The sequence below is a fragment of the Cibotium barometz genome, chromosome 27, assembly GCF_041138505.1.
Source record: "Cibotium barometz isolate CiBa-2024 chromosome 27, ASM4113850v1, whole genome shotgun sequence".
NCBI classification, from domain to species: Eukaryota; Viridiplantae; Streptophyta; class Polypodiopsida; order Cyatheales; family Cibotiaceae; genus Cibotium; species Cibotium barometz.
The window spans coordinates 39,719,469-39,863,647 of NC_141072.1; positions in this window are offsets into that span (position 1 = coordinate 39,719,469).

The following is a 144,179-nucleotide window of genomic DNA, read 5'->3' on the forward strand; positions in this document are numbered from 1 at the left end:
TTTCCCAATCTCATATGCTAGTCGACAGTTGAACAATGCTGAGAAGAATTACACCACAACAGAAAGAGAAGGATTGTCCATGATATATGCAGTGAAAAAGTTTCGCCATTACCTTTTGGCAAACAAATTCATATTTTTTGTGGACCATCAAGCATTGCTATATTTGGTGAATAAGCCTTGTGCAACTGGAAGGATAGTAAGGTGGTTTATCATCCTTCTTGAGTTTGATTTTGAAGTTGCAGTTCGAAAAGGAACAACTCATCTAAGGGCAGATCATTTGTCTCGAATCACCTCTGGCGAAGCTCCTGTGGGTGTGGATGATGATATGTTAGATTCAACACTTTTCCTTGTAGAGACAGCTCCTAGATGGTCTGAATCCATTTTAGAAATTTTGACAAGTGGGCAAATACAACTAGCGGGTCCTAATGTGGACCTATGGCGACCATTCAAGCTAATCTCAGGAAGATTATATCGTCAGGGTAATGATGGAGTGTTGAGACTTATACCTAACCCCGACCAATATGAGGAGATCTTGGAATGGGCACATGCGGGTATCGATGGAATCCATGCATCAGCTACTACTTGTGTGCGACGTATATCTCAAGATGGGCAATGGTGGCCTACCCTGCATGCAGATGCTGAAACATTTGTTCGTAACTGTGCTTCATGTAAAATTCAGAAGCCAATTCATAATGTCACATTATTCCAAATTTCAACTACACCAAGTTGGAGTAAGTATATTGTGGACTACCTTCAGCATGGTCATACGGATCAAACAATTCCTAAACATCGAAAGCAGGCTATTAAAATTGAAGCGGCAAACTATATGCTAATAGAGGGCCAACTCTACAAGAGGGGCAAGGATGGCAACTTACGCATGTGTGTATGTGAAGCTGACTATCTGAAAATCTTAACTCATGCACATGCAGGTGTTGGGGGTGGACACTTTTCTGGCAATACCACAGCAAAGTTGATTAGGTGGTCTGGGCTTTGGTGGCCAACCTTACAAATGGATGCCGAAGAATATGTGAAACGTTGTGACGATTGTCAAAGGACCAAACCTCCCATCACAAAGGACAATATGCCATTGCGGCCTATGTTAAGCACACGTGCTTTTGCAAAATGGGGTATTGATTTTGTCGGTCCCATTAAACCTCCAGCTTGTAACACGCATGCAGAATATATTATAGTCGCAACCGACTATTTGACCAAATGGGTAGAGGCAAAGGCAACAGTCAAAAATGATGCCAGAACCACAGCCAAGTTCTTGTATGAGTACGTGTTTACACGCTATGGCTTACCTATTGAGATCGTTAGTGATCAAGGTGTACACTTTGTAAATGAAGTCATAGAATTTTTGCTTCAAGAATTTATGGTAATTCACAAGCGTTCTGCACCCTATCATCCCCAGACCAATGGACAAGCCGAGAGTACTAACAAGATTCTCTGCACATCACTCACAAAGGTTGTTGAGGGACATAGGACTGATTGGGAGCAAAAGTTGCACTCAATTCTCTGGGCATATAGGACAGCCTATAAAACATCTGTGGGCACAACCCCATTTGAACTTGCTTTTGGGCTAGACGCAATTCTTCCCATTGAATTTCTTGTACCTACTCTACGAGTAGCTAAACAACTGGATTGGACTGGTCATGAACTTTCACAACGCGTTGACGAATTGGAAAAGCTTGATGAGACCCGCTTATTGGCGGTAATGGGGATGTATGCTGAGAAGAGGAGACAAAAGCAATGGTATGATAGAAATGTAACAACTGGCCGATTCAAAAAAGGAGACCTGGTGCTCTTATACACACTTAAGAAGCATAAGAGAAAGCTCAAGAAACGTGGCTTAGGACCGTTTGTGATTAATGAGCTTACGCCAAGTGGTGCAGTGCGTTTAGAGACACTAGAAGGTGAGCAAATGCCTAACTTCATTAATGGAAGTCGTCTCAAGAAATACAATGAACCATTAACTGAAGCCATGCTTCAACAGATGCATGCTGCACAAACACGGAAAGAAGCACTTGACCTACTTAAACGTCAGGCTCAAGAGGAGGCTAAAGTTAGAGTTGCAAAAGCCAAGGAGCGTCGCAAAGCTTCTATGTTGGCCATACAGTTGGCTACTGATGAGCCATATGTCGAACCATTCAATATTCACGTGTGCCTTCATCTTCATGAGACTACCTACTATGTCTCGGCCTTAATTGACTCTGGTGCAGATTATAATGTTCTCTCGTTTGACACCTGGAAAGCCTTGGGTCAACCACCACTTGTGCAAATTCCTGTGGACCTACGAAGCTTCTCTGGAGAAGATAACCCTATAGAGGGAAAATGTGTCATTATGATGACCATTCAGGATCACCAGATGTCAGTGTCCTTTTATGTGGCACGTAAGTCCAAGGCAGTAGTAGAGGTTGTTCTCGGTAGATCGTGGTTAAGTGCTACCAATTGCTCATTAGATTGGAAGAATAGACAATACAAGTTGCAAATTGATTCTGATTGCATCTTGGGATCTGCTACACCACGGGCTTTATCGTGTCAAAAGGGTAATGTTTCTACCTTACCCAACCCACAATCAAAATCTGCTCTTGAAGCTCCAAAACAAATGATGTGGATAATTGATGAGTACTCAAGTGAGGGCCATGGCTGGCATGTTCCAACTAATCTAGTTGCTGCTCAAAGAAGGCCAGGCAAAAAGGAATTATCAATGTGGCTACCCAAAGCTGCGTACAAACTTGTACCATCTAGTCCAGTTGCTAAGCCTATTAAGAAGCACATCATTTCGAAGCCCAAACCTTGGATTGTTACTCGATGGGTCCCAAAAAATGTGCTCAAAGCACAAGGCTATTATGAGGGTGCAACAGCAATTTGGCTTCCAAAATGCCATGCTTTGACAGGGGTAAAAGAGTGTTTCAGAAAGATTCCAAAAGCCACAATTGATTGTCCATATCAGTGGGTGCAAAAGAAGTCAACACAAAATCTTCAAGAAAGGAAAGGTGGCTGTGATAGCACCTACAAAACTACTTGTGTTGATCTTCCTAAAACATGTATTGAAACACCGGTTGTCCCGATTTCTCCTTGTAACACAATTCAACCATCAACTTGTGTACCTACGACAAGTCCAAATGTGTCTCATTTGAGCATAGATTCTAGCATTTCAATGCCTAAAACCTCTTATCTTGCTCAAATTCCAAGACAATTGCTAAAGTGTCCACCTCTTAAAAAGGATATACCAAAAACTAAAGATAAGGCATTAACACTACAATTAAAGCTCTTTGGTAAATCAATGTTTGAATAATGTAGTTCCTTATGCCTTTAGAAGATGTGTTTTCTTTGAGATAATCTTGTTTTTGATTGGAATTGTCATGATGGATATGAGTGTTCTAAATTTCATTGTTCTACGTCCAGATAACTCCTGATGGATATTTGGCGTGATACATGTCCACCATGCATTGACCCCGATAGTACTCGACTAGATCATCGCGGGGGTTATAGTGCTCCTCCATTTCAAACACATTCTAGGTACTTCTATGCTCTCTTAGGTGAAAGTTGCTGTGGGCATCACTTTGTCACATTATTCTATCAACAGCATCACCCATTTCCACATTGTCAAGAGTGTGCACGGCTTGTATTAGAAGAAGCTTCACATATTTGTTGGATATGCCGCTCTTACTTTAGACGATATGGCACGGGCTTAATGAAGCAAATTGTGGGAGTTACACCCCAACGCCATAATCTTCTTAATGTGAGAATACCAGAGAGAGGACCACATCAGCGTAGATTACCTGAGGAGGTTCAAGCACAACAATGGAGGGATACAAGCCTAAATGACTTGCAACCACCGATCTTGCAAGCCCTCCTTCCTCAAGCCTCCACATGCCAATATTGGATCAATATGAGTACCTACATTGCGCAGTTCCAAAATCGAAACTGTCTGATTAACCTTCCCATAGAACCAATGCCATACTTTAGTGAGGAAGCACTCCTTCCTCTACCACCTTCTCCAGCGGCGGCGGCAGGTTTTTGTGAGGGGTTGTCTCTGCATCCTGAGGAAATTGATACCATCTTTCCAGCAGACGAGGACACGGATCCACCACCAGCGCAAGGGTAAGTTCAACGACTCCACAATAAGATCGACAAGCCAGGGCACTTTTCTCCCACTGGGTTTTTCCCCTCGACTATATTCGGTGTTTGGCACCAATGGCAAATTTTATTTTTTTCTTTTCTTTTCTTGTTTGTTAATAAAAATTTTGCAGAGATCTTCGCTAAAACAAGAGCATCAAACACGCCCCAATAGTCCACCTATCGTGCAAACAAATTAGGAAGGGGGGAGACATGCTACGCTTACAAAGATCAAGAAGGAGCAATCTGCACAAAATCAGCAATGCATCTACACAAAACGAACAACATCAACAGGGCACTACAACAGGTGTATGCAAATCTTAATCTTTATTTCTTTATGTGCTCTTATCTTTCGAATATATGGTTTGCATGTTCACACAATGTTGGCTGGTTTAAGTTTTTGATTAGTTGTTAAAATATGGTGAGTGAGTTCTAGAGTCTTAGAAGACTTAGTAAAAGATATTTCTATTTAAAGACAGTGTAGGATATATACCAATGGAGTATGCCAAGTACTTATGTTTTCAAGGTATATTAGTTATCCCTAGTGGTAGTTACCTCTTAGATATGAGCTAGGTGCTAGGATTCATAAAAATTTATGAAAATATACCCTAAAAAATATATATATATACAAAGTGAATTGAGACATGAAGTGTCTACCGCCATGTGAAATGCTTGGTAGGACCTGAGGTTGTCTTAGCACCTTGGGGCCGATGCCTTGGTTTCCATGGGGTGAACACTAATGTCTAAAAACTTCAGAAGAAGAACTTTGAGGAATCTATCGCCTTGATGGATGTTGGTAGGACTCTGGGGTACACTATGGGCCCTCGAGACCGATGCCCTCATCTTCATGGGGTACTCCTTAGGTCATAAAAGAAAGAAAAAGGGTCTGTCGCCCTTGAGATACTTAGCGGTCTTTAGATTCTCTTGGCGGAGGTCTCTTGGCCATTGCTTGGGTCTCTTTGGGATAGAACCTTAATCTTCATCAACTTCTACCCACATATCAAAAAAAAAAAAAAAGACAAAACGAGAGTTCCAATCACCTTTGCTCATATTTAGGAGTAGGTATGCCATTTAGGAGTAACTTACATATTGGTAGGACATTGAGACTACGGTCATAACCGGCGGTGTACAAAGCACACTTGCCTTTACATAGCACTATCTACTACTTAAGTCTCACTTTGACCAGTCTTTACTCACCCATTTTAGTACTCATTAAAACTTTAATCAGCCTTGCACTTGTATGCTCACGTGTGAAATTATCATTGCTGGTTTTTCTTTTCTTTTCTTTTTTTCAATAAAGGACTTTACTTGTATCCATTGTTTTTTTTGTTGCAGCTCTTGCTACTACCGCGCTCGAGGACGTGCGCAAAATAGGAAGGGGGGAGTGTTGCATGACAAATGAAGATCAATACAAGGATGCAACAAAAAAGACACTTAGGGCTCTTGAAAAGAGTTCAAAGTTGTAGATGAATGTGGGAGGGGGCTTGACAATAATCCCACATGGGACCTTTTGGGAGTTCTAGAATTTTTGTATAAAAGGTGGCCCATTTGAGAGAGGGAGCACACTCTTTGGTCATTTGGTTGAGAGGCTCATAGAGAGAGCTTGCTCCATAGCTCCTTCTCAAGTGCTCTCCCAAGGCTCTCCATCTCCATTCTTGTTTCAATCATGTACTTTCTATTCTTTACATTTTCAATGATATGAGGTTTTGGTCTACACTCTTGCTAATCTAGATTTCTTAATGATGTTTTGATTTGTGAGTTATAGAGTGCTTGTGATGAATCTTGTGCTTGAAATAATGTGTAGTTGAGGCTTGTGTGATAGCTCTTTGCATATTAGGTTCCTTGCATAAGTTGCATTTGTGTGCTTAAGTGTAGCCTAATCTTGATGCTTTGATTATGTAAGAATGATTGCTTGAGTGTTGAGAAGGATTGAGTAGGACTAGAGGTCATTAGTGTGTGGTTAACTCTTCTTCTCCCATTCGGGATAGCCTCTATGCGCTAACCGGGTTGCATTCACGGATTGACAAGTGTGTGGGTTGGAGTGTAGCCTCCTGCTTTTATGTCCCAAACACAAGTACTCGTTCTTACCTACAAAGGTTGGAGGTGGAATAAAGTCTTCTTTATCCACATCTTCTCTTTCTTTTTGTTGTTGTTGTCTCTTTTCCTTGACTTCCTGTTTGCGAAACTTTCGGTGACTCTTGCAAAACTTATGTTTTGGTTTGTCACTAGGAATACTCAGCAAGACCTCTCTACCCTTTAACAACAATCTTATCTTCTCTAACTCTGATTCAGGGACTATGGCATCATCATCAGAATCCTTCCCATCAGAGGATTCTAAGCATCTATCCTCATCTCCTTCATCAGCTGAGCTATACTCAAGAGGAGATACTTATAGATACCATATCTCCTAGCAATAATGATTTTTTTGCTTCATACCTAGGGGCCTCTTGAGATTCCTCTACATAGATCGGTCTTAGCATTCAGATTACGGGAATAATGTCATACCCATCTGGATCACAGAACTGTGTTTGCCTTGGCAATGCACAAGACTTGTCTATGGTAGCTAAAACATGGTTCCATTCTAAGGGATCTATCAAGTTCTCAGGAAAAGGTATAGGGATATACGCCTCATCCGTCACACTTCTGTCTATGGTAACATTTCCAGGTTGCAAGTCTGACAAGATGCTCCACAGATCCATAGATCAGCTCTTCCTTCAGACATAGTTGCTCCCGATGCTTCTGAAGAAGCGGAATCAAACTCATCCACAGGAGAGTGCGTCACCTCTCGATAAGCATGGTTTTTCAGATTCACCCTCATGGTTACATTCTCATGTCTGAGGTACAAGTAATTGTAACCCTAGTCTTGAATCATTTTGAATTGGCGCATGAATGGCCTTCCTAGGATCACTTCGTAATTTGTGTTTTTGCCAAAGTCTACAATAGCAAAGGTATGTCCGTACTCAATGCCACATGACTTGACTATAACGTTCTCAAGAAATCCTATGGGACTCTCTAGATTTCCATCTGCCAATTGCAAACTCATCCTTGTATTTCTAATTGCAGTTTTTCCCCATATTTCCCATACAGTTTTGGTTGCTATACTCACCCCTCCTCCGCTATCTAGAATAGCTATAGATTCAATCTTGTTGATCTCCACAGGAAGCGTAGTATTTCCTTCATCGTCCTCACAATGCTTGCCAACTTTGTTCACAGGAACCGGCATTGTTTGCTTAAGCATTATCTCAGAAGCCTTTGCCTTCAACAACTCCTTAACCTGGATGTTCTGGCTCCACAATCCTTGCTCAGTTAATTATGTAGCCACTTCTCCCCACAATCTTGGCCGAAGCTTTAAGAACTCTACGAGTGGAATGGTACACGTAACTGGTGCCGACATTAAAGCTTGCAAACTCCCTGTGTCTCGTTCCTGATGAGGTTGTCATGTCATTGATGGTACTCGCATGATTTGGCTATGTGCTTCGTACAATCCTAAATATGAGGGCAGTGTCTTGCATGTGAGCTTGTTGCTCCGAGCTGAGACAACAGTCTGAGCATCATCTGGTAGAGATAAAGCATCAAATTCTTGAACCCTTTGATTCGAGAATTCTACTATAGAAAACAGTGGTGACTTGTCAGAAGATGCTAGATCCTCAACTTGTTTTTGCACCGCTTCCCACATCTCCCTTGCTACTGCTTCCTCTATTTCAGGAATTTCATCTCCAAAATCCACGATAGTCATCAATGGTTTTGACTCGTTTGCATTGGTATGAGGTAAATCCTCTCCTTTAGGCATTTCTAGGAAATGTAGAGATACAACTTCACTTCCCTTTTCCATGCTTGGCGTGGCTTTTGGTATCGTCCGTAAGTTAGGCTTCAGAGAAGCAGGTCTTCTTGCGTACATAGGTGGTGGGCCGTCTATTAGAGTCTGAGTATCCCTAATCAACTACTTATGGATAGCCAAGTTGATTGTCTCTTCACGAGGGTTGGGATATTCTTGCAGCTTCTTAGGCAGCTCGGTCAGAGCTGTGATCCTACTATTATACGCTTGAAGCGCTGCATCTAAAGGCTCGTACACCTTGTCCACAAGGACTGATCCTCCTAAGCTTTCCTCAGACTCGGATGCTTTTCCCTTTTGCTCATTTTGAGTTTTCTCTCTGATTTGTTTCGTTTTCAACATTCCTTCTAGCTCTTTTGGGATAGAGTTTCCTCCATCAGAGCTCTTATGCTCCTTCGACTTCTTACTCCCCTTGCTGCGTGGTTTACTTCGAGTTGATTTCTTTCTCTCTTTTCCATCTTTGGATAGAAACTTAATCTCAGAGGGTTTCTCAACAACCTCTTTGACATTCTTTTGCACTTGGGCTCTAGTCACTACTCTTAGCGACACTAGTTCATTCTCCTCCTCAGATGTCGTGGGTGATGGAATCACTTCAACATAGTTGCGGGGCGCTTTAGCTTTTTGTGCTGCCGGATCCGCAGGCCTCAACAAGCAATCCTTTGGTAGATGGTCAATGCTACACCCTTGGCAAAACCTCTCTACAGGTGGAAACATAGATGTTGTGCCTATGTTAGTTAAGAGGGGTCGTGTCTTGTTTGGACATTCTCTCACCCAATGTGGCCCACCACATTCATAGCATGGTCCTGTTTGTTGCGTGGGGTCCTGGATAACCTTGAGTCTTGGTTGGCTGAGATCCTATAAGCATCAAAGAGCTTGGATACCCATTTCCCCAACCTGCACATACTTTTCTGGAAAAAAAAAGTGTTTTTTTAATTCGAGATTTTTATTTGTACCAAGTAGTGTCCTTACCAGCATTGCGGCATTGCGGTAGAGCAATTGGTGAAGCGTGTGCGTGTGTTTGGGGTAAGGTCTCGTGATCAATTCTTACTTCCAGCTCTCATCCGTAAAAGTTTTTTTACTTCACGTGAGCAAGCTGCGTGTTTTTTGTTTACCTACGCATAAATTTCTCTCCTGAGTGGCTCCCATCCATCCAGCCCTAGCTGGCTGTACTTCTCCTATTTTCGCCTGTAAATATCTGCTTCATAGCACACGTGCGGCGTGTCTGCGACCCTCCACACACACACCTATCAGACGCGACTGTAGAAGCTTGTGCCCCCTACATAACATGGAGAAGCACCCCACGCACACGCCTAGGTTTGCTCAAGAGAGAATCCTACACAAGGGTTTTACCACACGCTTTAAGCCCACATTTCTGCATATCCAGAAAAGCAGCATACACCTCTCTTCACACATTCCCCATACATGACAAAGAACCCTCATTTCCCTTTCCATTGACCATCGAGATCCTAAGCCTCCAAGTGGGCATATCCCTAGCCTTTATCCGTCTGGGCCTTCGTTTTCAGAGCCGTGGACACACAACAATGGATATTCTATACTTCCCTGGCTACACCTGACTTGCTGAGCAAGATGCAACCATGAAAAGCACCATCAAGAGAAATACCTGGGCTTCGCGACACAATTTCATACAATGCCAAAGACACACAAACCTCACTTTTGCTGGCTTTGATACCAAGTGTGAGATCCTCCCATAGACCAACCCCAATAAACATGCATAATCTAAATTTTAAATTAACAATGGGATTTTTACCAATGTAATTGAAAAGCCTTTCACTTTAGGGTGTTTACATAGAAGTGGGTGTCGGTTCTTTTGTCACAAAATCTCCCAATGTTGCTCCCATCAAAAAATATCACATAGACACCCTTAGTGAAAGTATCTACTTTCAATAAACTCTAGGAACAACTCCATAACTTATCACCAAAGAAAATATGCTACACTCAAATTTAGGAGACCTAAAGGAAAAGCCCTGACCTCTTTGAATCCATGGTGGTATTGTAAATGTTGGTTAAACTTCTTATTATGGTCATGGATTTGGGCATGCTCTTATTTACCATCTAGTGTGCTTCAAAACATTTGCCATAAATTTAATCCAAGCCGTCGACTCTCGCAATTTTAGTCTGGATGTTGGATTTGTTCAAATTCAACTTTTTTCTTGTTTTTCCTTTTAAGCTTTTGCTTTCTTTTTCTTAGCCCTAGGGTTTGAAATTTATGTATATATTTTTTCTCACATATGCATAGCACAAAGTTTATCTTCCATGTATAAAGTTTGACCTAAGCCATTAGATTTTTCAATTGTTAGATCATCGACTAGAAGTGTTAGAACAGTTTTAAGATTCTATCCCCCCCCATCCTCGTAAACTTTTGCTTGCTTTTTCTTACTTATATGGTCTTTCTCATTTCGTTTGTGTGTATCCTTTTTGCTGCTACTAATGCATAGCATGGGCTTAGTATAATATCTAAAAATGAAAACAATGTACTTGTATACACTTAATGAAAAGGAAAGTTCATATGCTCAAGAGCAAAGCCTTTCTTAGAGCTTGAGCCTTTGCCTTGCAAGTTGTGGTGGGACACTCTAGGAAGAGAGCATATGGGATAAAGGTAACCTCTCGACATCATTTATCACAAAAGTTTCTCCAAACCTACCTCCCAATGGTTTGTAACACCTTACCTTAGCTACATTTTCTCTTGCTTATAACTTTGTGTGAGAATAAGGGCTTTGATTACAATTTTGTGTGGGATGTTATGTTGGCATCAAAAGTGTATGTGAGGCCTCTCATGAGCTAGCAACCACTAGGGGTATTTATCACATGCTATAGCTAAGTTCCCAGCCATGTTTGGTCAATCTTCATGATTAGTATTAGTAGAAGGCATTACTCCATGTGTTAAATTGCATAATAACATAGATAGAGAAGAATATTGTATTATTGAAGTGATACAATAGATGGCAAAGCCCCACAATGAAGGGATCTTTGATGGTTTATCTAGAAGTGTTAGGATGAAGGTTATATGCTCATAGAAGCTAGGTGGTAAACTCATAGAGTGATGACTGGTGATGAATTGTATGGAGAAGGGGATGGCCATGTATCTATATAAGCTTGTATACGTGGGGCTGCCATAACATGATCACGTAGATCCATGGTCATAGTTGATGCCACCATCCATGACGATGGCATCAACTATGACATCATCCATGGTGTTGGCCCATAAAGATGTTCTAGAACTACTATACAATTTCCCTATTTCTCACTACCATCAACTTGGGACCTGCAATGTTAGGACAAGGTGTTCAGGAGTAAAGTCCAATGAAGTTATGCGAAGTTGCCAAATCTAATCTAAGCCGTTTTGTGAGAGGTTTTTTATGCCCAATTTTGACATAGAAAAGCCTAGACGAGGAAAGGCAAATTGTCGAAAGATGATGTGAACATGTGCTAGTTTGGAACTTAGGGTGTAGTGGGCATAGTATGAAAAGGATAAAAAGAAAGGCTATGCAATGGCTAGAAGGAGAGACAGTGCATGAAGATATGGGGAGGTCCAGGAGATCTAGATGATGAAATAAATGTGCATGGGGGGTTTAGCTGGAGGTCGGCTAAGATCAAATAAGAAAATGTAGTGTTGAATCCTTGTGGTATTTAGGGTGTTTGGGGGGTCTGTAAGTGTCACAAGACACATGTATGGAAAGTTCTGCGTCAGCATAGCCAAGACTGAATCAGATAGTTAGTTGACAATAAGAAGAAAGGTGTTGACATGTTTAGTGGAGTTCTAGAGCAAGATATTTGAGGATTGCTAGATCTAGAGGATAACTTGGGAGTCTAGAGGAGAAGAGATTGCTTGAAATTCTAACAGAGTGTCGAAATCAACCAAGGGTTAGCAACAGTCAGCTCAGGTCATTTTAGGTTAGCAGATACTCAGAGGAGGTCAGCTAAGGAGATAGGACTCAAGATTAGAGTTGCTGAGAGTTAGATTTGACCAGGAGGTTGAGAGGTTCAGGTGTTGAGTTGTATCAGCAGAGGAGGCTTAGAGGATAGCTGCAGAGCTGTTGGATGTCCTGTGTTAGATGTTTTCAGTGATTTGATGCTATAGGGCTTTGATTAACAGGTTGGAGACCACTTGAAGATCAGCTGAAGACCTATGGCTAGAGCAAGGTATGAATTGTTCAAAGGAGAAAGGGGTGAAGATGTAGACCAATTTTGAAGGAGGATTGAATTGGTAGCCCTTAGCAACAACGGGTATGAAGATGCTTACAAATTGAGAATGGTGGGATTGCTTTTGGAAGGAGCAGTGAGAGAGTGGTATGAAGATGTGGCTATAGAGGATGAAAAAGGAAATTGGGACAGGTTGAGGGGAGATTTGAGAAGGAGATATAGAAAAGTGGACAGCCGAGAAGATCTTTGAAGATAATTGAGTAGGTTATATCAAGGGGACGGAGAAGAAATTATAGGTTTTGTGAATAGATTTGAAGTATTCTTGAAAATAATTCTGAAGGTTTTAGGAGAAAATCAGGTGCCACCAGACTTCATAAAGAAAGATAGATTTAAAGGATTGTTGCATGGAAGCATTAAAGAAAATGTGGAGCTTAAGGATCTAGATTCTTATGTAGAGGCAGTGAGGACGGCTACAAAGCAATGGAGGAAGAAGATGAGGAAACAAGAGCTGGCAAGAAAGGAAAGGGAAACATGCAAGCATGTGATAGAACCTTTCCCTATGGACATGCATGTAGAAAGGGATCCCCATGTGGAGGCTCCAAGGGTTGTAGAGCCAAATAGAGGTTGACTGAGCACATTGGAAAATTGAATCTTGCTATGTAGGATATTGAAAACCAAGTAAGAAGAACACGAGGGGAGAGACAACCCAGAAATAGAATGGATCATCTCCAATATTATAATTATGGAGAGAGGGGTCATATAGTGCCTCAATGTCCTCAACCAAGAAGGGAGCCAGGAGGTATATATCCTATTATTCAAAGACCTAAATGCAAGCCTATCTTTTAGGTGTATTTAGGCACCTTAGGAGTTAATGGGAATCATGTGCCCATACAAGGACAAGTGCAGCCTCGAGAACCTTTGGGGGTAATGTGAATATGATTGAAGAAATTAAGGAAGAGGAAGGTGAGGCTGATGCGTTGGGCCAATAAGAGGACGAGGATGCAAAGGCCAAAATCGAAGGATGCAGGTAAGGAAACAAGAGCCATGGAACAAGCAGAGTCTAGCCAAGCAAGGAAGATCTAGGGCTAGAAGAAGGAAGATTGGCATGGATGACTTCCATTTGGGAGAGGGATAGCCCCTGTATAGTCTCCTGTCTGATGTTAAACATAAGAAGGTTGATATCAGGTATGGTTAGAGCTAAATTCTAGCATAAGGAGACAATGGCACAAGCTTGCAAGTGTTAGGAGAGTTAGATTTAGAATACCTGAGGCTTGCCTGAGGTTAATGTGTTTCAGTTGAGCAAGGTTTCTAATATAATGCCTATTGTGGATGTTTGGGTTCATCGTAGGAAAGTGACCAAGGTTTATATTGATGAGGGAGCCCAACTGTGCGTCATTACTGAAGAGGCTATGAATGATCTTGGATTGGAGGTCATAGGGAAATTCTCTTTTCAGTGTAAAGATGGACAATAGTTCAAAGGAAAAGTGTCTTGGTGTGATCAAACATATGGAACTGAATGTTCTTGGGAAAAAATTAGTGATTGATATGCATGTGATGCCAGCAGGGGTTGGGGAATACCCCATCATTTTGGGAAGACCAGGTAGTTAGCTGATTGCTATGAAGTCAAGGAAGGACTGGTACAAGGATTGTATTGACTTGTTTGTTTGATAGGCCTAAAGAGAAGAGGATAAGGTATGACTTGAAAACACACAAGATTTTAGAGATTGGAGAGAAATTAGAAAAGGATACAGGGGCTGATTCTGCCTCTTTTGATAGCTATGATGCTTATTCTCTATAGGATCCTCAGATGAAGTTGATGATGACATGGATTCGGATCAGAGCTTGTTGAAGATGGAGGTGGACATGTGTGGGGTGCATATAGGTGAGGCTAAAGGGGATGGTATGGCTAGTCATGTGGCTAAATAGGATCATGTTCAAGATGTAGAGCCCAATGTACCAAAATATGAGCTTATGGAGATGCTTGCTAGTAACCTGACTAGTGAGAAAAGAGAGAAGTATAGGGATTTGTTTGACACATATCCAAAGCTATTTGCTAAATATTACAATCAAATGAAGGGAACTTCAAGTGTGGCCCATGAGATAAAGCTGAAAGAAGGTGCAAAACCAGGAGCTTAGAAGCTAAGGAGGCGAGGTGTTATTCAGAGACAAGTTTTGGAGATGGAAGTCACCAAATTGTTACAAGCTGGTTTTATATACCCGATTGATGATGCAGAGTGGGTTTCCCCTGTAGTCGTTGTACCTAATAAGGGTAATAAATGGAGGGTTTGTGTGGACTACAAACCTATGTAGCCACAAAGAGGCATCATTATCCTCTCCCATTTCAGGATGAGATACTAGACCAAGTTGCAAGGCATGAGAGATATTCAGTTTTTGATGGATTTAGTGGCTATTCTTATATTAGGATAGCCCCAAAAGACCCTAAGAAGACCAGTTTTATCACTCCTTTGTGGGGTGCTTTATTCAGGGTTATGCCCTCCTTTGGGATTTTTAATGCATATGCCAGTTTTCAAAGTTGTGGGTGGATGGGGTTCTTGGGTCCATATCTTGGCTCCTTTGTTAGAATTTTTATGGATGATTTTTGTGTTTATAGTGATAGATGAACACATGTGGAGAGGTTGGACATGGTGTTTAAAAGGCTTGATGAAGATGGAGCCCAACTCAATCTTGCTAAATGCAAACTAGCAAGGGCCAGGGTATTACTTTTGGGTCATGAAGTTAGTGAGAATAGCATAGCTCTAGATCTTGCAAAAGTGGGAAGTCTACTACAGATGGAAATCCCAAATTCAACCAAGGAGCTTATAAGTTTTTTCCAAAAGCTCAGGTATTTGGCCAGACCTTTTTATATGCTTGCAGAGCATGTTTACCCTTTACAAAAAGCTAGTCAGCAAGATCCTTTCATGTGGATTCAAGTGGAGGATAATACTTTTGAGAACATTAAGAATATGCTTTCTACTCTTCCTCTCATGATGCCCTCAGATTGGAGCTAGGTATTCTACTTGAGCCTTAGTGTTGGAAAGCATACAGTGGGAGCAATGCTTATGCAAAAAGGCACAAAGCAATCATACAGAGGCCTATCTACTACATTAGTTGGTCGATGGTTGATATTGAGAGGTCATGGCATGAGGTTGTTGAGTTGTTTATTTGAACTCTTGTTTATGCTACTAAAAGGATGAAATCTTATTTAATTTATAGATCTTTTGTGGTACTTATCTCTTGTAGTCTTTTGCCCCATGTCATGAGATACGTAGGTGATAATTCAAATGTACAAAGTTGGATTATGGCTTTTCAAGAGTTTGATATGAGTTTCATCAAAGAGGATAGTGTAAGAGTACACATGGTTGATATGCTCACCTATACTACAAGGAAGCTCAGGTAAAGCCCAGGTCTGTCAAGGATGTTGAGATGCAGATTGTACCTAGTCCTAACCTGCAGCATGAGGGGTTGCAAGACATTGATGGTGTATTGTTTTTTGATGGATATTTTAAGAAAAGTGTTGGCAAAGGAGGATCAAGGGTTGTTTTTGTTAATGAGCAAGGAAAAGAGCTATGGTATAGATGCCAAGAGGTAGAGGTAAAGCGCAACAATGAGGCTAAATATTTCAGCCTATGTTTGGGTTTTGAAGAATGCAAAAGAAGAGAAGTGAAAAGCCTAAATAAAGGTGATTCCATGCTCATCATTAGACAAGTACATGGCACTTGGAAGGTCAACAAAGATGAGATGAAAGGCTGGTTTTCAAAGATAAGAAGGCTTCTTAACAGTTTTCAAGCTTTTCAAATATGGCATGTATCCATGGATGACAACAAGAGAGCCCATGAATTAGAAGAGCAAGTCTTTATCAAAGATGTATATGCTATAAGAGTCGAGGAGCCTTTGTATCAAGGTAGAGAGACACTTCATGAGAGCATGTTCTTCTTAAAGGTTTTGCAAGAAAGAGCTTGGATGCTTTAAAGAGGAAAGAAATTGTCAAGAGAGCCATGAGGTATGCTCTGATTGATGATTTCCTTTATCACAAAGGGATTGATGGTGTTATGCGAGGAGTTTTATGTCATGATGAGATTCAAGACTATTCAAAGGCTTATCATGAAGAGGGATGTGAGGCCATTATGGAGTTAACATCACAAAGAGGAAGATCTTGTCCTCTAGCAGCAGTTGTTCGCATGGAAGGTGCTGGTCGAGCCACACTTGGGGCTCTAGCCCATGGTGGTGCTAGTGTTTCTCCTCGAAAGGCAGATTCATCTGGACGTGCTGTGTCTAAGGTAGACACCTCAGTGAAAAGGGGCCTTCCTTTCCATGTCATTTCCCTAACCTCTGGCCATTCAAGGGTTCTAAAGTCGTTCCCCCATCTATCATGAACACGCTTCGTGAAACCTTCTAGATGCTCTACAGTTATTGTATGCGTGATTGGAAGCTCTAAGCTCGGGTGCTTAGTGGTCGCATAGTAGGTTTCTACCACATCCCTATAAACCTCTTTAATTGGGTCGTCTTGATAGATTTTAACTACTGGAATTTCTTTTACTATGTCCCATGGGTTTTTCTTGGTCTCTTTTTCTTTTCCCGTTCTTTCTCTATCCTCCCAATTCCTGTCAGAAAACAATTCTTCAAGTAAAGAAATGGGCATACTAGGTCTGCGCGATGTTCCTGGCACATTTGGGTCCGATGGAAGCTCCTTCTTCTGCTTTGCTTATGCGCTAGGTTGAAGTACACCCAAAGCATCCACTTGTTCAGGATTTTTGGTGACCTCATAGCGTACTCCATTTCTACCCATGTGCATATCGTCTTGATAGTTTACCCATAGTGTTGGCTCAAACACAGAATGAATGTTTGCAATTTTAATAACAAACCGGCTCATTGGATCTTTGTAGATCTCACTGCCATGCGCGTTTGTATACAAGAAATGGAGTCTCATGTTGTCAATCAACTCCCCATTTGGGATTTCAAATGGATTAGCAGAATCTGCCATACCAATGGGTGTGGATGGTCTATTCATGCCAAATGACTCGTTTATGTCCATTGAAATATCACACTCGGTTCTTGAGAGAGGCTCTCTGTTTGAGACTCCGAAGATGTCTCGAGAATTCTCTCCAAGTTGCCAACAATCGATTGAGTGCCGCTCCCTTGAGTGGTTACCCTAGATGGTGCACTAGTGTTACGTCCCCCTAGTATTGTTCGCGAGCGTAGATGCATAGCTATTTTTAGCACGTTGCAGTGTCCAATTTTGATTTTTTTTTATTTTTTTTTTTGATTTTTTTGTTTTTGTTAGTCTTTAATTTTTTAAAATCTGCAATTTTTGCATACTAGGCAATTTTTAGGTTTTTTGTATTTTAAAAAAAATAATAATAGTAAATAAAAAAATCTGTAAATTATGTGTTTTCTTTGGAGTCCATATTTTTTGCATATTCTTTTTTTTTTAAATTTCTGTAATTTTTTGCATAATTAGTGTAATGGAAAGACCGTCGTCTCCCTACGTATGCAATATGGACAAGTAGACTACGCTCTTAGCTCACCAATGGAATGATAAACACTCCTTTCATCGCTGGGGGATTCAACCCGGTTAGGTGCATGGAAGCTCATCCCTTTCGGGAGAGAATGCTATGAACACCACTACCTTGACATAGACTTTACACACACAAGCTCAATCTTACCATAGCTCATTAACTCATCATCCCACTCATTCATGCATCCAATACAAGAAGAAAGCTAAGCTAATGCACACACAAGCTCACTCATAAGCACACAAGCTCAAAGCACACTTCATTCTCAAGCACTTACTTCCCTAGCATGCACACAAACCTTGAAGCTTAATGGAACTTGAAATAAACATGCATTCTCATTCACTACTCAAGCAATGCCTTGCCCATGGATAAGCTACAAGCTATGGAGAAGCTTAAGCTTGAATCCACTACCACACAAAGCCTAATTGAGAATCCACAAGCATCAACAAAGAAGCATGCATACTAGAGAATAGAGATGAGAAGAGAAAAAACATCATTTCATTGCATTGAATTAGAAGAGCATTGCTCATACAATAGTGTAGATGGGGAGAGAGAAGAGCTTGCATCTCTATGAACAAGAGGGAGAGCTAGTCTCAAGAGAGCTCAAGCATGAGTTTAGCCCAATGTGTGTGTGAGCTCTCAAATGAGCCACTATTTATACTAAAACTCCTAAAACTCCCAAAACTTCCCATGTGGGATTATTCTCAAGCCCACTCCCACACTCACCTACAACTTGGAACTCTCTACAAGAGCCCTAAATAAGAATGTCAAGTCTCTTGTTTTCCTACTTCCATCTTTGTGTTGCATCCTTGCATTGATCACCACTCGTCACGCAACACTCCTATCTTTGCTTCTGAATCCGATCTAGAACTAGACCTCTATACCGTGGATTATACTAACATTTTGATGTTAGATGACCATCCCTCTCACAAATATGACAGTGAGGTTTATCAGATGATGAAATCCCTATTTCTTTTATCTTTTTGGCTACTAACTTATCCAATTCCTGAGTTCCTTTGTCTTGCTTCTTCCTCTTTGTCTTGATCTTTTCCTCCTCTTTTTTCTTCTTCTTGTCTTTCTTCCTCTTTGTCTTTTTATTCTTATTTTTAGATTTCTTTTTCTTTGATTTGCTCTTTTTATCATCAGAGCTATCTGAATCTGAATCAAAATCTTTAGAATCATTTGAATCGGAATCCGACTCGGAATCTGAATCACTGTCCGAATCAGTGTCGGAGTCATCCTTCAATGTACCATATCTCTTCTCCACTCTAGTAGCTGTTTCTACTAGATCATCCATTCCTGCAGCAGCCACATCCACATTGGCTATTGCAAACCTTATGGTTTTCCTCAAACCCTTCAAAAAGTATCCAGCTAACATTTCTGGGGTTGGTCTATTAACTAATTGGGTAATCTTTTGAGCATAATCCTGCACCAACATCTTCTTCTGTTCAATTCTCTTTATCTTGCGCAACACATCATTCGGTGTCTTTTCCTTTTTGAACCTAGCCAAAAATGCTCCCTTCAAATCATTGTATGTTGCAAAGTGATTTGGGGCAAAATGGCTAAACCATTCAATAGCTTTTCCTCCAAAAGTAGCCTCGAACTGATGCATCTTGTCAGCCTCACCATATACTCCAGCCAGTCCGCTAGCCTGCCAAGCTGCTTCAAATTCAGCAACATGACAATCGGGGTCCTTCTTTTTCAACCCCTTGAACTTTTCGAACTTGACTTTGAGATCAGCGATTGCCCCTTGATGTGCCATTCCGAGTGCTATTGCAACTACCTTAGGTTTAGGTTTTCCTTTTACCAGAAGAGGATCAAACTGTAACCGCTTCCTTGAAATCAATGGTCGTACCGCAGTGACACCCACCAATTGAGCAACACCCCTTTGCCCAGTCCTCCGGTGTTCTTGCGGACTGTCCTCCTAACTGACTTGAATCATTGTCCTTTGAATCATTTTCTTGTTGTCCACCTCTGGACCGTGATCTTGTGAAATAAACCCTAGAAGCCCTTCTGCCTTCTTCACTCATGCATTCCGTGCATCACCCCAAGCTTCAAGAATGCCTTGATAAAAACAAATACTCATAATGAGCATTCAGGACATACTGCAAACCCCTAGATATGATTCTCCTACCTATCAAATCCCTAGATATAATTCTCCTTCTGCCTATCAAATCCCTAGATATGATTCTCCTTTTGCCTATCAAATCCCTAGATATGATTCTCCTTCTGCCTTCAAATCCCGAAACTGATGAATCCAGACCTTCTTCCTGATGATGGAGATAATATCTCTAGGAAGATCAGAGAAATTTTGGTTGAAGAATATTTTTGCATAAGCATTTACTTCCTCCTCATGTGTTACCGAGTTTTGGAAATCATATAGCAACCCATCCATATAGAAAAAATCCTCTTATCCCCAAAAAATGCTAGGTTTGTTCCTAATCTACCCTTTTCAAAGTAGAAACCCCCAGGATCACCAGTGTATATTCCTGACTCAAATCAGACTTTCACACTAAACCTAATTCGGATACATATAAGTAAGACTGAAATCAAAATACACATGTAGATGACAGAAATGAGTCCAAATGCCATTACAGAACGTAGACGGAACTCCTTAATTCATCATATCAAAAACACAATAGTGCGGCTGATTAAAAGCCCGCATCAGTTACAAGTAGTTATAACCGCATTCCTTCATCGGAATGTCCCCAAGACATAATGAAAGTCCGAATAAAGTATTTTGCAAAAAGACTTACAAAAAGGAATTGCTAAACTTGAAAACTAAAACAAAGTAAAGTAATCTATGGTACTGTAAGTAGAGCCCTAACACTGGTATTTCATAAATTTTTGACATTTCTTGCTTCTTGGTTGATCCACTTTAGCCAATTCCATTTGATACTAGCTGAAAGATCCCTGCCCCCTCCACGCAACAAAAATTGGGGTGCTAGCAGTGGAAGTAGCACTTCTTGCATAGGGCAAAGCCTCTCACTCAGGGCCTTACCCACCACGGATATCCAGACAAAAGACTAATCCCTCGGTTCTTCCAAAACCAAACCTAGAAAAAACTTCCCTCGCCCATAGGCGATTCCTCTAGGATATTTTATTCTACCGTAGTCAAGGTCATCACTAACCAAACTGATCTGACCTAACCCGTAAGTCTCATGTTCAGATCAAGGAGGAGACTTGCACTTGGATCATATAGTCCAACGCTTTTTTCCTCATCAAGAGGCACATCCATTGATTCTTTTCCATAGAATAAGGGTTATCAGGGATTTACTTCAACTATCGTAACTTAGCAGAATTGAGTCTCATTTTAGGGATCCATCAGACCAGCCTATCCCATGGGTAAGCCAACCGCTCGACCACTGTAGTGATAGGATCCATTTAGGAATTTGGTTATGTTTTTCCCCGGGTACCAGGAAAAAGGGTTCCCAAGCCCCCTAGCCGACACTTCAAGCAAACTTCAAGATAGTCACACCACATACACACCCAATATGAAAGTGTCTATTTCACAGATTGAGCTGTCTTTAAAACAATATTTTAATGAAACCATAGTAACACTGATCATAATCCTCCAAAATATCTAGCTTGAATTCCAATTTACAATCATTCCTTCATCGGTGTACCTATGGCATCATTGGCAACCAGAACCCACACCACCTGTTCACTCAGGGGCCTTTTCAATAGTTCCTAGCTCATAGTACCTAGAAATCTAATCATGTAAGAGAATCTAGATGGACTTTCCATTGAAGATCAGCAAGATCAACCAACAGATCCATATAAAGAGCCATGGACTCATCCGTTGAGGACCAGGAAGGCCAATCAACCAGATCCATGCCCGAGATCAGAAAACAACTCTAACTCCTTATTCCATTTTCTTCCTCAATGCACGCGTGGGTATCTTCGGCAACCCACGGAGCACCATATGGTCAACACCCTCTAGGCTCCTTCGCAGGTCACCTAGTGCTTCACTCATAGGCCGCTTTCTTGGTCCCTCATCCACCGTACCGGAAGCTCACCATTTAAATCGAATCGAGGCTAGTCAAGACCTCGACCGACCTTGCTACGCGAGACTCTCCATCAGCTGTTTGCAACTTTGTCACTTAGGTCTCCACGACCTCATTCACAAGATTGTCAAAATGCTTCCCCAACATTCTTGACATAAAACAGTCATTTAAAAACAAGTCATAAATATAGTTTTTAACGAACTCTTATCTTCCCACATTGTTCCAAATCAATTCACTTTGCTCATTCAACATTGTTCCAAATCAATTCACTTTGCTTATTCCACATCCAGACATATCTATTTCCATCATCCTTTATCCATTCTCATCCAATCATGTCATATTACATCTCATCGCATCTATCCACATCACATCACATTCGTCCACATCACATCCATTTACATCTATTCAGATCCTCATCACATCATGTCACATCCATCCTCATCACATCTCATCCATTCACATCTACCCATATCCACATCACATCACATCACATCCATTCATATCACATCTCATCCATTCACATCTACCCCGATCCACATGACATGACATGACATCACATTCATTCACATCACATCTCATCCATTCATATCTACCTAGATCCACATCACATAACATTCATCCACCTTACATCTCATCCATCCATTCACATTACATAACATCCATTTATATTCATTTAGATCCACATCTCATCACGTCACATCTTATCCATTCATATCACATCACATCTATCTATATTTATTTAGATCCATATCACATCCACATATCATCACATCACGTTCACATCTATTTATATCACTTTACATCCATCCTCATCTACCCAGGTCCACATCACATCACATCTCATCTACCCACATCACATCTCATCTACCGACATCATATCTCATCCATTTATATCTAACCAGATCCACATCACATCACATCCATTCACATCTCACCACATCCATTCAGATATCATCACATTCATCCCTTCATTCACATACACAACTATCACTTCATAACTCATTCATTTTCATTTATATCACATCACACCCATTCACATATCATTACATCTCATTCACATCTCATCACTTTCACATCGACATCTATTTACATCACATCACATCTCATCCACATCTCATCACATCCACTCACATCCACTCACATCTTATCACATAGTATTCACATCTTATCACATCACATTCATATCTCCTCTTATCACATTCACATCTCATCGAATCACATCACATCCATTTACATCCTATCACATTCATTCAGCTCCACATCACATCTTATCACATCGGCTTTTAATACCGGTTTCTACTTTCAAATACTGATAGGACTTTTCCAAGTTTCTGCCAATTGCTTGGCCTAGTTAAAGGTACTTTTTCTCAATCCCATTGAATCTACGTATCAGAGTGTTGTTGAAGGTTTAAAAAGAGAAAATAAACTTATCAGAATTCAATAGTAAAACTCAAAAAGAGCATTTAAGTATTGTATTTCATTCCTTAAGCTTCATTAATGAGAATTAATTCTAAACTTCCGTTTATTCATTGAATCCTCGATCCTCCCAAAAGGATTCTAGATTCTATTTTTTGAATAAGATTTATCCAAGTTCTTTCAATGGATATTTTCATATAAGTCAGTATTAGATAAAATGGGAAAAATCTCTCAAAATGGGAATGTATTTAAAAAATTTGTTTTGGCCATAACTTGAACATGCAAACTCCAAATTTGTCGGACAAAGTAGATCTAGATTCTACTTTTCAAGCTCTTTCCAATGATATGTCACATGAATATGTTTTGACAAACTTTTGGATGAGTTTACCATAGCCCCACTTTTTTCATGGGAATGGGATTTTTCCCACTTTATCCAATATTGACTTATATTCTTTCTCAAATTTCTCAAGTAAAATATATTCAATATTCTTCTTTTTGAATAAAAGATTCATGGGATTTACAAAAATCAATTCTACCCATATTTCTCAATAAAAATAATAATACTCAAAATTTAACTTTTGATAAATACTCATAATTTGAATTATGCAAAAAATTCCTCTTTTACCACTTAATTACTTGGATCTCAAATATCATGGGAATTCCTCTTTTTGCATAAAGATGAATTTACCAAAAATTCATCTTTTACCATTTAATTACTTGGATCTCAAATATCATGGGAATTCCTCTTTTTGCATAAAAATAAATTTACCAAAAATTTCTCTTTCACCATTTAATTGCTTGGATCTCAAATATCATGGGAATTCCTCTTTTTGTATGAAAATAAATTAACCAAAAAATTACTCTTTTCTCTTAATGAATATGATGAAAATCATTATTTTTGTATAGGATGTCTAATCCTAGAATATGGTAGGAAGTTCTCTTTTAGCATTATGCAAAGAAATAAGATATGTATTATTTTCTGAAAATTTTGCCATAGCTTCACTCTGCAATTATACTAATAATTCTTAATTTTTTATTTTTTATTTTTTCTAAGAGAATAAAAGCTTGTAATGAAAATATGATAGTAGTTCCTCTTTTATGTTTAAAATCAAACTATGAATTTAAATCATAATTTTAACCATAAAACTAAACATAACTATGATTATCACACTAGATTAAGCTAATTTCAACATTCCTCTTTTCCCAAATTGTTAGGATAATCCATTTCTCATTTAGAATGACTTAGATTAGTTTTCAACTACTCATAAACAATCTAAAAGAATTTACCATTATTTTAAAAAATCATGAAAATATCATTTTCTTAATCTCTAGTTTATAATTGAAAAAACCATAAAATTTGATTTTACCTCCAATTTTGGCTTGATTCTCTAATTGTAGTGAAGCCCCCGACCAATTAATTGGTCCACCAAGAGGAGAAGAGCAACTCCAAGCGTTGTTGTAGAGAGAGAGAGAGCTCCAAGCTCCCAAGAGCAAGGAAAATTGAAGGGATAATAGAAAACATGATTATTTTAATATAAGACTGGCATGGTATAGTTCCAATATCCCATTACAAATGACTGAGAGTCTATTTATAGGTGAGGGAGGCCACTAACCAAGTCCAACTAGGTTCTAGAATTTCCCAGGTTCAATTTTACTCAATTTGGATAAGATTTGGACCAGTTTGGCTCCCTTTTTTATTTGGTTTGATCCAAGAGAGAGGAGAGATAAAAATATCACAAGTTTTTTGAATTAAAAACCCTTCCACATATATGAAAGAGGCGCCTATCTCAAGAGTCCCCCTTTCCTTACCAAGGTGTAAAAAATGCATCATTATTCTAAAATATCTCATTTTTTTAGTAATATCTCATAATTGTTAACTAATAAACCTTGTACTCAGTCAACTCTTCATCTTATGTGAGAATTTAATCATTTTTGGGTATTTTCTTTTATTCTTTTGGAATTATCTCATCCCAACACTTGGATTAATCTAATTGGCCCATTGGAACCTTAATTGGACCATAATGAAAATGTAGACCCTTAGTCTAAGGTCCCTTATACCATTTTCAATTAATTCCTAATGCACATTGGAAAGTTCATTTTGAACTTTTGTTTCAAGGGAATCCATTTTAGACACTAGGAGGATTTTTATATCCAAAGATATCTCAATTTTGGATTATCTCTCTCTAAGCCAAAACAAGGTAAAATGGAGGGAGAAACTTTATAGTACTAACACACCACTAACTGAGAGTGATCCTCCATCTTCTTCTTTTGATTTCCCAACTAACACTCTATTCTTTAGTTAGGGACTAGCCATAAGCAAGAGAACTTGGGTAGTTCAATTAAGCAAAAAATAAGGTCTTTCAAGGTGAGAGCTCATCATCCTACAAATTATAGTTAATCTCTATTAAAAACATCATTATGATCTGTGAGAAAGAAGAGATAAGAGAAAAGACAATGTACTCAAGAACTCATCAATGAACCACTAGCCAACTTCATTAGAAATGAACTACAATGCCTCATATATATAGGAAAGTTCCTCCACCCTTTCCTCCATCCAAAAAAGTGTGTAAATAGGAAAAAATGGAAATGAATGCTATAAATCCCAAAAATGCCTAGAGGCTAAAGAGTGTGCCGCTAGCATGACACCATCTGGAGATGATACCTATCCAACACCTCCTCTTCAGGTCCAGATGGGAGGACCAACGCCAACGCACTGAAGAAGATAATCCAAGGTAGGTCGAGGAAGAGGCTTAGTAAACAAATCAGCAACATTATCTTTGGTAGGACAATACTCAAGCTGAATGCGACCTTCAGAAATCCAATCACGAACAAAATGAAAATGAACATCAATGTGTTTGGATCATCCTCGAATAACTGGATTTTTGGCTAAAGCAATAGCACTCTGTGAATCTGAGTAGATGAGTGTCGGAGTAGATGAACATCCAAGGTGATTCAGAATTTGAGAAAGAGCATCAGACTTCTTAGGTAAGAAATAGACCCATGATTTGCGAGAGAAGTCATCCACAAGAAGCATATAATACTTGGATCCACCAAGCGATTGTACTTCCATAGGTCCTGCAAGATCAACATGAATAAGCTCAAGTATGCATGTGGCCCTATGAGTAGCCTCCTCTGGAAAAGAAGCTCGATGTTGCTTTCCTTGAGCACAAGAAGAACAAATATGATGGCGAGGTTTCTGAAGCTTTGGTAGACCTGTAACCATGTCATGTGAAACAAGATGTTGCAAAGTAGCAAGAGGAACATGGCCAAAGCGGAAATGCCATAGATCACTATCTTCATTAGAAACAAGCGCTTTAGGAGAAGCAAACAATTGATGAAGATGAGACTCATGTGGTGGCAACTGTGCTGTAAAAGAGCTTATATGATAAAGCCCAGCATTTTGATAACCATGTGCCACACAAGAAAGTGACTGTCTATTATGATTTCAATCACTTCGTCATCAAAGTAAACCCCAAGACCTTTAGAAGTAGCCTTAGAGATAGAAAATAAGTTGGCAGACATCTTAGGCATATGCAAAACATCACGTAAGATAGTATCTCCAAAAGAAACATCACCAATACCAATCACAGGGAGAGATGAAGCATCACCAATGTGTACTGATGAAGAGATAGACTTATGGTTTTCCAATAAGGAAGAACTATTCGTCATGTGAGAGGTAGCACCTCGGCAATCCACTCATCCGTAGTATGCGTATCAAGATCTTTGATTACCACAAGTGATGTGTCACATGAAGAAGTAGAAGACATAGCAACATATGCAATCTTGGCATTACCGTCTTCCTTCTTGTCTTTGTCTTTGTCGTGAGAAGATGTTGATGTAGAAGAACCCTTAGATTTGGATTCAAGTTCAGCTTTTATCTTCTTGGATGCCGCCTTCTTAGCAAAACAACGATCCTCCGTATGGCCACTACGACCATAGAAAGTGCACTCCTTGGAAGAATCCTTTGATTTGTTCTTGTCGTCTTTGCTTGAAGAATCTTTAGCATTGGAATTAGAGCCTTTGCGTTGATCATTCCCCTTGTCTTTGCCTTTGCCCTTGCCTTGGCTTACAAAAGCCGAGTCCTTTTTGTTTTGCTTGAGTAAGGCACTTATCATGAAGAAGACCCATAGTCTCTTCAAAGGAAGGGAAAGGAGCTCGAAGAAAGATGTTATCTTTGAACGATTCAAAAGAAGAAGGCAATTTACCAAGTAGCTTGTGGACCGGATTGCTTACCAATGTACCAAACTCTTCAAGTTGCCGCTTGATTCAATTGAATTCTCCAAGCTTCTCCAACTATGTTGTCGGATTCGGAGATAGAAAGCTTATCCAAATCTTCTTCCAACTTAGCCATTTTAACCGTTGAAAGTCTTCCATATTGCATTTGTATAGCGTGTCATAATTGTTGAGCCGTACTCCTTGTAGAGAGAAATTGAGACACAACCGATGTAGACATGCCATGCACAAGTAAAGCTTTGGCCCGTGCATCCATATAGGTTTGATATTGAGAAGGCACCGTATGAGGAGAAGTGATTATAGACCACACCCCGGCACTTTCCAAAAGAAGTTGCATAAACAAGGACCAAGTGTGGTAGTTTTTTGGGGTAAGCTTTTGTGAATCGGAAAGACTTAGAAGGCTCAAAGATTGAGTGAATGGGTTAAAGGGCTGAGATGATTGAGTGGGGAGAGGAGTAGTAGTGGAAGTAGTAGAAGAAGGAATCATAGTAGATGAAGTTGCCATAAAAGGCATAGATGATGTAGGGGGATATACCATAGAGGGCATAGAAGTATGTGGATAGGAAGGCATAAAGGACAAAGAAGAAAGAGTGTATGGATCCGTAGAAGGTAATGGACATGACAGAAAAGAGAAAGTAGAAGCAGCTACCGAAGAAGGAATTGCACCAACTTCGGTTGTAGTAGTTTTGCCGGTCCAACCGTCACGCAGGAGATGTAGGATCCATAATATCTTCAAGTTTGCCTTTGTCTTTTAGAGTAGAGGACTTCCGAGATCCCATAGGGAGAGGAGGGTGGAAAAACACAAGGGAAGAAGTGTCGTACCTCCAAAAATGCAGCCAATAGATAGGCTATCCACCAAGGAAGTATCTCCAAAATATGCACAAAGATAGTGCAAAAACACAGCCACAAAACGCAGCCGATATATGAACCAATAGACTCCGTAGAAACCACCAAAAGAGGGCTGAGAATGTAGCCTTAGGTAGAAGGAGTATGGAGGAGTTGATTGTCCACAAAAACGCAAACACAAAGTGTGTAGCAAAGTGGAATTTTTAGCCGGTAGAAAGGTGTAGAAAAGAGGATGAATATGTACCTCAAAACACCATGAAGAGGGCTGAAGTTGATGATGAAAACGCAGCCAAGAAATCTCTCCACAAGAAGCCTCCAAAAAAACGCTACTGCATGTAGGGAAAACTAGTTGGCAATGTTTTGACCGCAAGTAGAGTTGTAGGACTCGGATTGAAGTGCTTTAAAAACACACTTGTAGAGGATGGTAAGGGGCTGGTTTGAAGCCTCTTGCATCATTGAATGAGTTCAAGGATGATGAGTAAGGGTTTCTGCAAAAAATGCAAGCAGAAATTCTGCATATACAGGCAGTCTGCGAAGAATAACTCAAAAACGATGAGGAATTTACGAAAACTTTTTTTTGCAAAGTTGTAGAGCACGATGATTCCAATAGGTCTCATGGGCACAATCCTCAAAAATGCATCTGTTAAGCAGATAATCAAGAATGAAAAACGCAATTGAAAGCGGGGTTGTTGAAGAGGACTAGAGGTAGAGAGGAAGAAGGATAAGGAGGCTCTATGTGCGCCACCACCTTGCTCTGATACCATGTGAGAAAGAAGAGATAAGAGAAGAGACAATGTACTCATGAACTCATCAATGAACCACTAGCCAACTTCATTAGAAATGAACTACAATGCCTCATATATATAGGAAAGTTCCTCCACCTTTTCCTCCACCCAAAAAAGTGTGTAAATAGGAAAAAATGGAAATGAATGCTATAAATCCCAAAAATGCCTAAAGGCTAAAGAGTGTGCCACTAGCGTGACACCATCTGGAGATGACACCTATCCAGCATAATCTTGATTAATACCAATCATCTACATGTGGGGTGCATTAAGGGTTCTAAGATTTAGCGGTTGGGGGGCACATGTCACCATGTGAGGGGTGCATGTGGTCGTTGAATGCTTGGTGGCTCACTGAATCGAACTGTTGTCCACCATATGCACCTTATCTACATGGCCTTGCCTTGATTCACATTACCTTATCCATAGACAGATGAGTAGCCTGTGACGACACGACATGCTCACATATGGATGTATAGCTTGTAGAGGCAACCTCACGAGGGTGTCGTTAACTACCTCACGACCTCCCACAGCTCGCCGACTATCTCATGGTTATCTGCATAGTACCTTTCACCTTATAGCCTCCCGCTCCCAACCTGTCATGGTCCAGGGTCATTGTTGGAGTGTAGATCTCAGCTATTCAATTAGCAACCACTATTTTGAAGGAATAATATGCATAGGCAAAATATGGACTCTCATTTTTGCCCCTTAAGGATTTTCACACCTCCTCTCTCTAGAAAAATGGGCTCATGGTCTTCAGCTCTCAACTTCCCACCAACAGCTCTAATGATCCCTTGCATCTCATTAGAAAAGATTCTCCATGAACTTAAAGTCAATCGCTTGTTCAGTGTAGCCAACAAAGAGATCATCCTTAAGTAAGAGGTTATTAACTCTCATTTTCCTAGTTGGAAACTCATTCAATTCACTTTCCTCCCAGTCAGCAGAATCCCAGCTCCACTTCATTCCTCTCTTTTTTAATCTGTCAATCGCTTGTTCAGTGTAGCCAACAAAGAGATCATCCTTAAGTAAGAGGTTATTAACTCTCATTTTCCTAGTTGGAAACTCATTAAATTCACTTTCCTCCCAATCAGCAGAATCCTAGCTCCACTTCAAAGGCATGTCCTCAGAGATGGGTTGATCATGTGATCAGAGATGACTGATGAGCTGGAGTCAACAAAAACCCTTAGAGTATGGGGAATCCATGAAGCCTGACTGAAGAAGAGTCTATCAATCCTATAAGATTCCTCCCTCCAGCTTCTGAGGTGTGTAAAGGTGTAAGAACCTCCCTTTCTGATCTTATAATTATTCCCCTCTTTGAAATAAAAGAAAGATCGTGTTTTACCCTGTTTTGGGAGGTAATTCAAAATTGAGATATTTTTAGATATAAAAATTCTCCTAGTGTCTAAAATGGTTTCCCCTAAAACAGAAATTCAAAAAGAACTTTCCAATGTGCAATTGGAATTAATTGAAAATAGGTATAAAGGACCTTAGCCTAAGGGTCCAGATTTAAAAATTTTTAGATTATGGTCCAATTAAGGTTCCTATAGACCAATAAGATGAATCCAAATGTGGGGAGGAGATAAATTGAAGAATAAAAGAAACCCCTCCCAAAAATGAGTAAATGCTCACATAAGATGAAGAGTAGACTAAGGACCAAAGAAAAGAATTAAAAAATTGAATTTTGACACCTCAGTGTGGGGATTTTCCCTCATTAAGTAGGTGCCTTTTTCTTGTCATTACTCCCAATTTTTTATCAATAAAATGAGATATTTTCATCTCTTCTCTCTCCTATTTCAAAACTAGATCCAAAAAGTAAGCTAAACTGACCCAAAAATGGTCAAAAATTGACCAAACTGATTTAGAAAATTCTAGAATCAGTTTGCTTGGTTAGAGGCTCACTTTTTCCTATAAATAGAAGCCTCCCGCTTTGTAAAAGCTTAATGGTGTTTATGCATTGTTACTCTGCTCCTGTCGTCCTGAGCCATCTACATTGAATTTTTTAATAATTCAATTGTTTTTTGCCTAATCCTCTCCAAAGTGAATTGGTGGCCACTATTGCTTCAAACAGTAGTAGAACCCTCAATCCCTCAAGCCAAAGGAGAGCTTATAAGCTCCATGTAAGCTAATTTTCTTACTTTGTTTACAAATTTTAATGAAAAATCTATGGGTTTCTTGAGTTTTATGTTTTGCAAATGATTGAATTAAATTCAAATGCTATGCCCTTGATGAAAAGGCCACCCCCTTCTCTTCTTTACATTCCAACCTTTCTTAATCCTAGAAAGGTTAACTAAGAAATTACTTAAACTCTTCTTATTTTTTACTCTCTTGAATTTAGAAAATTGTGTAGATTGGAGTTCTATAATTCTAAATTGGGGTAATTAAGTAAAATAAAGAAAGAGAAAAAAATGAGAAATGGTCACCCATTCAAAGGAGGTTATGGCAAAATTTTCCAGAATTTTGTGAAAAATAAAGTTTGCTTTTTATGTTATTTCAAAAGAGTAATTCCCACCATTTTTGCATCTAAAAGAAATATTCTAATTACTCCATGTATATATTCACCTATGAATATGCATGGATATCACTGATATTAATTATTAAATTTGATTCTATGCATAGAAAGATGCATAAAGGAAATTGTTTTTATCACAAAAGTGTTATTCTTATTAAATTTGATTCTATGCATAAAGGAAATTTTTTTATTACAAAAGTGATATTCTTATTAAATTTGATTTTTATGCATAGAAAGATTCATAGAGGAATTTTTTTAATTATAAAAGTGTTACTCTTATTAAATTTGATTCTCTGCATAGAAAGATGCATAAAGGAAAAAAAATTTATTACAAAAGTGTTATTCTTATTAAATTTGATAGTTATGCATAGAAAGATGCATAAAGGAATTTTTTTTAAAATTATAAAAGTGTCATTCTTATTAAATTTGATTCTATGCATAGAAAGATGCATAAAGGAGTTTTTTAATTATAAAAGTGTTATTCTTATTAAATTTGATTCTATGCATAGAAAGATGCATAAAGGAGTTTTTTTTATTATAAAAGTGTTATTCTTATTAAAATTAATTTTTATGCATAGAAAGATGCATAAAGGAATTTTTTATTATAAAAATATTATTCCTATAAAAATTGATTTTTATGCATAAATAGATGCATAAAGAAATTCTTTTTATTTTAAAAGTATTATCCCTATTAAAATTAATTTTATGCATAAATAGATGCATAAAAGGATTTTTTTAAATATAAGTGTATTCCCATTGAAGTTGATTTCTATGCATAAAGAATTTTTATATCAAAATTAGAATTCTCTTAAATTCTATGTTTTAATTCTATGAGTATTTGATAAATGAATAATTAAATACTCTAAGAGAGAAATTTCTACCATTTTATATTCACACGAATTGTAAAAAGAAAATTTAGGAAATCTATCGAGATCGAAATATTCACATAAATGATTAATTTATTCCTCATTGAAATTCGTAACTAATTTAAAAATCAATTAAGTGAATATTCAAAGAAAGAAAAATTCAGTAAAATAGTATTGAATTATCAAACCTTTTCGAGAAAGATAGTTCAGGAAAAATCTTATCCGACTTGAACCTTGAATCAGACTATGACCAAGACCAAACTCTTTCGTCAATTTTGAGGAAAGAAGGTGTGACCAGTTTAGAAAAATACACTCAAAATTCCCACCAAATCTGAAACTAAGTTTGATACCCTTCAAATTGATCTGTGGATCAAGGTTATAGAACTCAAGGAATTCTGGTATGAAATTCAGAATTCTGATCAAGAAGTTTTGGGGACACTGATTCAAGAAATGATCTTGTATTCAAAAGAAAATCAAACTAAAAACTTGCATAGAAACCCTCTTTTCTTAAAGGACTATCTTACACCAGAATACTAGAGGGGACAGAGGGGTCTCAGAGCTCATCTCCGAGCCACTAGACTCTCCATCAACAAGAGAGTGCCCTATAGAAATATCAGGCATACCAAGGGGCTCAACCACTTTCTTTTTACCTTTATGTGATGACATGTGAATCAGATAAATGTAAATGAATGGATGGACGGGATGTGATGTGAATGGATGTGATGAGATGTGATGTGAATAGATGTGATGAGATGTCATGTGACTCAAATAGATGTGAATGAATGGATGAGATGTAATGTGATGTGAATCGGGATGTAAATAAATGATATGGGATGAGAATGGATGTGAATGTGTATGAGAAGAATGGATATGAATGTGTATGTGAAGAATGGATGTGGATGTGTATGTGAAGAATAGATGTGGATGTGGATGTGTATGTGAATGTGTATGTGAAGAATGGATGTGGATGTATGTGAAAGAATGGATGTGGATGTGTATGTGAAAGAATGGATGGGCATGTATGTGAAATAATGGATGTGGATGTGTATGTGAAAGAATGGATGTGGATGTATGTGAAAGAATGAATGTGGAAGAATGGATGTGGATGTGTATGTGAAAGAATGGATGTGGATGTATGTGAAAGAATGGATGTGGATGTGTATGTGAAAGAATGTGATGTGATGTAAAGAGATGTGATGTGACATGAATATATGTGGATGTGAAGTGATAGATATGAATGTATGGATAGATGTGGGTAGTCCTACATGTGAATGATTGGGTGGATGTGGATGTGGATGAATGAGATGAGATGTGTATGAATGAGATATGATGTGGATAGATGTGATGTGATGTTATGTGGATAGAATGTATGTGATGGGATGGTGATGAGAATGAATGTGATGGATATGAATGAATGTGATATGATGGATGTGAATGGATGGAGGTGATGTGATGTGAAATGGATAGATGTGAGTGAATGAGATGTGATGGACTCATGTGATGGACTCATGTGAATCGGGATGTGAATGAATGATATGGGATGTGAATCGGGATAGATGAGAATGAATGTGAAGGATATGAATGAATGTGAAGGATACGAATGAATATGATGTGATGGATGTGAATGAATGAGATGTGAGGTGAAATGGATGTGATGTGATGTGATGTGGATCGGGGTAGATATGAATGGATGAGATGTGAATGAATGTGATGTGATGAGATGTGGATATGGGTAGATGCGAGTGGATGAGATCTGATGAGGATAAATGAGGAAAGATGTGATGAGATGAAAATGATGTGATTGGATGAGAATGGGAATACATATGAAATGGATGTGGATTAAATTATATGGATTGATGTGGAACAATGTGAAAAGAAGAGAGTTCATTATAGAAACTGTATTTATGACCTGTTTTTAAATGACTGTTTTATGTCAAGAATGCTGGGGAAGCATTTTGACCGTCTTGTGAATGAGGTCATTGGAGACCTATCTGATAAAGTTGCAACAGCTGACGGAGAGACAACAGAGGACATCTCACGTAGCAAGGTCCGCCGAGATCTTGACCAATTTAAATGGTGAGCTTCGGGTACGGTGGATGAGGGACTAAAGAAGCGGCCTATGAGTGAAGCGCTAGGTGACCTGGGAAGGATCCTAGAGGGTGCTGACCATACGGTACTCGGGATCTAGGTCGGCGAAGATACCCACACGTGCGTGGTGGAAGATATTGGATCAAGGAGTAAGAGTTGTTTTCAGAAACTCAGGCATGGATCTGGTTGATTGACCTTGTTGGTCTTCAACGGATGAGTCCATGGCTCTTTTATATGGATCTGTTGATTGATCTTGCTGATCTTCAACGGAGATTCCATTTTGATTTTTAAAGTGAATATATTGCTGGGTACTATGAGTTAGGAACTATTGAAAAGGCCCCTGATGAGTGGGCAGGTGGTGAGCGTTCTGGTTTCCAATGATGCCATAGGTACACCGATGAAGGAAGAATTGGAAATTAGGATTCAACTGGATATTTTGGAGGATTTTGATCAGTGATACTATATTAAAAGATTATTTTAAAGACAGCTGAATCTGTGAAAAAGGCAGTTTCATATTGGGTGTGTAAGTGGTGTGACTAGTTTTAAGTTTGCATGAATATCTGGCTAGGGGGCCAGGGAACTCTTTTCCCTGGTACCCGGGACAAAACCTAACCAAATTCTTAAATGGATCCCATCACTACAGTGGTTGGGTGGTTGGCTAACCTATGGGATGGGGTTAGGGTGGACTGATGGATCCCTAAAATGAGACTCAATTCTGTTATGGTACGATAGGTGATATAAATCCCGGATAAAAATTGTTCTATGGAAAAGAATCAATGGCTTTGCCTCTCAATGAGGAAAAAAGCATTGGGTCTCTATGATCCAAGTGCAACTCTTTTCCTTGATCTGACTATGGGACTTAGGGGTTCGATCAGATCAATTCAGTTAGTTAGGCTCTTGACTACGTTAGAGTAAAAATATCCTGGACGAATCGCCCGTGCTTTCCGGGCGAGGGAAGTTTTTTCGGGTTCAGTTTTGGAAGAATTGAGGGATTAGTCTCTTGTCCGGATATACGTGGGTGAGGCCCCAAGTGAAGAACCCTGCCCCGCACAAGAAGTGCTACTTCCGCCTACTAGCACCCCAGATTTTGTTGCGCGGTGGGGACAGGGATCTTTCAGCTAGTATTAAAGCAAATTGGCTAAAGTGGATCAACCGAGAAACCAAAAATGTCAAAAATTTATGTAGTAGTAAAAGGTTGTCATTGTGTGATGAAATTCATACAAATTGATATTCATAAATGAAGATTCATAAATAGGTAATTGGGTCTTGAAATGTACCGCAATTGTATGGAATCCGTGACTTGCTTGAGGCCTAGACATGATGGTATTCACCTTAAAATTTGAAGGACCGTGACTACCCATATATACCGAGGGTATAACTGCAGCTCTTTACTGGCAGTATATATACGAGTAAATCTAAGACCTTGAAATTATAAGCAAAAATGCTATCCAGATGATGAATTCGAATGTGGTTGATATGATTTTAAAATTCTGGTTAAGAACTGATGAGCTGATTAGGATTCTGATTGAAAAATGATGATTCCTGAATTTTGGTTAAAAAGCAATAAGCTAAGCATAACCACAATGAGGATGAATGGGACGAGTCCCTGTGATGAAGTTCGTAAATGGAATGACAATAATGACTGCAGCAAATCACTATGAGATTAGTGGATTGTGCTGACAACTTGCTACTGTTAACACTTCACCTAGTGGATCAAGTTAAGGGATGACAAATTAAAAACCTCTATAATTGAAATTCCCATGGAGGAATGTTCGGATGGAAATGTCGATCTAATGGACCATTATTGTGTTAAGGATATGAATGGTATGATTTGAATGAATTGTTATCTAATGATGAGTTCTATATAATGGATCTTTAACCCAGGATTTTGTTGGGTTGACCAGACTATAAGGAACCCCATAATCAATTCGATCTTAAGGGAAAGAGTTGTCCTCTAGTTTGCGAGATGAGGACATCTCACGTTTTTTAAGTGGGGTAGGATGTAAAATTCCTCCCTCCAGCTTTTGAGGTGTACACGTGTAAGAACCTCCCCTTCTGATCTTATAATTATTCCCCTCTCTGAAATAAAAGAAAGATCCCGTTTTACCCTGTTTTGGCCTGGCGAGAGAAAATTGTCTAGAGGGAGGTAATTCAAAATTGAGATATTTTTAGATATAAAAATCCTCCTAGTGTCTAAAATGGTTTCCTCTAAAACAGAAATTCAAAAAGAATTTTCCAATGTGCAATTGGAATTAATTGAAAATAGGTATGAAGGACCTTAGCCTAAGGGTCCAGATTTTCAGAAATTTTTGGATTATGGTCCAATTAAGGTTCCTATGGACCAATAAGATTAATTCAAATGTAGGGAGGAGATAAATTGAAGAATAAAAGACCCCCCTCCCAAAATTAGTAAATGCTCACATAAGATGAAGAGTGGACTAAGGACCAAAGAAAAGAATTAAAAAACTGAATTTTGACACTTGAGTGTGGGGATTTTACCTCATGAAGTAGGCACCTTTTTCTCATCATTACCCCCAATTTTTAATCAATAAAATGAGATATTTTCATCTCTCCTCTTTCCTATTTCAAAACTAGATACTGACCCAAAAATGGTTAAAAATTGACCAAACTGATTTGGAAAATTCTAGAATTAGTTTGCTTGGTTAGAGGCTCACTTTTTCCTATAAATAGAAGCCTCCCCCTTTGTAAAAGCTTAATGGTGTTTATGCACTGTTACTCTGCTCTTGACCTGATCCATCTACATTGAATTTTTTATTAATTCAATTGTTTTCGGCCTAATTCTCTCCAAAGTGAATTGGTGTGGCCACTCTTACTTCAAACAGTAGTAGAACCCTCAATCCCTCAAGCCAAAGGAGAGCTTAAAAGCTCCATGTAAGCTTATTTTCTTACTTTGTTTACAAATTTTAATGAAAAATCTATGGTTTTCTTGATTTTTATGTTTTGCAAATGATTGAATTAAACTCAAATGCTATGCCTTTGATGAAAAGGCCATCCCCTTCTCTTCTTTACATTTCAACCTTTCTTAATCCTAGAAAGATTAACTAAGAGATTAATTAAACGCTTCTTATTGTTTACTCTCTTGAATTTAGAAAATTATGTAGATTAGAGTTCTATAATTCTAAACTGGGCTAATTAAGTAAAATAAAGAAAGATAAAAATGAGAAATGGTCAACCATACGAAGGAGGTTATGGCAAAATTTTGTGAAAAAGAAGGTTTGTTTTGTTGTTATTTCAAAAGAGTAATTCCCACCATTTTTGTATCTAAAAGAAATATTCTAATTACTCCATGTACATATTCACCTATGAATATGCATGTATATCACTGATATTAATTATTAAATTTGATTCTATGCAGAGAACGATGCATAAAGAAAATTTTATAAATTACAAAAGTGTTATTCCTATTAAATTTGATTTTCATGCATAGAAAGATGCATAAAGGAATTTTTACTATTATAAAAGTGTTATTCTTATTAAATTTGATTCTATGCATAGAAAGATGCATAAAGAAATTTTTTTTATTACAAAAGTGTTATTCTTATTAAATTTGATTTTTATGCATAGAGAATTTTTTTTAATTATAAAAGTGTTATTCTTATAAAATTTGATTCTATGCATAGAAAGATGCATAAAGAAATTTTTTTAATTATAAAAGTGTTATTCTTATAAAATTTGATTCTATGCATAGAGGAATTTTTTTTATTACAAAAGTGTTATTCTTATTAAATTTGATTCTATGCATAGAAAGATGCATAAAGGATTTTTTTAACTATAAAAGTGTTATTCGTATTAAATTTGATTCTATGCATAAAAGAAATTTTTAATTATAAAAGTGTTATTCTTATTAAATTTGATTCTATGCATAGAAAGATGCATAAAGGAAATTTTATTATTATAAAAGTGTTATTCTTATTAAAATTAAATTTTATGCATAGAAAGATGCATAAAGGATTTTTTTTATTATAAAAGCGTTATTCTTATAAAAATTGATTTTAATGCATAAATAGATGCATAAAGAAATTCTTTTTATTTATAAAGTGTTATTCTTATTAAAATTGATTTTATGCATTAAAGATTTTTTTTAAAATAAAAGTGTTATTCCCATTGAAGTTGATTTTTATGCATTAATAGATGCATAAAGAATTATTATATCAAAATTAGAATTCTCTTAAATTCTATGTTTAAATTCTATGAGTATGTGATAAATGAATAATTAAATACTCTAAGAGAGAAATTTCTATCATTTTATATTCACACAGATTGTAAAAAGAAAATTCATGGAAATCTATTGAGATCAAAATATTCATATAAATGATTAATTTATTCCTCATTGAAATTTGTAACTAATTTAGAAATCAGTTAAGTGAATATTCAAAGAAAGGAATTTAGTAAAATAGTAACTGAATTATCAAACCTTTTCGAGAAAGATAGTTCAGGAAAAATCTTATCCGACTCAAACCTTGAATCTGACTATGACCAAGACCAAACTCTTTCGTCAGTTTCTAGGAAAGAAGGTGTGACGAGTTCAGAAAAATACGCTCAAAATTTCCACCAAATATGAAACTAAGTTTGAGACCCTTTGAATTGATATGTGGATCAAGGTTATAGAATTCGAGGAATTCTGGTATGAAATTAAGAATTCCAATCATCAAGAAGTTTTGGGGATACTGATTCAAGAAATACTCTTGTACTCAAAAGAAAATCAAATTGAAAACTTACATAGAAACCCTGTTTTCTTAAAGGACTGTCTTACGCCAGAATACTGGAAGGAGCAAAGGGGTCTCACAGCTCATCTCCGAGCCACTATCTAGACTCTCCATCACCAAGAGAATGTCCTATAGAAATATCAGGCATACCAAGGGGCTCAACCACTTTCTCTTTACCTTTATGTGATGACGTGTGAATCAGATAGATGTGAATGAATGAATGGATAGGATGTGATGTGAATAGACGTGATGAGATGTGATGTGAATAAATGTGATGAGATATCATGTGAATCAAATAGATGTGAATGAATGGATAAGATGTAATGTGATGTGAATCGGGATGTAAATAAATGATATGGGATGAGAATGGATGTGAATGTGTATGAGAAGAATGGATGTGAATGTGTATGAGAAGAATGGATATGAATGTGTATGTGACGAATAGATGTGAATGTGTATATGAAGAATGGATGTGAATGTGTATGTGAAGAATGGATGTGAATGTATGTGAAAGAATGGATGTGGATGTATGTGAAAGAATGGATGTGGATGTGTACGTGAAATAATTGATGTGGATGTATGTGGAAGAATGGATGTGTATGTGAAAGAATGGATGTGGATGTATGTGAAATAATGCATGTGGATGTGAAAGAATGGATGTGGATGCATGTGAAAGAATGAATGTGGATGTGAAAGAATGGATGTGGATGTGTATGTGAAAGAATGTGATGTGATGTGACATGAATATATGTGGATGTGAAGTGATAGATATGAATGTATGGATAGATGTGGGTAGTCGTGCATGTGAACGATTGGATGGATGTGGATGAATGAGATGAGATGTGTATAAATGAGATATGATGTGGATAGATGTGATGTGATGTTATGTGGATAGAATGTATGTGATGGGATGGTGATGAGAATGAATGTGATGGATATGAATGAATGTGATATGATGGATGTGAATGGATGGAGGTGATGTGATGTGAAATGGATAGATGTGAGTGAATGAGATGTGATGTGAATCGGGATGTGATGTGAATCGGGATGTGAATGACTGAGATGTGATGTCATGTGAATTGGGATGTGAATGAATGAAATGGGATGTGAATCGGGATAGATGAGAATAAATGTGATGAATATGAATGAATGTGATGTGATGGATGTGAATGAATGAGATGTGAGGTGAAATGGATGTGATGATGTGATGTGATGTGGATCGAGGTAGATATGAATGGATGAGATGTGAATGAATGTGATGTGAATGAATGAAATGGGATGTGAATCGAGATAGATGAGAATAAATGTGATGGATATGAATGAATGTGATGTGATGGATGTGAATGAATGAGATGTGAGGTGAAATGGATGTGATGATGTGATGTGATGTGGATCGAGGTAGATATGAATGGATGAGATGTGAATGAATGTGATGTGATGAAATGTGGATATGGGTAGATGCGAGTGGATGAGATCTGATGAGGATAAATGAGGAAAGATGTGGATATGGGTAAATGCGAGTGGATGAGATCTGAGGATAAATGAGAAAAGATGTGATGAGATGAAAATGATGTGATTGGATGAGAATGGGAATACATATGAAATGGATGTGGATCAAATAATGTGGATTGATGTGGAACAATGTGGAAAGACGAGAGTTCGATTTCGTTTATAGAAATTGTATTTATGACCTGTTTTTAAATGACTATTTTATGTCAAGAATGCTGGGGAGCATTTTGACCGTCTTGTGAATGAGGTTTTGGAGACCTATCTGATAAAGTTGCAATAGCTGATGGAGAGTCAACAGAGGACATCTCACGTAGCAAGGTTGCCCGAGGTCTTGACCATCCTCAGTTTGATTTAAATGGTGAGCTTCCGGTACAGTGGATGAGGAACTAAAGAAGCGGCCTATGAGTGAAGCGCTAGGTGACCTGGGAAGGATCCTAGAGGGTGCTGACCATACGGTGCTCGGGCTCTGGGTCGTCAAAGATACCCACACGTGCATGGCGGAAGATATTGGATCAAGGAGTAAGAGTTGTTTTCTGAAATTCGGGCCTGGATCTCGTTGAAGATTGACCTTGCTGGTCTTCAACGGATGAGTCCATGGCTCTTTTATATGGATCTGTTGGTTGATCTTGCTTATCTTCAACTGAGATTACATTTTGATTTTTATAAGTGAATATATTGCTAGGTACTATGAGCCAAGAACTATTGAAAAGGCCCCTGAGTGGACAGGTGGTGAGCAATCTGGTTGCCAATGATGCCATAGGAAGGAAGAATTGGAAATTAGGATTCAACTGGATATTTTGGAGGATTATGATCAGTGATACTATAGTTTCATTAAAAGATTATTTTAAAGACAGCTGAATCTGTGAAAAAGGCAGTTTCATATTGGGTGTGTAAGTGGTGTGACTAATTTTAAGTTTGCATTATGAATATCCGGCTAGGGGGCCTGGGAACTCTTTTCCTTGGTACCCGGGACAAAACCTAACCAAATTCTTAAATGGATCCCATCACTACAGTGGTTGGGCGGTTGGCTAACCCACGGGACTAGGCTGGACTGATGGTTCCTTAAAATGAGACTCAATTCTATTATGGTATGATAGATGATATAAATCCCAGATAAAAATTGTTCTATGGAAAAGAATCAACAGCTGTGCGTTGGTCTGTATGATCCAAGTGTAAGTCTTTTCCTTGATCTGACTATGGGACTTATGGGTTCGGTCAGATCAATTTAGTTTGTTAAGGTTCTTGACTACATTAGAGTAAAAATATCCTGGAGGAATCGCCCATGCTTACTCCCACAATCCACTCCTAATTTTATGATTATGGGCTCCATATATGTTGACTAACCAGATATTCTCCCCATTGACCTGTATTTCCACTACCAAAATCCTCCCATTGGGATGATTAGCTACAACAGTAGGGTTCAAATCGCTCTTGATAACAAACATTACTCCAATATACCCAGAATTCACCCACCCATACATTACCAAAAATCCTTAAACCTATCTCTCCTAGAGACTTTAGACCAAAAAGGTTATGCTCCTGAATATCCAAAATAGATAACCCCCTCTTTAACTAAGCCCCAAAAAGAACTTTTTATTATCTTTAATACCTTCCATGTACAACCACAAATATCCCTAGACTTAATCATGTCAAGGCAATTTCACGTATCATCTCAACTTCCTCTCCTTCTCTTTGTACATCCCCCTCTTTCTAGATCACTTTCTAAGCTTCCTCTACTTGCCAATTAAATCTCTGAATAGAAGTACTACCACTATCTTCCTCTCTTAAAGGGCTATAAGGATTTGAATATAGAAAGGGGATCAAATTACCTTGAGATTGATGTGCTCTATTTTTTTAAGGCTCCTATATGAGGAGTGGCCATTGATGGGTGAGTACTTGGGCACTCGGTAGCTCCAACACTAGTTTATACATGCTCACCTTCTCGTCCCTCCCTTATTGGCTTAGAGTTCTTCTTGCCTTGTCTTTGGTTTACCTAACATTAAGTTTCCCTTTTGTTTTAACCCAATCCCCTTCTGATGCCACTTTTCTCCCTCGAGAGCTTTCTCTTTCCCACTCCCCTCTTTCACTTGACTTGAGATAGGTTCAACTCCCTTAGCACTGTTTTCTCCACCTATCCCCCTTGTTTCGTTTTCCCCACCATCAAGTTTAGCATATGCAACAATCCTACACAATTCTTAGCAATATGATCAAAGCACCCGCATCTGAAGCATGCCCCCGGAAAGGGGCAAACTTAGGACCTAATTCCAATTTTCCTAGTTCACCTAAAACAACCTCTATGGATTTAGGGGTTTTAACCTTAGTGTTCCAAGAAATACAGACATTGTTGGCATGTCGACCCCCAACATTGTCACTAGGTAGATGTAACATAGGGCCCAAAGCACCAATAACATCCCACAATGTAGGTCTAAGCCAAGGAGGAAGTTTAGAAATTTCAACCCCCACCCGGCAAGCCTCCTGAAGGCTCTTATTTACATCAAATAGGGGATCAAAAGGGAACACAAGCACCAACCTATGACACATGAACAGCAAGGCTTTCACAAATAGTTATGAGACGGATTTCCCTTTAAAAAACAAGATGTTGAAGAAGCCCTTACCTAAGTAAACACATTAGATGTAAGGTCCCCCCATCCTAAATAAGGGAAACTTTAAGATAGTTTATAAGATCTAACAAGAGCAAAAATTCCTACTCGTCAATACCTCGACCATGTAAAGATGCAAAGATACGACTAATAGGTAAGACCTAGTTCTATCCCGCAGAGGGAGCGTAGTCTCCTCAATGATTCGTAAAATCAAATCACATCAGGGCATTTCATCCTCCCACTTTCCACCCGACTCACGCATCAATTTTGTTTTCTAATTAGTCCTACCATGCTGTGTGACATATAGAAACAAGTTCCTTAATTAATGACCTTACACAGTGTTCATTTAACAGCCCTTAATTTTGTTTTCTAATTAGTCCTACCATGCTGTGTGACATATAGAAACAAGTTCCTTAATTAATGAACTTACACAGTGTTCATTTAATAGCCCTTAACAATTATACAATAATGCTAGCAAAAAAGGGATTTTAAAAAAAATACAATGTTCAAATCTACCATAGCCACATCCAGGATCTCTTATTCCTTTACTTTATTCTGCTGGTGGCAAATGATCTAGAATTCGACCTTCCAGCCTCTATAGACTAGGCAATCCCTACACGATCATGCACCTCGTCATTGGTAGCTGCTGGCCCTGTCGCCCTCTTAGGCTCCATCACTTGATCCTCCCGCTCCTCAGAGGGATGTCTACATGCTAGGGTGGCCTTATTCACCGCACTAGCTTTGGGCCCCCTTTTCCTCATTGAGAGGCACAGTCGTTGATTCTTTTCCATAGAACAATATTTATCCACGATTTACTTCATCTATCATACCATAACAGAATTGAGTCTCAATTTAGGGATCCATTAGTCCAGCCTAACCCCATCCAGTCCCGTGGGTTAGCCAACCGCCCAACCACTGTAGTGATGGGATCCATTAGGAATTTGGTTAGGTTTTGTCTCGGGTACCAGTGAAAAAAGTTCCCAGGCTCCCTAGCCGGATATTCATGCAAACTTAAAACTAGTCACACCACTTACACACCCAATATGAAATTACCTTTTTCACAGAATCAGTTATCTTTAAAAACAATCATTTAATGAAACCATTGTGTCACTGATCATGTAAGATTTCTCCCCAGTCCCTCAAGATGTCCAATATCTTCCCTTGTACTCAATTTCCTCTTCAGAATAATAAAAGATCTTGTTTCTACCTATTTTGTCTTAGAGAGAGAAAAGATTCTAGAGAGAGGTTATTCATATTTTTAGATATTTTTGGATGGAAAAATATCTCTTCTTATTAAAATAAATTCCCCCGAAAGAGAAGTTCAAAAAGATTTTCAGAAGGTGCATGAGAAATAAATTATAATCTGTTCAAAAGGCCTTATCCTAAGGGTCCAAATTTTCTAAAAATTTAAAATTAAGGTTTTGAGCGGCCAATCAGATTCATCCAAATGTATGGAGGAGATAAATTGAAGAAATAAAGAAAATCCCCCCAAAAATGAGTAAATACTCACATAAGATGAAGAGTGGACTAAGGACCAAAGGAAATACTAAAAAAATGAATTTTTGACACCTCAGAGTGGGGATTCCCCCTCATGAAGGAGGAACCTATTTCACATGTGTGGTGGAGTTTTAAATTCTCAAATATTGAGATATTTCATCTCTCCTCTCTCCTAATTCAAGTCTAGTTCCAAAAAGTAAGCTAAACTGACCCAAAAATGGTCAAAAATTGACTAAATTGATATGGAAAATTCTAGAATCAGCTTGCTTGGTTAGAAGCTCAGTTTTTCCTATAAAAAGAAGCCTAATCCTTTGTAGAAGCTTAATAGTGTTTTATGCACTATTACTTTACTCCACCCCAAAGCCAAAAACAGTGAATTTATTAATAATTCATTAGTTTTTGACCTTTCCCTCTTCAAAAGAATTGGTGGCCACTCTTGTTGCAAGAAAGAGTAGATCCCTCAAACCATCAAGCCAAAGGAAAGCTCATAGAAACTCAAGTAAGCTAGAAATCCTACTTTTTCTTTATTCCTTTTAATGGTTTTCTAATTTTTGTTTTCTTTAAAATGAAAAAATGATGTTATGCCTTGTTGGAAAGGATCTCCCCCTCTCTTCATTCTTAAATTCAACCTTTCTTTATCCTAGATAAGTAATTAAATTGTTAGATAAGTAATTAAATTAAAAAATGAAATGAAAAATAAAAAAATAAAAAAATGATGTTATGCCTTGTTGGAAAGGATCTCCCCCTCTCTTCATTCTTAAATTCAACCTTTCTTTATCCTAGATAAGTAATTAAATGTTTTCTTTAATTAAATTCAACCTTTCTTTGTTTTCTTTAAAATGAAAAAATGATGTTATGCCTTGTTGGAAAGGATCTCCCCCTCTCTTCATTCTTAAATTCAACCTTTCTTTATCCTAGATAAGTAATTAAATTGTTAGAATTAAACTTTTCATATTATTTCTCTTTTAAAAATGGAATTTGATTAGTTTAGAATGCTTTCAACCATTTGGGATAGTTTTTAAGTAACTTGAGGATAGAAAAAATTGAAAAATGGTCAGCCATACAAAGGAGGTTTTGGCAAAAATTTTCTTAAATTTTGTGAGATAAGTTTTATCTTCTATTATTCAAAAAGAGTAATCCCCACCATTTGTGTATTCCAAAAGTGTTATTTTCATTCTAGGCATAGAAAAATGCATAATAGAAATATTTTTATTATAAAAGTGTTATTTCCATTAAAATTTAAATTCTATGCATAGAAAGATGCATATTGGTTATTTTTTTATTATAAAAGAGTGATTTTCATTAGATTTAAATTCTATACATAGAAAGATGCATATTGGCTTTTTTTTTTATAAAAGTGTGATTTTCACTAGAATTAAATTCTATGCATAGAAAGATGCATATTGGAAATAATGCTTTTAATTATAAAAGTGTTACTTTCACCAATATTGATTTTTATGCATAAAATGATCCATAAAAGAATTTTTTATTATAAAAGTGTTACTTTCACCAATATTGATTTTTATGCATAAATAGATGCATAAAAGAATTTTTTTAATTATAAAAGTATTACTTTCATCAAAATTGATTTTTTATGCATAAATAGATGCATAAAAGGATTTTCTTTTATATAAAAGTGTTATTTCCATAGAAGTTAAATTTTATGCATAGATAGATGCATACAGAATTTTTATATCAAAATAAGAGTTCTCTTTAATCCTATGTTTAAATCCCTTGAATATTGGTAAATGAATAAGTAAATACTTTGTGAGAGAAAATTCTACCGTTTCATATTCTCTAGGATGGTAATGAGAAAATTCAGAAAAACTATCAAAGTTGGAATTTTAGATAAATGATTAATTTATTCCTCATAGGAATTCATGATTAGATTTAAATTCAGTTAAAGTAGTAATTCATGATTAGATTTAAATTCAGTTAAGCAAAACACTCAATGATTGAAATTCAGTAAAGTAGTAATTGAAATGTTACCCTTCAAGAAAGTTAGTTCAGGGAGAACCTTTCCAAACTCAAACCCTGAATCAGACTATGACCAAGACTTAATCTCCTTCATCAGTTTCAAGAAAAGACGATGTGACCATTTCAGCAAAATTTCACTCAAATCACCCACCACCGAATCTGAAACCAAGTTAAGACCCTTGATTCTGATCTGAGGATCAAGGTTAAAGAATTCAAGAAATTCTGTTGGAATTTTAGACCTGCGATCTAGAAGTATTGGGATACGGATTTAAGATATACCCATTGCATTCAAAAGAAAATCAAAACTAAAAACTTGCATAGAAACCCTATTTTCTTAAAGGAATGTCTTATGCCAAAATGCTGGTTGGAGGGAGCATTTGGTATATGTGTTTTTCTAAGGGAAGTGCGGTTGCAATAGCTGGCAGGGAGTGTTCAAAGGACGGCTCACGTGGCAAAAACCTGCCCAGGTCTTGACCAGCCTGGGTATGGTGAAAAATGGTGTGCTTCCGGTATGATGGGCGAGAGGGTTGACGAAGCAGTCCTTGAGTGAAGTGCCAGAACACCTAAGGAGGATCCTGGAGGGTTCTGACCAAGCGATGCACTTAGAAATATCTCAACATGTGCCAAAGAAGGTGGATGCAGACGCTGCAGGAATTTGATTTTGAAATCAAGTACTGCCCAAGCAAAGAAAATGTGGTAGCCGATGCCCTCAGTAGAAAAGCCTCCTTGCTTACAATTATTGTAGTGTCAAATCCTTTGATTATTGAAGCAAGTGAGAAGATCATACAGGATAGATTCTTTGGCCCTATTGTTACCCTACTTATACAGGAAAGCAAAACTCCACAGAAGTTGAACCAAGTTCAAGGGTACAGCTTGGATGATGGAATTATGTATTATAATTGCAGGCTATGCATTCCCAATGATGAGGGAACTAAGGGTCAAATTTTGAATGAAGCCCATGACAGCCTTATTGTGCAGGACATCTAGGTTTCATCAAAATCTACATGTCTGTGAAGAAAAGCTTCTTTTGGCCTCGTCTAAAAAAGGATGTACTTAATCATGTACGTCAATGTTTGACCTATCAGAAAGTCAAGGCCGAGAGAGTAAAAATGCCTGGGAAATTACATCCATTAGACATCCCCCAGATGAAGTGGGAATGTATCAGTATGGACTTTATTACTGGATTACCTTCAGTGCAATAAGGTTACAACTCCATCTTCGTGGTAGTTGATAGACTAACCAAAGTTGCCCATCTTATTCCAGTAAAAGAAACCTACACTGCAGTGGATGTGGCCAAAGTGTTCCTTAAGGAAATCTTCAGATTGCATGGCCTACCTACTAGGAGAATAGTAGGTGATCGAGATCCCAAGTTCACGTCAAGATTTTGGATTGCATTTTTCAAAGCAGTAGGAACTTTCTTGGATCTCAGCAAAGCTTACCACCTCGAGACTGATGGTCAAACTCAAAGGGTGAACCAAGTAATCGAAGATATACTTTGGTCATGCTGTGGGCAGGGAACCCAAGAAGTGGCTAAGCTATCTGCACCTACTCTACAATGCTTCTTATCACCAAAGTATTGGGATGAGCCCTTTCAAAGCTCTATATGGATAAGATTGCTTAACTACATTAACTTGGTCCGACCCATTGATTAGGGTCGAGATGTCCAGACAGATGCTTGACAACATGGAGCAGCAGATGTAGTCAATTTGCAAAGATATAAAAACTGCCTAGGATAGACAGAAGCAATATGCAGATAAGAAGAGGACAGACAGAAAATTCGAAGAAGCAGATATCGTCTTCATTCGAGTACGCCCCAAAAGAAGTTCTCTATCTCTTGGGGGAAGTACAAGAAGTTATCCCCTAGATATTATTGACCATATCTGATTACAAAGAAAGTAGGTGACTTAGCTTACGAGCTTCTTCTGCCTCCTCAACTTAAAGTACATAATGTATTTCATGTCAGCCTTCGTAAAAAGTATATACCAAGCCCGAATCATGTGCTTGATGATGAAATCTTAACTTCTTCAACCCAAGGGCAGATGGAACTCCGACCTGAAGAAATCCTTGATGTTCGAGAAAAGGTTCTCAAGAATAGAATTCTGAGAGAATTATTGGTTAAATGGAAGTTCTATCCTTTTGAAGATGCCACCTGGGAGAAAGAAGCCGAACTGTTGTGGGATTATCCCCAGTTTGCGAGATGAGGACATCTCGCATTTTTCAAGTGGGAGAGAATGTAAGATTCCTCCCCAGCCCCTCAAGATGTCCAGTATCTTCCCTTGTACTCAATTTCCTCTTCAGAATAATAAAAGATCTTGTTTCTACCTATTTTGGCTTAGAGAGAGAAAATATTCTAGAGAGAGGTTATTCAGATTTTAGATATTTTTGGATGGAAAAATATATCTTCTTATTAAAATAAATTCCCCCGAAACAGAAGTTCAAAAAGATTTTCAGAACGTGCATTAGAGATAAATTATAATCTGTTCAAAAGGCCTTATCTTAAGGGTCTAGATTTTTTGAAAATTTAAAATTAAGGTTCTGAGGGGCCAATCACATTCATCCAAATGTATGGAGGAGATAAATTGAAGAAATAAAGAAAATTCTCCCAAAAATGAGTAGATACTCACATAAGATGAAGAGTGGACTAAGGACTAAAGGAAATACTAAAAAAATGAATTTTTGACACCTTAGAGTGGGGATTCCCCCTCATGAAGGAGGTGCCTATTTCACATGTGTGGTGGAGTTTTAAATTCTCAAATATTGAGATATTTCATCTCTCCTCTCTCCTAATTCAAGTCTAGTTCCAAAAAGTAAGCTAAACTGACCCAAAAATGGTCAAAAATTGACCAAACTAATCTGGACAATTCTAGAATCAGTTTGCTTAGTTAGAAGCTCACTTTTTCCTATAAATAGAAGCCTCCCCCTTTGTAGAAGCTTAATAGTGTTTTATATGCATTGTTACTCTACTCCACCCCAAAGCCAAAAACAGTGAATTTATTAATAATTCATTAGTTTTTGACCTTTCCCTCTTCAAAAGAATTGGTGGCCACTCTTGTTGCAAACAAGAGTAGATCCCTCAAACCATCAAGCCAAAGGAAAGCTCACAAAAATTCAAGTAAGCTAGAAATCCTACTTTTTCTTTATTCCTTTTAATGGTTTTCTAATTTTTGTTTTCTTTAAAATGAAAAAATGATGTTATGCCTTGTTGGAAAGGATCTCCCCCTCTCTTCATTCTCAAATTCAACATTTTTTTATCCTAGATAAGTAACCATGCCCCGTGCATGAGGGAGCTGCTTCTGCTGCCAACTACCGGGAATCGGATGTGCGGAGGGGGCAGTGGGATCCTACAAATCATAATCCTCAAAATCTCCGGTTGAATCCTTATTTCCAATCATTCCTTCATCGGTGTACCTATGGCATCATTGGCAACCAGAACGCTCACCAACTGTCCACTTAGGGGCCTTTTCGATAGTTCCTAGCTCATAGTAACCGGCAATATATTCACATATCAAAATTGAATCTCCGTTGAAGATCAGCAAGATCAACCAACGGATCCATATAAAAAAGCCATGGACTCATCCGTTGAGGACCAGCAAGGTCAGATCCATGCCCGAATTTAGAAAACAACTCTTACTCCTTGTTCCAATATCTTCCACGATGCACGTGTGCGTATCGTCGGTGACCCAGATCCCGAGCATCGTATGGTCAGCACCCTCTAGGATCCTTCGCAGGTGACCTAGTGCTTCACTCATAGGCCGCTTCCTTGGTCCCTCATCCACCGTATCGGAAGCTCACCATTTCATCGAATCGAGGCTGGTCAAGACCTCAGCCGACCTTGCTACACGAGATGTCCTCCATTGACTCTCCGTCAGCTATTATAACTTTATCAGATTAGGTCTCCACGACCTCATTCATGAGATGGTCAAAATGCTTCTCTAGCATTCTTGACATAAAACAGTCATTTAAAAACAAGTCATAAATATAGTTTCTAACGAAATATCGTCTTTCCACATTGTTCCATCATCAATCCACATTATTTAATTCCACAACATTTCATAATTATTCCTATTCTCATCCAGTCACATCATTTTCATCCAGTCACATCATTTTCATCTCATCCAGTCACATCATTTTCATCCAGTCACATCATTTTGATCTCATCCAGTCACATCATTTTTATTTGATCACATCTTTCCTCTATTTAACCTCATCAGATCTCATTCACTTGCATCTACCCATATCCACATCTCATCATATCACATTCATTCACATCTCATCCATTCAGACCACATCACATTCACTCACATCATATCTCATTCAGCCCACATCACATTCACTCACATCACATCTCATTCAGACCACATGACATTCATTCACATCACATCTCATTCATTTTACCTCACATCTCATTCATTCACATTTATTTTACCTCACATCTCATTCATTCACATTTATTTTACCTCACATCTCATTCATTTTACCTCACATCTCATTCATTCACATTTATCCCGATTCACATTCCATCACATCACATTCATTCATATCCATCACATTCACATCCACATATATTTATGACACATCACATCTCTTTCCATCACATCACATTCTTTCACATACACATCTATATCCATTCTTTCACATACTCATTCACATTAATTCTTTCACATATACATTCACATCCATTTTCACATTTACATCCTGATTCACATGATATCACATCTCATCCATTCATTCACATTTATCTCATTCACATCACATCTATTCACCTCACATCTCATCACCTCTATTCACATCACATCCATTCATCCATTCATTCCCATCTATCTAAATCACATCTATTCACCTCACATTCTCATCACCTCTATTCACATAACATCCATTAATCCATTCATTCCCATCTATCTGAACCACATCTTATCTCATCACATCTATTCACCTCACATTCTCATCACCTCTATTCACATCACATCCATCCATCCATTCATCATCTATCTAATTCACATCACATCCATCCATCCATTCATCATCTATCTCACATCACATCTATTCACCTCACATTCTTATCACCTCTGTTCACATCACATCCATCCATCCGTTCGTCATCTATCTGATTCACATCTATTCACCTCATATTCTCATCACTTCTATTTACATCACATCCATCCATCCAATCATCATCTATCTGACTCACATCTTATCTCATCACATCCATCCATCCAATCATCATCTATCTGACTCACATCTTATCTCATCACATCTATTCACCTCACATTCTCATCACTTCTATTCATAGAATTTAAATATAGAATTTAAGAGAATTCTAATTTTTGATATAAAGATTCTTTACGCATCTATTTATGCATAATTCAAATTTAAGGAAAATAACACTTTTAAAATAAAATTAAATCCTTTATGCATCTTTCTATGCATAAATTCAATTTTAATTAGAATAACAATTTTGAGATGAAAATAAATCTTTTATGCATCCTTCTATGCATAAATTCAATTTTAATGAGAATAACACTTTTGAGATGAAAAAAAATCTTTTATGCATCCTTCTATGCATAAATTCAATTTTAATGAGAATAACACTTTTGAGATGAAAAAAAATCTTTTATGCATCCTTCTATGCATAAATTCAATTTTAATGAGAATAACACTTTTGAGATGAAAATAAATCTTTTATGCATCCTTCTATGCATAAATTTAATTTTCGTGAGAATAACACTTTTAAAATAAAAACAAATCTTTTATGTATCCTTCTATGCATAGATTCAATTTTAATGAGAATAACACTTTTGAGATGAAAATAAATCTTTTATGCATCCTTCTATGCATAAATTCAATTTTAATGAGAATAACACTTTTGAAATAAAAATAAATCTTTTAGAATGCATAAACAAAGGGGATTACTCTTTTAGAAAAATAACCTAATGATAAACTTTAGTTCTACAAAATTTAAGAAAATTTTGCCATAACCTCCTTTGTATGGCTGACCATTTCTCAAATTTTACATTCTAACATCAATTTAAAATTAATCCCAATTTGAAGTAAAGTACTCTAATCTACTCAATTTTCACTTTCTAAAGATAAGAAAAGTTTAATTAACTTACTTGTTACTCATTTTAGGATAAAGAAAGGCTGAATTCTTAAGGAAGAGAAGGGGGTAGCCTTTTCATCAAGGCATAACATCAGGATTCACTTCAATCACTAAAAGAAAGCAAAGAAATAAAAAAACCATAGATTAGAATTTTTAGCTTACATGGAGTTTTGTAAGCTTTCCTTTGGCTTGAGGGATTGAGGGTTCTACTCTTGTTTGGATCAAGAGTGGCCACCAATTCTTTTGGAGAGGATTTAGTAAAAAACAATTGAATTATCAAGTGAATTCAATGTATTTGACTCTGGGGAAGAGTAGAGTAATAGTGCACAAACACTATTAATGTTTTACAAAGGGGGAGGCTTCTTTTTATAGGAAAAAATGAGCCTCTAACCAAGCAAACTGATTCTAGAATTTTACAGATCAGTTTGGTCAATTTTTGACCATTTTTGGGTCAGTCTAGCTTACTTTTTGGATTTAGTTGAAACAGGAGAGAGGAGAGATGAAATACCTCATTATTTATGAGTTTAAGACGCAACACCATATTAGATAGTAGAATCTAAATCTATGATCTCCGACAAATTTGGAGTTAGTATGTTTAAGATATTTCCAAAACTATATGGAGTAATTGATTCCCAAAATGTGAGATTTTTCCCAAATTACCTAATATTGACTTACTCCTCCACACACGTGAAATAGGCATTTCCTTCATGAGGGGAAATCCCCACACTGAGGTGTCAAAAATGCATCATTTCCTCTAAATATCTCTTCTTTTTTAACTAATAACCTTGTCCTTAGTCAACTAATAACCTTGTCCTTAGTCAACTCTTCATCTTATGTGAGTATTTACTCATTTTTGGGGGATTTTCTTTTATTCTTCAATTTATCTCCTCCCTACATTTGGATTAATCTTATTGGTCCATAGCAATCTTAATTGGAGCATAATTCAAAAAATTTTGAAAATCTAGATCTTTAGGCTAAGGTCCTTTATACCTATTTTTATTAATTCCAATTGCACATTGGAAAGTTCTTTTTGAATTTTTGTTTCAGGGGAAACCATTTTAGACACTAGGAGGATTTTTATATCCAAAAATATCTCAATTTTGAATTACCTCCCTCTAGACATTTTCTCTCTCTAGGCCAAAACAGGGTAAAACAGGATCTTTCTTTTTTTTCAGAGAGGGGAATAATTATAAGATCAAAAGGGGAGGTTCTTACACCTGCACACCTCAAAAGCTTGGAGGGAGGAATCTTACAGTAGGGATACCTTGGGCCGACTCCGTGCCTTGCTAAACGTCACCGCCCTACTACACAAGCACAGAAACGGGATTAGCATCTAGGTGGGGAGAAGATGTACCTATATTTTAACTTTATCAAGATAACAATACAATTTACTTAACTAAACCATAGGATATGAGAAACAACATCATCTTTTTTAAAAAGCAACAATTTCACAAGAATATGGGTATTTTCAAAGAAAGGAAAAGTAGCACCTTCTTTCATACTTAATCAATGCTAACATTAAAATTCAATTAAAAAAACCTCATTTTAAATGATTATTAAGCTAACATAGCTATTAGTTCCTTGTGGGACTCCCAAGGGGAGAGTTGGGGCTACATTTGGGGCATTCCCTCTAGGGTCGTTATGCACGCTTCTTGAGGCAATATTTTGGCATCTTCAAGGAGGAGCCATTCTATCCACCTTCTCGTAGTCCATGCCACCCCAAACTCAACGCATCAGTTGGATCGCAAATGAGAGTTCGTTTGCTCACTTTAGGAGCATAAAACTCTTATGTGGGAACCATGTCTAAGAGCCAAAGTATGCTTACTAAAGTCACCCAGACAAATGGGGGGGGAAGGTGTCCTTAAACTGTAATTTGGGGCAAAATCATGCACTTAGAGGGAGAGAACAGGAGTTCTCATAGAGTTCTAGATTATCTTGGCAACCAACCCATAATACCTGGGAAAATTCCCCCGTTCACATCCTTTGTAAAATAAGTCCGGGGTAATTGACCACTATCCAAATCACAAGGGTGGACCAAATGGTGTGGATAAGTGTGCTGATTTTTCTAAGCATAAAGTGCAGTTTGTAGCAAGGCTAGTGTTGGATATTTAAGTAATTTAGTTTCTCACTTCAAGCGACAACAACCTTGTTGCATAAAGAAGAGCTTGCTTTTGCTCATTGTGACTTATCATGTGTGCTAGTAACTAGTCAGTTTCACTTGTTAATTCTACTTAGTTTTACAAGCATGGATGCAAATTATGGCCATTTTATGGGCTGATCGCAGACTTACAAACAGTCACTACTTTTTTGGCTATTGTAACACCAATTCTGTTGATACCATTATGGATTGAGCCAGTTATTGGGTGCCGTTTTGGATGGATTCAACCAGTGCGACAACAACAAGTGGTTATTTGAGCCTCAAACCCAGAGCTCTCCATGGTGTTGCAAAGTTTTTGATGATCGCCACATGTTTGAGATCGTAATTGCATTAAAATGCTTGCTCTAAATGTGATGAAAAAGATGAAAAAACAATAAACCATCTGGATACCAATGAAATTTTCTTAAATGATCACAATACGAAAAGATGGATATAAGTAAGGATCCACAACTTATTGTTGAAGGTATACTACTCTATTGATATACAACCCATTAATTATTTGACATTGATCCATAAGATTATTGGCATATATGGTACTGCCATCCTGTAAGATCTTTTATAAAACCTAAAAATTTATCAATTTTTACTAGATTGATAAGCACCTGGTATCCACTTTTATATATGCATGCTCTTTGTTTAAAAGTAGAGATCAAGGTCCTTTCTGAAAACTAAGTTGATGCACACATTGAGTAATGGTTTATAGTTGGTTGTGTGGTTAAAAGATTTATAGCTTCATTCCCTTCATACTATTATTAAGATGGATCTTGATGTGCTTTTTGCAGCTAATAAATGATATGGGGATAATAAAAGACATCATAAACAACGAGTTTAATGTGCTTTTTATAGTTGATAAATGATGTCAGGATAATAAGTGGCATTACTCTCTCCTCTTTCAACATTGAAAGTATTTCTCTAAATGAGGGAAGGGCACATTTCCCTATGATTATAAACTTTGGAGAGAATTGTGCCACCTCTGCCATACCATGTGTATGGTCTTGTTCTTTTTTCTTTTTTTAAAAATCTCACTCACATATATGCATTGAGAAAGCGTTGTTGCATTAAAAACAACTAACTTAATCAAGGAATAACATTGGTTAACATGTTGTGCAAGGATTGTGTGGGAGACAACTTTTATATTTATTGATCAGAGAATCCACCTTGTTCTTATCAATTAGTTACAAATTCTAGCAGGTACACTTCTAATATCATGCTTGACAAGTATCACTTTCTCTTATTTTGCTCCATAAAGCTGTCTTATTTCTACACAATAACACAAAGAATGAATCATTAACCTAGTGTTAGTGCCTGTTGCATGACGAATGAAGATCAATACAAGGATGCAACAAAAAAGACACTTAGGGCTCTTGAAAAGAGTTCCAAGTTGTAGATGAATGTGGGAGAGGGCTTGACAATAATCCCACATGGGAACTTTTGGGAGTTCTAGAATTTTTGTATAAAAGGTGGCCCATTTGAGAGCTAGAGAGGACTCTTTGGTCATTTGGTTGAGAGGCTCATAGAGAGAGCTTGCTCCATAGCTCCTTCTCATGTGCTCTCCCAAGGCTCTCCATCTCCATTCTTGCTTCAATCTTGTACTCTCTATTCTCTACATTTTCAATGATATGAGGTTATGGTCTACACACTTGCTAATCTAGATTTCTTAATGATGTTTTGATGCTAAAATCTGATTTGTAGAGTGCATGTGATGAAGCTTGTGCATGAAATGATGTGTAGTTGAGGCTTGTGTGATAGCTCTTTGCATGTTAGATTCTTTGCTTAAGTTGCATTTTTATGCTTAAGTGTAGCCTAATCTTGATGCTTTGATTATGTTAGATTGATTGCTTAAGTGTTGAAGAAGGATTGAGTAGGACTAGAAGTCATTAGTGTGTGGTTAACTAATCTTCTCCCATTCGGGATAGCCTCTATGCGCTAACCAGGCTGCATTCACGGATTGACAAAGTGTGTGGGTTGGAGTGTAGCCTCCGCTATGCTATGATGTCCCAAACAATGGCGCCGCTGTCGAGGAACGCACACCTAAGTTAGTGAAGGGTGTTAACCATTACTTCTTAAGTGCTCCATTGATTGCAAAATCGTGGATTAGGGTAGATTAAAGTAGAGTTTGCAAGGGCATTGAGTGTGTGATCTCAAGGGTGCCTTGTGTGTTTTCGTTTTTTTTTATTAGAAGCAAAAAAAAAAAATTAAAACCCCATTGCAGTAGAGAAATCCCGCCATTAATCAGATTTAAGTACGTTCTGTTTTTGTATTCTTGACGGGGTTGGCTAGAGGTTGGTAGGAGGTGTTGGAGGCGGTTTTTTTTTTATTTTAAAAAAAAACATATACATAGAAAGAGGCTGGAGTGAAGAGAAAAAAAAAGGGATATATATATATATATATAATTATATATATATATTTCTTTTATATATTTATTCGTTGGCTGCTGTAGACAGGCGAAGGAGTGTTGGGGCGTCGGCAGCTGAAGGGAGGGCGAAAGACTGTTGGAAGGGCGAAAGACTGTTGGAAGGGCGGTTGGAAGGAGACCAAGGCGGCTTTTAAAAATATATATATATATATATATATAATTTTTTACGTCTGCATCAAGCGCTGCGTCTGCAGTGGACGCAGCCTGCAAAGCAAAGGCCGGTGTGGAGCTGCAGCTAAGGTGCAAGCAAACAAGCGAAGGTGTTGGCGAAGCTGTACGTGCAACAGTGGACGCAGCCTGCAAAGCAAAGGCCGGTGTGGAGCTGCAGCTAAGGTGCAAGCAAACAAGCGAAGGTGTTGGCGAAGCTGTACGTGCAACAGTGGACGCAGCCTGCAAAGCAAAGGCCGATGTGGAGTTGCAGCTAAGGTGCAAGCAAACAAGCGAAGGTGTTGGCGAAGCTGTACGTGCAACTGTGGGCGGCCGACTGAAAGCGGAGGCGGAGGTGTTGCAGTTGTGGCCGGCTGAAAGCAAGGTGGTCGAGCGAAGAAGCTGAGTGTAGGTGGCCGAGCGAAGAAGGTAAGGCGGAGAGGAAGGCGTTGGCGTCGGCAGAACAGTGCAGTGGAAGGCAGCGCAGAGGAAGGTGTCGGAGGCGAAGGCATTGCAGACGACTGACGGTTGGTTGCAGTGGCAGCAAGAAGGTTGCAGTGGCCGGCTGAATCAGGTGGTTAAGCAGCAGCAGCAAGAAGGCGCAGCATTGAAGAATCGGCGAGTGGGTGCGGCGGCGAGAAATCCGGAGCGGTGGCGAAATCCGGAGTGGTGGAGGATAAGGTTGGTGGATTTTTTATTTTTTAATTTATTTTTCATGATTTTTGTATTTTTTTAAATAAAAAAAATAAAGGAAAACAACAAAACAATAAAAATATATATATATATATATAAATTGTTTTTTTTTAAATTAAAAAAAAAGAGAAAAAGAGATAGAAAAAAAAGAAAGAAAAAAGAAGAAAAAAGAAAAAGAAAAAAAAAGAAAAATAATTAATTTTTTTTAAAAAAAAAGAGAAAGAAAAAAAAAGAGAAAAAAAAGGGAAGAAAAATAATTTTTATTTTTGTAGTTTGAATCCATTTTTTAAAATTTCTGTAAAATTTTGCATAAGTAAAGTAGCGTGCATTTTTTATTTTTATTTTTGTAATTGAGTGCATAATTAGTAGATTCATATTTTTTGTAATTGGCACGAAATTTATTAGTTTTTTTTTAAAAAAACAAAAAAACAAACAAAAAAAAACAACAAAAGGAGAAGAAAACAAAAGAAAATAAAAAAATAAAAAAAATCTATAAATTAAGTGTTTTTTAGGAGTCTACTTTTTTGCATATTTTGTAATTCTTCATTTTTTTATTTTTTGTATAATTAGTGTAACTTGTATTTTTTTTAGTTTTTGTAACTTTGTGCATAATTAGTATCTTTTTTAGTGTGATTCATAATTTTTGTAATTAATTAAAAAAAAGTAAAAACATAAAATCATTAAAAAATCATTTAAAAAAAATAATTAAAAAAAATAGGATAGATAGTTACGCCACACATACTCATTTTAGTTGCATTTAGTGATTAGGTAGGTTAAAATATATATATATATATACATACATATATATATATATATATTTATAAAAAAAACAAAACAAAACAAAACAAAAACACATAAAAAACCAAAAAAATTTGACCTTATGCACTTGCGGCCGGTTTATAGATTCTGCCATAGGGCCTAGGGCACCTTCTAGAGTGCCTACGCAGGAAAGTGGGACCCAATCGGTAGGAAATTTGGCAGATATTGCTGAAACCCTTTCTGAATCCCAATCCAATACCCTTTCCTCCAGAATAACTAGTTCATTGTCCATGGACAATCTAGGGCCGACAAATAGTCATCCCGTAGCCCCAAATAGAACACCCACAAGATCCTTTAATCCATTTGAAGCCGACACCATGGGGTTAACACTTAATATGAGACTCCAATATGTCTACACAAATGCTCAAGGAGCTGAGATCTTTAGGGATCCACAACAACGATATCTTGTTAAGATCGCAGACATTTTCTCAGAACTTGATAGAGCACCTCTAGTCAATGACCAGGGTAACATGTACATGGGTGGAGATGGTGTTCGCTACGAAGTCACCTACCATCCAGAAAATGTAGACAAATTAGGAGAGCTCTCTAAAACCGAGTTTTTAGACTCATCAAAACTTTCCAGAGCAAGGGAGTCTAGAGATGATTGGCTCATTGAGCCGGACATGCCTGGACCCTCCAATGCCCAGTCCTCAAAACCATCCATAGATGATTTACTTCTTGTAGATCTAAATTTGGAAAGGGATAGGAAAGGCAAGAGCAAAATGGATCAGGGGGTTGAGAACCAATGGGAGTTTGTACGACAAATTCCAGTGACAAAGGTCTTACAGGATGACCCACTTCAAGAGGTCTATAAGGACTCGTTAGAGGGATATTATGCCACAACTAGATTGCCCCACAGCTAGATCTTCCTCTAGCTCATGTGGTGGTAGTTGAGAAGCTTGCAGGACACATGAACATAATAATTGATAAATGGGCCAATGAATACCGAACCTTAGATTGGAAAGAGATTCGGGAACTCACGTGGAAAGGACAACCATTATTCATGGAAGTGTTCTCAACAAATACAGCCAAACCAGGAGAGACAGCCTTTCTTGGAGAAACTGTTGCTCCTCCCCTACGAGAGTTCACTAGAGAGGGACCTTCAACATCCAAGTGGACCACTGCTAGTAGCCCAACTCTAGCACCAAGATATCGTCCTACACCAAATGTGCGACCACCGGTCACACCACAACAACATCTTTCTCACTATAACAATCGGAGGGTAGGGGAGCCAACTCGGCCTCCCATTAATGCACCTCCTGAAATGCGGGTGACAAGATCTTTGGAGGGGTTTGGTGAGGCTGGTAATAGGGGACCCACACCAATTTTGGATGCATGTGGACCATCTTTCCAAAGAGAGGAACAATTCCCACTGAGAGTGAGAGGCCGTAGGATCTTTGGAGGGGTTTGGTGAGGCTGGTAATAGGGGACCCACACCAATTTTGGATGCATGTGGACCATCTTTCCAAAGAGAGGAACAATTCCCACTAAGAGTGAGAGGCCGTAGGCCCTATGATGAGTATTCAAGACAAGTAAGGCCATCAACTCTTCAGAAACTGGTAAAGAAGTATAAAGGGTCGGGAGATCCATACGACCATGTAGCAGCATTTAGGCAAGTAGTTCGAGCTGAGCAAGTGGCTGATAAGCATACTCAAATTGAAGGATTTGGACTCACTCTTGAGGGAAAAGCCCTGGCTTGGTTTCCGGCATTAGAGGCTTCAGACAAATCTTCTTTACGAGTTTTGGAAGAGACATTCATTGCTGCTTTTTCCTTGATGGGAATTCAACATGACACGGTAGCACACATCTACTCTTTCAAGCAAGGCGAGAATGAGAGTGTTAGAGACTGTGTAAATAGAATGAAGCAGTACATTAATCGTTGCCCAGAAGATGAGAAGCCCCCAAAGTCGATTAATTTCTCTCTTCTTAAAAGGACTCAAAAATTCAACACTGCATACACATCTCTATGCGAAGAAGCATACAAATTTCAATGAGTGTTGCCATGATTCTATGGATTTCACCGATAACTTCAAATTCCAAGATGGTTCTGGCCCAGAGGTGAAACCTAGAGATCAGTGGGGTGATGACCAAAGTTCAGGGTCTAGCGCGCTAGTAAATCCAGACCAGATAGCTAACCTAGTACTACGGAGATTGGGACAGACCTATCGTCCACCCATGCAGCCACAACAACAGCAGCAGAGAATGAGGAGTGTACTTCCTACAGGCCCTCATCTTTGTGGAGCATGTGGCGGTAACCATAAAATAGAGGAATGTAATACCTTTTCTCCTCTAGTCACAAACCAACCCACAAAAAAGTGGTGCCAAGCCTGTGCTTGGAACTTTACCCATACCACACAGGAATGTACTCGCATTGCAAGAATGAGACAGGAACGTGAGCAGCCAAGGGGTGGAGTGGCTCCACAAATGTATCAACAGTATACTAATTTTGAACGTAAGCCACCGATGGCACAAGAGCAAGCACGACCTGTTCTTGGTGCTCAACCTCCTGCTCCTGGGACTGCTCCTGTGAGGGTTGTTGACTACGACAATTCAAATATGTGTAGAGACTTGGTAAACCCAGGCTATGTGGAGGAGGAATATGTATCATATTCATCCAAAGAAAATATCTTTGAAAGCCCTGCATACCCAAACCAAGCACTGGAGACTCAACCAGAGGAACAAAACTCTTTAATGCTGCTAGGCGGCTACCAACCTAGGACTCCAGGCCCCTCAGGTCAATGGCAGCCAAGGAAAGTAGAGGCCAAACCCATGGGCCCCTGTTATGAGTGCGGAGAACCCCATTGGGCTCGTGATTGTCCACATCGCTCAAGGCAAGCATCTCGATCCAATACAACAATACAACAGTTTCCACCAATTGAAAGATATTGCCTAGGGTGTTGTGTAGAACACTTCCCAAAGGATTGTTTGCTGAAACCACATGAGGAAGGCACCTCTCAACCAAAGGTCTCACTCAGCCTTGTAGGGGCAGTTCCATCTCCACCTTCATCTGAGAATGAGGATGTCGTGCCACTTAGAGTCATGACTCGATCACAGACACGAAATGCTGAAATACAGACTGATGAGACACCTCGAACTAGGGATGCAAAGACAAATCTAGTGGATAAGACCCTACAGTCCAATAGAAAAAAAACCACTAGGAGGAAGAAGAACCGAAACAAGCAAACTAAAAGTGCATCCACTGGTTCTCAAGATGCCTCTAAACAAAACAAGATGCCTCTAAACAAAACATGAGGGATAAAACTTTTACATCCCATGAAGTGCATGAGGAACATCAACCTCAACCTGGGCCTAGTGCTAAACAAGATGACGCTAGTACGACTGAGGATAGTTCTGGGGGTTCTGTTTTTGTGGATAAAGTGAATGAGACTCTGGATGCCATCATTGATGCTCATAGAAGTCGCATTGCAGCTTTATCTGAGCTACCCAAGAAGCTTCAAGAATACCCAAACCCTCGTGAGGAGAAGATCAATCTAGCTGTACATCAACAACTCATTAGGGAAGCTCAGTCAATACTTGAGGGACCACCACCACCTATTCCTCGGGGCCCGACCTCTCTTAAGCCAACATTAGAAACCATACCAGAAGTGTCATCAAGTCGGGAAATGAAAAGCGAGCTCATTTCACAAGCTCATAGCGAAAGGTCTGCACCAATTGACACCCAATTGAAAGGAGGTAATATGCCACCACCTAGCCTTGTCTTCCCATGCAATGATGAAGTTATTGATGCTAATGAGGACATGGCAAATGAGATGTGGGCCGCAGTTCATGAGAAAGTTAATGAGAACATGTCTTCTATTAGTTCGCCTCCATTCTCTGAGGTGGATTTTACCAGAGGCACGGAAAACAACTTTAGACGCCCAAGCATCCAGGAGGAAGTTCAAACAATTGTTTCTCCCAGAAGTAAGCATACAATGAAAACCTTACCATCATATCTGGGAGAATATGAGAACTGTTCTCAAACCTTGAGGATACCCTCCATGCATAAAAGGGTGACAAAGGAGAAGGATATGAGTATCGTGCAAGCTATTTTGTCAGCACCAGTGGCTTGTACCTTACCATTGCTTGATTTGATAAAAATTCGACCTGAGTTGTGGAATGATATTGCCACATGTTTGTCAGAGCAGGTATTGCTACAAAAGGGTCACCATGAGTGTACTATACACCCTGAGACAAAACATGTTATGCCAGTTCCTATCAACAAAGTAGGAAAATTTTGTGAGGATGATCAGGGAAATGCTACCCTCCCATTAGAAGTGCCAAAAGTAGCTTCAACTGCAATACTTGATAGTGGTGCAGGAGTGGGCATTGTGACAAGGTCCATTTGGGAAAAGTGGGGCAAACCAGCTATTAGGAGTACCAGGATGCGCTTGCAGCTAGCAGATGGAAGCTTAGAACATCCCCTTGGGCTGCTTGAGAACATATTGGTCACCACATGTGGGATTCAATATGAGCACACCTTTGCAGTAGTGGATTTTGGAAAACATCCAAACTATGAAGTGATATTGGGTAGACCATTCATGCGACAATTTCAAATGATTCAAGATTGGGGATACAATTATTTGTACCTCCGACATGATTCTGTCATCACAAGGGTCAACCTAAGGAATCACTCATATCGTGATGTAACAAGGTCTCCAATAGATGAGTTTGATTCTGCTTCATCTGAGGGCTCAAGAGTTACATTGTCAGATGGGCGAGAAGATCTGTGGATGTGTGGAGCCTCATGTAAGGATTTCAACACTGAGAGACTTAAGGGTAATCGAAGTGTATCAGACGAGGCATACATTCCACAACCCTTCCCTGAGCATTTAATTGATCCATTAGAATGGAGTCATGTCCTTACAACATTATCGACATGTGCTTTACCGAAGCCAATTCAATTTTGTGACTCAGATGGATATGATATTATTCCTTTATGAATGGTACAACCACGTGCCCTTCTAGATGATTTGTACTATAGGGATACATACACAACAGCTATGCATGTCGAGGAAGTCTCAGTGGAGGATTTGACACTCGAATCTGCTAATGATGCTGATAAGGAAGATGGCTGGGACTCTGATTTTGATAATAATGTGATAATCCCTGAGGAAGAGTTAGGAAAGGCATGCCTACTCTTGAGAGGAAGGGAGGTTCAAGTAAAGATCCCTCGAACCCGACCTAAACATAAATCTTGTAAGAGCCATAAAAGAATCCGTAGACAAGTTGAGCGGGAACAACGTGAGAGACTACAAAAAGAAAAGGAGGAGTCTAAGAGTGAAAACTCTCGACCACCACCTCACTTCTCAGGAAAGAACGGATATCTATACTATGTCCAAGCACAAGATAGTATCAAAGACCAAGTAAAACGATCAGATGGATTCCAAGCAGGGGAAAAGCTAACAACTGTTAGCAAAAAACGTAAAAAAAAATGAAGAAACAAAAACCAAAACTCAAGTCTAAAACCGATTCAAAAGAGAGTGTCGGAAGTGCAAAGACAACGGTTGAACAAAAAAATCCGATGCAAGATAGCAAACGAGAGCTCAAAACCGCATGGTCTTCAATGAGTGAAGACTCAAGTGGACAAGAACAAGGTCTCAATGTTCCTCCCAATTTCACACAGTACACTCTTCAAGATCGGAAGATTGTTCTTCAACAGCCCATGCGACAAAAACCAAGTATGCCAGGGATTTCATATGATGGTCCAGAATGTTGAGATATCGAGCTCTAGTGAGGCGGTGGACACTGATGACCCGCCTGGGGGATAGGCCCCACACTTACACCACTGGCATGGTTGGTGAGATCATGGGAGATATGCGGCCAATGGGATGACAGGCTGTGTGACAGCCACTCTAGAGACTGGCATAGTTATAGCGCCAGCTCATTTAGTCGGGTTCACACTATAGAGAACCCGTGTATGTATTTGGTTGAGTACCTTTCATATGGTGTGTTCTCTATTAGGGTTTTGTGAGTGTGTGTGTGTGCTTGCAAGAGCTCAAGCTCTCTTCCCCCCTGCATCTTTTCATGGTATCAGAGCCTGGTTCGTGCTAAGGGCTGAGCTACAAGCAAGAGAACCACAGGAAGCGGTACGAGGGTAAGAGCTTCAACTACTCTTCCCTATTGTGTTGGTGACTACACCCTTGTCGGGAGCTCTACGGGAGGCACCGGCAAACGATCTCCGATTGAGGAGCTTTCTTCGCGGGAGTGAAGCTATAGGGCAACTATGCAGTCCTTCGGACTACAATTTTAGGGCCGAAAACGCGTTTCGGGCGCGTCTGGACCTCCGTTTTTCAGAAAGCAGGCGATTTCGAGCACTACGGGTAAGTCATCGATTCTCTGCAGAACTCTGTTTTAAGAACTGCAGGAAGACAGATTGACTGTGCAGACACTGTGGGTGCTGCAAAGAGGTCTACAGTTGCCATTGGGTGTATGTATGTGCATTGAAGTCACTGGTTGTGACATTTGAGAGTACTACAGTACCGCTGTGCAGAAAATACAGCATTTGTGCAGAAAAACCAGAGTGCAGTTTCTGGTAAAATTGTGTGTTTGGCAAGATGTCTAATGATGGCATAACACAGATTGTGGCTGAGAAGCTGGATAAGAATAACTTCCATGCTTGGAGGTTCAGGTTGACAAATTTCCTGATGGGAAAAGGCTATTGGGACTACATAGAAGGTGAGCATGAAGAGGCACCTGAAGAGGCACCGGAGATACCGGATATAAATCCGACTGCTGCAGATGTGAAAGAGTTTAAAGATTGGAACCAAGGAGCCAGGAAAGTAATGTATTGGCTTTCCATTAGTATACAGGACACCATGATTGGGCACATTCAGGATGCCAAGTCCCCCAAGGAGGTGTGGGATACCTTGGTAAAGCTTTATGAAACAAATACCAAGGCACGTAAGATACAGTTGAAGAATGAACTTCATACTGTGGAGAAAAAGAGCATGTCTGTGAATGACTATGCGTTGAAGATAAAGGGCATTGTGGAATCCCTTGCATCTATTGGTGTGTCAGTAGATGATGATGACAAGGTGGAAGTCTGTCTACGTGGTCTCGGGCCACAATACAAGGCGTTCAAGACGTCTATCCAGACTCGGGAAAACATTCCCAACTTTACAGATTTGGTGTCTATGCTGATTATCGAAGAGAAGAACTTGGGTGAAGACCAATAGTCTTCACAAAGCAAAAACAGTTCAGAGCAACAGGCCTTCTACACGAGTTCAGGAAGAGGACGAGGTAGAGGAGGCCGTGGACGCGGTCAAGGAGGTGGCCGAACAGGTAATCAGAATTATGGCCAGCAGCAGCAGCAACAACAACAGTCCCAGAATCAACAACAACAACAACACGCAGGTGGAAGAGGCAAATTCAGAGGTAGGGGGAGTCAAAGAGGCCGTGGAAATTGGCAAAGGCAATATAATGATGCACGTGAATGCTATTATTGTGGTAAGCTAGGACATGTGCAGGCAGAATGTTATAAGAAGCAGGCTGACATGCAAAATGGGAAAGTGCAGCAAAACAACTATGCATCCTCAAGCAGAAATAATGAGGATAATGAAAGGTTGTTTGTTATGTAGCATGTCGTGAATGCCATGTCTGAAAATGTTGATGCAGCACAAAAAGATAATGTATGGTATGTGGATTCAGGCGCTTCGAACCACATGACGAGTCATGGGGAGTGGTTCAAGGAGATGAAAAACCCGGAAAGACCAGGTTTTGTGGAAACAGGGGATGACACTGCTCATCCAATTGCCCACATTGGAGATGTGCCATTGTCTATGCAGGATGGCAAAGTGAAGTACCTTGCAGATGTACTTCATGTACCGAACATAACAAAGAATCTGGTTTCAGTTGGCCAGATGATTGAGCAGGGTTTGCAGGTTCGGTTTAACCCTGATGGATGTTATGTTGAAGATTTTAAAGACAAGTGCAGGTTGGTTGCAAAAGGCAACAGAGTGGGCAGAATGTTTACGTTGGATGTAGACATGCCTGAAATGAGTGCTGCGATGTTTGCAAATGGTTCAGGAGTTGTTGCAGACACAGACATATGGCATAAAAGAATTGGACATGTAAATGTGCAGAGATTGAAGTCTATGCAGACAAAAGGAATTGTGACAGGGCTGCCAAAATTTAAAGTGGAAGGTATGCAGAAAATATGTGAAGCATGCCAATTTGGGAAGCAAACAAAGCATGTGTTTCCACGAAACAGATATGTGAGCAGAAATGCACTAGATGTTGTGCATTCAGATGTATGGGGTCCTACGAAGACCGTGTCTATGGGAGGCTGCAGGTACTATGTCACTTTCATTGATGACCACACAAGGAAAGTGTGGGTATATTTCATGAAGGAGAAGAGTGAGGTGTTCACTCACTTTCAGAATTTCAGAGTTTTGGTTGAAAAGCAAACAGGGAAATATGTTAAGTGCCTAAGGTCAGATGGAGGGGGAGAATACTTCTCCAATGAATTCTCTGAATTTTTGAAGAAGAATGGTATTCGGAGATAGTTCACATGCAGATATACTCCGCAGCAAAATGGAGTTGCTGAGCGGAAAAACAGGGAAATATGTTAAGTGCCTAAGGTCAGATGGAGGGGGAGAATACTTCTCCAATGAATTCTTTGAATTTTTGAAGAAGAATGGTATTCGGAGATAGTTCACATGCAGATATACTCCGCAGCAAAATGGAGTTGCTGAGCGGAAAAACAGGCACATTGCTGAGATTGTGCGAGCATTGATGGAAGAGAAGAATATGCCGCATTGCTATTGGGCTGAGGCTGCTTCTACAGCAGTATACATCATGAACAGGACTCCAACTGCAACCATACATGATGTAACTCCAGAGGAGAGGTTTACTGGCAGAAAACCAGATTTATCTCATCTGAAAGTCTTTGGATGCATTGCATATGTGCATGTGCCAGATGAGCTGAGAACTAAGCTGGATCCAAAAGCTGAAAAATGTGTGTTTATTGGATATTCCCTTGAGCAAAAGGGATACAGGTGTTATAACCCTGCTACACGTGAGTTGAGGGTAAGCAGGGATGTTGTCTTTGATGAGATGAGCAGCTGGTATGCTGCTGAAAAAGACACTGTTGGGGCTGATGTGAGTGGAAGTGTGGTTGCACAGAATGCAGGTCAGCAATCACAGTCTTTGAGTGGACCAGGAGAGTCCTCATCTAGTGGGTCTGTTGATAGACCATGGAGTGGCAGGCTGCGTCATAACACCAGTCCTGCAAATGTGATTACTACATCACGTAAAGGAAAAGAGAAAGTGGTTGAGCCCCTTGGTATGCCTGACATTTCTGCAGGGCATTCTCATGTTGATGGAGAGTCTAGTGGCTTAGATATGAGCCTTGATGAGGAGCTTGGGATCCCAGCTATGAGAACACCTGGTGTAAAGAAGGCTATGGAAGCCATGAATGAGAAGCTGCAAAGATCTGGGAGAGTGAGAAATCCTGTGCAGAGATTTACCTATGATGGTTATGTGGCACATCACTATGCATATATGGCAAAGGTTGTGCAGGCTGTTGAGCCCACATGCATTGATGAAGCTGTTGGAAATGTGTGTTGGGAGAAAGCTATGGATGAGGAGATGGATGCACTATATGGAAATGAAACTTGGGATTTAGTGCAATTGCCTGAAGGCAAGAAAGCCATTGGATACAAGTGGGTGTACAAAGTTAAACATAACAGTGATGGAAGCATAAACAGGTACAAGGCTAGATTGGTAGCCAAAGGATATGCGCAGACATATGGCATTGATTCGAGGAGTTGATCCAAAGCAAAAAAAATTGATATTGCTAAGCCAGGAGAAGAGCCTCGCTATGTGTGGATTGCCACAGACTTGTCCTTAGATGAGGAGAAGTTATTAATACAAACAATAAAGGAGTATCGCGATGTTTTTGCTTGGAGTTATAAAGACCTCAAAGGAGTTGATCCAAGCATATGTCAACATACAATTCCATTGCGAGAGGATGCAAAGCCCTCCAAGCAACGTCCTTATACTTACAATGAAAATTTTACACGGAAGATAAAGGAAGAAATAGACAAGCTCTTAGAGGCAGAATTTATCTATGAGATTGAACACACTGAATGGGTCTCCCCTATTGTAGTGGTGCCCAAGAAAAATGGAAAACTTCGAGTATGTGTAAACCTCAAGAAGGTAAATGCAGCTACTGTGCGTGATCATTACCCACTTCCAATCACGGATCATGTTCTGGAACGAGTTGCAGGGAAAAAGGCATACAGTTTCTTGGATGGATTCTCCGGGTACAATCAAGTGTCAATTGATCCAAAGGATCAACACAAGACAGCCTTTGCTACTGAAGATGGCATCTTTGCCTATCGTGTTATGCCATTTGGTCTAACAAATGCACCAGCAACCTTTCAGAGGTTAATGAGTCATGTATTCAAGGAGTACCTTAGGCAATTTCTTGAGATTTTCATGGATGATTTATGTGTTCACTCACAAGAGCGTGATGATCATATAAAACACCTCAGACTTGTGTTTCAAAAGTGTCAACTTTATCGTATATGCTTGAATCCTGACAAGTGCAAATTCATGGTAAGACAAGGGAAAATTTTGGGCCATATTGTTTCTCGCAATGGGATTTAAACAGATATGGATAAAATTGATGTCATTGTCTCATTACCTCGGCCAATCAACCTTAAAGGGGTACAAACATTCATGGGACATTGTGGCTATTACCGTAGATTCATCTACATGTATGCTATCCTAGCCAGACCATTATATGCTCTTCTTGTAAAGTTTAATTGGACTGATGAGTGTGAGGAATCCTTTGAAAAGTTGAAGCAAGCATTAGTGACTGCACCCATCTTACGGGCACCAGATTGGAACCAAATCTTTCATGTCCATATTGATGCTTCAAACTTTGCAATTGGATGTATTTTGGCTCAATCGGGAGAACATAATAAGGATTTCCCAATCTCATATGCTAGTCGGCAGTTGAACAATGCTGAGAAGAATTACACCACAACAGAAAGAGAAGGATTGTCCATGATATATGCAGTGAAAAAGTTTCGCCATTACCTTTTGGCAAACAAATTCATATTTTTTGTGGACCATCAAGCATTGCTATATTTGGTGAATAAACCTTGTGCAACTGGAAGGATTGTAAGGTGGTTTATCATCCTTCTTGAGTTTGATTTTGAAGTTGCAGTTCGAAAAGGAACAACTCATCTAAGGGCAGATCATTTGTCTCGAATCACCTCTGGAGAAGCTCCTGTGGGTGTGGATGATGATATGTTAGATTCAACACTTTTCCTTGTAGAGACAGCTCCTAGATGGTCTGAATCCATTTTAGAAATTTTGACAAGTGGGCAGATACAACTAGCGGGTCCTAATGTGGACCTATGGCGACCATTCAAGTTAATCTCAGGAAGATTATATCGTCAGGGTAATGATGGAGTGTTGAGGCTTATACCTAACCCCGACCAATATGAGGAAATCTTGGAATGGGCACATGCGGGTATCGATGGAATCCATGCATCAGCTACTACTTGTGTGCGACGTATCTCTCAGGATGGGCAATGGTGGCCTACCATGCATGCAGATGCTGAAACATTTGTTCGTAACTGTGCTTCATGTGAAATTCAAAAGCCAATTCATAATGTCACATTATTCCAAATTTCAACTACACCAAGTTGGAGTAAGTATATTGTGGACTATCTTCAGCATGGTCATACGGATCAAAAAATTCCTAAACATCGAAAGCATGCTATTAAAATTGAAGCGGCAAACTATATGCTGATAGAGGGCCAACTCTACAAGAGGGGCAAGGATGGCAACTTACGCATGTGTGTATGTGAAGCTGACTATCTGAAAATCTTAACTCATGCACATGCAGGTGTTGGGGGTGGACACTTTTCGGGCAATACCACAGCTAAGTTGATTAGGTGGTCTGGGCTTTGGTGGCCAACCTTACAAATGGATGCCGAAGAATATGTGAAACGTTGTGACGATTGTCAAAGGACCAAACCTCCCATCACAAAGGACAATATGCCATTGCGGCCTATGTTAAGCACACGTGCTTTTGCAAAATGGGGTATTGATTTTGTCGGTCCCATTAAACCTCCAGCTCGTCACACGCATGCAAAATATATTATAGTCGCAAACTGACTATTTGACCAAATGGGTAGAGACAAAGGCAACAGTCAAAAATGATGCCAGAACCACAGCCAAGTTCTTGTATGAGTACGTGTTTACACGCTATGGCTTACCTATTGAGATCGTTAGTGATCAAGGTGTACACTTTGTAAATGAAGTCATAGAATTTTTGCTTCAAGAATTTATGGTAATTCATAAGCGTTCTGCACCCTATCATCCCCAGACCAATGGACAAGCTGAGAGTACTAACAAGATTCTCTGCACAGCACTCACAAAGATTGTTGAGGGACATAGGACTGATTGGGAGCAAAAGTTGCACTCAGTTCTTTGGGCATATAGGACAGCCTATAAAACATCTGTGGGCACAACCCCATTTGAACTTGCTTTTGGGTTAGACACAATTCTTCCCATTGAATTTCTTGTACATACTCTACGAGTAGCTAAACAATTGGATTGGACTGGTCATGAGCTTTCACAACGCGTTGACAAATTGGAAAAGCTTGATGAGACCCGCTTATTGGCGGTAATGGGGATGTATGCCGAGAAGAGAAGACAGAAGCAATGGTATGATAGAAATGTAACAACTGGCCGATTCAAAAAAGGAGACCTTGTGCTCTTGTACACACTTAAGAAGCATAAGAGAAAGCTCAAGAAACGTGGCCTAGGACCGTTTGTGATTAATGAGCTTACTCCAAGTGGTGCAGTGCGTTTAGAGACACTAGAATGTGAGCAAATGCCTAACTTCATTAATGGAAGTCGTCTCAAGAAATACAATGAACCATTAACTGAAGCCATGCTTCAACAGATGCATGTTGCACAAACACGGAAAGAAGCACTTGACCTACTCAAACGTCAGGCTCAAGAGGAGGCTAAAGCTAGAGTTGCAAAAGCCAAGGAGCGTCGCAAAACTTCTATGTTGGCCATACAGTTGGCTACTGATGAACCTTATGTTGATCCATTCAATATTCAAGTGTGCCTCCATCTTCATGAGACTACCTACTTTGTCTCTGCCTTAATTGACTCTGGTGCAGATTATAATGTTCTCTCGTTTGACACTTGGATAGCCTTGGGTCAACCACCACTTGTGCAAATTCCTGTGGACCTACGAAGCTTCTCAGGAGAAGATAACCCTATAGAGGGAAAATGTGTCATTATGATGACCATTCAGGATCACCAGTCAGTGCCCTTTTATGTGGCACGTAAGTCAAAGGCAGTAGTAGAGGTTGTTCTCGATAGATCGTGGTTAAGTGCTACCAATTGCTCATTAGATTGGAAGAATAGACAATACAAGTTGCAAATTGATTCTGATTGCATCTTGGGATCTGCTACTCCACGAGCTTTATCGTGTCAAAGGGGTAATGTTTCTACCTTACACAACCAACTCTCAAAGTCTGCTCTTGAAGCTCCAAAACAAATGATGTGGATAATTGATGAGTACTCAAGTGAGGGCCATGGCTGGCATGTTCCAACTACTCTAGTTGCTGCTCAAAGAAGGCCGGGCAAGAAGGAATTATCAATGTGGCTACCCAAAGATGCGTACAAACTTGTACCATCGAGTCCAGTTGCTAAGCCTCTTAAGAAGCACATCATTTCCAAGCCTAAACCTCGGATTATTACTCGCGGATTGTTACTCGATGGGTCCCAAAACATGTTCTTAAAGCACAAGGCTATTATGAGGGTGCAACAGCAATTTGGCTTCCAAAATGCCATGCTTTGCTAGGGGTAAAAGAGTGTTTCAGAAAGATTCCAAAAGCCACCCTTGATTTTCCATATTAGTGGGTGCAAAAGAAATCAACACAAACTCTTTAAGAAAGGAAAGGTGGCTGTGATAGCACCTACAAATCTACTTGTGTTGATCTTCCTAAAACATGTATTGAAACACCGATTGTCCCGATTTCTCCTTGTTACACAATTCAACCATCAACTTGTGTACCTACGACAAGTCCAAATGAGTCTCATTTGAGCGTAGATTCTAGCATTTCAATGCCTAAATCCTCTTATCTTGCTCAAATTCCAAGACAATTGCTAAAGTTTCCACCTCTTAAAAAGGATATACCAAAAACTAAAGATAAGGCATTAACACTACAATTGAAGCTCTTTGGTAGATCAATGTTTGAATAATGTAGTTCCTTATGCCTTTAGAAGATGTGTTCTTTTTGAGATAATCTTGTTTTTGTTTAAAATTGTAATGATGGATATGAGTGTTCTAAATTTCATTGTTCTACGTCCAAATAACTCCTGATGGATATTTGGCGAGATACATGTCCACCATGCATTGACCCTGATAGTACTCGACCTGATCATCGTGGGGGTTATAGTGCTCCTCCGTTTCAAACACATTCTAGGTACTTCTATGCTCCCTTAGGTGAAAATTGCTGTGGGCATCACTTTGTCACGTTATTCTATCAACAGCATCACCCATTTCCACATTGTCAAGAGTGTGCACGGCTTGTATTAGGGGAAGCTTCACATATTTGTTGGATATGCCGCTCTTACTTTAGATGATATGGCACGGGCTTAATGAAGCAAATTGTGGGAATTACACCCCAACGCCATAATCTTCTTAATGTGAGAATACCAGAGAGAGGACCAAATCAACGTAGATTACCTGAGGAGGTTCAAGCACAACAATGGAGGGATACAAGCTTAAATGACTTGCAACCACCGATCTTGCAAGCCCTCCTTCCCCAAGCCTCAACATGTCAATATTGGATCAATATGAGTACCTATATTGCGCAGTTCCAAAATTGAAACTGTCTGCTTAACCTTCCCATAGAACCAATGCCATATTTTAGTGAGGAAGCACTCCTTCCTCTACCACCTTCTCCAGAGGACGGTTTTTGTGAGGGGATGTCCCTGCATCCTGAGGAAATTGATACCATCTTTCTAGCAGACAAGGACACGGATCCACCACCAGCGCAAGGGTAAGCACATCGACTCCACAATAAGATCGACAAGCCAGGGCACTTTTCTCCCACTGGGTTTTTCCCCTCGGCTATATTCGGTGATTGGCACCAATGGCAAATTTTATTCTTTTCTTGTTTGTTAATAAAAATTTTGCAGAGATCTCCATAAAAAAAGAGCATCAAAAACGCCCCAATAGTCCACCTACCGTGCACACAAATTAGGAAGGGGGGAGACATGCTACGCCTACAAAGATCAAGGAGGAGCAATCTGCACAAAATCAGCAATTCATCAATGCAAACAAACAACATCAACAGGGCACTACAAAAGGTGTATTCAAATCTTAATCTTTATCTCTTTATGTGCTTTTATCTTTTGGATATATGGTTTGCATGTTCACACAATGTTGGCTGGTTTAAGTTTTTGATTAGTTGTTAAAATATGGTGAGTGAATTCTAGATTCTTAGAAGACTTAGTAAAAGATATTTCTATTTAAAGACAGTGTAGGATATATACCAATGGAGTATGCTAAGTTCTTATGCTTTCAAGGTATATTAGTTATCCCTAGTGGTAGCTACCTCTTAGGTATGAGCTAGGTGCTAGAAGTAAAAAATAAAAATAAAAAATTATTATACCCTTAAAAAAAATATATACAAAGTGAATTGAGACATGACGTGTCTACAGCCATGTGGAATGCTTGGTAGGACCTGGGGTTCTCTTAGCACCTTGGGGCCGATGCCTTGGTTTCCATGGGGTGAACACTGATGTCTAAAAGCTTCAGAAAAAGACCTTTGAGGAATCTATCGCCTTGATAGATGTTGGTAGGACTCTGGGGTACACTATGGGCCCTCGAGACCGATGCCCCCATCTTCAAGGGGTACTCCTTATGTCATAAAAGAAAGAAAAAGGGTCTGTCGCCCTTGAGATACTTAGCGGTCTTTAGATTCTCTTGGGGCGGAGGTCTCTTGGCCATTGCTTGGGTCTCTTTGGGATGGAACCTTAATCTTTATCACCTTCTACACACACATCAAAAAAAAAAAAAAGAGAGTTCCAATCACCTTTGCTCATATTTAGGAGTAGGTTTGCCACTTAGGAATAACTTACATACTTGTAGGACATTGAGACTGCGGTCATAACCGGCGGTGTACAAAGCACACTTGCCTTTGCATAGCACTATCTACCACTTAAGTCTCACTTTGACTAGTCTTTACTCACCTATTTTAGTACTCATTAAAACTTTAATCAGCCTTGCACTTGAATGCTCACGTGTGAAATTATCATTGCTGGTTTTTCTTTTCTTTTCTTTTCTTTTTTTCAATAAAAGACTTTACTTGTATCCATTGTTTTTTTGTTGCAGCTCTTGCTACTACCGCGCTCGAGGACGTGCGCAAAATAGGAAGGGGGGAGTGTTGCATGATGACGAATGAAGATCAATACAAGGATGCAACAAAAAAGACACTTAGGGCTCTTGAAAAGAGTTCCAAGTTGTAGATGAATGTGGGAGAGGGCTTGACAATAATCCCACATGGGAACTTTTGGGAGTTCTAGAATTTTTGTATAAAAGGTGGCCCATTTGAGAGCTAGAGAGGACTCTTTGGTCATTTGGTTGAGAGGCTCATAGAGAGAGCTTGCTCCATAGCTCCTTCTCATGTGCTCTCCCAAGGCTCTCCATCTCAATTCTTGCTTAAATCTTGTACTCTCTATTCTCTACATTTTCAATGATATGAGGTTATGGTCTACACACTTGCTAATCTAGATTTCTTAATGATGTTTTGATGCTAAAATCTGATTTGTAGAGTGCATGTGATGAAGCTTGTGCATGAAATGATGTGTAGTTGAGGCTTGTGTGATAGCTCTTTGCATGTTAGATTCTTTGCTTAAGTTGCATTTTTATGCTTAAGTGTAGCCTAATCTTGATGCTTTGATTATGTTAGATTGATTGCTTGAGTGTTGAAGAAGGATTGAGTAGGACTAGAAGTCATTAGTGTGTGGTTAACTAATCTTCTCCCATTCGGGATAGCCTCTATGCGCTAACCGGGTTGCATTCACGGATTGACAAAGTGTGTGGGTTGGAGTGTAGCCTCCGCTATGCTATGATGTTCCAAACAGTGCCCGTGAAGATTGATTAACAAAGAATTGTGCAATTTTAAAATGTAATACAAGTGATTACACTGACTAGGCTAGTTAAGTCATTTCTTAATAAGTATAGTAACCTGATTTTTAAATTTCTACATCTCCTTTTAGTATTATACATTTTAAATGTACACGAGAGTCCATAGGCATAGATGCCTTTCTTAACATGTTACAAAAATGCATCCTCAATACCCGTGCATTCTAGGTAAGGAAGATACCAGTAAAACTATTGACTTACTTACTCTTGAGGTAGGATGTAAGGAGGATGTTTAGTCTAAATTTATTGGGAGAATGCAAATGCATCATCACTACCCGTGCATTCTAGTTAAGCAAGATACCAATAAAATTATTCTAGTTAAGCAAGATACCAATAAAATTATTAATTTACTTACTCTTGAGGTAAGATGTAAGGAGGATGTTTAGTCTAAATTTGTTGAGAGAATGCAAATTGTTATCAAATCTATTAGTATATTATTGAGAGCCAAATAGAAGAGGAAAATATAGAAAAATGTTTGGGAAGAGTGGAGCTAGCTCTTGCCTAAATTTATTGAGAGAATGAAAAATGTTGTCAAATCTATTGGTATATTGAGAGCCAAACACAAGAGGGAAATATAGAAAAAAAATTGGGAAGAGTGGAGCTAGCTGTTTAGTTAGAAGACATGAGTCTACTTTCTTTATCGTGTCGCAAAAATGTGTTATTTGGAAAAAGGAACTCTCAAGGTGTGGATCTGTTAAAGCTGAAGTTTGTAATATGTAGTATCGCTAATTTGTAAAACAAATGGCTCATTGGGGTGTCCACAATGCTTAATATTGGTGCCATCACAATGGCCACCTTGAGCTTCTCAAACTTCTTCATTGACGATTTCCCCAACAAATAGTTTTATCCTTTGTTCTCAACTAATTGGTAAAGGGGACTGTGATCTTCGCGTAGTCCTTTAGATACTATCGGTGGTAGAACCCCGATATACCTAGAAAAATCTACAATTTCTTGAGATTTCTAGGTTCAGGCCATCTGACAAATGACATCCACCTTGTTAGGATCCATCCTCATGCCATACACAAAGACAATATGGCCTATATAGTGGATCTCCTTAGCCAAATATTTACACTTAGATTCCTTCCCAAATAGCTTATTTTCCTTAAGGAATTTGAACATTGAGCTCAAATACTATAAGTGTTCTTTTGAATTACTATATATAATTATTTCATCAAGGAAAAATACTATGAATTCTCTTGAATATGGATGTCCATCAATGTCATAAATGTCGCTGGAGCATTCGTCAAGCCATGGCATGACTAGGAACTCATAATGTCTAAAACGAGTCTTAAATGTAATCTTGGGAATATCCTATTCCCACCAAGACGAGTCCTCAAATGCAGTCTTGGGAATAAATGGCACGACTAGGAACTCATAGTGTACAAAATGAGTCCTAAATGCAATCTTGGGAATATCGTATGCCCTTAACTTGGTGATACCCCGATATAAGATCAATTTTAGAAAAGTATTGCACACCATTAAGTTGGTCAAGCAACTCATCAATTTATGGCATTGGGTATTTATTCTTAATCACAATTTGATTAAGAGCTCGGAAGTCTAAGAACATTTGCATAGAGCCATTTTCAATTTTTAGCAAAAGAATGGGTGATACCCATGGTAAAGAACTCGGGTATATAAACCCTTTCTTCACCATGGGTTAAAGAGAATGTGGGGGAGAGGGAGAGCTTCAAACCCTAGCAAGAAAACACACACACACAAGAGAGAGCAAGACACACGAGAGAGAGCAAGACACACGAGAGAGATGGATAGCTGAATTTTCTTCTATCTTCTTCTTCTCTACTCAACCAACATAACATACGGATAAGAGTACACACTATATGGGTTAGTACTCAACTACTATAACATACAAGGGTCGGTCCATAATGTGAACCCGACTAAATGAGCTGGCAATATAACTATGCCAGTCTCTAGCAATCCAAAATGGCTGTCACACAGCCTATCATCCCACTGGCCACATATCATCAACACTCCTCCTCGAGCTCAACTCCACACACTGCACTCCAAGTAAACTCCTAAACCTATGGAGCTTCTCTGTGCCCAATGCCTTCGTGAAGATGTCAACCACCTGATCCTCTGTGTGTTGACATATACAAAGTCTACATCTCCTACTAGAACCTTCTCCCTCACAAAGTGATAATGCACCTCAATGTGCTTTATTATAGCATAATATATTGGGTTACTGGCCAACTATATACTCCTCATGCTGTCACAATATATGACAACTTCCCTATCCACGGGCTCTCCCATGTCACCAAGTAGCTTCTGAAACCAAGCTACCTCACAAGCTGCCATAGCAGCACCCCTATACTCTGCCTCTATACTCTACAAGGGCTGCTTCTTACTGCTCCAACTCACAACAGCACTCCCAATTGAGAACATAAAACCACTGGTAGATCTCATGTCTGCAATACTACCAGCCCAATCAACATCTATGTACCCATGCAATTGTATCTCTGTACTAGCCTCATAGAAAAGTCCATAATCAACTGTGGAATTTATGTACCGAAGGATCCATCTAGCCACATCCAAGTGTGGCTTCCTAGAGGCCTACATAAACTAACTCACAAATCCAACAGCATAGCTCAAGTCTGGCCATGTAATGGTCATGTAGATCAAACTACCCACTATGCGCTTGTATGTAGTGGGGTCCTCCAAAAGCCCACTTGTATCTGTGGAAAGCTTTATGTTTTGCTCCAATGGCACTGAAATAGGCTTACGATTGTCATATCATACTTGGACAACATGTCCAAGACATATTGCCTCTGCAATAGCAAAATTCCATGAGGTGATCCCACCACCTCTATGCCAAAGAAATATCGCAACTCACCCAAATCCTTCATCTTAAACTTCAACTTTCACACACGTGTTTGACGATGTAGATCTTAATATCCTTGAGGTTGTTCCATTTGAACCTCTTCCTTTAAATAACCATTTAGAAAGCCATTCTTCACATCCATTTGATGAAACATCCATCCTTGATTTACTCCTAAAGCAATGACATTCCTCGCAATTCCCCTATTTCTTCATGGTCTAGTCCATAAGTTTCTTCATAATCTACTCCATAAGTTTGTGCATATCCTTTGGCAAACAAGTCTTGCCTTGAACCTGTTTAGACTTCCATCCGAGTTGCACTTGAACTTGTAAACCTACATTCAATGATCTTCATGTCATCATTTTATGGTGTAAGATCCCAAGTTTCATTCACTTTAAGAGCATCAATCTCTTCATCCATAGACACTTTCCATTCATGGCTTTGTATAGCATCCTCAAACCTCTTTGGTTCCTTCAATTCTATCACCTTTATCATGTATGCATAATATTTGACCATAAAAGAATCATAAGTCAATCTTTGAATTGGATATCTTACCCTTGAGGTTAAATTTCTTCAACATCTTCACTCCCTTGGTTGATTTTGGGAATCTCTTCTTGAGTACCACTAGTGCTTGGCCCACTAGTGATTGTACAAAGTCATCCTTTCCAACAGAAACACCTTCTCTTCGTTATTAGCTTCTTTGTGTGAAGGTTGAGCCTCACTTGGCTCATAATCTCTTCATGATTGTCATACCATCCATGCATCTCATCAAAGTATTATGCAGCCTCTATATTGCACATGTGCACACACTTATGCATCAATTTTGTCACATCTAATCTAAAAGACAAAACATTCTGAAACACAATGCAATTCCTAGTGACCTAGATTTTTCCATAGATAGTAGGCTCTGATAATACTAAATAGTACATCTACAGCCTCTCCATTAGAGGACCATTTTCCCAAAATCCCGTCCCCCCACTGAGCTTGAATCTCCATACCATGCGCAGCCCACTTGGAAATTTTTCTCCATGTTCCTCTGATAGCTGGATAATTCCAGAAAGCATGCTTACCATCTTGCAAAGAAGGGGGAAACATCCGCTGCTTGGTAAAGTTTTTCCATTAGTTTAACCCTATTAGTAGGCAAGGTCCACATACATACTCTCTATAGGAACACCTAAAATATAACAGGAGTATGACACTCCCAAACCTTCATCCATCCCTTTTTCTAGCAGCCAAAGCTCCACCTTACCTTCCAAATTTTATTACAATAATCCACATTCATTTCCCCTTTCCTTAGTTGTGTATACAAATCCTTAGTTGTACCTTTTACCAGTTTAGCCCCATTGACCCAAGCCTAGTCTTTAATCTAACAAGACTCATTAAAAGTAGTAGAGAACCACCCCAACTGAATATGCATCACCACCTGTGTCTCATTAGGTCCCTTGTAGACAAATCAAATTCCAGTTATAGTTGATCAAGTTCTTTCCACCCCACAACTATCTAATCCAAGTAGTGTGCTAGCCTCCTTAACCCTTTATTATTCAATTTCCCTGTTGAAAAAGTATCCAGAAGGCCTATTGATGGGGGTTGAATTTATGAGATCACCATAAGCCCAAGCTAACATTGAAGACCCTACATGCCCCATCCAAAGTCATTAAACTCAAAGCTAACATTGAAGACCCTACATCCCCCATCCAAAGTCATTAAACTCAAAGCTTCCTTCCATTTTTTACACAACCTCCTGCATAAAGGGGAACCTATCACTTTCAAGTGGGCATAGGAGAACAATTTGTCCTTCCACCCCAATCCTTGTTAATTTCCTTTCGACTGAACCAAGGAAGCCTCCACTAATTCTCTTACCATAATTGTCCATATTTCTTTTTGGAGTAGGCATTTGGGAAAGAGAAGGGCAATCCTTGCTGAAGTTTAAGTAGGTAAATGCCCAATACGAATCCCCCCATTGACTCTTAGGTACATACAACTTATCCCAAGCCAACCAACCTGGAACTTTCCTCATAACTTTACCATTCCCCCATAAAAATTCTCTTCTAGGACTGAATATTCTCTTCCAGTGGCATTTTCCAAATTCTAACACAGGGCACAAGAACATTCTATAGGCATTCAGCACAGTGTTGCATACAACTATTCGGTCACATGAAAAGGAATTCTGACCCCCTCACATTCTACATGGATTCCTTGAGGTCCTTTGCCTTGATTTTATAGTTCTTGCAGCTTCTCTTGTATATTTACTTGGCTTGCACTAGCAGTCCTTCCAAGGCTATGATTTGTGTTTTTAAGCCCGTTTTGGTGGCCTTCTGTTCCTTCTACTTCTCTTCAGTCTTTTTTCTAGGGCATGACAGCTATCCACCTCATTTGTTGTGAGCTTTGCTTGTAAATCTAGCATCTGAGTGCATGCCTTTGCCTACAACTCTATGACCTCTAGCTTGTGTTGTTTGGTGAGGCTCTCCCAAAATCTAGAGCTACATATTGTGGGATCTTTCATCTTGCTTCTAGGACTCTAGCTTCTTGAGGAGCACTTGGATCTATGTGGTGAGGGCATGGTTAGCATTTGATAATCCTTTGTGGTTCAGCTTAGCCTCCCTAATGACTTGATCCATCTTTTCCATTACTTGGGCATTGAGCCATGTGAGGGTGCTAGTATATCATGTGAGCTTGCAGTTGGTGAAAGCTTGCATATGTAAATTGCTCTCCATCATTTGGGTCAAGAGGATGCTGAGATCTAAGAAATATGCCTCCACTTTGTTATCCTCACTCTCGCCCTGATTCAAGTAATCTTTGACTTTATTGTACTTTTTGGATGTAGGCTGTGTAGAATTCCTTTCTTTAGATCATGGATAACCACCCTCCAGGATGTGTCCATGTCTTATACTGGAGGACTTCTTCTTTTTACTCTTATTCCTACTTTTACCTTTTTGCTATTGTGTCCACCTTCTTGTCGCGCAGAAACATACTTGTATACTCTCTGTCTATGCATGCTTTTTAGATGACGAGATTTGGGCAGAGTCTTGGGTCTGGACGCGGGCAATCAGGTCTTCCAACTTGAACGGGTCAGTGGAATCCCAAACAAGGAGGTATCATTTGGGGTGGTTGTTGTGGTAGAGTCAGGATTTCTTATTGGTCTTATACTGTAGGTAATACCTCAGGCTCTTGGAGTGGCACATCAGGGAGATTGGCCACTTCAAGGACTTCTAGGGTGGTAAGTTCTTGTAGAGATGGAGAAGGTGGTGGTGGAGTACTGGAACATTAGGATTATTTTAGACTACAAAATGGGCCTCCTAAGGAATGCCATGTCATCAAGGCCTATAAAAATGGGGGTCATGGGTGAACCTTCCCCACCTTACATCAAGACCCCCTCATGTTACATATCATTTGGAAATATTTTGATGAGTAGGTTCCAAATATATAATCTCCGACAAATTTAGAGTTGATATGTGCAAGATATGCCTTTCCCTCCAAAAAGTAAATTTAAAATGTCTGTAAATGGATCTCCCAAGCTCATTGGTTGAGAGAGAATCTTATTAGAATATTCTAAAACCTTAGGAGACCCATTTTCGAGTCCAAAATAAGCCTAATGGGGAGCCCACCAACCCAAGCTTTATCATCAAATCTTTGGTCTTCTCTATGACTATTGTATGTTTTGCTAGACCCCTCTTCAATTCTTCTTTGTCTAGGGAAAGTGCTTTGGGTTCTTGGGGGTGGCCTTCTAGCATGGGAATCTTGTTGAAAAATGTGGTGCCAAAGAGCACAAGGAAGAGGTAGGGAGTAAGAATGAGTAGCCTAGAAAGTGCAAATCATAGCATGCATCTAAATGAGCAAAGGGATTTATCCCACATTGACGCCCAAGGGTGTACCTCGTCATAGAAAAGGGGGCCATTTCAAGCAATGAATCATATCACTTGCACACATCTCAAGCCTCTTTATGAGTACAAGTCTTAATCTTGTATCCTAATTCTTCTTGATTCTATTGCACATACTTATAATCATGAGTAAACTTAGATTACATCCACCTTAGATTAATCATGTTTAACTAGTATAAGATTAGGCTTGCTTAGGTAGATTTTTTGCTAGCAGGAGAGATTTATCCATAGTTTCAACAAATCTTAGTAGTGTGGCCTAGCACTTGTGTGAGGAGATAGAGTTTTACCATTTTATTGCCATGCTTTATTGAGGTAGTGAGTGAAGTCCCTGTGGATCATGCTCGCCCAATCATCTTTCTCACCCCTATGTAATCTGTAAACTTTGTGCATTTCCACCCTATTATACTTGTATTTTGGCTTAACCTTCATGCTACCCTGTAGGCCTTCTCTAACTTAGGATCCTTAAGGGTAGATAATTCGGCTCCATTTTTGTTGACCTTGTTGTGGGTGGACAAGTATTGGAGAAATCAAGCTTTTTGGAGAAGGGTGTGGGCTTGGTCCCAAAGGGTAATGGAGAACTTCCCTAATGAGATTTTTGATGATTAAGATGGCCTTTTTAGACCCATTGATGGCAGTGACCATGCATCTCTTCATGTGTGTGAGTGTGTGTATGTGTGTGTGCGTGTGCGTGTGCGTGTGTGTGTACGTGTATCATATGCGTGTGTCTGTGAGGTGTGCTTGTGTGTGTATAGATCTGTTTATATATACATGCTTACACACCTATAGATACATAGTGTATGTATGTATAGATATATATATCCTCTCTCTTACACATGCACATAATATAACATTAGAAGATGTGTGTGTGTGTGTGTGTGTGTGTGCGCGGAGGAGGGGAGGTTTCTTTCTAATGTATTATATATATTTATATTTATATATACATGCTTGCATACCTATAGATACATACATACATAATATATATATATGTGTGTGTGTATGTATGTATATTCTCTCTCTTACACACACATAATATAATATTAAAATATATATAGGTGTGTGTATGTGGAGGGTTGTGGGGAATTTGCTTTCTAATGTATATATATATATATATATAAGAAAATGACTTGATGGTGACAATTAATTGTGAGCCCCAAGGCATCTAGGCATGTGGGAAAAGAAACCCCTAAAGGTTGTCTTGTCTTCTCCTTTCTCCTTTTTGAAAATTCTCCCTCTCATTTCTTTGCGTGGTAGCTAGGAAAACTCATGGATAATATGTCATAGATGATGAGCCTTTTATTGATGTGGCTAGAGAGAGTCTACACGGCTGTGAGGTGCTGGCCATAGGCCATGATATGGGGAGATGTAGGCCCAAGCAAAGGGGGCGAGAAGTGGCAAAGCGATGAGGTGGCAAGTAGTTGTGAACGGTAGGAGGCAACAACTAGGCATGAGAGGCAGGAGGTGAGGCTGAGAGGTGGTGATGAAGATGCGGCATGGACTTACAATGGTTGAGTGATGGTGGTTGTGAGAGGGATGGTGGTGAAGAACACCGTGAGGCCACCAGGTGGCATGTAAAACAAGCATGGTCTTGCAGTGGCCATGGAGTGATGGTGGTTGAGTGATGGTGGTTGTGAGAGGGATGGTGGTGAAGAACACTGTGAGGCCACCAGGTGGCATGTAAAACAATCATGGTCTTGCAGTGGCCATGGAGTGCAGTTTGTTTGTGAGGTCGAAGGTATGTGGGAGGTGAAGAAGGTGTAGGGAAAGGTCATTGCGCGGTTGTCCTTTCCTAGGAGGAAACGGGGCGACTGGTGGAGGCTAGGAGCCCCTTCCGATCGAAAAGGCCTCCCAATGGCCTTTCCCAGCCGTCGTACATCCAGGGGAGGCAAAGGCTTCCACGAAGGCAATGAATGTTTTTTTTATTTTTAACCTTTTTGTTTTCTGTTTAGCCTCTCAAGTGAGGAAATGTTAATGTTTTTTTGCTAGGGCTAGATGTTTTATGAGTCTGCTGAATACTTTAAAATTCTAGTTAGCTGATGTGTCAAAATTATGTGGCTTTCAAATTCTTGTTGATGTGTATTAGTTTTTTTATTTTTAATATTCTAAGTGTTGAGTTGGCATTGTTTCCTTAAGAGTTGTGTTTTTTAATATTCCTAGTGATGATGTGTCAAAATCATATTGAATCATCACTAGGCAAAACATAGGCTCTCATTTTTGCCCCTTAAGGATTTCCACATCTTCTCTCTCTAGAAAAATGGGATCATGGTGAAATTTTTGCAAATCAAAATGGGAAATTTGGATTATTCAAGAGGTCCCCAAATTGTTGATAACATGGCAGGTAACTGACACGAGTGAACAAGTAGGGTATACTAAGGTGCTTCAAAGAACCATGTTGAAGGAACTCGACAAAATGGCCCCATAACGTTGGGAGAAGGGATGCTCTCCTATCGAAGGATTGGGAAAGCGGCATGTACCAGGGGTAGCGACTATTTATTAAAAACACAGGACTCCGCTAAGTGGTAACACGATGTATAGAGTCTGACACCTGCACGATGCTGGAAGGTAAAAAGGAGAAGTGGTATAAGCTTTAAATGGAAGCCTCGATAAAAGGCAGCAGTAACTCTAAATGTCCTAAGGTAGCGAAATTCCACAAAAAAGGGGTGGTTTGACAGAGATGTTCGACAACACAATTGGGCAATATGCCGGGACATCCATCCGAGTTTCAATATCCAACACTATGTTGGTCGGGGCATTGCAGATTTCCACAACAACTAGGCAGACACAACTTATTCTAACGCTAGGGGACCACAACAACTAGGCAGACACAACTTATTCTAACGCTAGGGGACCACAACAATAAGAAGCATCTCAGGGAACAAAGGGAGGAGACCAGAGCATGTCATGAAAGGAGCACACTCAGTGGGTGATCTGTAAGATCCCTGTTCCCACCGAGCAACGGATTCAGGGTACTGGCAGCGGAAGTAGCGCTTCTCGCGCGGGACAGGGGTCCCACACTCGGGGCCTCGCCCACGGATATCTGGATAAGAGACTAATCCGTCGGTTGTTCCAAAACCGAACCTGGAAAAACTTCCTTAACCGGAAAGCACGGGCGATTCCACCAGGATAACTTTTTACTCTAACGTAGTCAAGATCATTTCTGATCGAGATGATCCAATTACATCTATAAGATACTTAGTCAGTTCAAGGAAGAAACTTGCACTTGGATCATTGGGATCATCGCTTTTTTCCCCATTCAAGAGGCACAGCCGTTGATTCCTATCCATAGAACAGTTACTGTCCGGGATTTATTTATTTTTTTTTATCGTAAAAACAAAAGTTTGAGTCTCGATTTACGGATCCATCAGTCCAGCCTAACCCCATCCAATCCCATGGGTTAGCCAACCGCCCAACCACTGTAGTGATGGGATCCAATTAAAAATTTGATTAGGTTTTGTCCCGGGTACCAAGGAAAAGAGTTCCAAGGCCCCCTAGCCGGATGTTCATGCAAAATAAAACTAGTCACACCACTCACACACCCAATATGAAATTGCCTTTTCACAGATTCAACCAGTTTAAAACAATCCTTTAATAAAACCATGGTATCACTGATCACCATCTTCCAATTTATCCAGTTGATTCTTAATTTTTCCATCATTCCTTCATCAGAGTATCTATGGCATCATTGGCAACAAGGACGCTCACCACCTGTCCACTCAGGGGCCGTTTCTTAGTTCTTAGCCCTTAATACTCGGCAATATAATCACTTATCAAGATGGACTCTCGTTGAAGATCAGCAAGATCAACCAACGGATCCATATAAGGAGCCATGGACTCATCCATTGAAGACCAGCAAGGTCAATCAACCAGATCCATGCTCGATTTCAGAAAACAACTCCAACTCTGTTCCAATATCTTCCTCGACGCACGCGTGGGTATCCTAGGCGACCCAGAGCCCGAGCACCGTATGGTCAGCACCCTCTAGGATCCTTCGCAGGTAACCTAGCGCTTCACGCATAGGCCGCTTCCTTGGCCCCTCATCCACCGTACCGGAAGCTCACCATTTTAATCGCACCGAGGCTGGTCAAGACCTCGGCCGACCTTGCTACGCGAGACGTCCTTCATTGACTCCCCGTCAGCAGTTGCAACTTTACCATCACGACTTTAATCACAAGACGGTCAAAATGCTCCCCCCAGCATTCTTGACATAAAACAATCATTTACAAACAGCATTTACAAACAGTATTTACAAACAGTTTACAACACAATTTCTATTTTAACTTTCATTTTTCCACATTATCCTTTATCAATCTACATTACTTATTCCATATTCCATTTATATGTATACTCATCCCATCACATCATTTCTATCTCATCACTTCAGATTCCCTCACATCGCATATCGTATACTCACATCCATACATCCACATCTATATGCGTACATTCACATCTACATGCATACATCTACATCTCTATGCATACATCCACATCCACATTCACATTCACCTCCATACATCTACATCTACATGTATACATCCACATCTCCATTCACATCTACATCTATACATCTACATCTACATGCATCCATCCACCTCCACATCCACATCTACATCTATACATCTACATCTACATGCATACATCCATATCTCCATTCCCATCTACATCTATACATCTACATCTACATGCATCCATCTACCTCCACATCCACATCTACATCTATACATCTACATCTACATGTATACATCCACCTCCATATCCACATCCGTATCTATACATCTACATCTACATGTATACATCCACATCCACATCTATACATCTACATCTACATGCATACATCCACATCTCCATTCACATCTACATCTATACATCTACATCTACATGCATCCATCCACCTCCATATCCACATCTACATCTATACATCTACATCTACATGCAAACATCCACATCTCCATGCATGATGAAATTCTTTTAATTAATCTAGGATGATAGTTCCTAGAATATGGTAGAAAGTCCTCTTTTTATGCTTTGAATGAATTTATTTTATGCGTAATTTCTATAAAAATTTTGCCATAGCTCCGCTACTATGACTGATAAATCTCAATTTTTTTCTAAGGGATAAAGCTCATTATTAAAGAAATAATTAGAATGGTCTCTAATTGGATCATCAATCCATAATGGTCTCTAATTGGATCATTAAGAAAACAATTAGAATGGTCTCTAATTGGATCATCAATCCATAATGGTCTCTAATTGGATCATTAAGAAAACAATTAGAATGGTCTCTAATTGGATCATCAATCCATAATGGTCTCTAATTGGATCATTAAGAAAACAATTAGAATGGTCTCTAATTGGGTCATCAATCCATAATGGATTGAATCATCAATGTGCATAAACTAAAAGCATAGCAAAAAGCCATTAATTTGGCCTCAAGAATAGCTTAATCTTGGATTAAGGAAAAGCTTTATGAAAAGCTTCATTTGGATTGAGAATGGGTCATGAGTATGACCATTTCTTGAGTGAGAGAGAGAAATTATAAAAACCATTAGAATTTAAATATAAGTGGAAATTAACTTCTATAGCATTTATTAAATTATGTAACTCTTCACTACTATTCACCAATTAACTTCATTAGCATTTAAAAAAAACCATACCAATTAAACTTCTCAAGCTTGAGAGGGGTTGAGAAGAGAGAATCATTGAGAAATCATAGAAAAGATCGAAATTCAATATACTTACCTTATGATTTGCTTGATTCTTTATTCACGGTAGAGGCCCCCAACCAATCAATTGGTTTAGTATGTTGATGGAGCCACCAATGGAGATTGAAGAAAGAGAGAGGTATCAAAAACTAGTGAATTATTAAAGAATTCACAGTTCTTGGCTTAGGTAGAGTAGAGTAACAAGGCATAAGACACTATATATTTTAGCTTAGGTGGAGTAGAGTAACAAAGCATAAGACACTATATATTTTAGCTTAGGTGGAGTAGAGTAACAAAGCATAAGACTCTATCTAATTTGGCTTAGGTGGAGTAGAGTAACAAAGCATAAGACTCTATCTAATTTGGCTTAGGTGGAGTAGAGTAACAAGGCATAAGAGACTATATATTTTGGCTTAGGTGGAGTAGAGTAACAAAGCATAAGAGACTATATATTTTGGCTTAGGTGGAGTAGAGTAACAAAGCATAAGAGACTATGTTTTTCTTTCAACAAGGGGAGGCTTCTATTTATAGGAAAATTTGAGCTCCTAACCAAACAAACTGATTCTAGAATTTTCTAAGTCAGTTTGGTCACTTTTTGACCATTTTTAGGTCAGTTAAGCTAACTTTCTGGAACTAGACTTGAATGAGGAGAGAGGAGAGATGAAATATCTCAATTTTTATGAGTTTAAAACTCATTCAAGCATGTGAAATATGCACCTCCTTTAAAGAATTCCCCTTCCTTACATATGTGTCAAAATTGTATTGCTCATAGTTTTTTACTAATAAACCTTGTACATTTTCAACTCTTCATCTTATGTGAAATATGCACCTCCTTTAAAGAACTCCTCTTCCTTACATATGTGTCATAGTTTTTTTTTTTTTCTAATAAGCCTTGTACATTTTCAACTCTTCATCTTATGTGAAATATGCACCTCCTTTAAAGAACTCCCCTTCCTTACATATGTGTTTATTTACTAATAAACCTTGTACATTTTCAACTCTTCATCTTATGTGAAATATGCACCTCCTTTAAAGAACTCCTCTTCCTTACATATGAGTTTATTTACTAATAAACCTTGTACATTTTCAACTCTTCATCTTATGTGAGCATTTACTCATTTTTGGGTATCTTCTTTTACAATTTGGATTTATCTCCTCCCTACACATGGATTGATGCTATTGGCCCATAGAAACCTTAATTGGACCATAGTCTAAAGATTTCTGAAAATCTAGGCCCTTAGACTAAGGTTCTTTATACCTATTTCCAATTAATTCCAATTGCACATTGAAAATTTCTTTTTGAATTTCTGTTTCAGGGGAACTTATTTTAATAAGATGAGTTATTTTTCTATCCAAAAATATTCATAATCTGAATATTCTCTCTCTAGAATATTTTCTCTCTCTAGGTTAAAACAGTTAGAAACAAGGTCTTTATATTTCTGAAGAGGGATTGATTACGGGGGAAGATACTAGACATCAAAAAGGGGGTTGGGGGAGGAATCTTACATGATCTCTGGTCGATGCTTTGGGTGAAACTACTTCCCCGGGTGTGACGGGCAGTATGTACGGGGCTCAGGTATATATTCACTACGATATGCTGATCTGCGATTCCTAGCGATTCCAACTCAAATCGGCCGTCCACTTCCAAGGCAGAAATGCTAGAAGTGATTAAAGAAGAAGAAGAAGATGAGATTTTCAGAAATTTTTGGATTATGGTCCAATTAGGTTCCTATGGGCCAATAGGATCAATCCAAGTGTGGGGAGGAGATAAATCCAATTTATAAAAGAAAAATACCCAAAAATAAGTAAATGCCGACTTAATATGAAAAGTTGACTAAGTACAAGGTTTATTAGTAAAAAAACTATGAATATTACTAAAAATTTGAGATATTTTGGGTATAATGATTCAATTTTGACACCTTGGTAAGGAGAAGGGGGCTCTTCAAGGAGGCACCTATTTCACGTGTGGTGGAGTTTTAAACTAAAAAATATTGTGATATTTTTATCTCTCCTCTCTCCTGGATCAAACCAAATCAAAAGGGAGCCAAATCTTGGTTCAGCCAAACTAGAAACTAGTTGGACTTGGTTAGAGGCCTCTCTCACCTATAAATAGATCCTTAGCCCTTTGTAAAAATATATGAGAACTATACCATGGTAGTATTATACTGAAATAATGATATTTTCTATTATCCTCTATAAATTTGAGAGATTAGAGTTTCTCTCTCTCTTCAATCTTCCTTAGAGTCTTCATCAACATACCAAACCAATTGATTGGTTGGGGGCCTCTACATTGATTAAAGAATCAAGTAATCTAGGAGGTAAAGTGTGGTTTATGGTCTTTTTTTTTAAATCACCAAATGTTCTCTCTTTTCAACCCCTCTCAAGCTTAAGAAGCATGAAATTGAATGGCTTTTTAATACAATTGAAGTTCTTTAATGAATTGTAGTGATAAAACACATAAATTTTCATTTATGCTTACATTAAATGTTTTTTTTTAAAGCATGTCTCTCTCTCCCCCAAAGAATGGTCATTCCTATGACCTATTCTATATTCAAATGAAGCTTCTCATGAAGCAATTATCTAATCTAAGAGTAATTTCTATGCTTGTCAAATTGAGGCCAAATAAGTGGCTTTTTAATGCTTTTATACTAAACTTTATGTTTTCAAAATTATTGAGAATTATCAGTAATAGCAACGAAGCGATGGTAAAATTTTTGAAAAATTAACACATAAATCATTTTCATTCATAATATGAAAAGAGGACTTTCTACCATATTCTAGGATTAATCATCCTAGGTTAATTGAATGATTCTCATTATAATCATGGAAAATTTGATTTTTATATTTATGCATAAATAGTTAATTAGAAAAAAGAGGAATTTCTAGTAATTCTTTTTTATGCTAAAAGAGTAATCCCCATGACAATGGAAATCCATGTATTCCAATGAAGTAAGAGAAAAATTGGGATGCTAAAATAATGTATATTCTATTTAAAAATTTAAGAAGGATTTTATTTAAATTTATCTTTTTGCATAGATAAATTTAAATGATGAAAGAGGAATTCCCACCATATCGAAATTCAAATATTTAAATGAGGAAAGTGTAATTTTTAGCATATTGAAATTAATGGGTATTTTATTTAAATTCAAAGATAAATTTTAGATAAATTTATTTTATCTATGAGAAATATTTAAATGGTAAAAGAGGAGTTCCTATGACATTTGGAATTTCATCATTTAGATGGGAAAAGAGAAACTCCTAGCATATTGAAATTAATGGGGATATTTTATTTAAATTCAAAGATAAATTTTAGATAAATTTATTTTATCTATGAGAAATATTTAAATGGTAAAAGAGAAATTCCCATGACATTTTGAATTCCATCATTTAGATGGGAAAAGGAAAATTCCTAGCATATTGAAATTAATAGGTATTTTATTTTGAGAAATATTGATGATAAAAGAGAAATTTCCATGACATTAGAATGCAATTAATTAAATGTAAAAAAGAGGAATTTCCATGGTATTTGAGATCCAAGAAATTAAATGGAAAGAAGAGGAATTTTTAGTATAATTCAATTTATGATTATTTATCAAAAGTGAAAATATGGGTAGAATTGATTTCTGTAAATCCCTTGAATTCTTTTATTCAAAAGAGGAATATTGAATATAATTAAATTGAGAAATTGAGAAGGAATATAGAAATAGTCGTTCGAGAAAAGGAACCTTTAATTAGGCCAAGCAATTGGTAGAAATTGAGAAATTGAGAAGGAATATAGAAATAGTCGTTCGAGAAAAGGAACCTTTAATTAGGCCAAGCAATTGGTAGAAATTTAAAACTACGAAATGGGAATAGCATGTGAAATGGATGTGATAAGATGAAAATAGGATGCGATAAGATGTAAATAGGATGCGATAAGATGTGAATGGATGTAATAAGATGAAAATAGAATGTGATAAGATGTAAATGGGATGCGATAAGATGTGTATGAGATGTGATAGGATGTGAATGGATGTGATAAGATGAAAATAAGATGTGATGTAATGGAAATGGATGTGGATGTGTATCTGAAAGAATGGATGAGGATGTGTACGTGAAAGAATGGATGTGGATGTGTACATGAAAGAATGGATATGGATGTGTATGTGAAAGAATGGATGTGGATGTGGATGTGTATGTGGATATGAAAGAATGGATGTGTATGTGGAAGAATAGATGTGGATGTGTATGTGAAAGAATGGATGTGGATGTATATGTGAAAGGATGTGATGTCGATGTGAGTGAATGGATGAGATGTAATGTGATGTGAATCAAGATGTGAATGAATGAGATGTGATGTCATGTGAATGAATGAGATGTGACGTGAATCAGGATGTGAATGAATGAGATGTGATGTCATGTGAATCGGATGTAAATGAATGATATGGGATGTAAATGGATGAGATGTGATGTGATGTGAATCGGAATAAGAATGAATGAGATGAGATGTGAAATGAATGTGATGAGATGTGATGTAAATTGAGATAGATGTGAATGAATGATATGTGATGTAAATGAATGAGGTGTGATGGGATGTGAATATGGGTAGATGCGAGTAGATGAGATGTGATGAGGATAAATGAGGAAAGATGTGATGAGATGAAAAATGATGATGAGAATAGGAATACATATGAATTGGATATGGATTAAGTAATGTGGACAGATGTGGAACAATGTGAAAGGCGAGAGTTCATTATAGAAACTATATTTATGACCTGTTTTTAAATGACTATTTTACGTCAATAATGTTGGGGAAGCATTTTGACCATCTTGAAAATGAGGTCGTGGAGACCTAACTGATAAAGTTGCAACATCTGACATAGATTCAACGGAGGACGTCTCACGTAGCAAGGTCGGCTGAGGTCTTGACAAGCCTCGGTTTGATTTAAATGGTGAGCTTCCGGTACGGTGGATGAGGGACCAAGGAAGCGGCCTATGAGTGAAGCGCTAGGTGACCTCCTCCGAAGGATCCTAGAGGTTGCTAACCATGTGCACGGGCTCTCGGTCACCGAAGATACCCACACATGCGTCGGGGAAGATATTGGAACAAGGAGTAAGAGTTGTTTTTTGAAACCGGGCATGGATCTGGTTGATTGACCTTACTGGTCCTCACCAGATGAGTCCATGGCTCTTTTATATAGATCTGTTGGTTGATCTTACTGATCTTCAACAGAGATTCCATCTTGATTTTAATAAGTGAATATATTATCGAGTACTATGAGCTAGGAACTATCAAAAAGGCCCCTGAGGGAGAGGTGGTGAGCGTTATGGTTGCCAATGATGCCATAGGTACACCGATGAAGGAATGATTGGAAATTAGGATTCAACCGGATATTTTGGAGGATTATGATCAGTGACACTATGGTTTCATTAAATGATTGTTTTAAAGATAGCTCAGTCTGTGAAAAAAGCAATTTCATATTGGGTGTGTAAGTGGTGTGAGTGGCGTTAAATTTGCATGAATATTCGGCTAGGGGGCTTGGGAACTCTTTTCCCTGGTACCTGGGACAAAACCTAACCAAATTCCTAATTGGATCCTATCACTATAGTGGTTGGGTGGTTGGCTAACCCATGGGACTAGGCTGGACTGATGGATCCGCAAAATGAGACTCAATTCTATTATAGTACGATAGATGAAGTAAATCTCGGATAGTAATTGTTCTATGGAAAAAGAATCAACGGATGTGCCTCTCGATGGGGAAAAAAGTGTTGCTTTCTATGATCTAAGTGCAAGTTTCTTCCTTGATCTGACCAAGTGACTAACAGGTTTGGTCAGATCAGTTTGTTTAGTAATGACCCTGACTACGTTAGAGTACAAATATCCTGGAGGAATCACCTGTGCTTACTAGTAGGGGGAAGTTTTTTCGGGTTTGGTTTTTGAAGAACCAAGGGATTAGTCTCTTGTCCAGATATCCGTGGTGGGCAAGGCCCCGAGTGAGGGATCCTTCCCCATATAAGAAGTGCTACTTCCGCTGCTAGCACCCCCGAATCCGTTGCACGGAGAGGGCAGGGATCTTTCAACGGATATCTGAACAAGAGACTAATCCCTTGGTTCTTCCAAAACCGAACCTGAAAAAAACTTCCCTCGCCCAACAGACATAGGCGATTCCTTCACGATATTTTATCCTAACGTAGTCAAGGTCATCACTAACCAAACTGATCCGACCGACGAATTCGTAAGTCTCATGGTCAGATCAAGGAAGAGGCTTGCACTTGGATCATACATTTCAATGCTTTTTTCCTCATCAAGAGGCACAACCGTTGATTCTTTTCCATAGAAGAAGGGTTATCACGGATTTACTTCAACTATTGTAACTTAACATAATTGAGTCTCATTTTAGGGGCCCATCAGTCTAGCCTCAATCCCATGGGTTAGCCAACGACCACTGTAGTGATAGGATCCATTTAGGAATTTTGTTATGTTTTGCCCCCGGTACCAGGGAAAAGAGTTCCTAGGCCCCCTAGCCGGCGCTTTAAGTAAACTTCAAGATAGTCACACCACTTACACACCTAATATAAAATTACATGTTTCACAATCTTTTAATGAAACCATAGTATCACTGATCATAATCCTCCAGAATATCTAGCTTGAATTTCAATTTACAATCATTTCTTCATCAGTGTACCTATGGCATCATTGGCAACCAGAACGCTAACCACTTGTTCACTCAGGGGCCTTTTCAAGCTCATAGTACCCAGAAATATAATCACATAAGAAAATATAGATGGACTCTCCATTGAAGAGCAGCAAGATCAACCAACAGATCCATATAAAAGATCCATGGACTCATCCATTGAGGACCAGCAAGGCCAAGCAACCAGATCCATACTCGAGTTCAGAAAATAACTCTAACTCCTTATTTCATTTTCTTCCCCGACACACGTGTGGGTATCTTCAACGACCCAGAGCCCGAGCACCGTATGGTCAGCACCCTCTAGGCTCCTTTGCAGGTCACCTAGCGCTTCACTCATAGGCCGCTTCCTTGGTCCCTCATCCATCGTATCGGAAGCTCACCATTTAAATCGAACCAAGGCTGGTCAAGACCTTGCTACACGAGACGTCCTCCATTGGCTCTTCGTGAGCAGTTGCAACTTTATCACTTAGGTCTCCACGATCTCATTCACAAGATGGTCGAAATGCTTCCCCAGCTTTCTTGACATATAACAGTCATTTAAAAACAGGTCATAAATACAGTTTCTAACAAACTCTTATCTTCCCACATTGTTCCAAATCAATTCACTTTGCTTATTCCACATCGAGTCATATCTATTTCCATCATCCTTCATCCATTCTCATCCAATCACGTCATATTACATCTCATCACATCTATCCACATCACATCTCATCACATCTATCCACATCACATCCATTTACATCTATTCAGATCCTCATCTCATCACGTCACATCCATTCACATCTATTCAGATCCTCATCACATCACGTCACATCCATCCTCATCACGTCACATCCTCATCACGTCACATCCATCCTCATCACATCCATCCTCATCACATCTCATCCATTCACATCTACTCATATCCAAATCACATCACATCACATCTCCTCCATTCACATCTACCTCGATACACATCACATCACATCACATCTCATCCATTCACATCACATCTCATCCATTCACATCTACCTAGATCCACATCACATCACATTCATCCACCTTACATCTCATCCATCCGTTCATATTACATCACATCCATTTATATTCATTCATATCCACATCTCATCATCACATCACATCCATCCACATCACATCTCATCCATTCATATCACATCACATCCATCTACATTCATTCAGATCCACATCACATCTCATCCATTCATATCACATCACATCACATCTCATCCATTCATATCACATCACATCCATCTACATTCATTCAGATCCATATCACATCCACATATCATCACATCACGTTCACATCTATTTACATCACTTCACATCCATTCTCATCTACCCAAGTACACATCCATTCTCATCTACCCAGGTACACATCACATCACATCTTATCTACCCACATCATATCTCATCCATTTATATCTAACTAGATCCACATCACATCTCATTACATCACATTCACATCTCACCATATCTTACCACATCCATTCAGATATTATCACATTCATCCCTGCATTCATATGCACAACTATCATTTCACAACTCATTCTCATCCATTTACATCACATCACACCCATTCACATATCATCACTTTCACATCGACATCTATTTACATCACATCACATCTCATCCACATGTCATCACATCCACTCACATCTCCTCACATCACATTCACATCTTATCACATCGTATTCACATCTTATCACATCGCATCCACATCTCCTCTTATCACATTCACATCTCATCTAATCACATCGCATCCATTTACATCCTATCACATCCATTTACATCCTATCACATTCATTTACATTCATTCAGCTCCACATCACATCTTATCACATCCACTTTTAGTACCATTTTCTACTTTCGATCTGATACGACTTTTCTAAGTTTCTGCCAATTGCTTGGCCTAGTTAAAGGTACTTTTTCTTGATCCCATTGAATCTATGTATCAGAGTGTTGTTTAATGGTTTCAAAAGGAAAAATAAACCTTATCAGAATTGAATATTTAAAACTTAGAAAAAGCATTTAAGTATTGTATTTTCATTTCTTAAGCTTCATTAATGAGAATTAATTCTAAACGTCCGTTTACTCATTGGATCCTCGATCCTCCTCCCAGGGATTCCAGATTCTCTTTCCAGAATAAGAGTTATCCAAGTTTTCTCAATAGATATTTTCATATTCTTTCTCAAATTTCTCAAGTAAAATATATTCAATATTCTTCTTTTTGAATAAAAGATTCATGGGATTCACAAAAATTGATTCTTCCCATATTTTTCAATAAACATAATAATACTCAAAATTTCACTTTTGATAAATACTCATAATTTGAATTATGCCAAAAATCCTCTTTTACCATTTAATTACTTGGATCTCAAATATCATGGGAATTCCTCTTTTTGCATAAAAATAAATTTACCAAAAATTCATCTTTTACCATTTAATAACTTGGATCTCAAATATCATGGAAATTTCTCTTTTTGCATAAAAATAAATTTACCAAAAATTCCTCTTTTACCATTTAATTACTTGGATCTCAAATATCATGGGAATTCCTCTTTTTTATAAAAATAAATTTACCAAAAATTACTCTTTTCTCATAATCAATTAATTATGCATAATTACAAAAAACATATTTCTCATGAATATGATGAAAATCATTCTTTTTGCATAGGATGCCAATCCTAGAATATGGTAGGAAGTCCTCTTTTAGCATTATGCATAAAAATAAGATATGTATTATTTTCTAAAAATTTTACCATAGCTTCGCTGCTATTATTGATAATTCTTAATTTTTTATTTTTTCTAAGAGAATAAAAGCTTGTAACGAAAATATGATAGAGATCCCAAATTCATATTGAAATTTTGGACTACATTCTTTGAAACAGTAGGAGCTTTCTTGAATCTCAGCACAACCTATTACCCCAAAACAGATGGCCAAATTGAAAGAGTGAACAAGGTAATAGAAGATTACCTTCAGTCATGCTGTGGTGGTAGGGAACCCAAGAAGTGGTGAAGCCATTTGCATCTGGTCGAATTTGCTTACAATGCTTCTTATCATCGAAGCATTGGGATGAGTCCTTTCAAAGCTTTGTATGGACAAGATTGCCTTACACCGTTGACTTGGTCTGACCCATTGATCAGAGTCAAAATGTCCAGACAAATGCTTGATGACATGGACCAGTAGATACAATCAATCCGTAAAGATATAAAGGCAGGCCAACATAGGCAAAAATAGTATGCAGATAAAAAGAGATCAAAGAAAAAGTTTGAAGAATCGGATATGGTCTTCATTCGAGTACGACAAAAGAGAAGTTCCTTATCCTTAGGAAAGTACAAGAAGCTCTCTCCCAGATACTATGGGCCTTATGCTGTTATAAAGAAAGTGGGCGATCTAGCCTACAAAATTCTTCTGCCTCCCCTGCATCTCAAGGTACATAATGTATTTCATGTCAGTTTGCTTAAGAAATATGTACCCAGCTCGAGTCACGTGCTTGATGATGAACAATTGATCTCTCCGACTCAAGGCCCCAGTATGGTACTCTAACCTGAGGAAATCCTTGACGTTCAGGAGAAGATTCTTAGGAGCAGAGTCCTTAGAGAATTCTTAGTAAAATGGAATTTCTTCCCTCTAGAAGATGCCACTTGGGAGAAAGAAGAAGAGTTGGCGAAGGATTACCCCTGCTTTGCAAGATGCGAACATCTCGTGTTTTTCAAGTGGGAGAGGATGTAAGATTCCTCCTCATCCTAAATAATAAATAGGCTCTACTTCAATCCCCCTGTAATCATTCCATGTTTCTGAATACAAGAAAATATTATTTTTCCTTGTTTTAGCCTAGTGAGATAAACATTTCTAGAGAGTGGTAAATCAATATTGAGATATTTTTGGATATATAAATTCTACAAATATCAAAAATATGTTTCTCCAAAACAAAAAATCAAAATAAATTTTCCAAGGTGCAATTGGAATTAATTAAAAATGATTTAAAAGACCTTAACCTAAGGGTCAAGATTTTTGAAAATTTTAGATTATGGTCCAATTAAGGTTCCTATGGACCAATAAGATTAATCCAAGTGTTGGGATGAGATAAATCCAATGAATAAAAGAAAGTACCCAAAAATGAGTAAATGCCCACATAAGATGAAGAGTTGACTGAGTACAAGATTTATTAGTTAAAAATTATGAAATATTACTAAAAAATGAGATATTTTAGAGTAATCATTCATTTTTGACACCTTGGTAAGGAAAGGGGGAGCCTTCAAGGAGGCTCCTATTTCACATGTGTGGGGGAGTTTTAAACTAAAAAATAATAAGATATTTTTATCTCTCCTCTCTCCTGGATCAAACCAAATAAAAAAGGGAGCCAAACTGGTCCAAATCTTATCCAAATTCAACCAAACTAAAGCTGGAAAATTCTAGAACTTACTTGGACTCAGTTAGTGGCCTCCCTCACCTATAAATAGACCCTCATTCTTTTGTATTCTCATCTGTGAACTAAACTATGCCGGTATTACTCTAAAATAAGCATATTTTCTATTATCCTCTAATAATCCTCTACAAATTGAAGAGCTTGGAGCTTCTCTCTCTCTTCAACCTTCTTTGGAGTCTTCATCAACATACTAAACCAATTGATTGGTTGGGGGCCACTCCATAGAATAAAGAATCAAGCAAATTAAGAGGTAAAGTGTGGTTTATGGTCTTTTTTCTTAATCTCAAAATGTTTCTCACTTCTCAACCCCTCTCAAGCTTGAGAAGCATTCAATTGAATGGCTCTTTAATGCAATTGGAACTCTCTAATGAATTTTAGTGATAAATCTTATAAAGTTTCCATTTATGCTTAAATTAAAATATTTTTTAAGCATATCTCTCTCTCCCCCAAAGAATGGTCATTCCTATGACCTATTCTATATTCAAATGATGCTTCTCATGAAGCAATTCTCAAATCTAAAAGTAATTTCTATGCTTGTCAAATTAGAGGCCAAAGAAGTGGCTTTTTAATGCTTTTATGCTATTTCAATTAATGAAAAACTTAGGAATCAAGTCCATAATTGGATATTCATCCTAATGATAGTTATTCTATCATATTGTATTACTAAAACTTTATGCTTTCAAAATTATTAAAAAATTACTAGTAATAGCAACGGAGCTATGGAAAAATTAACACATAAATCATTTTTGTACATAATATGAAAAGAGGACTCCCTACCATATTCTAGGATTAATCATCCTAGATTAATTGAATGATTCTCATCATAACCATGGAAAATTTAATTTTTATGTTTATACATAAATAGTTAATTAGAAAAAAAGAGAATTTTTAGTAATTCATTTTTGTGATAAAAGAGAAATTCCCATGACAATAGAAATCCATGTATTCCAATGAGGAAAGAGAAAAATTTGGAATACCAAAATAATGGATATTTTATTTAAAAATTAAAGAAGAAATTTAGTTAAATTTATCTTTTTGCATAGATAAATTTAAACGATGAAAGAGGAATTCCCACCATAATTGGAATTCAACCATTTAAATGAGAAAAATGGAATTTCTAGTGTAAAGAAATTAATGGAGAGTTTTATTTAATTTTTAAGAGAAACTTTAGTTAAATTGATCTTTTTGCATAGATAAATTTAAATGATGAAAGAGGAATTCCCACCATAATTGGAATTCAACCATTTAAATGAGAAAAATGGAATTTCTAGTGTAAAGGAATTAATGGAGATTTTTATTTAATTTTTAAGAGAAAATTTAGTTAAATTTATCTTTTTGCATAGATAAATTTAAATGATGAAAGGAAAATTGCCACCATAATTGGAATTCAACCATTTAAATGAGAAAAATGAAATTTCTAGTGTAAAGGAATTAATGGAGATTTTTATTTAATTTTTAAGAAAAAATTTAGTTAAATTTATCTTTTTGCATAGATAAATTTAAATGATGAAAGAGAAATTCCCAACATATTTGGAATTCAATCATTTGGATGAGAAAAGTAAAATTTCTAGCTTAATGGAATTAATGGATATTTTTATGTAATTTTAAAGAAGAATTTTAGATAGATTTAATTTATGGTAAAATAGGAATTCCCATGATAATTGGATTGCACTCATTAAATGAGAAAAAGAGGGATTTTAAGTTTATTCAAAAAAATAGGTATTGGTATTAAGTTAAAAGAAGAATTTTTATGATATTTAAGAAAAGATAGATTTAAATTAAATCTTAGTGTCAAAAGATGAATTTCCACCATAATTCTACCTAATGAATTAAGGTCGAGAAATTATGTGGCATAAGGAATATCTTTGGATATTTTAATTGGAAAAATCACTAAACTGATAATTACCCAAAACTAGATGTTTATCTGAAGGGAATCCTTGTTAGAACTAAACCGAATGAATTTGGTTAAACTACAAGAGGGACAGAGAATAAACCTACTTGTCCATCTCTCGATCTGAATCAAGCAAGTGACCAATTCTAGTTCCTAAAATACAAAGAATAGACTATCGGAACTAAACTAGTTTTTCCTTTGACCGAACTCACCAAGAATTTAGTTGGACAAATAGACAAAATGATGGGTAGATTACCCTCATGAGAGATCGAGGGTCCTCATTATGAAACTGAGAATTATGGAGAAAAGGGTTTTGTGGGGTGGAACCAATCTCAAATTGGGAATTTTACTTGCATTGGAACCTCTGTTTTTCATTTAAAGGACTATTTTACACTAGAATGCTGGAGGAAGCATTTGGCATATGTTTTACTAAGAGGAAGCATTTGGAACAGCTAGCCAAGGGACATCGCTAATGGCAAAGCCTGCCGAGGTCTTGACCAGCCTCGGTACAGTTAAAATGGTGCGCTTTTGGTAGGATGGGCGAGGATTGACGAAGTGGTCCCTGAGTGAAGTGCTAGGACACCTAAGGCATATCCTAGAGGGTTATGACCAGGTGATGCACACGGGCTCGTGGTTGCTAGGACACCCATGTGTACGTTGAGGAAGATTTTGAATGGACTGAAAGGAAAGATTTTTGGGAACCAAATTTTGATACTGGATCTCATTGGTTGGCCAGTTGGTCTTCAATGGAGAGTCCAGAGGACACATTTTATAATACAATGGACTTGGAATTTTAGAAAATGATGATCAGAAATATTATGATTTCTATTGAAGGATTGTTTTAAAGCCAATCGAATCTGTTATAAATGGCAATTTCATATTGGGTGTGTACGTTGTAGTATGCCTACCTTAATTTTTGCATGAATCGCCGGCTAGGGGGCCTGGGACTCTTTTCCTCGGTGCCCAGGCAAAAACACAACCAAATCTTTATAAAGGAATCCCACCAATATAGTGGTCGGGTGGTTCGCTAACCCATGGGCCAGATGGGGTGGAGGATTCTTGTGAAACAACTAGATACGATTAGTTACGTTAATTAAATTAAGATACCATGAAAAGATGCAGGGGGAAAGAGAGCTTGAGCTCTTGCAAGCACACACACACTCACAAAACCCTAATAGAGAACACACAAGGTGAGAGGCTGGAAATCTTCTTCTTCTTCACTCAACACACCATATACAAGATAAGAGTACACACAATATGAAAGGTACTCAACCAATACATACACGGGTTCTCTATAGTGTGAACCCAACTAAATGAGCTGGCGCTATAACTATGCCAGTCTCTAGAATGGCTTTCACACAACATGTCATCCCACTGGCTGCATATCACCCATGATCTCACCAACCATGCTAGTGGTGTAAGTGTGGGGCCTATCCCCCAAGCGGGTCATCAGTGTCCACCGCCTCACTAGACGAGCTGGATATCTCAACAAGAGTGACAGGTGTTCAGAGTGATCCGCATGCATTGCGGAGATCCCAAAGGGTCATATATCCAGTTGTTGACAGGTTGACATACCGTGATTTTACTATGCATTATGCATATATGACGTCTTTGGTGAAGCATGTGGAACCTACATGCTATACAGAAGCTATTGGAAAGCATGTATGGGAGAAGGCAATGGATGTTGAGATGGATGCATTGGTTCATAATGACACATGGGATTTGGTTGCATTACCACAGGACAAAAATGGGTTTACAAAGTGAAGTGCAAGTCAGATGGTTCCATTGAGAGACATAAAGCAAGATTGGTAGCTAAGTGTTATTATGCACAAACCCAAGGCTTGGACTATAATGAAACATTTAGTCCAGTGGCAAAGATGGGAACAGTGAGAGCAGTCATTGCTATGGCTATAGCAAATGGTTGGGAAATGCATCAAATGGATGTCAAAAATGCATTTCTAAATGGTGATCTACAAGAAGAAGTGTATATGGCACAGCCAGAAGGTTATGTACACCCAAAATATCCCACTCATGTATGAAGATTGAAAAAGGCATTATATGGTTTGAAGCAAGCACCTTGTGCTTGGAGTGATAAGATGAGCATATATCTTATCTCCCTTGGATTTCAGGTTTCTACAGCACATTCTTCACTCTATGTGAAGAAAACAGATCACGGGATTGTTTTACTTGTTATCTATGTGGATGACTTGATTATCACAGGTGATCGTGGTACAGATGTGATGCATGTCAAAGCATTAAGTGGGCAATTTGACATGAAAGACTTGGGTGAGCTGAGATACTTTCTTGAAATCGAAGTGATCAAAGACCATGCAGGTACATGGTTAGTGCAACGCCAATATGCATTGGATATGTTGGCAAAATATGGCATGACAGGGTGTAAGCCTATGAGTACACCTTTGGAGCAAAATGTGAAGTTGCGGGCTGATTTTGGTGAGGAGTTGGATGATCCATCTATGTACAGAAAGATGGTTGGTAGTCTCATTTACATGACTATCACACGCCCGAATTTGAGCTATGCTGTGGGGGTAGTAAGACAATTTATGCAGAGCCCCAAAAAACCTCATTTGGATGCAGTGAGACGCATTATGCGATATGTAAAGACCACTGCACATTATGGTCTTCTTTATGAGAGTGGTAAAGGCTTGGATATACATGGCTACACAGATGCTGATTGGGCAGGTAGCTCATATGACAGGAGATCTACTAGTGGTTATGCCTTTACACTTGGAAGTGCCGTGGTGAGTTGTGTTGAAAATACAAGTGAATAGGGTGTGTGCGGGAACAAGCCCTTGGTTAGAGGCTGTAAAAGAGAAGATGTAATTATGAAAGAACCTGTGAAAAGGTGAGAAGAATCTACTGGGAGAGAATAAAGGGTAGCATGAGAGAATTTAGGAAGTGTGGAGTTATTCTGGGAGATATTCAGGGAAAAGAGAAGAGGTGGAGAGAATCAGGCAAGAGGTCGAGATATTATGACAGTGAATCACGGAGAAATCAATGGGATTTGATGCTTGATGTAAACTCTATAAATTGAGGCATAGCCCTAATGAGAATTTGTTGGTTTTTGAGTATCCATGCCTACATTAATCTATTTACTAATTATCCACTAATTACGTCTTAATTATTTGCTAATCACTTTGTTAATGATGTTGATTCTAGTGTTTGATCCACCATAGCTCATCATTTTGCTCAAATTTCAACATGGTATCAAAGCCATGCCTAGAATCCATTAGGTTTATGAGCCCATTAGTTAATTAATCAAGATTAGTAGTAGATAATTAGGAAATAATCCAAATTTTAGTTATTTTTCACTTCACCCCTTCACCCCCAGCCAGTGGAGGACTCCATTGACCTTGCACACTCACAATTAGGGCAAGCCCTTCTAACACAAGCTAGCCAACTCCCTTGGCTTCAAGCCCATCAAGACGGCGTAGCAAACCGCCAGCGAAGGAAGCAGAAATCGATGATTTGGTCGACGCGTTTTTTTCTGAGTAATTTGCAGATTTCTCCTTCATCAAATCAAATGCTTCTAATTCCTCCTAGCCCAAGGTGTATTTAAGCATGCTCTACAAGCTGGTGAAGACAGAATTCAATTTCATCAAGTCTACATTGAGATCCAAGCTCTTCATCAAATCTGCACAGTAGGTGACTTTGGTAAAACAGAGATTAAGCTTTCAATATTTGGTCAAATCTTATGCTTATTGGCTTAATCCTCTACTAGACTCATTGCTATTGATGCCTTTGAAAGCATTTGAGCTCATTTGAAGTCTAAGGCACCAGATCTGGACTCCCCGCATACTCTGTTTTTTGCACACAAAACAAAGCATTAATTATCAATGATTAATCAGTGCTAATCACTGTATTTTGGTGCAATTGAGGGTTCAAATTAACCATTAGGTATCTGATATAGATCCCTATAGCTTCAGATTGCAAATCGGAGTTGGTTTGATACTCCAACCGTCCCGTACAAATTGGTTACCCTTGATTTAGTGTAAATTCTGGTGATTTTAGGTTGATAAATTTGTTGTAATCATCTATTAAACACCAGATTGAGTTGTAAAAGGGTAGAGACTGCCCTTGAATCTTGAAATTGGATCAAGAGGTAAGACCCCCTTCACATCACCATGAGTTCAGCACAAGAAATAGCCAAATTTAATGGGGAACAGTTTTATACATGGCAGATAAAAACCATGTATTTGCTGATGAGGAAAAATCTGTGGGGATTAGTTGAAGGGAGAGATGAATGCCCAAAGAGAGGGGAAAATGAGTGGAAGAGCAGGAATGAAAAAGCATTGGGACTTATTGCACTCAGTTTAAATGATAAAATCATTCATCACATCACAGAGATGATACAATGGGCAAAAGATGCATGGGATGAACTCAATAAATTATTTGGTACACAAGCAAAAAATTCAAAGATAAGTCTGTTAATGCAATTCTACAAATTGGACATGAAGGAAAGTGAACCTTTAATCACACACTTGAACAAATATAAAAGCATTAAGCAATAGCTGGCAGCTATTGGCAAAAAGGTAGAAGATGATGAAGCATTAGCTGTACTTCTGAAGAGTGTGGACAAAGGAGATTATGAAAACATTGTAGCAACACTAAAGAATGTACCTGAATTGAAGCTACATGAGATAGAAGCAGCTCTACTAGAGCAAGAGAGCAGAGGCAAAGAGAAGAAAGGGCTCGACTCAACAGCAGGAGAAGAAAAAGCATTCTTCACCCGAGGAGGATTCTCTCGAGGACGAGGACGAGGCAGAGGCAGAGTAGGAGGAAGGACCTTCACTTGCCACAAATGTGGAAAGCCAGGACACATGGCGAGAGACTGCTACAGCAAACCCAGTGAAGAAGGAATGACATCGGCAAACTTCATGGAGGCTCCAAAGGAAGTGGAGTCGGATCATCTTTTCTGAGAGAGAGAGAGAGAGAGACCCCACAACCCAATGTAACCTACCCCAACAAAGTAAAACCACCTCTGAGCCACCGATGATGTAGGCCACGTGGTAGATGTATGTGTGAGCACTTTAGTCAAGGTTGCAGGCACTTATAGTAGCCTTGGACACATAGAGAGAGAGTGTGTCAAGGACTATGGAGTTTAGGGACTTGAGGCACTGGTCGCGGGCTATCAAGTAAGAAGGAAACTTGGTATAGGGTCCAGGTGTGCTAGGATTATTCACTTGAGGGGAGGTGTTGAAAATACAAGTGAATAGGGTGTGTGCGGGAACAAGCCCTTGGTTAGAGGCTGTAAAAGAGAAGATGTAATTGTGAAAGAACCTGTGAAAAGGTGAGAAGAATCTACTGGGAGAGAATAAAGGATAGCATGAGAAAATTCGGACTCCCCGCATACTCTGTTTTTTGCACACAAAACAGAGCATTAATTTGCTAATCAGTGATTAATCAATGCTAATCACTATATTTTGGTGCAATTGAGGGTTCAAATTAGCCATTAGGTATCTGATACAGATCCCTATAGCTTCAGATTGCAAATCGGAGTTGGTTTGATACTCCAACCATCCCGTACAAATTGGTTACCCTTGATTTAGTGTAATTTTTGGTGATTTTACGCTGATAAATTTGTTGTAATCATCTATTAAACACCAGATTGAGTTGTAAAAGGGTAGACATTGCCCTTGAATCTTGAAATTGGATCAAGAGGTAAGACCCCCTTCACATCACCATGAGTTCAGCACAGGAAATAGCCAAATTTAATGGGAACAGTTTTATACATGACAGACAAAAACCATGTATTTGCTGATGAGGAAAAATCTGTGGGGATTAGTTGAAGGGAGAGATGAATGCCCAGAGAGAGGGGAAAATGATTGGAAGAGCAGGAATGAAAAAGCATTGGGACTTATTGCACTCAGTTGAAATCATTCATCACATCACAGGGATACAATGGGCAAAAGATGCATGGGATGAACTCAATAAATTATTTGGTACACAAGCAAAAAAATCAAAGATAAATCTGTTAATGCAATTCTACAAATTGGACATGAAGGAAAGTGAACCTTTAATCACACACTTGAACAAATATAAAAGCATTAAGCAATAGTTGGCAGCTACTATTGGCAAAAAGGTAGAAGATGATGAAGCATTAGCTGTACTTCTGAAGAGTGTGGACAAAGGAGATTATGAAAACATTGTAGCAACACTAAAGAATGTACCTGAATTGAAGCTACATGAGATAGAAGCAGCTCTACTAGAGCAAGAGAGCAGAGGAAAAGAGAAGAAAGGGCTCGACTCAACAGCAGGAGAAGAAAAAGCATTCTTCACCCGAGGAGGATTCGCTCGAGGACGAGGAAGAGGCAGAGTAGGAGGAAGGACCTTCACTTGCCACAAATGTGGAAAGCCAGGACACATGGCAAGAGACTGCTACAGCAAACCCAGTGAAGAAGGAATGACATCGGCAAACTTCATGGAGGCTCCAAAGGAAGTGGAGTCGGATCATCTTTTCTGAGAGAGAGAGAGAGAGAGAGAGAGAGAGAGACCCCACAACCCAATGTAACCTGCCCCAATAAAGTAAAACCACCTCTAAGCCACCGATGATGTAGGCCACGTGGTAGACGTATGTGTGAGCACTTTAGTCAAGGTTGCGGGCACTTATAGTAGCCTTGGACACATAGAGAGAGAGTGTGTCAAGGACTATGGAGTTTAGGGACTTGAGGCACTGGTCGCGGGCTATCAAATAAGAGGGAAACTTGGTATAGGGTCCAGGTGTGCTAGGATTATTCACTTGAGGGGAGGTGTTGAAAATACAAGTGAATAGGGTGTGTGCGGGAACAAGCCCTTGGTTAGAGGCTGTAAAAGAGAAGATGTAATTGTGAAAGAACCTGTGAAAAGGTGAGAAGAATCTACTGGGAGAGAATAAAAGATAGCATGAGAAAATTTAGGAAGTGTGGAGTTATTCTGGGAGATATTCAGGGAAAAGAGAAGAGGTGGAGAGAATCAGGCAAGAGGTGGAGATATTCTGGGAGTGAATCATGGAGAAATCAATGGGATTTGATGCTTGATGTAAACTCTATAAATTGAGGCATAGTCCTGATGAGAATTTGCTGGTTTTTGAGTATCCATGTCTACATTAATCTATTTGCTAATTATCCACTAATTACATCTTAATTATTTACTAATCACTTTGTTAATGATGTTGATTCTAGTGTTTGATCCACCATAGCTCATCATTTTGCTCAAATTTCAACAAGTTGGAGTAGCAAGAAGCAACCTACTATTGCTTTATCCAGTACAGAGGCTGAATACAGGGGTGCAACCATTGCTACTTGTGAAGGAATATTGTCAAAGAGTCTCTTGGCAGATTTGGGTGAGCCTACTGATGGCAAAGTTGTCATTCATTGTGACAACATGAGCAGTATACAGTTGGCCAAGAATCCAGTATTTCATGCACGGACCAAACACATAGAGGTCCATTATCACTTTGTCAGAGAGAAGGTGCTGAATGGTACAGTTGATCTACAGTATGTGAAGACTGACGAGGAGGTGGCAGACATCTTTACAAAGCCACTTAGCAGGGAGAAGTTTGAGTACTTCCGTACTTTGTTGGGAGTACATGGGATGATCTTGAGGGGGAGTGTTGAGAGCCTTGATATCCCAAGCTCATCTACGTCTCCTCTCCCTCTACCTATTTTTCAACAAAGGCTCCATTGCAATCCCAAGCCCCATTATCTTAATGTGTCTCCATGCCTCACTAGTATACCTTACTCTAGAGTGTAACCCATATGAACTTCACTCCATTTTCTACTAGCCTTAGTATTAAATCATTGTAAAATCTAACCACATCCTCTCTCTCAATGTGTTTCCTTGCCTCCAAAACTATGGAAATTTGTAAGGTCTCAAATGTGGAACAATCAGTGGTGTGCCATATCACAAGCTTGGAAATCTTTGCACTCTTGAGTATATTTCCTATTCAAGAAATGATGAAATGCATCCTGAGATAGTAATACAATCCACATTCTGGACATAGCACATTACAAAAATGTAATCATTAGGACAAGCACATATATAATTGTAATACAATGAGGTTAGTACTTTTCTAACATCATTTTGAGACCATGGCATGCATGTTTTTTACAGAAAGCACATTCTGGACTATGTAACATACTATTAAAACAAGCTATTAATAAATCCATTTAAGCATATGAATCATAAAAATGTAATGCTTATAAACTCATGTGAAGAGATAATCCACACTATCATCACTCCATTCATAGGTTGATACACAAGTTTTAACAATAAGATAAATGCTTGCAATGTAGAGGTTGTTGCATTTTCATACAACGGAGTCAATCACATGGTGTCATATAGCGAGAAATCTGCATTGGCTACATGAAAGCCAATAGTCACAAGATATTCAGAAATCTTGTCAGACCATGCTCTTGGTGCTTGTTTTAAGCCATACAAGGCTTTCTTCAACTTGCAAACATGCTCGGGGTGACCCACATCCTCATAACCAGGTGGCTGCAACATATACACCTCTTCTTGCAAATCCCCATGCAAGAATGCATTCTTTACATCCATCTGATGTAAAGACCATTGCTTTGACGCAGCCACTGCTATCACAACTCTCACTGTTGCCATCTTGGCAACTGGGCTGAAAGTTTCCTCATAATCAATGCCATATGTCTGCGTATATCCTTTGGCTACCAATCTAGCCTTGTACTTGTTTATGCTTCCATCACTGTTATGTTTTACTTTGTACACCCACTTGCATCCAATGGCTTTCTTGCCTTGAGTCAATTGCACTAAATCCCAAGTATCATTTCCATATAGTGCATCCATCTCCTCATCCATAGCTTTCTCCCAACACACATTTCCAACAGCCTCATCAATGCATGTGGGCTCAACAACCTGCACAACCTTTGCCATATATGCATAGTGATGTGCCACATAACCATCATAGGTAAATCTCTGCACAGGATTTTTCACTCTCCCAGATCTTTGCAGCTTTTCATTCATGGCTTCCATAGCCTTCTTTACACCAGGTGTTCTCATAGCTGGGATCCCAAGCTCCTCATCAAGGCTCATATCTGAGCCACTAGACTCTCCATCAACATGAGAATGCCCTGCAGAAATGTCAGGCATACCAAGGGGCTCAACCACTTTCTCTTTTCCTTTACGTGATGTACTAATCACATTTGCAGGACTCGTATTATGATGTAGCCTGCCACTCCATGGTCTATCAACAGACCCACTAGATGAGGACTCAAAGACTGTGATTACTGACCCACTAGATGAGGACTCTCCTGGTCCACTCAAAGACTGTGATTACTGACCTGCATTCTGTGCAACCACACTTCCACTCACATCAACCCCAATAGCTTCTTTTTCAGCAGCATACCAGCTGCTCATCTCATCAAAGACAACATCCCTGCTTACCCTCAACTCACATGTAGCAGGGATGTAACACCTGTATCCTTTTTGCTCAAGGGAGTATCCAATAAACACACATTTTTTAGCTTTTGGATCCAGCTTAGTTCTTAGATCATCTGGCACATGCACATATGCAATGCATCCAAAGAGTTTCAGATGAGACAAATCTGGTTTTCTGCCAGTAAACCTCTCCTCTGGAGTTACATCATGTATGGCTACAGTTGGAGTCTTGGTCATGATGTATACTACTGTAGAAACAGCCTCAGCCCAATAGCTATGCGGCATATTCTTCTCTTCCATTCAACGCTCGCGCAATCTCAGCAATGTGTCTGTTTTTCCACTCAGCAACTCCATTTTGCTGCGGAGTGTATCTGCATTTAAACTGTCTCCAAATACCATTCTTCTTCAAAAATTCAGAGAACTCATTGGAGAAGTACTCTCCCCCTCCATCTGACCTTAGGCACTTTACATATTTCCATGTTTACTTTTCAACCAAAACTCTGAAATTCTGAAAGTGAGTGAACACCTCACTCTTCTCCTTCATGAAATATACCCACACTTTCCTTGTGTGGTCATCAATGAAAGTCACATAATACCTGCAGCCTCCCATAGATATGGTCTTCGTAGGACCCCATACATCTGAATGCACAACATCTAGTGCATTTCTGCTCACATATCTGTTACGTGGAAACACATGCTTTGTTTGCTTCCCAAATTGGCATGCTTCACATATTTTCTGCATACCTTCCACTTTAAATTTTGGCAGCCCTGTCACAATTCCTTTAGTCTGCATAGACTTCAATCTCTGCACATTCACATGTCCAATTCTTTTATGCCAAATGTCTGTGTCTACAACAATTCCTGAACCGTTTGCAAACATCGCAGCACTCATTTCAGGCATGTCTACATTCAATGTAAACATTCTGCCCACTCTGTTGCCTTTTGCAACCAACCTGCACTTGTCTTTAAAGTCTTCAACATAACAACCATCAGGGTTAAACCGAACCTGCAAACCCTGCTCAATCATCTGGCCAACTGAAACCAGATTCTTTGTTATGTTTGGTACATGAAGTACATCTGCAAGGTACTTCACTTTGCCATCCTGCATAGACAATGGCACATCTCCAACATGGGCAATTGGATGAGCAGTGTCATCCCCTGTTTCCACAAAACCTGGTCTTTCCGGGTTTTTCATCTCCTTAAACCACTCCCCATGACTTGTCATGTGGTTTGAAGCACCTGAATCCACATACCATACATTATCTTTTTGTGCTGCATCATCATTTTCAGACATGGCATTCACGACATGCTGCATAACAAACAACCTTTCATTATCCTCATTATTTCTGCTTGAGGATGCATAGTTGTTTTGTTGCACTTTCCCATTTTGCATGTCAGCCTGCTTCTTATAACATTTTGCCTGCACATGTCCAGGCTTACCACAATAATAGCATTCATGTGCATCATTATACTGCCTTTGCCAATTTCCACGGCCTCTTTGACTCCCCCTGCCTCTGAATTTGCCTCTTCCACCTGCGTGTTGTTGTTGTTGTTGTTGTGTATTCTGGGATTGTTGTTGTTGCTGCTGCTGTCCATAATTCTGATTACCTGTTCGGCCACCTCCTTGACCGCGTCCACGGCCTCCTCTACCTCCTCCTCTTCCTGAACTCGTGTAGAAGGCCTGTTGCTCTAAACTGTTTTTGCTTTGTGAAGACTGTTGGTCTTCACCCAAGCTCTTCTCTTTCAGCATAGACCCCAAATCTGTAAAAGTTGGGAATGTTTTCCCGAGTCTGAATGGACGTCTTAAACGCCTTGTATTGTGGCCCGAGACCACGTAGACAGACCTCCACCTTATCATCATCATCTACTGACACACCAATAGATGCAAGGGATTCCACAATACCCTTTATCTTCAACGCATAGTCATTCACAAACATGCTCTTTTTCTCCACAGTATGAAGTTCATTCTTCAACTGTATCTTACGTGCCTTGGTATTTGTTTCATAAAGCTTTACCAAGGTGTCCCACGCCTCCTTGGGGGATTTGGCATCTTGAATGTGCCCAATCATGGTGTCCTGTATACTAATGGAGAGCCAATACATGACTTTCCTGGCTCCTTGGTTCCAGTCTTTAAACTCTTTCACATCTGCAGTAGTAGGATTTATGTTCGGTATCTCCGGTGCCTCTTCATGCTCACCTTCTATATAGTCCCAATAGCCCTTTCCCATCTGGAAATTCATCAACCTGGACCTCCAAGCATGGAAGTTATTCTTATCTAGCTTCTCAGCCACAATCTGGGTTATCCCATCATTTGACATCTTGCCAAACACACAATTTTACCAGAACAGCACTCTGGTTTATCCTGCACAAACTATTGTATTTCTTACAGCAGTACTGTAGTACTCTCAAATGTCACAACCAGTGACCTCAATGTGCATACATACACCCGATGGCAACTGTAGACCTCTTTGCAGCACCCACAGTGTCTGCACAGTCAATGCACATTGAGGTCACAACAACCAGTGACCTCAATGTGCATACATACACCCGATGGCAACTGTAGACCTCTTTGCAGCACCCACAGTGTCTACACAGTCAATCTGTCTTCCTACAGTTCTTAAAACAGAGTTCTGCAGAGAATTGATGACTTACCCGTAGTGCTCGAAATCGCCTTCTTTCTGAAAAACGGAGGTCTAGACGCGCCCGAAACGCGTATTTGGCCCAGAAAATGTTGTCCGATAGGACATCCGATAGGACAGAATAGTTGCCCTATAGCTTTACTCCCGCGAAGAAAGCTCCTCAATCAGAGATCGTTGTCGGTGCCTCCGTAGAGCTCCCGACAAGGGTGTAGTCACCAAGACAAATAGGGAAGAGTAGTTGAAGCTCTTACCCTCGTACCGCTTCCTGTGGTTCTCTTGCTTGCAGCTCAGCCCTTAGCATGAACCAGGCTCTGATACCATGAAAAGATGCAAGGGGGAAGAGAGCTTGAGCTCTTGCAAGCACACACACACACACTCATAAAACCCTAATAGAGAACACACAAGGTGAGAGGCTAAAAATATTCTTCTTCTTCACACAACACTCAACACACCATATACACAATAAGAGTACTCATAATATGAAAGGTACTCAACCAAATACATACACAGGTTCTCTATAGTGTGAACCCGACGAAATGAGCTGGCGCTATAACTATGCCAGTATCTAGAATAGCTATCACACAGCCTGTCATCCCACTGGCCGCATATCACCCAAGATCTCACCAACCATGCCAGTGGTGTAAGTGTGGGGCCTATCCCCCAGGCGGGTCATGTCCACCGCCTCACTAGACGAGCTCGATATCTCAACAGAGGAGAGTCTTCAAGAGAGGTTGGGTACCCTAGAGCATTTGGATGAGTGGAGAATGAGAGTTTATTTACATCAAGAAGTTGTTAAAAAAAGGCAAAACAAACAACGTGCAAAGAAAGCTAAGAACAGCTCCTTTGAGCAAGGCTTGCTAGTTCTTTTGTATGATGCACGTCATGAGCTATTCCCAGGAAGGTAAGCCATGTTTGGTCTGGTCCTTACCGCATTGTTGAGGTATTCCCTAAGAATAAAGTACAACTAGTTGAGATGGATGGGACATGGTTTGCCACCAAAACAAACTTTGACAAAATTATACCTTATTGGATATGAGTTTCTTTCTTGTTCCTCTTGCACGGGTTTTCCCATTCGTTGACTCCTTGTCTTCTACTTGGTCTCTATACTTTGATGGTGCTTGCAAAGGTGCAACAAAAAAAGGCTCATGTGGCATTGTGATTTATCCTCCTACTGGTTCTGCTATACTTTTGGGTATCCTTTTGGGTGAAAATGTTAGTAATAATGTTGTAGAATATCAGTCTTTGTTGATTGGGTTGAGGGCTCTTATCTTGTTGGAGGCATCACATATTGACTTTTATGTGGCGATCACAGCTTGTTGTTCATCAGCACAATGGCCAGGCTCGCACACTTCACCCTTGGATGCACTATTATAGCCTATTAGCTCGTGACCTCTTCAACCATTTTTCCTCTTATACCCTTACCTTTTTACCTCATCTCATGAGAACACTGTAGCCGACTCTCTTGCCTTGATGGCCCTCTCTGTTCTTTTACCCAACACTTTGACCTTGCATTGATTAATGATTCCTCTTCTTCAGACCCATGGGAGCTTGTGCAAAATTATAAATCTTTGGGAGTGGAGGAACTTACTAGGCACCTTAGGGAGTTACACACTTTTGATCCTTTTGTTGCCTATCATCACCTTATTTTAGCTATGACCCGTCGACATTCATTTATCAGATGTTATATTTCTTGCCATTGATCCTAGTCATTTGCTTATGATCCTGTAGTCCAATGGATAAGGCACCAGTCTTAACCAGAGATTCTAGGTTCCCACTAGCAGGCTAGTTTTCCCCACGCAAGACACCACTGTTGCATGTTTTTTTTGCACCCATATGCATTGTTCACATCATTATTGCATGTTTGAACGATATGCGTGTCTTCTACTATCATTATTATCTATACCGCATGTGAACTTAAGTGTATAGCACTTTATTTGCATGTTTTTAAAAGCTCTCACACTTGGTTAGCTCCGAGAAAGATGTTTCGATGTTTTGCAGCATATAAAGATGGCCAAGCTCGAAGGGGCAGAACAACATGGACGTCTATATGCCAGAAGTTCCAAGCCCGAAATGATGTGAAGCCTACCCAAATGGAACTTTGCAAAGGACGTGTGAAAGGGACCTTAACCCATAAGTGTAATGAAAATATTAAAAACCTTTGAAAATTAAAAGTTGTATCTTGAGAGAAACGAAGAGGCGCCAACTCTACACAGCAGGGAACAGCCATGCACGTTCATGTGTGTAGAAGAGAGAAGGGTTGCACCATTTCAAAATGTCGGCCTTGAAACTGTGAGCACCATATACACAAGAAGAAGAGAGAGGAGCCATTCCTTGCCACCATACACAAATAAAGAGAAGCCGTTTGTTGTTCCTTGCCGCCATACACAAATAAAGAGAAGCCGTTTGTTGTTCCTTACCACCATACACAAATAAAGAGAAGCTGTTTGTTGTTCCGTGCATCTATGACATCTAAGCAGCGTTGGCATCTTCTACGCGCATCTAAGGTATCGGGAGCATTGGCATCTTCTACGCGCATCTAAGGTATCAGCAACTTTGGCATCTTCTACGCGCATCTAAGGTATCAGCAGCATTGTCATCTTCTACACGCATCTACGACATCAGTAGCGTTGGCATCTATCAGGAGATAAGGCTTTTTTTTTTCTCTGTCTATTGCTAAGAACATTTTGAGCTTTGCCAGTATTTGAAATAAAGTGCTACACACCTAATTTTCACATTATCCATTGTCTTGCTCATCTATCTAAGCTGTGATATACACACTGTCGATATATGCTTTAATAACAAATCTCGTCTCTATAGCATAACACATTTTAAAACTGTGATTTTGTGATACATATATAACTGATTCATCATTTCATTATACATCATTGTGGGAGGGATTTGTGCATGCTTTGTGACACACCCAACATATTCCGTTGCTATTAGTGACGTAGCCGCACTATATTATCACTCCCTAGCATTTTTCCTTTGGGATTCCTGGGATTCCTTCTTCTAGAGGTGTTTGGTTGTGGGGTTTCCCTTTTTCCTTAATCCCAAATATTTTTGAGGCATACGACAAGTGAATTAGTGAGTGAAGCAGGAGAAGTATCTATAGTGAAGTAATCTATCTGTAGACAAGAGTTCATCTAGTTTTCATTAAAGGGAGTAGAAGAGATGTTCAGTGCAATCGAGGTGGATTTGGAAAAATCAGAGCAAAGTAGGTGTTAGGATTCAGAGAATCATTTAGGAGCAGTGTACCTGGTGGTTTCTATGAGGCTTCTCTGTTAGAGACATGATTTTATCCAGAAACGTGTTCAATTGCTGCTGCCGCCGTGTAAGTTAGCTAGATTGTGCTGAATTGGGTTTGTCTAGGGAAGGCATGCAGCTTGTGATAGTGAGTTCACTATAGCTTGAATAGAAGATTGAGTCTACAAGTGAAGAAACTACAAGTTTTCAATGTGTTTATTTGATGTTTTTTATCCCATTGTCTTAGGGTTGTTGAGACAGTCTTTCTTTGCTTTGAGTAGAAAACAGTGAGTTTGAAGCTTGTGTCTGTGTCTTGGACAATCAAAAATTGTGTTTTGGAGTTTGGATTGAGTTATTCTGTTTGATTTTGTTGAGTTAGAACATTTGTGGAGAAGTGTCTGATGATTTAGGTGGTTTGAGTTGCTATATGATAGAGACAATCTTCTTTTATTGAAAATCTACTGTCATCAGAATTGAAAGAGTGTCAGCTATAGACAACCATGTGTCTAGGAGGTCAACAGATCATGTAAATGGGTTATTTTGGTCTTTTTGGGAACAAGGAAAGCTATTTTGAGTCTAGTAATTTGTAGACAGACAGAAGTTTGATAGAGTTTTGGGAAAACTGCTCAATCTGGAGCATTGTGAGCACCACCTCGGTATCACACGTGTGGAGGTGGTGAATTGTAACCATCTGTTAAGAACAAGAAGACTCAGTGTAAAAGGGCAACTGGTCACTAAAGATAATGATGAATGGGGTAATGTAGTGTTATGTAGGAATAGAGATAGATGCTCAGATAGAAGGAATGTATGAAGGGTTCATTCGTTGTATGCTCTCAATAGTTGATAGTTGTGTCATGAAGCTCGTTAGTTTGTGCTAGGCAATTGCTCTATGTATCAGTCTCTGAAATGCTTCTAGAATATAACGAAGAGAAAGCTTGCTATTTCATTGTTATTTCAAGTTGCTCTCTACATTATGTGGATTAAGTTTGCAGTGTCTTTGTTCTACTAAACATGATGTCTATGTATGAGAAAGTGAGTGAGATAGTTAGTGGAGAGATGTAGAGTGAGAACTAAGTGAGTGAGAGTAAAGGTTTACTTAGTAGAGTGGTGTTTTGTGTGTCCCTGTGACCATTTGAGAGTTAGTGTTCGTACTCGAAAACTCTAGTAGGTGATTGCACGTCTCCCATGGCATTGCCTGACATGTATGTCACCATAGACTGCTATCTTGCCATTCTGCAGAGAAAAATTAGTGAAAAACACCTAGCGATCCTACTGGGGAACAACAAACATACTACTAGGGAAAACCTCCATTAATTAGCATTCTGCACCATCAACCAAAGGAAAGTGTAGGTTCGCTTAGAAAAAGTCTAATGAGAAACCATAGCATGGAAGGAACTTTTCGGAGAAGTCAATACGGAGAGCTTCTCACCACATAACTCAACCAACTTCAGGCATGCTTCACGCATGTTCATGGATCTAAGGATGGTGAAAAGTAATGCCTTCCAAGAGACCCTCTAGGAAGCTTGCAGCTGGGAGTGCCTCACACCGTTACAATCAAGAAGGTAGTGCTGAAACTTCTACAACCCTGCACAAGCAAGAAGAAGTGTCAAAATTTCCTCACAACTTAGGCCAAGAAGAGAAGTTCCAAGAGTGAGAAACTAGACATAGTCCAGGTTTGGAAAGCCCAAGAAGGGTGGAGCAGCAAAACCACAAAGAACAACCACAACAAAACCCCAAGAAAAGGTTCAAGGGAGCCATGGCATGATTAGCCAAAAATTTCTCAGTGTTCTCAAGAGAGAAAGGGGAAGATGCAGATCTACATGTGCGGAGGTTTGAACAATACTGGAAAGTGGCCAAACCTCAGGATGTGGAAGAGCCAAAGCTGAGTGAAATTAATAGAGATGCTTTCATGAATACCTTCAAAGATAGAGCCATGGACTGGGTGTAAAAATATCAAGCCAACCATTTCCAGACCTATGAGGAGGTCATGACTACTTTTCTAGGAAGATTCCGCAAAATAAAGTCTGCAACTCAACTCTGTGATCAAATGAGGGAGCTCAAACAAGAGGATATGGATGTGGAAGCTTATGCAACAAAGCTGCTAAGCTTAAGGCAGAGAGTGGTGGAACAAATCCAACCCTCTATGCAAATTATTGCTGGTTGATTTGTCTAAGGGCTTAAGCTAGATATCCACGCATCAGTCATCACAAAACAAACTGAAGAGGAGTTCGAGGAACTGATGGAGTTGGCCAAAATGGTAGAAAAAAGAATTCAAGAAAGGAGATAAAAGAAGAAACCCACGAAGAGTGTCACCACTCAAGAGGACGATTCAAGTGACTCCCAGGACGCTCCACTGGTAGTGAAAAAGAAGAAACAGAAAAAGAAGAAAATCGAGAAGGCATTATCAAGCCTCGGAGCATTGTTGTGCAAGTAAAGCAGCTAATGCAAGAAATGAAAAAGAGCAAGGGGGCTCAGATTTCCGGAAGAATGTGTTCTATTTCCAATGCAAGCAGGAAGGTCACCTCGAGGAGGAATGCATTGTGCCACCAGCTTGCACCATGCTTGCACCATTTGTAATATGTACAATCATAGTACATGGAACTATAGGAACAACATGAAAAATAGAGATCCCATGGTAAATAGCATGGAAGGAGCGAAAAGAAGGCTCCCAAGAATGGGAAGGTATAGAGGCCGTAGAAATTATTCAAGAAGAAGAAACCAAGGATGAGCCGGTGGTTCTACAACCTTCACGTGCTATTATTGTCAATAGCCCTGGACACACCAAAGCAAAATGTGCCATGAAGAAAAAGCATGATGAAGAAAGATAAGAAGAGTTAATGCAGCTCAAAGAAAATCCACCAAGCGCCAACATGATGCAAGCAGATGACATACAAAAGGAGGTGCATGACATCTTGGCAGTCATCACAAGGGCTAAAGCTAATGAATATGGTGTAGTAATAACCCCGCTACATAACCAAAACTCACCCCAAGCTCGCAACAACAAGAAGGCATCTGTGGATTGGGATCAGCAGGAAAAGGTGAGAATTCAAACTATTAAGGAAACAAAGAGAAGGCAAGGTAAGCAAAAGGAGGATGGATCACACGAAACCATTGCGTATTTCCCAGAAACAATTGGAAGCAAGCATACAGAGCACCTCAATAAGGAATGCCTAGAAGAAGACCAGAAGAATGCTGACTCGTTACAATCCAATGTAATGTCAATGATGCTGGATAGATAGGTTCAGCTTGAGATAAGTGCTGGACTTATGTCCAAGGTTCAAGGCCAAAATATTGATGGCAGGCATTGAAGGATTGAGCAAGGAATTAAAGAACTCAATAGAGGAAGAAACCCCAAAATATAGTAATATGCAAGCCGAAGAACCCCCAGTATCGAGAGATGATGAAGTGGCCAAAGTCACAATTCAACTGAACAATGTACTCATCAATGATGCAATGTTGGATGGAGGATTCAGAGTGAATGTCATCATCGAGGAAAACTTCATTGTTGGGATTGGTCCTGAAATGGGAGCCCATTCCATTCAACATAAGAATGGTAAATAACAAGGTAGTAGTACCTAAAGGAATCATAAAAAATGTAACAATGAAAGTCAAACAAGTTGACTTCAAGATCAACTTAGTGGTTATTACCACAGAAAACCACATCGGGTTCTACCAGGTAGGTGTTATTGGGAAAGCCTTGGTTGATACATGGCAAGGTGAAGCAAGACTGGGACACAGGAACAAAATTACCACTAGAAAAGGAAAGAGGAAAGTTCATGTTAATCTCTTTGATACAAGAGGATTAGTGAAGCCTGCTTAGAGACCAATACATGCTGAAACATTCAACATGTCAAAAGGCTTTGATGACGATGAAGAGAACAGAATACTCCGTGAACACCCAAACCTGGTGCCCCTGTACATGTTGAATGTGGATGAAGCAATAAAGCATTATGAAAAAGCAAAGGGTGAAAATAAGGAGGCACCAGAAAATCAAATGAAGAAAGAAGCAGATTCTAAAAAGAAAGAGGGCTCAAAATTGAGCAAAACCTTGCAAGAAAAAGCCTCAGAAGAAATCAAATGGGCCCAAAATGTAGAGCAAGAAGAAGAGATCCATGAGATTTGGGACTAGGTGTAAAAGAAAAAGGAGAACCAGGAAAACAATGCTGCAAAAGTAAGCCCAGATAAATTACAAGAGGTAAATCTAGGGATGGAAAAGAAGAAAAGCATGTAAAGATCAGCCTTGAACTGGAAGATGAATTTAAATAGGAGTTGGTATCCTTGCTAAAGGAATACCAACATGTCTTTTCTTGGTAATACAAAGACATGGAGGGCATTGACCCTAAATTCTTCCAGCACAACATCAACTTGAAAGAGGGAGTTATACCTGTCAGATAGCAAAAGAATGAACGCAAATTATGTAAAACAAGTGAGGAGAAGAAATTGATAGATTACTGAGATTGGGTTTCATAGTGGCATTGGAAAAAGCTGCTTGGATATCTCTGATCGTGGTATTCCCCAAAAAGAATATGAAAATCAAAATCTATGTAGACTACCGCAAGCTGAATGCTGCAACTAACCAAGATCCCTTTCCACTCCCATTCACATATGGATGAGGTAGCCGAAAAGGAGATGTACTCCTTTTCAGATGGCTTGAGCAGATACAACCAGGTGAAGATGACTCCGAAAGACAAGGAGAAGATCACATTCATCACCAAATGGGATGTCTTTGTGGCGACCGTTATGATGTTTGGCTTAAGAAATGCACATGCTACCTTCCAGAGAATGGTGCAAGATATTTTCTATGAATATCTGACAAACTTCATGAAAGCTTTTGTGGATTTTTTTAGCATGTCCAGAGATAAGGCAAATCACATCTATCATTTAAGGCTATGTTTGTGGAGGTGCAAAGATACAAGGTTGAAGTTGAATTCGGGCAAGTGTGCTTGTGCACAGGAAAATCCGAAACACTGTTAGGACACATTGTGTCAACCCAAGGATTGGTTATAGATCCAACTAAGGTGAAGGCCATATCCAAAATTTCTTCTCCCCACCAGAACACTAAGGAACTTGAAAGATTCCTTGGCAAGGTGAAGTGGCATGTGAGATTTTTGAAGTATCTCGCACATGTAGCTTACCCATTATATGCACTTACCAGGAAGGATGTAAAGTATGAATGGAGTCCGGAATGTGAGAAGGCATTCCATTGGTTGAAAAGCATGGTGTCATTTGCACCAGCCATGATCAACCTAGAATGGAATTTAATGTTCCATGTTTATGTAGATGCTTCAGACAAAGTAGTGGGCATAGCACTAATGTAGGAAAAACAAAAAGGTTATATGCAACCTATCCATTATCCCAGCAAAGCCTTCACAAAGGTAGAAAGGAACTATAGCACAACAAAATGAGAAGCCCTTTAAATGATAATGGATAGGTTATATGCAACCTATCCATTATCCCAGCAAAGCCTTCACAAAGGAACTATAGCACAACAAAATGAGAAGCCCTTTAAATGATCTATGATGTGAACAAGTTCTGGCACTATCTCTTGGGAAACAAATTTGTTTTCCATGTGGACCATCAAGCTCATTTATCTAGTGAACAAAGCTTTTCTGGTGGGAAAAATGGAACGATGGATGCTCCTACTTCAAGAATTTGAGTTCACCATCCAGCCCGAAAAAGAAAATGTAGTGGGTAGAGTTTTTTTCCAGCCTAGATTCTGGAGAACCTACCTTGGGGGGTGTGGAAGATCAACTCCTAGACACCAACATTCATAGTAGCAGCAGTTGAAGTGGAAGATAACTGGTATTATGATGAGGACATGATGCAATTTCTGGAAGTCAAGACTTTTTCGGAAGGGTGCACTGCTGACAGGAAAAAGAGAATTGCCTTAAGAAGCAGAAATTTCACCATTTCTACAAAAGAGGCATAGACTAGATCTTACACAGATTTGTCTTGGATCATGAGCAGCAAGCTATGTTAAGAGAAGCACACTGAGGAGGTTACATGGGTGGAGAAATAACATCCAAAAAAAATTTGCAAGCAAGCCTATGGTGGCCAACTATCATAAGGGATGCCAACAATGAAGCAAAGAAATGTAATGTTTGTCAGCTATCATAAGGGATGCCAATCTAGAGATTCCGATAGATTGCCCATCTCACCTATACTATCGCTATCTCCATTCATGAAGTGGGGATTGGATTTTGTTGGACCAATTAAGCCACCCACAAAAAAACAATAGATGTGAGTACATCATTGTGGCTACTAACTATTTTACCAAGTGGCCCAAAGCTAGAGAGATAAAGAGAAACTCCACAGAAGAGGTGATGAAGTTCCTCTGCAAGGAGATCATTTCTATAGGCATGGGTTGTCGGTGGTTAGTGACCAAGGCATGCATTTCATGAAAAATGTAATGAAAGGGTTGATGGAGAGATACCTGATCAATCACAAGAATCCTCACCCTACTACCCATAGTGCAACAGCCAGGCAGAATCGACCAGCAAGGTTCTGACCAAGATTCTAAAGAAAATTGTAAATTCTAACAAAAATGATTGGTACCAGAAGCTAGATGTGGCCCTATGGACATTCCACACATCCTACAAAGTCTCAACTTAGCAAACACCATTCAAGCTAGTCTATGGGTTGGAAGGAGTTATGCCCATGGAATTCGTGGTACCCAGTAGTCTGAGAGTGGCCATTCAAGAGAAGCTGCCAATGGAAGAATCCCAGGAGATCAGAATACATGAACTCTTAGCCTTAGAGGAAGAAAGGCTAAGAGTTCTTGTATTCTATGGGCAAACACCATTCAAGCTGGTCTATGGATTGGAAGCAATTATTCCGCACATCCTACAAAGTCTCAACTAGGCAAACACCATTCAAGCTGGTCTATGGGTTGGATGTAGTTATGCCCATAGAATTTGTGGTACCCAGTCTGAGAGTGGCCATTCAAGAGAAGCTGCCAATTGAAGAATCCCAGGAGATTAGAATACAGGAACTCTTAGCCTTAGAGGAAGAAAGGAAAATCAGCTCTCTAAAGATGGAGATAGTGAAGCAAAGAAGAAAGGCGTGGACTGATAGGCATCTCAAGCACAAGATTTTTGAGAAAAGAGATCCTATATTGGTTGACAATTCCAAGCCAGGACCTCACCTCGAAAAATTCAAAATTCGGTGGATCGGACCATTCATAGTGAAAGACCCGATCAACCATAATGCCTTTACCTTAGAAAACTTGGATGGTACACCTTTTCTAAAGATAGTAAATGGCCTCAGGATGAGAAAATACAAAGGCCACTTGGTGGTGATTACACTAGAAGGAGCAAAAGAGGAAGACCAAGAATCGGGCGGTCTAGAGCATATGTTGTGGCCTAATCTCACTAGTGGAGGTGGATGCGAAAAATTCAAAAGACCACAAAGCCGCAGAAGGATGTTCAATCTGCAAGGGTGGCCACACCGCAAAACCACAAATCTCTGCAACCAATCAAAGCCAGGATAGTAAAAAAGCAAGTGACCAAGTGTGTGCCATCCCAATCCATGTCAACAACTCAAAAGGCCATGATGTCGGCATAAGTAGTTGCATGGAGGACAGGTGGGTCAACTTCATTAAAACCCCACTCGCAATGGTATAAGACGGGAAGACAACAAGAATGCTTTAATACCATTAAGCCAAGATGGTGGCCATGATATGAATCAAGGGTCACATCACATCGAAAATCCGAAAGTTGAAAACGACAACGCCCCAAAAAAAGGAAGCGAAAGGAGAAACATTACAAAAATGAACACAAGGAGTCTAAAAATGCACATTCACAATTTTCCCTCTTGCTTAGAACTCTTGCACACCCTACAGCACTTTCTCAGAAAGAATCACCATGTCGAAGATCAACAAGTCCAAAAGGCTAGAAAAAAGGTCTGAGAAAAGCCTCTGCATGCCCATGATCATCCCCAATATGAGGAAGAAAGACCATCAGGAGTGGGCAAGGAAGTGTGGGTTTGAAAAATTACTAGAGCACTAGTGGGAAGAGCTGCAGGACCCTAAGGATGGGGGGAAACTGATAAACCAATTCTTGGAGACAAACACAATTCACATAGAGGGGAAGGAGCCTTTAAAAGTTTTAGAGCTCGCAGTGCATCATGCACTAGGATTACCAATGAATCGTGCAACGGACACAAATTTGAAGCCCAGGATGGAAGAAATTCCTAAGATTGGAAACATGCATCAAGTGAAGGACGTGGCGAATGAAACCCGCGGGAACAGTTCACATTCTTCTTGCAAAACATCATATTTATGGGCAAGATGGAGGACATGTCCAATAGAAATTACAAAATCTGCTTAGAGTAGTAGAAGCAAGAGAAAAATAAACTAGGCCGCCATTTATAAACAAAATTTGGCGAAGAGGGTAGCCACTTGGGCTAAGGAGAAACAACCCACAGTAGTACACGCGCACCTACCAAAAATTGCTCAAGCTGCTAGGTCGGTGGATTGCCGGACAGAAGATGTCCATGGTAGACACTGAGGTAGTCCGGGGCGGGCAACAAGAAGAGCGGCCTCTAAGCACTCCTCAAGGCTCCCGTGTTGCTCAATGGGCTTAGGGCACAATGCAACACAAACATAAGAACCCCAAAACCACACACCCAACAAGAAAAGGGGCACCACCTAGTTATGTGTGTGAACTAGGACACCAAAGATCTTTCCTTGTAGCCAATCAATACAAGCTAACCATATACATCAATCAAAAGACACACACACTCACAAAAAATACTCATAACATATGGTATTATGTGTAGAGGAGACTAGCATAACACAAATATATGCACACCAAACTTGGAGAGAACTTAGAGAGACACTATAAGCTTGATTTTGTTGTCGGTATACACATGGTCTTAAGGTTACGGGAGCCCTCTCACCATACAACCCTCTTACCATAGAATGAAAGGCAACAAATCAAAAACAGGCCCTCAAGCCGCCAAGCATAAAACCATACCACAAGGATTGAATTTACCTTAAATCAAACATCGGACCGCTTTGCTAAATCAACTTTGGAGATGTAGGAGTCCAAGATTTGTACACAATTGCACCCAAACTACTAATCTTATTTATGCACAAAGGCAAGATACAATTATGATAGGGAGTATGGCATCACTCAAGCCCTCACAATGACATAACTAGCTTCAAGCTTCAAGCTTCAAGCTTCAAGCTTCAAGCTTCAAGCTTCACTATCTCCTTACACAAAAGAGTTAGGAGTGGTGTACAATGTGTGTAATCTCCCTTTTCAAAGGAATGGAGGGGGCTCTATTTATAGGTTTGAGAAGCCCCAATTAGGATTAAGCCTAATCAATCTTATTACGGAAAATCATAGATTATGGATTTTTTATTTTGAAATGAGAGTGGGCCTCTTCTTATCCCTTGAGTCACATGGATGTGGGCTCAAGGTGAGAGAATTATTGAAGATGAGAGGAGAGTGTGATGTAGAGGTTTGAGCAAATAACTTGTAGTAATGCCTACTCTAAAAGTAGTAGATTGGGTGCTTATTTACTCTAAAAGTAGTAGATTGGGTGTAGTAATGCCTACTCTAAAAGTAGTAGAGTGGGTGCTTATTTACAAATGTTAGTGGTTAGTAGTTAGTAATCACTATAAAAGGTTAGTAATACAATGTACAAAATGGGTGAGAGGAGTAAAGATTTGGAAAGATCCTTTGTGTGGTTGAAAGCTCGAAGAAGCTTGGATTCTCCCATGTGTAGATCTTTAAGTTAACCGCCGATCTCCTTCTTGCATTTGACGCCACAAAAGTTGATTGAGGTGAAGAACATGGGGATTTTTGTAGATGGAAACCCCATATTTGCAGAGGTTAATATGGTACATTCATGCTGAATTTTTATGTATTTTTTGAGATTGGGAAAATAATTTAGTAATATGGGAGTAGTACGGAGAAAAATGGAGATGAGGTATGGGTGTAGAGTAGATATGAGAGCAAATGGAGAGGAAAGGAGAGGGCAAAGGTGGAGAGGGTGAGAGAGGACATGGAGTTTGCAGGTTTGATGGAGTGAGAAAGGAATGAGTAAGTATGTAGGTGATGAATGTGTAAGGGAGGTGAGAAGAGACTAGGTGTACCTTGCCAAAAAGTGGGCAGACTGGGGTCCAATAAAAAATTCATATCTCACCGCCATTAGCTCCAAAAATTCTCAAAAACATTGAGCATATTCCTGAGCTCCCGAGCTAGCTTTTGTCTTTTGATGACCAGTCCAAATTCGGAGTGGAGGCGGGCGCAAAAAATTTAGCAGAATCATGTATTTTTTGAATTTTTAAAATCTTTGTGTGGGTCCCCATTGGTGGAATTTCTTGATAGCTCCAAGAGTGAGCCCCCCAATACATCATACCCTGACCTTAGAGACTCAAGTGTATGTGGACACTTGCATGGAGGAGATTTTTTCCATTTTATAAAGGATTTACATAATAAGAAAAAACAAACTAGTATTTAACTAGTCAACGTATCATGACAATATGGTTATTATGATAGGAAAATAAATAAAGAGATATAATTGTGAATAAAATATACAAAAATAATTGATATATAAGAAAGTATTTAATGAAAATATATAAAATATTTAATAGTAAGAAATATATACAAAAATACTAAACTACGGAAGTCAAAAGGGAGGGAGACCCTCATTATTTTAGGGTAGATGAGAGAATAAAAGATGAAATAGTCTAAGGGAAAAAGTGATTTGGGTAGTAGGCTTTCTACATGGTGTGGATAGAAATGTGAGGACATAGGATTTACTTATGTATGGTGAAGTTGAAGCATATGTACAATGATGGTCTAAAAGTATTATGAAGAATAATAATAATAGTAATAAATAAATAAAAATATATTTAGGTTTTGTAATACACACACCTAATGAAGTATTTACATAATTAGAGAAAATAGAGACCCCCATATTTAGGCCCTTGTATGAAATGAAATATTTACACAAAGTGGGCCGTAATAATTTTATTTATTTTTGATGAGTAGCTAGCAAATTTTTTTTATATAATAAAAAAATATATATAGAAGATATGGGTAAAGTCCCTAACGCACACACGCCTATTTACAGAGTGAAAAGGTATTTATGACAAAGAGTTTATGTGATTTTCCTTGGCCGAGGTAGCTCCTTATGGTAATGTGGATAGCCGAAAAAATGGCTATCATTTAGCCCTCCCCCTAGATGATGGTATATTTATGTGCCATCATAATGTAGGCCTTCTAAAGCAAGTGGTGTAATGTGGTTCTCTTGTCCATCTTTCTTCTGTTCCTTGTGTTTTGCACCACATCCATTACTCAAACCACATAACTTACATGCCCTTTTATCTCCTTTTTGTGGTTGCTTTTGTAAGTCTGTCGGTAGAATGCGACTCAAGTATGGCTTGAGTCTATAGCCATTAACCCTCTTAGAATGTTCTTTGCCATCCAAATCCATGAGCTGATAATAGCTAGAGTTGAAAACCTTCTTGACAATGTATGGTCCCTGCCATCTAGTTTCAAACTTGGCATCAAACCGATTATCAAGTCGATTGTCATACCTTAGCACAAGATCTCCTTCTTTGATGCCCTTGTCTTTCAAAGTTGCATTGAACTTCTCCGTGCTTGCATGGCTTTTCTTCTATAGCACTCGTATGCAGCTTCTCTTTTCCACTCTAGCTCAACTAAAGTGAGAAGTTGATCTACCCATGCATCTTGATCTCCTAGTCCACCTTTTCCATGTAGCCGCATTGTTGGAATGTTGAGCTCAATAGGCTGCAATGCTTCTTGACCATAAACCAAGTGAAAGGGCGTAAACCCCGTTGCTTCTCGATAGGTAGTCCGCCGGTATGCCCATAGTGCTTCATCAAGGAACTCATCCCAAAGCTTCGTCTTGTTCTCCACCATCTTCCTTATGATTCTTGCAATAACACCATTAGCCTTCTCTACTAACCCATTTGATTGGGGATAGTAGGGTGTGCTATGACAATGTGAAATATGAAGCTCTTCACAAACTTCGGTGAGCAAACCTTTCCTAAGACCTGGACCATTGTCACAAACAATCTCCAAGGGTGTGCCAAATCTGCAACATATATGAGTGTAAACAAATCTGCTTACGGTCTTTTCATTCACCCTTGCCACACTTTGAGCCTCCACCCACCTAGTCATGTAGTCTATGGCCACTAAGATGTACAATTTTCCATTTTTAGTTCTAGGTAGTGGACCCATAGCATCAATGCCCCATTTTTCAAATGGACCACTTGCAATGACTAATTGGCGTAGACCATGTAGCAACCTCTTATTACCATTGACTTGGCAATTATGACAGCTCCTACACCAATGTTGGACATCCACATGTAAGCTTGGCCAAACATACCCAGCAAGCAAAATCTTTTTCACAGTTAGTTCTTGAGCAAAATGGCCACCACATGCTTCTTCATGCAAACCCTCTAAAATGGCTGGAATCTCCTTGGTTGTTGGTACTCTTCTGCACACTTGATCTTTTCCTTTTTGGTAGAGGGCACCTTCTAAGAACAAGAAAGAACTTGCCCTCTTCATGAGCCTCCTTTTTTGTGCCTTTGTGAAGTCTTGTGGGAATTCACCTTCCAAGATGTAGCTCACTATGGGAGCCAGTGCCTCCATTCCTTGGTACCGTGGTTGCTTAATAGCCGCTCTGCAGCCAAGACTACTACTTGCATTTCCTTCTTAACACATGCAACAGCTTGTTGTGCAAGTAGATCAGCATCCTCATTTTGTTTCCTAGGAATATGATACAATTGCACCTCCTCAAATTGATTAAACAGCCTACGGATAGCATGAACCTTTTGCCTTAATCTTTCATTCTTGCATGCCCAAATGCCTAAAATTTGCCTTACAATAAGAAGTGCATCCCCTTTTACCAGGAGACGTATCCCTTGATTGATGCACACCTTCAAACCATGAAGTAGTATGTCGTACTCTGCTTCATTGTTGCTAGTAGAACTTGGCAAGTTGACCTTCTCCTTCATAACCACCTCTCCATTTGGGTTGAGCAGCACCAGCCCTCCCCCTGCTTTACCTGTGGCTTTTCTAAAAGCTCCATCAAAGAACAAGGTGAATGCATTAGGTATAGTTTTGGGTGGTGGCAATGGTAGGGTCTTTACTTCAGGCACCTTAATCTCCTTTTCATGCATTCTATAAGTGAGAATCCCTGCTAATTGTGCACGCACACTATCTTCTACCTTGAAAGAGTATTGGAATTCTTGCAATTCCATAACCCACTTTGTGATTCTAGCACTGATAGTCATTTGAGAAGACACCCAAGGAAACAAATTTTCTGTAGTGAGAATTACAAAAGGTTTTGGTAACAAGTAGGATCTAAATTTTCTCACCGCAAAGATGAGAGCAAGCATCATGAGTTCCGCTTCCGTGTAGCCTTTCTCCATGACATTCATGACCCTACTAACAAAGTAGATGGGCCGCATCCTAGTACTGTGGAGATCTTGCTGTAACAAAACTGCACCCACTGTTTCCTTTCCAACACTAGAGCTAACAAAGAAAGTGTACTCCCAACAAGGAGGCATGAGTGTTGGTAGCTCTGACAAAATGACTTTAATGTTACAAAAGTACTCCTCAAGCTCATCAGACCATGCAAACTCTACTTGTTGAGTCAATTTTTGCAAGGGGTGAAGTAACTCTGAGGCTAAGTGAATGAAGCGTGACATGTACTTCACCTTTTGAATGAATGAGATGGCCTCCTTGAGACTCTTTGGAGATGGTAGGTCGATAAGAGCCTTTGCCTTTGTAGGATCCACCTCAATGCCTTTGGAAGAAACCTTATGACCCAGCAAGATTACTTCATCCTCACCAATATGACATTTGTCGGGATTGAGTTGGCCCCCCATGTCGTAGAGTTTCTTCAAGCCTTCTTCCACCCTCTGCACATGCAATGACTTAGAGCTATAGATGCAAAAATCATCTATGAACACTCTAATGGATTTCCCAAAGAATGCTTGAAACACCATGTTCATGAAACGTTGAAATGTCGCTGGAGCATTGGTTAAACCAAACGGCATGACTCTGAAAGCATAACAACCCCAAGGAGTGATGAAGGTTGTTTTCAATTGATCCTCCAATGCAATCCCAATTTGAAAGTAACCCAAGTAGCCATCACATATTGTATACTTCTCATGACCTGCTACCTCATTTAGGATCTCATCTTGAAATGGGAGAGGAAAGTGGTCCCTTTTTGTCGCCTCGTTGAGTGGACGATAGTCCACACACACCCTCCATTTGCCGTTCTTCTTGGGAGTGACCACGACGGGAGAGACCCACTCTGAATTTTCTACAGGATATATGAATCCCGCTGCTAGAAGCTTCCTCACCTCTTTGAGTAGTGCTTGCTCCTTGATGACTCCTGGTCTTCGTAGCTTTTGTGCCTTAGGTTTGGCTTCTGGCTTTAGCTCAATCTTGTGTTGAATGGCCTCTACGCCACGCACATCTGTGTAATCTTTAGCAAAAAACCTAGGAAATTTCCTTAGTACACATTTAAACTCCTCTTCTTCCTCCAATGTAAGCGTTTTTGAGAGCATAGCATCAAACATTTCTTCATCATGCACAATTTGGTCTTCTTGAGAGCCTACCTCCTCCAAACCTTGACAGGGTGTCTCTTTGTCTTTTGCTCTGAATCTTACCCCCATGACTTCAATGGAAGACTCCTCTTCCATAGTGCTACTGCTGCTTTCTTCCTCTGAGGCGTCATCGGTCCAATCCTCCTCTGTTTTGCCTTGAGAAGATTCTTCATTTATCTCCTCTTGTCGTTGCTCCTTCATGTCAAAGATAATCTTCTTACGATTTTCATTCCTGCAAATTAACTTTCCATTTTCCCAATCCTGCAAAGCTCGCATTCTCATTAGCCATGGTCTACCTAGGATAAATGGATAACCACTTCCCTTGGTAGACATAACATAAAAATCAACAACCTTCTTAATGCCAAAAACTTCCACAGAAACATTCTTACAAATCCCAAGACACTTTGCTTTGCTATTGTTTGCCATTTTCACCTTAATTTCAGGTGTTTCATGAATATGCATGCCTAGTTTTTGCATAAGGTCCTCTGTCATGATGCAAATTTGTGCACCCCCCTCTACTAGACCCTTCTTAACTAGCCTTCCCTTGATGTAGCAATCTAATATAGGTGTAATGTCCTCATCCATCTTGGCTTGTGAAATTTTTACAACAGGCACATTCTCTTTTGTTTTTCTCCTAGTGCTCACGGCCTTTGTTAATTCCCTCCTAACTTGTGGACATAAGGCTAGAAATTGAGGCCACGAGATATCAGGACCCTTACCTCTCATATCTTCCAAAAGGTTGTATGGAGCCATACCATGTCCGAGGGGGAAATCTTGGAGGTTTATACGACGTCGTCTCCTCTTGACTTCCTTGTTTTCCTTCACTTTCTTTTCTCGTCCATGGTCACTTTGTGATGCCACACCCTCCTTTTCCTTCTCTTTTCCACGCCCTCGTTTGACACCATTTGCTTCAATGTCTACCTCCTTGGCCTTTGTTACCTCTACCACATGTACATTTGGGTCCGGCAAAGGTGGCATTCCTTCCACTCCTCGTGGAGGTGGTCTTGTTGCATTGGGCCTCTGTAAAATCAACGGTTGCTGTTGACTAGTGCCTTCACCTGCATTCATCTCACTGGATAATTCATGTTAGGCTTCCCTGGCTCCCCACGAGGCCAAGGACAATTATACATCCCATGCCCTGACTCTCCGCAATTCCAACATTGCAAGAGTCGCCTAGGTCGTTGCTCTCGTTCTTCAACCCTTTTAGCTTGGCCCTTCTGTTCCACAGCTTGTGCAAAGTGGATAGACAAGTTATTTAAAGACTCATTTAACTTTTCTATCACCTCGACTGTGACCTCAGGTAATTCTCTACGAGTGCAAGACTGTACCTCTTCCCTAGCCTTTGAGTCATCAAAGATAAAGCCCCCTCCAAGCATACACCTCATCTTTCGGAGTTTCTTGGTAGCCCTAGCCTCAGCAGCATCAAATGTTGTGGGCTCTCCGGACTCTACTTGCAATTTTAGTGATGGGTACATCCCTGCAATAAATCTCTCCTTCTTCAAGAATTCAGCACCATCTCCAGGGTTAGGAAGACTACGCAACCAAAGAGTCCAAAGACGTAAGAATTCTTGCTTATAACTCAAGTAGTCCTCTAGATCCTTTTGCTTATGAGCAACTATTTCTTGCCATAGCTTTTGTGTGTTCAAAGGAGTGAAGTAATTGTCTCTAAAAAGTTGCATGACCCCCTCGTAATCTACTCGTGCAAGTGCAGGTAGAGATTGAAACCAAGTGGAAGCATCTCTTCGTAGGACCAACTCAAACATGTCTAAGCATTCTTGGTCTCCTACCACTTTCTTTATGTGGAGTGCCATTCTAAAGTTTGATAAGAATAACTCGGCATCCTCACCGGGCTCTCCAAATAATAAGGGATAGCCACTCATTTGCCTAGTGGTATCCATGCTTGAGAAGAAGGAAGCACAAATATGATTGCACAAAGGTCTTCCTTCACTCTCTTTCTCTCTCACTCCTTTTTTCTTTTTTCTTTTTTTCTTTTTTTTTTCTTTTTCAAAGTAGAATGAAAATGTAGACGTCAAAGCTTATGTCATAACGAATCAAAGGCAAAATAAATGGATTAACTGAGGCATTAATGGCTGCTACTTGCCTAGGTCCAAACATACGATGAATGACACGCTGAAATTGTAACTTACTACCAACAACTATGTGTATTTCTTGCCTAGCATAAGAGATTGGCCTACGGTATAAGTCTTCTTGATTCATAAAACTAAGCTAAAACAAGATGAAAATATGCACATCAAAGGAAATGGTGTAATCTACAATGGGAAGTATGACAGGATTAGGTGATGCTAAAATCTCACTTAGTCTTTCTGGACCAAAAAGAAGAACCATGCGTTGTTGGTAGAAAATCTTTCTATCAATGCAAACATTCACTCTAATGGAGTGCACCCAATGAAACTGGTTGAATTGAATCCCAAGAGGATTAGGAGGAGGTGGATTGTTCATGAAAGATCACACAAAAGTACCAGTTTCCTTCTTAAAATATGATACCCAACAAGCAAACAAGGAAATTTATGTGTTAGAGAGATCGATGTACCTTAAATACCCATTTAAAAACTGCTCGTTTCCTCAATGGGGGCACCAAAATTGAGGCAGTCCGGGGCGGGCAACAAGAAGAGCGGCCTCTAAGCACTCCTCAAGGCTCCCGTGTTGCTCAATGGGCTTAGGGCACAATGCAACACAAACATAAGAAACCCAAAACCACACACCCAACAAGAAAAGGGGCACCACCTAGTTATGTGTGTGAACTAGGACACCAAAGATCTTTCCTTGTAGCCTCATCATCGACAGGAGTCCTTTATCTTTTCCATTTGACCTTGGGAGTCATGAGATTCATGTATTGGTATTAGTACTTTGTGATGGTGACATTTGGTCATGTACTTGGTTCATTGTATATACCTTTGTATTTGTTTTGTGCATGACTACCCTTTGATTTCGAGGACGAAATCATTGTAGGAAGGGATGGTTTGTAATGAAATAGATTTGGTTGCACATGCACATGGGGAATGGGGCCTAGGAACTTGGGCTTAGGGTCATTTACATGTGTACTTTTTGATGGGCTTTGGGCTATATTAGGAATAGGGCTCATAGGCATTGTACCTTTTTTATCATATTCACTCTATAGACATCTATGTCCTCTTGGTTCTCATGCCCAAGCTTTCATGGCCTTCTTGACTATTGCCTTAGGATGGTGACCCACACCCATGTTGTCACTCCATGTTTTGAGTGGCAAGCCCTAGTTTCTTGCAAGTTTCTTGCAATGACAGGCTACATTAGTTACCCAAAAATAACCACCCCTTGCTCTAGGCAAGGGTATGACAAGAATGGAGCCCTTTATAAAAAGAAAAACACACACATACACAAATTTATTTAATTTAGATTTTGGGGGACTACTCGGGCGGCGCGGCAGAGAACCGCTAACTTACGCATATGCATCCTAAAATGCCCAATCATAATCTTCCTTTCCTCCAAGATAAATTTTTTTCATCATTGTGAGGGCATTTGTCTTCTATTGCTATTGATATTTCGGCTTCTTCTTCATCTTCATATTCTTCTTCCACTAGATTTGCATGTGTCTCTACTTGATCTTTGGCCATCGTTTTGAAGCACCTTTCTTCCTTATGTCCAAGATTTTTGCAATAAATTTCATGTGTTCTTTGGCCTTCTCTCTTTCCTTTCTAGTTGACAGCCATTGCATGTTTGGGGTTGAATGATTTTTTAACTTTCTTCCTTATGTCCAAGATTTTTGCAGTAACTGTGTGTGTTCTTTGTCCTTCTCTCTTCCCTTTCTAGTTGACTGTGTGTGTTCTTTGTCCTTCTCTCTTCCCTTTCTAGTTGACAGCCATTGCATGTTCGAGGTTAAATGATTTTTTTCAAGCCGACGCCCAACTTGGGTAGGGCAATTCCTATCTGGAAATCCGCCGGGTATACAGAGTTTTTAGTGGAGGGTGCGCCAGAGGGCAAGTCCCACAGTACCTAGGCTCCTCCAGAGTACTTGGTCGCTGTTGTACCCAGCTCATAGATCTTCTGAGGCAATGCCTTAAGGAAGTAGCGAAACCGTCTCTAAGATAGGAGACGACGAAGCTAATGACAAAAGCATTTCTATGTTCGAGTTTCAGAACGAGCTTATTTGTTTCTGACCCCGGCTCGAAAAACAAAACAAATTTTTTAACTTTCTCATTAAGCTACATGTCTTCTTCTATAAGTATTATAGTCATGTCTACAAAAAAAATCTCTCGAGCCACTCGGAGATAGGTCAGAATCTCTGAGTATATGGAAAAAAATTTTGTGCTAGATAGGACTGCCTTCTTGTCATCTTCATCCTCAGTTACTCCCAAAGTAGAGAGTTGTTGTTGAATAGAAGCAAGAATACTTAAAATGAATGAGTGTAAAAATGAATGAGCTTTTTGGTCTAAAAATGAATGAGTGTAATGTACATGAGAAAAACTTTTGAATTGATAATTTTGTTGCCAAATAGATTTTCTAGCTTATCCTAGAGCTTTTGTCAAAGTATATATGGTGAGTAAGATTGTCGGATAATCCGAGCCTAATGATTGCTATTGCCTTCTCGCTCCGGCCCTCCTCTGAGGTACGAACCTTTTCATAACCTTGGTCATCTTCAAGCTTTTTTTTCTTTGTCATTGACCACATTCTAGACACCTTCTCTCATCAAGAGAAGCCTGATATTTGTTTGCCAAGTAGGAAAGTTGGAGCCATCAAATTTTTCCAATGCAATGCTACTCTTGCTAACTTCCATGTTGGCTGGAGGGGCTTTAATTTTGCAATTTTACCCCAATTTTTTAAAACCCCCAAAATTTTTGATAATGAACATGCTTCAGTTTTGGCACAGAATGCTAATTTTGCAAAAAGCCCTCGAGAATTGTGAACACAAGTGCTTCAATTTGATGAATTTTCCCACAATTTGAAAATGGCCCGAATTGGATGACCCTAACTTCTGCAGATAAATGATGAATAGCCAGGGGAGGTGATTGTTCCAACTCTGTAGGTGCTGGTGCAAAGAGAAAAGATGGCGCTGATGGTTGGGTGTGCACAGGCGACGGGCGGGCAGCATCGGGGACGCATGTTTGGGACTTAGATGGTTGTTAACCCAAGGTGTTATAAGAGCCTCTTTATTAACACTTTAAGACATCGTCCACCTGGAGTATATATAAGTCACTTTGACATTAAGAGCCTCAGAATGGCCATTTACATAAGTCACTTTGTTTTTTTTTTTCCGAAGGTACAGTAAATTTTAGAAACACACACACACCCACCCTTCGTGAGGTGGAGGCAGCCTCGCCGGGATGAGGGCTGGCGAATCCATCGTACATGCTTATAATCAACCCATCAAGAGTAGGTACCTAACGAGGTCCCCAAGACTTGAACACAAGACCTTGGGAGTAGAGGCCAACGCTCTACCAGATGAGCTAGCACTCGTTGGTACATAAGTCACTTTGGCTAATGAGAAAGATCCTCTTTATTAACACTTTAAGACATCATCCACTTGGAGTGTATATAAGTCACTTTGGCATTAAGAGCCTCATAAGTCACTTTGGCTAATGAGAAATGGTCTTTCTCTTGGGTCTAGATTGGGTTTATCCTCTTGCCTCCTTTTTTCTCTAGCTCTCTACATGCCGTTTGCCTTCTCTTGGTGGTGCTTGGATGCTTGGCTAATGTCAGATGGTCATTTTCTTGGGTCTAGATTTGGTCTATTCTCTTGCGTCCTTATGCTCTAGGTCTTTACATGCCATTTGCCTTCTTTTGGTGGTTCTTGGATGCTTGTGACATCCATTGTTCGCCAGTGAGAATCTTGTGTGAGTTCTTAATGTCTTGGAGCACGATGCATAGAGTCTCTGGAGTAAATAGGGCCCAAGCTCTACTTGGATGGAAGTGAAGTGAAGGCTACTACGAATTACAAGCTGTCCACAATGATGTTGCCACTCTCGCGAGAGAAGACAGGTGAATCGATAATCCCCATGACAAAGAAAGGTAAGATTCTTGGTCCGTTTGCATTGTTTACGTGTATTCGGAGTGAGAGATTTAGGCTTTCCATAAACACATAAGCACTTCACATTAGATCATTTGGGACTTGAACTTACCTAAAGCCCCATAGACTTAGGAGCTTCTGCACCTACTATTTTAGGCTGTCCCGTTAGTAGTAGCTGAGACCCTAGGCAAGATAAATGCATTCATCTTATAGGCACCTCAAGACCCTGGAAACCTTACAAACCTGAAGATAGGCTTACATTTAGTCCTTAGATTAAAGCTAAGTTCACCTTACTCTTGCATTTAGGCTTAGTGCTTATATGTGACCATAGAATTACGTAGTCTAGAAGCATATAGTTTTGCATTAGCATAGGATAGAGACCCCAGGCTTAGGTAAACTAACCTAGAATTAATTAACATTGGATTAACTAAGGATTACTTAAGGAACCCACCTGTATAATATTGTGTAAAAAATTGTATTACTTTTTAACCAGCACACCACAAAAACATAATAATCATACGATGCACATTGTGCACATTTTGTAAAAGAAATTGCACCATAAAAACACAAACAAGATTAAAAATACCAAAAAAACACCCCAAAAAAACACTTTAAAATATGTAAAAACAAAAACAGAAACAAGACATTCACAGGTTTGCCAGACAAATTGACCAACCCTAGGTGCTTATGCACCTTCGGTCTGGTAGATTTATACCAGCTGCGGAAATTCCCATCTCTTCAGAAGCCAGTGAGAGTGACACAGTCATGGCAGGCAGAAGCATTGGAACCCCCACAATACTTTAAAGTAAATCAGTTAACTATCATGTTTCTAAATTAAATGAGAATTTTTGTTTTAAAACAAAGAAACGCTGTTTAGCAACTCATGCTATTGATTTTTTGTGTGAGTCAACAGAGAATTTTGTATAAGATCATCTCATTTTGTAACTGGAAGTAGGAAGTTTTTGCGAAAGAAACCATGATTCTGCAACATACCAACCTCAATTGGGATTCGATTAAAAACACAAATCGCCATGGGCTTTGCTTTAATGAGAACCCCGTTACACGAGAGGCTTTTGTGGAACTAGCAAAGCTCTAAAGCTACATGTTAAAAAGAATAGTCCTTTGTTTTCTTCCTTAGCTTATAAGGCTTGTAGAGCTTTAACGCTCTTCCTATACAAATTTTCGTTTCCTTTAATTGTTGTCTCAATATTTTATTCATATTAAAACATGGTGGGACAATTTAGCTTTGTAGATCATAGTCAAAACATGTAGGAGGCTCTAACAGAAATTTTGTAATTTGTATCTAAATTGAACGGCCATACCATTGGTGAATCCAAAGGTTGATAGTGCTAATTCAATTGACATGAAATCATCAAGTGCTCTTTGTGTTGAACACATAGTTGGATCTAAAGAGGTTTAAAACCAATGCCAAACTCCATAACTAAGTGATTAGAAAAGTTAAGCAAAGATTAAGATAAGGCATAATTAATGGCACATTATGGAAGACTCGGACCCACACACTTTTTCTATTACTAGAAGGACCTTAAATAGCCAAGGTACAAATGACTCTTTATCTCCCATAACTTCAAGAACCCTTTCCCATTCCATAACTCCTCCCCATTCTCTTACATTAACAAATCTCCATGCTAACCTTAGTGTAATGCAACCTCTGATTGATTTTCCTTTAAGATGCACGCATACTCCCCTGGCTCTAAACTTTACCCTTCATCAATTGGATTCTCTACACTCCCCATCAAACGATAATTCCCTACCCCATACATGTGATTAATTGGGTCTATACTCTTAGTCATATACTAGAGTAATCTACCAGTTGCCTTTGTCTCCTAGGCTCACTATGTTGGTTTTGATTTGAGAATTTGTATGGGTAGGACTAGGGTTGCAACTCAAGGTGAGAGCCATGCCCATAACTTATTCATACACTCACTTGGTGAGTCCTACAGCCTAAGCTCTCCACACACACCGTACTCATACTCATTTGGCCACGTAATTACAACACTTTTCAACTCAAGGTCAATCCTTTGCTTGCTCATATTGGCAGCATTTATAAGTTTTAGTGAAAATATTTTGTTGATGATAAGGTGTTTGCCAAAGGTCCACCTGATCTTTCTTCCATTAAGAGAATCCCTTTACCTCTCTCTTTACAACCTACAGATTTGGCTACATGTGAAGCCTACATCTTGCCATTGCTTCAAATGAGAGGTTGACATGCCTCAGATATACTGCTTTAAGGCAATGGGAGGCTGGTTGTCTAGCTACTAATGTAGAAGAGTTTAAATATATATTTCTCTCTCTAATCAAGAACCAAGAATCGTAACCCTAGAATTAATGAAATGAAGGCTAAAAACCTAACCTAGATCCTAATCATTTAAAACCAATGATAAACTCCATAACTAAGTGATTAGAATAGTTAAACAAAGATTAAGATAAAGGCATAATCAATGGCACATTAATGAAGTCTCAAAACTACACATTTTTTCTATTACCATGAGGGCTATAAATAGCCAAGGTACAAATGACTCTTCATTTCCTATAACTTCAAGAACCCCTTCACATTCCATAACTCCTCCATCTTGATGTGACATCTTTTTACCACTGCACACATACTCCCCTTAGTTCTAAGCTTTACCCCTCATCTCTTGGATTCTCTTCAATGTGTCAAAGCATGGTTAGGTAGTTCAAAAAGTGGTGTCATTGACATTTCTTTGTCAAGTGCTAACAAGGAGTGGTTAAAGGTAATAGCAAGCTGGTAAGAAAGAACATTATGAATTGTAAAAACGAATGCTTAGAAACTAAGGTCAAATAGTTATCATGAAAAGAATATTTAGAATTTGAGTTCTAATGAAAAGTTCACATAGAGTTCACGTAGTCATGGAGTGTGATCGTGTGTGTCACACAATCATGGAGCGTGATCGTGTGTGTGTCATGCTATAGCCTTGAATATGCACACATAACTTTCCAATTAGAGGAGTAACTTGCACCTCCTTTCCCAGAAAGGTAGATTCTGCTTTAATTTGGGGTCCCATGTCCCTAAGCTCAATGCCCAATGTGGCAGCCATTTGTGTAGAGATGAAGTTATCAGTGGCACATTCTTTGTGTCAGAGCTGAAAAGGTTGAAAAAAAATGGATGTATTACAAGCAGACCTGAGGCCCGGGACCTGGTGGAGTTCGGAAAGCTGGAAGTGAAAATCCAAATGTGTGAGAAGGGTCTAAGCTTTTGCGGGGTTGACCCATAGAGCTTCTCACCAATGAAAGAAAATCTGGAGTCATTAGATGTAACAACACTAGAATTTCAGTAATTTACTACATAATTTTATTATTTAAAAGTATTCTTGAGACTACTTCAAAATATGCTTTTAAGCATTGGAAAGTACTCGAAAGTGCTAGAAAGCACTCTTAATGCCAAAAAGAACTTGAAAGAGCTTCCAGGCACTTAAAAGTGCTTCCAGCCACTTGAAAGTGCTTCCAAGAAAATGTATGGAATTTCACTTCAAAGTGCTTTCAAGCACACCTGAAAGTGCTTTCAAGCACCTGAAAGTGCTTTCAAGCACCTGAAAGTGCTTTCAAGCATGTGAAAAGTGCTTTCAAGCACCTGAAAGTGCTTTCTAGTAGATATGCCTTCTAGCAGCCAAAAGTGCTTTCACTCTGCTTTCTAGCACGTTAAAGTGCTTCAAAATACCTTTACACCGTAAGCTTTTTATCTACTATACTTTATAGCACTTGAAAGCACTCCAATGTATTGAAAAACACTTCTAAGTGCTTAAAAGATCTTCAAAGTGCTTCCAAGCACTTGAAAGTTCTTCCAAGTACCTGAAAGTGCTTTTAAGCACCTGGAAGTATTTTCAGGTGCTTCCAAGCACTTAAAAATGCTATTAGCACTGTGCTTGATCTTCTCTATAGATAGTGAAACTCATCCTCTCTTTTAAGTAGTGTGTAGATAGTGAAACTTATCCTCTCTTTTAAGTACTTTGCAAGTCTCAACGCTGTGCTTGATCTTTCTATAGTGTGTAGATAGTGAAACTCATCCTCTCTTTTAAGTAGTGTGTAGATAGTGAAACTCATCCTCTCTTTTCAAGTGCTTCCAAGCACTTAAAAATGCTATTTAGCACTATGCTTGATCTTCTCTATAGTGTGTAGATAGTGAAACTCATCCTCTCTTTTAAGTAGTGTGTAGATAGTGAAACTTATCCTCTCTTTTAACTATTTTGCAAGTCTCAGCGCTGTGCTTGATCTTTTATGTAGTGTATAGATAGTGAAACTCGTTCTCTCGTTTAAGTGCTCCTTCTCTTTGATCATGGTTTCCATTTAATATACCCACACAGAAAAAACATGAAGCTGCTATGTCTAAAGTTATAGATACGGAGAGCCAATGCCAATTTGTGGAGGCATTACTTCAATAAATTGAAGCTTGTTGAGATATTCAGCATTGTCCCCATAGTGCATAATCCTTGAGCCCTTTGGATTCGCCACCATTTCAGTCGATGGTGGGAAATGTGTTTCTTGTGGTCTACTATTGGAGGGTGACGATGAAGTTGGTGTATACATGCTGACATGTAGACACCGATACCACCCTCTGTGCTTTGCTAGTGCAAGTAGAGTCGGATCGACCAGTGTGAAGCTAGAGAATCCTAGAGCTTACAAGGTAATGGGTGTCTGCTCAGCCATCTCTGTTTGGTAAGTGTGCTTCTGTGTACTACACTCTACACTCAGTGTGTATACCTTTACTAGAAACACATCTATTTCTTTCTTTTGAACTTAGGGCATAATGTAAGTGCTACTAAGCAACATTTCATACCTGATTTAGACAAGGATGGTTTGAAATCTGATGGGGACAAGGCTACAGGAGGGGATTGTGGCTTTGATATACCAGAATGGAGTGCACATTATGTGTAAGGGGCTACTAATTGTACTATTGCAAGAGGTAGAGAAGGAAATTGAGAGTACTTATCGAGAAGGCAACAGAGAAGACTGAGAAGGCTATTGAGAAGGAGGTGCCTATATATATCGGACCAAGGTGAAAATCTAGATGATGTAGTAGGCAACAGTCGATGTGGAGGCTACTTTGAAACTACATTCTGATGTCATTGTCTCCCCTAATGCAGAAAAGGAGACCCTTTAGCAAATGGAAGCCAAGTTATCAAAGAAGAGAGCATGCGAAGGAAAACACCTAAGGTAGTTTTGGGAGTGGTACCCCATAGTTCAACGTGTCCAACATTATGTTGTTAGATGACTCTTTGTACAAGTGTAGCCAAAACAGTCCTTAACCATATATAATAGTACCAACAATGGAGGATCGGTCTGAAGCACAATTCATGATGAAAGAGCTTGGGGTCACAGTTGTATAAGTGCTGTTATTATCAGTTAATTGTGTGGAATGGGCGTCAGTGGACCCCTTTAATGTGCGGAATAGGCCATCATTGCGGGTTGAAGAAGAGGTTATACATGAGTTTCTGCTTAGAGGAATGATTATGCCTTATGAAGAATGGTGCAACATGGAACATGCTAGGCAAAGAAGAAAGAGGAGGAAGTAAAGAGAAATTTATGTACCCCTCCTTATACCTTTTGTACATATGTTCCCTTGACCATGTGAACACCTATAATGTAATTTGTTGTAGTTTGTTGGTTTCAATACAAGAAGTTTCCAACATTAATGTACTTTGCATGTGTAATTTCTTGGTGGTGTCAATGGTTTTGCATGTGTAATTTGCTGTTATCAATATAAGTACTACAAAGTACTTCACATTACCTTATATGTAGTACTGTAAAGTACTAAAAATTACTTTAAAGAACTTTACATATGTCTTATACAGTACCTTATATGTAGTACTGTAAAGTGCTAAAAATTACTTTAAAGCACTTTACATATGTCTTATACAATACCTTATATGTAGTACTGTAAAGTACTAAAAATTACTTTAAAGCACTTTACATATGTCTTATACATAGTACTGAAAAATACTTCAAAGTTCTTTATATTACTTGTAAGTAATTTATAAGCACGTTATAGTACTTATAAGTACTTTTTAGTTTTGTAAAGTACATTATAAGATTCATAGTGCTTGTATGGTACTATAAAGTACTTTCTATGTCTATAAAGTATTTTAGAGTACTTGTGAATAACTTTATAGTATTGTAAAGTACTTTATAAGCTCTGTAAAGTGATTTAAAGTGCTTCATGGAAAAAAAAATTATAGTACTTTATATTATTGTAAAGTACTTCTTCATATTTCGAACTCCAAGGTGGTTTAAAGTATTGTAAAGTGGTTTAAAGTACTTAAAAGTTTTGTAAAGTGGTTTAAAGTCCTATAAGATACTGTAAAATACTTAGAAGTACTATAAACTACTATGAAATACTTTAAATACAATGGTAAAAAGTGGAAAGTGTTGTATAATTTATTGAGTCAAGTGCTATAAGGTACACTCATAATAAGATTTTGTAAGGTTGGAAGTTCTTTTTTCACTAAGGAATACAGAATACGAAATTACATTTGTTGTGGGAGAATAGATAAATCTACTATGTGAGAATTATATGATATGAGAATACAGAAATGCATCTGTTATGGGAGAGTATCTTCATCTTGAAGACTAGCTAGATCTAGAGAGCCTAAGTTTCTTATACAAGCTCACCTATATCTAGAGTATAACCAATTAACCAACATGTTA